Raw genomic sequence first — 121,896 nt, 5'->3', positions numbered from 1 at the left:
GGCCCACATCAACCAATCAGATCCTTGCTCTAATTTTTCAGAGGCCTCTTTTGAAAATGAATAAAGTGACCTGATTGATTGCCATCTCCCTTTTCCTTTGCACCTTTTTTTATAAATCTCCTCCTGGTTCTTTTTATAGGAGACTTGCATGGGAATAAAGAACAGAGTTCTTACAAAATATTTATCTCCTTTGGACGGTCGATTAACACCCTTTAAATTTCGCATTGTAAAATGAATCAGTGTCGATGGTGAAGTGTCTCACCTGACTACCTGTAGAAACTCGCCTGTCCTTAAAGTGTTAAATGTGGGCTGAATTAGTGTGCGACCTGCCCGACGAGCCTAGCAACTTCTAGTCAGGGTGACACAAAAGAAAAAAACACTGACAGAAGCATTGCTGAGACTCGCAGGGACAGGGGGCACACCATAACTGATACCACAACCAGTGTCATATACATAGCGGACACATAAACACACAATGACACACAATCACACTATGGTAAATGGAATTACTCTGTCCTACTGAATCGTCCTGGACACAGAGGAGACGCTTCTTACTCTGTATCACCACATATAGGTGTCTGTGCCCCAAACATAGTGAGTAGTCACTCAGACTTCACAAAGTTATGGATATTAGCCTTCACCCTGCAGACTGAAAAAGACCGGAAAGTATCAGGTAAGATGGAGGAACTGAATGCTGGAGCTGTGTGTATATATTACTGTACGTGTCCTACTGCTGGATCAGCTGGAATCCATCAGGAGATTCAGTATTCTGGGGAGGTTGTTAGTCTGTATTATGGGAGATGTGTAATAAGCATTCGTACAGCGGTCTATATTATGGGAGATGTGTAATAAGCATACGTACAGCAGTCTGTATTATGGGAGATGTGTAATAAGCATACGTACATCGGTCTATAATATGGGACATGTGTATAAACATATGTACAGCAGTCTATATTATGGGAGATGTGTAATAAGCATATGTACAGCAGTCTATATTATGGGAGATGTGTAATAAGCATACGTACAGCAGTCTGTATTATAGGAGATGTGTAATAAGCATACGTACAGCAGTCTATATTATGGGAGATGTGTAATAAGCATATGTACAGCAGTCTATATTATGGGAGATGTGTAATAAGCATACGTACAGCAGTCTATATTATGGGAGATGTGTAATAAGCATACGTACAGCAGTCTATATTATGGAAGATGTGTATAAGCATATGTACAGCAGTCTATATTATGGGAGATGTGTAATAAGCATACGTACAGCAGTCTATATTATAGGACATGTGTATAAACATACGTACAGCAGTCTGTATTATAGAAGATGTGTATAAGCATATGTACAGCAGTCTATATTATGGAAGATGTGTATAAGCATACGTACAGCAGTCTATATTATGGGAGATTTGTATAAGCATACGTACAGCAGTCTATATTATGGGAGATGTGTAATAAGCATACGTACATCGGTCTATAATATGGGACATGTGTATAAACATACGTACAGCAGTCTATATTATGGGAGATTTGTATAAGCATACGTACAGCAGTCTGTATTATGGAAGATGTGTATAAGCATACGTACAACAGTCTATATTATGGGAGATTTGTATAAGCATACGTACAGCAGTCTATATTATGGGAGATGTGTAATAAGCATACGTACATCGGTCTATATTATGGGACATGTGTATAAACATACGTACAGCAGTCTGTATTATGGAAGATGTGTATAAGCATATGTACAGCAGTCTGTATTATGCGAGATTTGTATAAACATACGTACAGTAGTCTGTATTATGGAAGATGTGTATAAGCATATGTACAACAGTCTATATTATGGGAGATGTGTATAAACATATGTACAGCAGTCTATATTATGGGAGATTTGTATAAGCATACGTACAGCACTCTATATTATGGGAGATTTGTATAAGCATACGTACAGCAGTCTATATTATGGGAGATTTGTATAAGCATACGTATAGCAGTCTATATTATAAGATGTGTATAAACATATGTACAGTAGTCTGTATTATGGAAGATGTGTATAAGCATATGTACAGCAGTCTATATTATGGGAGATTTGTATAAGCATACGTACAGCAGTCTATATTCTGGGAGATTTGTATAAGCATACGTATAGCAGTCTATATTATAAGATGTGTATAAACATATGTACAGCAGTCTGTATTATGGAAGATGTGTATAAGCATATGTACAGCAGTCTATATTATGGGAGATTTTTATAAACATACGTACAGCAGTCTATATTATGGGAGATTTGTATAAGCATGCGTACAGCAGTCAATATTATAAGATGTGTATAAACATATGTACAGCAGTCTGTATTATGGAAGATGTGTATAAGCATACATACAGCAGTCTATATTATGGGAGATTTGTATAACCGTAGGTACAGCAGTCTGTATTATAAGATGTGTATAAACATATGTTCAGCAGTCTGTATTATGAGAGATAGTATAAATTTACAGATTTGCATGTTTCTAGGAAATGGTCCCATCGCTAGAAGAAAGTGAAAAGCACTTTGTCACCTTGTCTCCGGTCGGCTATTTCACTTTTACTTTAATGGGATTTGTCTAGTCTGGAAAACCTCTCTTAAAGGGGTCGTCCCTCAAAAAATATTCTACAGTTTTCAAACCAGCACCTGGATCTGAATACTTTTGTGATTGCATGTAATTAATAATTTTGCATAGCCACTGAGTTATTCAATAAAATGTATCTGTATAGCGCCACCTGCTGTTTGTTTATTTCTTATTTCTTTGTCCTGCTCACTGAGATGGCCGCACATGCTCAGTTTCATCCTCCAACTGCCTCCTGAGCTGTGATAGTGAGAGAATGGACACTTACCCTAGCTGCAGCAGAAAAGACACTCCCCTTGAGCTATGTATGGTAAGGTCAGGCAGCACTGCGCGTTAGTCGGCGGGTGCTCGGTCTTGCGGATGTAATCCCGAAGTCTGCACAACGAAGAAAAACCGGCACTCCAATTTTCTTTGCTCAAAAGGATTTATTGGTCACTCATGTGACGCGCGTTTCGACACTCACAGGTGTCTTTTTCAAACAGAAAGTGAGCAGCTGCTCACTTTCTGTTTGAAAAAGACACCTGTGAGTGTCGAAACGCGCATCACATGAGTGACCAATAAATCCTTTTGAGCAAAGAAAATTGGAGTGCCGGTTTTTCTTCGTTGTACTCCCCTTGAGCTGTCAGCTTGATAGAAATCTAGCAGAGCAATGAATGGGGAGATCTCTGGACCCATGTGAGGTACAGGGCTGGTTCTAGTTTTGTTAAAAAGAGATTGTCATGTCCTATATGATGTCTGATTTTCATTTTCTACATTGGTCATAGGATAACTCCTTTAAAAAATTCTGGGCTCCTCCATTTAGGGGTTTTCCTCCTCAAGATTTGTCATCAATATCAGAATGAGCACCACGGCCCCTTCCAATGGCTGATAGTCATCATAGCCCCTTGTTTTTAGTGGTACTATGTAACGCTTTATTTACCGCTGTGATGGCGCTGCCAGTTCGTCCCACAGATCACAAATGATCAGAGGATCTCCAAGCAGTTGGACACCCTGTGATCAGCTGGTCGTTGTTGGACCCTTCTATTCAAAAGGGGTGCCCAAAGCAAACAACCCCTTTAAAATATGTTCACACTCAAAAACTAGTTCCTGGTAGAATTTTTTTTTTAAGGACCTCATAAAGTGACCCACAAGTCGTTTAAGTTCAGTCATTGGTGGTGCATGTGGTCTGTGGAATTGCAGTTATTTGCTAGGGTCAAAGGTGAGGGAAGGGAATTATGTTTGAGTTGAAAAGGATACAATTGACCAGTTTGTGCAAAAATGTATGACCTAAAAATAGCATTCTACGTGTCTTGGGTATCTACTAAGGTCCGCAGTAGTAACGGATTGTTTCTTAGTTTGGTATGTGGATTCGGCACATTGGGCTGGAGATAGTTTTTGTAATATTTTATCTTATGTTTTTTTTTTCCTACACTTGAATTCATTTAATTTTTACTGTTTCATGTATAATTTTGCTTGGCGTTGTTACATAGGATTCGCTTCTTCATGGTATCTTTGCTATTTTCGGAACTCTTATAGCAGTGAATGGGGAGCATGCCGCGCATTGCGTCGTGTGCTCTCCTTTACTTAAGGGCCCTGTTCTGGAGATAGGTGCGGGTCCCAGAAGTGGGACCTGCACCAATTTTACAGTGATGGCATATCGTAGCGATATGCCATCAAAGTCTGAGATGAGACTACCCTTTTAAGTCCAAATGGATGTCATGTGGACCATACCCAAAGCAGGAGTGCTATCCTGGAATCAGAACTACTTTACTGTTTAGCACATCAGCAATGTTTCAGCACGCATGGCTTTCACACAGCTTGAGAAAGTCCAATTTCTATATATTCCACAGAAAAGCTCTGATCAAACCTACTGGTGGTGCCTTGGACTCTTTTACACTTCATACTCTTTAAGGGCTCATGCGGGGCCGCCATTTGTGGACGTTGGCCAGTGGCTGCCATTTGTGGACGCGGGCCAGTGGCGTAACTAAAAATGACCGGGCCCCACAGCAAATTTTTGAACGGGCCCCCCTGCCCCAGCAACATTTTTGCAACTCCTGACTCCTGTGCAACTCCCAATCCGGAGGCTAGTCAAGATCGCTCTCTCAGACGAGGCCCGGCAGCCGCTCAGTCCGTTTCCTACAGTGTCTATGTATATAATGTCATTGTATAATACTATTTAAGGGAGCCCTTGAAATAAAATCTTTTACCCCTTCTCCTAAGTGGGCATTTTCTGAGTTCGGGCCCCAAAGCATCTGCTTCACCTATAGCTAGGCCCCTACGCTGTTTGCAGGCCACAATATGGGCATGGGCCACACACGTTTGTGTATATAAGCCCTAATTCTAAGCACTCTGTGTGGATGTATCTGGGTTTTGATTTGGACAGATTTGAGAGATTCCATCTCTTTTTGTTATGATATATAAAGTTGGCTGTCAGCATTAAGGCTTGTTGGGCTGACAGCCATTCCTCCCAACTATCTCCCCCGCAACCCCATACATAAGCACGCACATCCTAACATTACTGTGTTCTCAATGGGTAAAGAAGAATAGGCCACTACCAGAAAGCTCTGGTGGTGGCTTTTTCCCCTAAGAAAAAAGGGATAAGACATGTTGAAATCCAACTGTCTGATACTTTTCTCCCCCTAACATCCTTCTGTACCTTGATATCTGCTGTCAGGGGAAAGTTGGGAGGCCACCATACACATAAGTCAGCTGGTCCTACAAGCTTTTATCTTTGAATGAATGTTATCAGTACTAAACTTGCTCAAGGTCAATACCGCTAAGGAATTCTGCGTCCATGCGTCTTATCTTCATGTGTAATAATAACCTTATCTATAAAAATATTTTGCAAACATCTGTTAGTCACTGGCTCGTGTTGGTTAACCTATTGTTGTTCCTTGAGTTATAACTTAGGTTGGCCATACACTTCATGCAGATGGTCCGGCCACCCTCCCATGATTGCTCTGCTCGTTCATGCATTTTCAGTGGTGGGAGGAGATTAAGCCATTGTCAGGCTCCTCAGGGGAGGGCTTATCTTCCCTGTGAACAAAGCATAGGACATGTTAAAATCGAACGAATACCCTTTAGATGGTCAGTGGATTTGGCCGACAATGTGTATGACCAACCTTTAGTGTGAAATCCCACATCTATAAACCATCGGTGAAGAAATGGCTTGCTATTTCAGTGGCAAAGCAGAAATGTTTGTGGCTGGGTATACACCTCCTGATTTTGGCATAACTCAACCACATGTGGAGAATTTACGGAGGAACGCTGGGGGTGTTATTCGAGATTTTCGAATATCTCAATGTGAAAAATCTTGGTGATGCATAGGCAGCCCTGACAGGCTTGGGCCCTGCTGTAATAATACAGAAAGGCTACTGCAATGTGCAGAGCCACTTACTCCAACTTACATCCAGCTGTTTAGCCATCAAAGAAGGTGCATTAGGCCGCTTCACTGCAGTCGCTGACAGGACTTTGTCTGCAAACATGTTGCGCTCTGTATCTGGTACTACAGCTAAAGTTCAGCTGTGTCCCCAGACATAGCACCATGGACCCAAGTGAAACACACATTGATGCTCTGATGGATAGGCCATTAATATTGTATCATGAAAAATTATTTTAAAAGCACCTGTCAACAAGATCAACCCTATAAAAGCAGACACAAAGCCTTCTTAGGTCTAGTTCAGATGAATGTAATTTCACTTCTGTTGCTTCATTCTTCTGAAGAAGTGCTTTTAATGTATAAGGAAATGAACAGTGCACCGAGTCGGGCCGGAGCAACTCTACGTACGTTGCTCCTCCTGATTTTCCCTGCCAGACCCTATCTATCCTGGATTGACAAGACCAGGTGAGATGACTGTGCAGGAACCGACCCCGGAAATCAAGAAGAGAGCAAGGGGCTGACAGGAGTATGCAGGAGGACCAGGCTCACAGGAGTATGCAGGAGGGCCATCCTGACAGTATGCAAGAGGGCCATCCTGACAGGAGTATGCAGGAGGACCATCCTGACAGGAGTATGCAGGAGGAACAGGCTAACAGAAGTATGCAGGAGGAACAGGCTGACAGGAGTATGCAGGAGGATCATCCTCACAGGAGTATGCAGGAAGGCCATCCTGACAGGAGTATGCAGGAGGACCATCCTGACAGGAGTATGCAGGAGGACCAGGCTAACAGGAGTATGCAGGAGGACCAGGCTAACAGGAGTATGTAGGAGGGTCAGGCTGACAGGAGTATGCACGAGGACCAGGCTGACAGGAGTATGCAGGAGGCCCAGGCTGACAGGAGTATGCAGGAGGCCCAGGCTGACAGGACTATGCAGGAGGGCCATCCTGACAGGAGTATGCAAGAAGACCATCCTGACAGGAGTATGCAGGAGGGCCATCCTGACAGGAGTATGCAGGAGGACCATCCTGACAGGAGTATGCAGGAGGACTATCCTGACAGGACTATGCAGGAGGACCAGGCTGACAGAAGTATGCAGGAGGACCATCCTGACAGGAGTATGCAGGAGGGCCATCCTGACAGGAGTATGCAGGAGGACCATCCTGACAGGAGTATGCAGGAGGACCATCCTGACAGGAGTATGCAGGAGGACTATCCTGACAGGACTATGCAGGAGGACCAGGCTGACAGAAGTATGCAGGAGGACCATCCTGACAGGAGTATGCAGGAGGGCCATCCTGACAGGAGTATGCAGGAGGACCATCCTGACAGGAGTATGCAGGAGGAACATCCTGACAGGAGTATGCAGGAGGAACATCCTGACAGGAGTATGCAGGAGGGCCATCCTGACAGGAGTATGCAGGAGGACCATCCTGACAGGAGTATGCAGGAGGACCATCCTGACAGGAGTATGCAGGAGGGCCATCCTGACAGGAGTATGCAGGAGGGCCATCCTGACAGGAGTATGCAGGAGGGCCATCCTGACAGGAGTATGCAGGAGGGCCATCCTGACAGGAATATACAGGAGGGCTATCCTGACAGGAGTATGCAGGAGGAACATCCTGAAAGGAGTATGCAGGAGGACTATCCTGACAGGAGTATGCAAGAGGACCAGGCTGGCAGAAGTATGCCGGAGGACCATCCTGACAGGAGTATGCAGGAGGGCCCTCCTGACAGGAATATGCAGGAGGACCATCCTGACAGGAGTATGCAGGAGGGCCATCCTGACAGGAGTATGCAGGAGAGCCATCCTGACAGGAGTATGCAGGAGGACCATCCTGAAAGTATGCAAGAGGGCCATCCTGACAGGAGTATGCAGGAGGACCATCCTGACAGGAGTATGCAGGAGGACCAGGCTAACAGAAGTATGCAGGAGGAACAGGCTGACAGGAGTATGCAGGAGGACCATCCTCACAGGAGTATGCAGGAAGGCCATCCTGACAGGAGTATGCAGGAGGACCATCCTGACAGGAGTATGCAGGATGACCAGGCTAACAGGGGTATGCAGGAGGACCAGGCTAACAGGAGTATGTAGGAGGGTCAGGCTGACAGGAGTATGCAGGAGGACCAGGCTGACAGAAGTATGCAGGAGGACCATCCTGACAGGAGTATGCAGGAGGGCCATCCTGACAGGAGTATGCAAGAGGACCATCCTGACAGGAGTATGCAGGAGGAACATCCTGACAGGAGTATGCAGGAGGAACATCCTGACAGGAGTATGCAGGAGGGCCATCCTGACAGGAGTATGCAGGAGGACCATCCTGACAGGAGTATGCAGGAGGACCATCCTGACAGGAGTATGCAGGAGGGCCATCCTGACAGGAGTATGCAGGAGGGCCATCCTGACAGGAGTATGCAGGAGGGCCATCCTGACAGGAGTATGCAGGAGGGCCATCCTGACAGGAATATACAGGAGGGCTATCCTGACAGGAGTATGCAGGAGAGCCATCCTGACAGGAGTATGCAGGAGGACCATCCTGAAAGTATGCAAGAGGGCCATCCTGACAGGAGTATGCAGGAGGACCATCCTGACAGGAGTATGCAGGAGGACCAGGCTAACAGAAGTATGCAGGAGGAACAGGCTGACAGGAGTATGCAGGAGGACCATCCTCACAGGAGTATGCAGGAAGGCCATCCTGACAGGAGTATGCAGGAGGACCATCCTGACAGGAGTATGCAGGATGACCAGGCTAACAGGAGTATGCAGGAGGACCAGGCTAACAGGAGTATGTAGGAGGGTCAGGCTGACAGGAGTATGCACGAGGACCAGGCTGACAGGAGTATGCAGGAGGCCCAGGCTGACAGGAGTATGCAGGAGGCCCAGGCTGACAGGAGTATGCAGGAGGCCCAGGCTGACAGGACTATGCAGGAGGGCCATCCTGACAGGAGTATGCAAGAAGACCATCCTGACAGGAGTATGCAGGAGGGCCATCCTGACAGGAGTATGTAGGAGGGCCATCCTGACAGGAGTATGCAGGAGGACCATCCTGACAGGAGTATGCAGGAGGGCCATCCTGACAGGAGTATGCAGGAGGACCATCCTGACAGGAGTATGCAGGAGGACTATCCTGACAGGACTATGCAGGAGGACCAGGCTGACAGAAGTATGCAGGAGGACCATCCTGACAGGAGTATGCAGGAGGGCCATCCTGACAGGAGTATGCAGGAGGACCATCCTGACAGGAGTATGCAGGAGGAACATCCTGACAGGAGTATGCAGGAGGAACATCCTGACAGGAGTATGCAGGAGGGCCATCCTGACAGGAGTATGCAGGAGGGCCATCCTGACAGGAGTATGCAGGAGGGCCATCTTGACAGGAGTATGCAGGAGGGCCATCCTGACAGGAGTATGCAGGAGGGCCATCCTGACAGGAGTATGCAGGAGGGCCATCTTGACAGGAGTATGCAGGAGGGCCATCCTGACAGGAGTATGCAGGAGGGCCATCCTGACAGGAATATACAGGAGGGCTATCCTGACAGGAGTATGTAGGAGGAACATCCTGAAAGGAGTATGCAGGAGGACTATCCTGACAGGAGTATGCAAGAGGACCAGGCTGGCAGAAGTATGCAGGAGGACCATCCTGACAGGAATATGCAGGAGGACCATCCTGACAGGAGTATGCAGGAGGACCATCCTGACAGGAGTATGCAGGAGGGCCATCCTGACAGGAGTATGCAGGAGAGCCATCCTGACAGGAGTATGCAGGAGGACCAGGCTAACAGGAGTATGCAGGAGGACCATCCTGACAGGAGTATGCAGGAGGGCCATCCTGACAGGAGTATGCAGGAGAGCCATCCTGACAGGAGTATGCAGGAGGACCATCCTGAAAGGAGTATGCAGGAGGACCATCCTGACAGGAGTATGCAGGAGGACCAGGCTGACAGAAGTATGCATGAGGACCAGCCTAACAGGAGTATGCAGGAGGACCAGGCTGACAGGAGTATGCAGGAGGGCCATCCTGACATGAGTATGCAGGAGGGCCATCCTGACAGGAGTATGCAGGAGGGCCATCCTGACAGGAGTATGCAGGAGGGCCATCCTGACAGGAGTATGCAGGAGGGCCATCCTGATAGGAGTATGCAGGAGGACCATCCTGACAGGAGTATTCAGGAGGAGCATCCTGACAGGAGTATGCAGGAGGAGCATCCTGACAGGAGTATGCAGGAGGTCCATCCTGACAGGAGTATGCAGGAGGACCATCCTGACAGGAGTATGCAGGAGGACCATCCTGACAGGAGTATGCAGGAGGACCATCCTGACAGGAGTATGCAGGATGACCAGGCTAACAGGAGTATGCAGGAGGACCAGGCTAACAGGAGTATGTAGGAGGGTCAGGCTGACAGGAGTATGCACGAGGACCAGGCTGACAGGAGTATGCACGAGGACCAGGCTGACAGGAGTATGCAGGAGGCCCAGGCTGACAGGAGTATGCAGGAGGCCCAGGCTGACAGGACTATGCAGGAGGCCCAGGCTGACAGGACTATGCAGGAGGGCCATCCTGACAGGAGTATGCAAGAAGACCATCCTGACAGGAGTATGCAGGAGGGCCATCCTGACAGGAGTATGTAGGAGGGCCATCCTGACAGGAGTATGCAGGAGGGCCATCCTGACAGGAGTATGCAGGAGGACCATCCTGACAGGAGTATGCAGGAGGACTATCCTGACAGGACTATGCAGGAGGACCATCCTGACAGGAGTATGCAGGAGGACTATCCTGACAGGACTATGCAGGAGGACCAGGCTGACAGAAGTATGCAGGAGGACCATCCTGACAGGAGTATGCAGGAGGAACATCCTGACAGGAGTATACAGGAGGAACATCCTGACAGGAGTATGCAGGAGGGCCATCCTGACAGGAGTATGCAGGAGGACCATCCTGACAGGAGTATGCAGGAGGACCATCCTGACAGGAGTATGCAGGAGGGCCATCCTGACAGGAGTATGCAGGAGGGCCATCCTGACAGGAGTATGCAGGAGGGCCATCCTGACAGGAGTATGCAGGAGGGCCATCCTGACAGGAATATACAGGAGGGCTATCCTGACAGGAGTATGCAGGAGGAACATCCTGAAAGGAGTATGCAGGAGGACTATCCTGACAGGAGTATGCAAGAGGACCAGGCTGGCAGAAGTATGCAGGAGGACCATCCTGACAGGAATATGCAGGAGGACCATCCTGACAGGAGTATGCAGGAGGACCATCCTGACAGGAGTATGCAGGAGAGCCATCCTGACAGGAGTATGCAGGAGGACCATCCTGAAAGGAGTATGCAGGAGGACCATCCTGACAGGAGTATGCAGGAGGGCCATCCTGACAGGAGTATGCAGGAGAGCCATCCTGACAGGAGTATGCAGGAGGACCATCCTGAAAGGAGTATGCAGGAGGACCATCCTGACAGGAGTATGCAGGAGGACCAGGCTGACAGAAGTATGCATGAGGACCAGCCTAACAGGAGTATGCAGGAGGACCAGGCTGACAGGAGTATGCAGGAGGGCCATCCTGACATGAGTATGCAGGAGGGCCATCCTGACAGGAGTATGCAGGAGGGCCATCCTGACAGGAGTATGCAGGAGGGCCATCCTGACAGGAGTATGCAGGAGGGCCATCCTAACAGGAGTATGCAGGAGGACCATCCTGACAGGAGTATTCAGGAGGAGCATCCTGACAGGAGTATGCAGGAGGACCATCCTGACAGGAGTATGCAGGAGGACCATCCTGACAGGAGTATGCAGGAGGACCATCCTGACAGGAGTATGCAGAAGAATCAAGGGAGCACAGATTGGCTTGGGGCCACCCTTAGGGCACTTAACTGCTGGTTTGTTCAGTTCCTGGATAATTAACCCTATATGTACATCTAAAATGTGAGAGAATGATCACCTCCTCATCAGCGTGCAAATGCTAGAAAGGGAGCATGGCTGATAATGTAGGATACACTGTCATCTCCGTCTATTACTGTTTCACATACACGTACACGGTACTTTATCTTACCCTTTTTATGACTCATAAGTAAAGTAATATAAAATATGTGATCTATATTACATTATACTTGGACTGTGTGGTCACTGTTTACACATAGTGCAGCATCGTCGGGCTCACTACTTGGGGTTTCTTAAAGTACATATTTGTCGTGACGCCAGTTGCAGTAAAGCAACAAGGGCACAGGGCCCCTTTTAGTGATATGGTAGTTGATGGTACCCAGGTCTAGGAATGCCATAGTGGTGTAGGGTAGCTTATAATGTCCCTTTAAGTGTTGTGCACGTGTCACAGTGCTCCTACCTGGATACGCTGGAACCCCAGGCGTGGCCTTCCGAAATGCAGAAAAAGGGGGTAGTAGTAGTAGGAGATGAAGAATAAATTGAATCCAGACCTTGTGATGAAGTTGATAACAGCTTTACTGGAATAAACTTTTCCAGCAGGCTTTGGCATTAACTGTGGCAGTTTCTCTCTGACTCTGCTGTACTGACAGGCTGGCTATAGAACTCAGCTCCTTCTTTAGGCTGTACTTCACTTTCTGTGGTCTGGTCTGTCTCTAGCTTTATCCAGGGAACACTTTACTCCTGGTTTCGGAGGCTCTTTGCTTTGGCCTCCAGATACAGCTGAGCTGAAGGAGCTCAAGCTGGTCCAGACAGGGCTCGTCCAGCAGAGACGGGCTCCTGCTTCCTTCCCCTAGCAGGGGGTAAGCTCTACTCCCTTCTAACTAGATCTCTACCCTCCATGCAGCAAGTGGGACACAGAAGTGGGTGTCAGAATAGAATAGAAAGCTCCATTCACTGTACCCGTTGCTCTGCCATGTTTGCTGCCACCTGCTGGTGAACCAGGCATATGACACTTGAACAGTTACAAAATAGGAAATATGAATACACATTTTGCAGGACCTGGAAATTATAACATAGGATGACACGTGGCTAACCATAGGAGACAGTAGCAAGGTGCAAAGGTGGTAATGCTCCTCTGGGGCGTTACAATAGTGTCACATAACTACTGCATCTGGGAAAAAGACGTCACTTTCTTTTATGCTGTTTGAAGAATCAATCAAATATGATTCATATTCTGTTGTTAGGCTACTTTCACACTAGCATTTTGGCTTTCCGTTTGTAAGATCCGTTCAGGGCTCTCACAAGCGATCCAAAACGGATCAGTTTTGCCCTAATGCATTTCTGAATGGAAAAGGATCCGCTCAGAATGCATCAGTTTGCCTCCGATCAGTCTCCATTCCGCTCTGGAGGCGGACACCAAAACGCTGCCTGCAGAGTTTTGCTGTCCACTTGACGAAACTGAGCCACAATGTAAGTCAATGGAGACGGATCCGTTTTCTCTGACACAATCTAGCACAATAGAAAACGGATCCGTCCCCCATTGACTTTCAATGGAGTTCATGACGGATCCGTCTTGGATATGTTACAGATAATACAAACGGATCCATTTATTACAGATGCATGCGGTTGTATTATTGTAATGGATCAGTTTTTGCAGATCCATGACGGATCCTCCCAAAACGCGAGTGTGAATGGTAGCCTACGTCATTTATGTGCTGGCTTAGAAAGCATTAGAAGATATTAAAGAGGTTGTCTGCTCAATACCATAAAAAAGGCTTAAAACAATGTAAAATAATAAAATAAGTCATACTCTCCGCTGCCGCTCCCATTCTGAAGCAGGTCATTTCTCTGGTGACTAACGACTGGCTTGCTGATCATTTCCTAAATGTCAAGAGGGACACAAGGTAGGGACCAGTGGAGGAACTGGGAAGCGTAGGAACAAGAACAGCAGTGGATCTGTAAGATGTGTATGACTTGTTTCATTTTTTTTAAAACTGTTCTGTAGCCACCAGGTTCATACAGTTGCTCCCGTCCGACTCGGTGCAGACACCCAGAGGCAGAGTCCATGATTGGCAATAACGCCAATCACTGACTTTTAACCCCACAAAAATAAACTCTCTTAAGGCTATAAGAACAGAAAATTAAAAAGGTAATGGCTATTGGAACTTGGGGAGGAAAAAACGAAAATGCAAAACCGAAAATGGGCCCGATACTTAATTAGCAGGATCAAGTCTACAAGGTGGTTTGACTGGTTTAACCACTTCATGACCGCCCATTGACTATAAACGTCCTTGGGCTGGTCATTTATCTCTGAATGGACGTTCTGGAATGTCCATTTAGAGATCGCAGCTGCAGGCTAATCGTGCAGTTGCAGAGCAGGGGGCCCGCTGTCAGTGACAGCAGGGCAACCCAGAGAGAAGGCAGGGACTGTTCCTGTATGTCCCTGCCTTCTAGATCGCTGTATACAAAGCGCTCAACAAGCGCTGTGTATAGAGATCAGGAAGCGCTATGCCGCTTCCTGTCCCAGCCTGGTGGTCATGTAAACGCCGGGGCCGGGTGAGTGCAGGAGCTGTTGGGTCCCCCATAAGTCTTGTATGACCTTATGGGGGACACAAAGTTTAAAAAAAAAATGTAGAAAAATAAAAAAATTAAGTGTTTTTAAAAATAAAATAAAAAAGGTTTCACATAAAAAAATTAAATTCCACCCAAATCCGTTATTTGAAAAATGTTAAAAAAATAAAATAAAATAGACATATTTGGTATCACCGTGTCTTCAACGACCGGCTCTATAATAATATCACATGATCTATCCCATCAGGTAAACACTGTAAAAAATATAAATAAATAGACATTGCGCCAAAACCGTTTTTTTTTGGGAGCTCACTTCGCAAAAAACATAATGTTAATCCCCAAAATGGTAGCAATAAAAATGTCACCTCATCCCGCCAAAAATTAGCCCCCACACAAGATCATAGCCAGAAAAAAAAATAATAATGGCTCTATGAAATTTGCAACACAAAAACCAGATTTTTTTTTTCAAAAAATGCTCTTAGGGCACTTTCACACTTGCGGCAGGACGGATCCGACAGGCTGTTAACCATGTCGGATCCGTCCTTCCGCTATTTCGCCGTGCCGCCGGACCGCCGCTCCGTCCCCATTGACTATAATAGGGACGGGGGCGGAGCTCCGGCGCAGCATGGCGGTCCTGCATGTCCGACTTTTTAGTCCGGCGGCTTTCGCCGTGCACCGCCGTGCTGCGCCGGAGCTCCGCCCCCGTCCCCATTATAGTCAATGGGGATGGAGCAGCGGTCCGGCGGCATGGCGAAATAGCGGAAGGACGGATCCGACATGGTGAACAGCCTGTCAGATCCGTCCTGCCGCAAGTGTGACAGTAGCCTTATTGTGTCAAATATAAAAATAAAATAAAAAATAGACATATTTGGCATCACCGCAACCATAACAATTTTTTTGTCCCCTCACCTTGCAAAAACATAATATCAATCAATCAAAAAGTCGCATGTACCCGAAAATAGTAGCAATAAAAACGTCACCTTGTCCCGCAAAAAACAAGCCCTCACACAAGACTATCGCCAGAAAAATGAAAAAAATATGGCTCTAAGAAAATAGCAACACAAAAACATGATTTTATTTTTCTAAAAATGTTTTTTATTATGTAAAACATAAAAAAAAATAAAAAAAGACATATTTAGTATCGTTGCGTCAGTAATGACCGGATCTATCAAGGTATCACATAAGCTACCCCATCAAGTGAACGGTGTAAAGAAAAATAGGAAAATGACACCAAACAGCTTTTTTTGTGATTTCACCTCCCAAAAATGAGATAAAAAGCAACCAGAAAGCCAAATGTACCCCAAAATGGTGCCAATAAAAACTACAGCTTGTCTCACACAAAATAAGCCCTCACGCAGCTCATTCAACAAAAAATAAAAATAAGTTATTGCTCTTAAAAACCATGACAGAAAATTCAATGTTAGAAAATCCAAATGCCGCTCCTTCCCCTCTGAGCCCTGGCGTATTCCCAAATAACAGTTTTCGACCACAATTGGAGTGTTACTGTATTCAGGAGAAAGTGGGTAGAAAATTGGGGGGGATATTCTCCGGTTATCTTTTGTGAAAAAGAAAGTTTGGGCCTAAAACACAATTTTCTTGTTTATAAAAAATTACATTTTTCATTTTCACTCCTAAGTATTAAAAATTCTATGAAACAGCTGTTGAATGAAGTGCTCGCTACCCCCTTAAAAATTCCTTGGATTGTGTAGTTTACAAAATGCGGTCACTTTTTGGGGATTTTCACTGTGGGGTTACCTCAGGGCCTCTTTAAATGCAACATGGTGCCCAAAGACGATTCCAGCAAAATCTGCCCTCCAAAAACCATATGGCGCTCCTTGCCTTCTGTGCCCTGCCATGTGCCCAAACAGCGGTATACGACCGGTGTTTCTGAAAACTGCAGAATCAAGGTAATAAATATTGAGGTTTGTTTTGTTGTTAACCCCTGATGTGTTCCAGGAAAAAATTGAATAGAATGGAAAATCTGAAAAAAAAAGTGACATTTTGAAATTTCTCCTCTATTTTGCTTTAATTCCAGTGGAATACCTAATGGGTTAACAACATTTCTAAAACCAGTTTTGAATAGGTTGAAGGGTGTCATTTCTAAAATGCGGTCATTTATGGGTTGGTTCTATTATGTATAGGCCCCACAAAGTGACTTCAGGACTGAACTGGTCCTTAAAAAAATTCTAAAATTGCTTCTAAAATTCTAAACCTTCTAGCGTCCTAAAAACATAAAATTACATTACTAAAATGATGCCAATATTAAGTAGATATATGCGGAATGTTGATTAATAAATTTTTAATGAGGCATCACTATCTGTCTTAAAAGCAGAGAGATTCGAATTTAGAAAACAGTGAATTATTTCACATTTTCGTTAAATGTTGGATTTTTTTATAAATAAAGGTCAAACATATTAACGATTAACATGAAGTACAATGTGTCACGAGAAAACAATCTCTGAATGGCTTAGATAAGTAAAAGCGTTCCAAAGTTATTAACACATTAGGTGACACATTTTCAAAATTAAGCCTGGTCAGGAAGGGGGTAAATGGCCCGGTCTGGAAGTAGTTAATAGAGTTAATCCTCCTAACAGGAGCTCTTTAAGGTGACTTTTCCACTTGAGTGTTCTGTAAATTAAGGTCTACAGTACAAGACGACAAAAGTATTGCCTCAGATGGATGTTTACTGACAACAAACCAGAACAAAGTAGCACTGGGTCACGTTGTCAGGAGCAGGCCATAAGAAAATACTACAAAGCAGAAGCTATGAACATGGGCGAGTGCATACTCATGAGCCCGAGGCAAAAACTGAAATGGCGCCCCAACCCCCCATTGCCAATTTCTTAACCTAACCCCTTCCCTCCAGCCTTACTTGGAAAACATTACATACAGAGCTATAAAACATGCATGGTAATGGTCCCAATACTATACTGCAGAATCAGATAATCCCCCTTCCGCTGCCCCCGTCTTGTCCCTACCTGGTTCTGCCTGAGGCAATCGCCTCAACTTGCCTCATTGGTGGTGCACCCCTGCTCATGAGGGAGTCAATACTATAGTGTCCACAATGACTTCTCAACATGCTTTATAAGATGAAGATCAGCATTCTACAAAGATATCACATGGCATTCACGTAGGTCATCCGCCTCTTCTTATCCTCACCAGCTCCTATCTGTCAGACCAGGAGTCTAGGACCTTAAACTAGTTCACACGTGGTTGGTGTGCTAGGAGACTCCAGTCACAATGTAGGATAACAGTGTCATTGGAGAAGAACAGTTGATCATCAGTTTTAGAAGGATTCACAGAGTTTTGCCCAAACTATTGTGCAATTTCTGCAACTCAGAGGGGAGGCAAGGATGGCAGGAATGGTAGTGACTATCATAGTGGTAGTAGTACTAACAGGTCATGGTGGCAGTCCACACCCTGGCCTTCTATGGGCTGTGCAGTGAATAGAGGGTGCACCCTTTGGGGCACACCCTGGCAACTGAGTTCCTGTTAGGTGGGGTGCCCTCGATGGTGGATAGTTGGCAGGGTGCAAGGCAGGAGAATAGATGCAGGGGCTGGCGGACTGATGGTGGAGTCAATGACCAGGCCAAATGCAGTGATAACAAAGAACAGTCTTTTTACTGCTGATGATGGGTGACGCAGTACAAGCATAAACCAGGCACAATTCTGAGGAATTCCACAGAGTTTGCTCTTCCTAATGGCTGTGTATACGTACGTAACAGCAATGATGGTAGTAGCTGTCCCTGAGTCTCAGTCTAAACACTCTGTCCACTTTCTCACAGAGGTCTGGCACTTGTTCTCAGGATGTAGGTATGGAGAACCTCTTATAGTAGGCTTCACACTGTACAGGCACATGCAGCTCCTTACCACTCTGCTGCTAAGGCCAGACTCACTGGCTGATGCAATCAGACTACTCCGCCCCTCCCTTAGAGGCCGAAGTTCCAGCCTTCTCTCTGTTGACTAGGACACAATAAATAAGCTGCACCACCTACTGTATATACAATTCATGGGATCCCACTGACAGCCTGGAAAGTACATTAACCCTTAATGGTAGATATTACCCTTTTTAGCAGTGAACAAACTCTTTGCAGTGATCTACTGGGTCACTGGCCACTGGGGGTAGTTTTTATGGGATTCATAGGGTATGAAGGCTGTGATCCTACACTGTGCCTTGGTGTTTGTCGTATACTCCTCTGATCCCCACTCTACACTAGACCTCAATTTTTTATTGCGAGTGTCTAATTGGTATCCATTATAGCACTCGTTATTTCCTCCTTATAGTCAAAAGTTTTTATAATTACATGGTAGAAGAAGCCATATCACTGATGCTGGTCATATCCCACCTGTAGGCACATGGCAATTATGTAGTAGAGCTTTCGGTTTATAGGTTTACTACATCTTACTTTAAGGGTCCATTCACACGTCCGTAGTATATTGCGGATCCGCAATACACCCGGCCGGCACCCCCCATAGAACTACCTATTCTTGTCCGCAATTGCAGACAAGAATAGGACATGTTCTATTTTTTTGTGGAAGTTCGGGAACGCGCTCTGGAAATGCGGATGCGGAGAGCACATAGTGTACTCTCCGCATCTCTTCCGGCCCCATAGAGAATGAATGGGTCCGCACCCGTTCCCGATATTGCGGAACGAATGCGGACCCATTTGCGGACGTGTGAATGGACTCTAACCGGCATATGTTTCCAACTCACATTACAAGTGGCATCGCGTTCATCGGTCACATGGCCTAGACGCAGCTCAGCCTTATTAAAGTGAATGGGGCTGAGCTACGATACCAGGCACAGCCGCTATACAATATACGACCAGGAAGAAGGCTGCGGCACTACTGCGAGCGCCCGTGCTTTCTCAAACAGCGGATTGGTGGGGTACCGGGTGTCGGACCTTCACCGATCAGTTAAAAAGTGTTGGAAAACCACTTTAATGCATTCTAACGACCCCATCAAGGTTTGTGGGCAAAAAATTTGGTTGGGGCACTACTAATGTCGTACAATGAAAGGGTCTTTTCAAAGTCCCATGTTTTGCTGCTGGAAGGAACTGGATAGAATGGGGTGGTGGGAAAATTCCCCCCCTTGCATTCTCTGTAATCAGCCCTGTGTATTCTAGACATTAGCCTAGAATCTTCATTAGTTTAGGAAAGAAAACACTTTTTCTGTTATTTACAGAATATTTTTTGCTGACGCATCATGGCTTTATTGTTCTTTTAAATTTTAAGTCAACATTTTAATTTTTAAAGAGAATGTATCACCTATAATATTTGTACTAATTAAAACCAAGTGCTGATACATATTCTAATCTGTTTTTCTTCTGACTGTAATTTTTTTTAATTTACTTTAGTGTCAGCTGCTGTTAACAGCATTCTTTGACATGCTTTACAGCAGCCACATGAACAATAGGAACCTGCAGATCATATACAGTTGCAAGAAAAAGTATGTGAACCCTTTAGAATGATATGGATTTCTGCACAAATTGGTCATAAAATGTGATCTGATCTTCATCTAAGTCACAACAATAGACAATCACAGTCTGCTTAAACTAATAACACACAAAGAATTAAATGTTACCATGTTTTTATTGAACACACCATGTAAACGTTCACAGTGCAGGTGGAAAAAGTATGTGAACCCTTGGATTTAAAAAACTGGTTGAACCTCCTTTGGCAGCAATAACTTCAACCAAACGTTTCCTGTAGTTGCAGATCAGACGTGCACAACGGTCAGGAGTAATTCTTGACCATTCCTCTTTACAGAACTGTTTCAGTTCAGCAATATTCTTGGGATGTCTGTTGTGAATCGCTTTCTTGAGGTCATGCCACAGCATCTCAATCGGGTTGAGGTCAGGACTCTGACTGGGCCACTCTAGAAGGCGTATTTTCTTCTGTTTAAGCCATTCTGTTGTTGATTTACTTCTATGCTTTGGGTCGTTGTCCTGTTGCAACACCCATCTTCTGTTGAGCTTCAGCTGGTGGACAGATGACCTTAAGTTCTCCTGCAAAATGTCTTGATAAACTTGGGAATTCATTTTTCCTTCGATGATAGCCATCCGTCCAGGCCCTGACGCAGCAAAGGAGCCCCAAACCATGATGCCCCCACCACCATACTTCACAGTTGGGAGGAGGTTTTGATCTTGGTGTGCTGTGCCTCTTTTTCTCCACACATAGTGTTGTGTGTTTCTTCCAAACAACTCAACTTTGGTTTCATCTGTCCACAGAATATTTTGCCAGTACTGCTATGGAACATCCAGGTGCTCTTTTGCAAACTGTAAACGTGCAGCAATGTTTTTTTTGGACAGCAGTGGCTTCTCTGTGGTATCCTCCCATGAAATCCATTCTTGTTTAGTGTTTTACATATCGTAGATTCGCTAACAGGGATGTTAGCATATGCCAGAGACTTTTGTAAGTCTTTAGCTGACACTCTAGGATTCTTCTTCACCTCATTGAGCAGTCTGCGCTGTGCTCTTGCAGTCATCTATACAGGACGCCCACTCCTAGGGAGAGTAGCAGCAGTGCTAAACTTTCTTTATTTATAGACAATTTGTCTTACCGTGGACTGATGAACAGCAAGGCTTTTGGAGATACTTTTATAACCCTTTCCAGCTTTATGCAAGTCAAAAATTCTTAATCAGCAGTCTTCTGAGAGCTCTTTTGTGCGAGGCATCATTCACATCAGGCAATGCTTCTTGTGAAAAGCAAACCCAGAACTGGTGTGTGTTTTTTATAGGGCAGGGCAGCTGTAACCAACACCTCCAATCTCATCTCATTGATTGGACTCCAGTTGGCTGACACCTCACTCCAATTAGCTCTTGGAGATGTCATTAGTCTAGGGGTTCACATACTTTTTCCACCTGCACTGTGAATGTTTACATGGTGTGTTCAATAAAAACATGGTAACATTTAATTCTTTGTGTGTTATTGTTTTAAGAAGACTGTGATTGTCTATTGTTGTGACTTAGATGAAGATCAGATCACATTTTATGAAAAATTTGTACAGAAATCCATATCATTCCAAAGGGTTCACATACTTTTTATTGCAACTGTATGACTCATTAATGTCTATGGGAGCGTGAGAGAGCATGCTCTATGACCTGTGTAGAGGTAATTGTGCAGGGAGGGGGAGGAGGTGAGCTGTAAAAATTAGCTAATGTGAATGGTGTGATCCTGTAATATCTATATAGTTGTTACTGTCATCGTAATCCTGCCTGTGATGATAATGAAATGACTGCTGAGGAGTGATCTCTAGAGAACAGAAAGTGTCAGTCCATTGACTCAGTGGCTAGAGTGAAAAACTGCATGATTTCAGTATTTTTTTTATATAGATAATGACAGTACAGATAGTCTCAGTGGTCATACCCCACCAATCAAATATTTTCCCCCTATTTTTTAGATAGGGGATACCATCGTATGGTGAGGCCACCTCTTTAACCCCTTCGCACTTTAAAGATGGGGCCAGCTCGCAAGTGCAACAGATGCCGTAGCTTCTTGGTTTCTGCTGTTTCAAACAGCAGAGGCCTGGGGCGAATGTCCGCGATCAGCCATAAGGCTGATCGCAGACATTTAACCCCTCAGATGCCATGGCCAAATGTGACCATGGCATCTAAGTGGCGAAGAGGCCGGAGCAGTGTGTTCTCGTGTTCGTAACAGCGCTCCCCCGCTGAGATTGGGGAATCTGTAATATGCCTGTGGTGGCATACTGGTATATACCAATACAGGCCTGCAGATGTCAGCACTTTATTGGTATACAGTGAATGGTGTTTTCTGTGGTGGATAAATACCCAACTCGCAATCTGATATTAATATCTGATTGCTGGTTATAGTCACCTAGGGTGACTGAAAAAAATGTAAAAAACATTTAAAAAAAGTGATGGTGATACAGTTGAATTCAGGAGGGCTCCTGTGGATGCCAACCATAGGCATAAGTACCTGATTCTCCCAGCATTAATTAATGCTAAGAACATCGGACCATTATGCACCTGGCCGGCGGCCATGAGGATGGCTCGGGCAGCCCCCTGGGCATCGGCCCACTGGGAAATTTCCCTGTAGGGTCTATGGCCAGCCCGCCCATGGTGACAACCTCACTATTGCTGAACAGAGCTCTAGGAATAAAGGAGAATTGTGGTCTGATTATTAACCTGATGATACCAGGAGGTATATGTGGGTTGCACAACAAGGGCTACATGCATTAGATAACACTGTGATAGAAAAAAATAACCTTGCGGGTAGAGATATACTGCCGTATGAGAAATTATATAAGAAAATGGTGCATAAAGATGAAAAAAATCATCTGTCTGTGAGAGTTCAGGCAATCGGAGGGGGTGCATGGTAGAAGTAATTACTCTGGAGGCAGTGGAGGCCGTCAGTCTGCTCAGCATAGTCATTCTCTGTCATGTCCTTCTCTTTTTATTCTATAATAGAGTTTGCTTTAGGAAGCACAAAGCCTGATATCACAGAACCTGTGATTAGTTGTCTCTTTCTCCTGTTGAATACAGGCACTGATTGCTGTCCAAACCCATCTGGTGCTGCACCCAGCAGATGACACCTAGGAGCTGGCGGCTCACGCCCTCTTCACAGATAATAGGTGCTGATTTAGTGCTCCTGGAAGAGACATCATCACCAATCTGTCATTTACTATTTTGCCCTATTTCAATAAATGTAACGAAGGGGAGGTGTAAGAATAAGGACACTACTAACGCCCGCACTTAGGGAAAGTGAATCATCCTATTGTTCCCCACTTAAAGGGAACCTGTCACCGGGATTTTGTGTATAGAGCTGAGGACATGGGTTGCTAGATGGCCGCTAGCACCTCTGCAATACCCAGTCCCCATAGCTCTCTGTGCTTTTATTGTGTATAAAAAATGATTTGATACATATGCAAATTACCCTGAGATGAGTCCTGTCCCTGACTCATCTCACGTACAGGACACATCTCAGGGTAATTTGCATATGTATCAAATCGTTTTTTTTTACACAATAAAAGCACACAGAGCTATGGGGACTGGGTAAAAAATCCCAAATAGGGAGAAATTGGGAAAAAAAATAAAAATAACACAATTCTGCAACAGTTTTATGGGTCTTGTTTCTAAGTCCTGTCTGCAGGACTTTTTTTTTTCAAAATAACAGAAAGCAGATGGAATGATCTTTATTAAGACGGATCTAAACAGAATGCATTTAAAGTGTTCCGTTTGGCTTTCCATTATAGAAATTCAGTTATTTTCCATTTAAGCATATTACAACTGAATGCTACAATGGAAAGCTAGATGTGAGTACGAACTCCCATTTACTTTCATTCTCCAGGTCAGTATGATTACGGCAATACCACATATGTATAGTTTTTCTTGCATTTTTATACAGAAAAAAAAATAAAAACCTTGAAAAAAATATTTTTTGTAGTTAGGTGAATGGTGCTGTGTGAGGACTCAATTTTTGAGGGTTGATCAGTATTTTCATTGATACAATTTTAGGGTGTGTACGACTTTTTGATCACTTTTTAATTTAATTTTTTAATTTATTTTGTGGGCGGGGAAGCGACCAGAAAACGACAAATTGGCCATTTTGACCATTTTTTCCATTTTGCTGTTTTCCTTATAGGAGAAATATTTTTATATTTTAATAGTACAGGCGTATTCGTTTTCACATCGCCCATGATGTGTAGTTTTTAATTTTTTATGGTTTTTTTAAAATTATTTTTCATTTTTGGGAAAGGGGGGCAACTTGAATTATTCTATTTTTTTTTTTTTTTCACAAAACATTTTTGTTTTTATACTTGCTCCCAGAGGCTCATTTGCATATATTAAAACTTCCTTTTTCTCAGCAATGCGGGCACATATGTACATAGGACCAACACAGATGCCTTCAGCTGCCGAGTGCACATGTAACAGGTCAGCCAGGGTCATAGGTACAAATCTGCTGACAGATGCCCTTTAATTTTGAACAAATATCTGGCAGGTGGTAACATCACAAAGAAGAAATGACAAATGTAACAAATGTAATACAATAAAGAGAGAAACAGACATATAAAATAGGCTTAAAGTGGAACTAAATAGTGGGCTGGAATATAAAAGAAAACCTAGGACACTATGACGGGGATATCTGTTGACCCAAAACAGCCCTGCAATTTTTGTATATGAGAAAGGGTGTATAGAGGGTACATGAGAAGGAAAGGGGAGATGGCTTGGGAGTGGCCAAAGGGATAAAGAGGATGTGGGGGGGGGGGGGGGGGGCAGATTGCCAGCTTAGTTGATCAGAAGCAGGTTAGTATATAAGGAACAGAGAAGAAAAATATAAGAAGGGGAAACAAGGTGTTTTATAGAAGACTGGAGTAAAGGCAGCAGCTGATAATGATGATGATGATTGTCAGAAGCAGAAGCTGAAGTGTGGTCAGAGACAAGTCAGAGGTCAGAAGCCGGTATCAGATAGTAGCGTGGTACAGAGGATCAGACAGGCTCAGGGTCAAACAGGTCCAGTAGGCAGCAGGTAAACAGGCTGCGCAAGCACATGAGATCAGAACACCTTTGCTATTACTGATAGTAACTCAATGCTCAGGCAACTTCCTAGGAGAGGAAGCTGCTATTTAAACTTGTAACCCCGCCCGAGGGTTGTTCTGGAAGTCAGGAAGCAAGAGCCCCTGGAAGCATAAGGGACGTCAGCGTTGGATGTGGCACGGAGGCAGGGTGGCCAGCAGGGAGTGTAGCTATAGGAGGTACAGAGGTAGCAGTCACTACCGGGCCCAAAGACCCTTGTGCCGCATATGAAGACACCAGTATTATAGAAAGTGCATGCTGGTCAAGTTACACCTCTGGCTGGAGGGAAGGGTTTAGGTCAAAAATTTGGCATGTGGGAGGGGGTGCCTCAGGCAGCATGAAGGCTATGTGCTCCCCTGCCATTGGCCACAAAGCACTGAGGAAAGGGGGCCCAGGCAGAACCTTTGCACCAGGGCCCATGACCTTTTAGCTACGCCCCTGGAGGCCAGAGGACGGCTCTGGCAGGCACGTGTCTGCCACATCTGGCAGAGACAGCAGCAGGCAGTGAGGCAGGAGATGCTGGGGATATGACAGGTTAGACAGCGAGAGGTTTGGCAGAAGGCCTAGGCCTAACACAAGGGAAGAAGAAAAAAAGGCGAAACAAAGAAGAAAAAAAGGGGGGAAAAAGTATAGGCGGAAGGAAGGGATGGAGGCCAAATGGAGAAGTACAGATCTATATGTACATAGCCACTAACGTTTAACAGGTGAATATAAACAATTTTGTAATATATCTTATCAGAGAAAAATACCTCTTTCTCCACTTATCAGCTCCCTCCTCAAACTAACATTCTATGACTCAAGGCCAATTCTATGATGGAATGCATAACGGAATGCCTTTAGAGGCATTCTGTTATTCATTCCATCATAATAAAAGTCTATGGCCTGCATAACGGCCTCTCCTGCACAACAGAAACCGGACGGATCCATTATGCAGGCCATAGACTTCTATTATGACGGAATGAATAACAGAATGCCTCTAAAGGCATTCCATTATGCATTGCATTATGGTCCGTGGTAACAGAATCCATAGCGCAATTCACATTATACCACAACCCGAACCAAAAACGAATTTCAAAATATGAAATTCGCTCATCCCAAACTGTAATAGATTATTGCACGGGTCACTAGTGAATAGCAGGAGTTACAGACTTGTGGTGAATAATGAATCTCATTGTCTAAATAAATGTAAGAGATTTGCATATCTGTAGTGGGTTATTAACAGATTTTCCCCACAGGGAGATATATGATTTTGTTGCGGTAATTCTCACTGATTAAAACTCTTGGCGATTATTAATATTACAATAATAACATAAATTCATTAATTCTAAGAGGGACTTGTACATTCTGCACGTTTTACATATTAAAAAGAGGGAGATAGGAAGATGACGAGAAAGCTAAAATTAGAAGCCTTTTCAGGTCAGTGAGTTGCACTAAATGATTCATTAACTTTTAAGTTTAGAAAATGTCAGGCTTTTGAAGTATCCCGATTTTTTGATACATTGTAAAACAGTTGGATATTGGGATGATTTACCAGATAAATGTTTTAAAGTAAAATCGGAAACATAAGATTGTCAAAAGGCAAAAGACTTTAAAAGGATCACTTCCATCAATTTTTTTTAAATCACATATTAACAGTCTATATGTGAATAGTATAAAAAAAAACAAGTGACAGGTGAATGGTTTTCTAGATATAATTTTTTGAAGTCACTCTATGTATTCTGCTTCCTGTCTTGACTCTCTAACTTCCTCTTTGTTTAGCACAGCCTTGCTTAAATAAGTTTTCTCGGATATTCATATTGCTTGCCTATCCTCAGGATAGGTGATCAATATATGATCGAGGGGCCCGACCAGCCACCCTCGCCGATTAGCTCTATGAAGAGGCTGATGCAATCTGTGAGCGCTTAGGCCTCCTCCTAGGCAATGTGGCGTCACATTCATCGGTCACATGGCCTAGGCATAACTCAGGCCCCTTCACATGTGATTTTAATACTGAATAGGTCATCAGTATCTGATTGGTGGGAGTCTGACACCCATGACCCCGGACGATAAGCTGTTTTAGAAGGCACCGGTGCTTGCAGTAGCGCCGAGGTCCTTCTTGCACGGTAGCCTAGGCCATGTGATGACACATTCATCGGTCACGTGGCCTAGGGGCTAGCTGCGATGGTAAGCACAACCACTACACGATGTACGGCGCTGTCCTTGGTGAGCTGTGGGAAGGCCGCAGCGCTATTGAGTGCCGGTGCCTTCTCAAACAGCTGATCGTCAGGGATCCCAGGTGTCCGACCCCCCACTGAACAGATACTGATGACCTATCCAGAGGAGTATAAAAGTCTTGGAAAACCCTTTTAAATCTAGAGAAAGTCAATTTACAGTGTGGATTTCCACCACAGATTTCATCCTTTAGCCATCTTCACATGTACTGCTCCAAAATTTGCCCCTGGCTGGCGTAGACTCCAATTTCTGGTGCAAGGAAGACAGAAATGTTCTTAATTTATTATAGTGCAGGGACATCAAGACTGGCATATGGGAACACCAGTCTTGATAAATCTTCGTCATATTGCCATAGATTTGTTGGATTTGTTGCACTGCGGTATGGGTAATAGCTTGTCTTTTAGATGGCACATGTAGGGAGATGAAAGGCAGACTGAAATGCTGGGAGATAAGAGGCAGAGTGAGAAGCAGTGCCTCAGCAGTTACAGTTACTGTACATTAGTGCATAAAATGCACGCAGCATCAAAAACACATTACTTCATGAGAACCTTCCAGGACCCTGTCAGCTGGACTTGACAGCCCACCAGTATTTTAAACGGAATGGGACATCCGAAAATGACCATATTTTTTTTTGAATTTTCATTTATTTTTATTTTTTGTCACTATATTTTTCAAAAAATGTATACAATTCTGCAGTTTTCACACTGGGCCTAAAAAATATTAATACTTCCTGTCTTTTGGGCCATATACACAATGGACAGGAGCTGACACCATTCATATTGCCAAATACTACCGTTCACCACTGGATCCTGTAACCTATAATGGGATCCAGTCGCTTTCCGCATGAGAACTGGGTTTCGACCAGACTGAAAAACATTGCATGCAGAATCAAGCTACCTCACATGTGAACATAGCCTTAGGGCTTGTTCACACGACCGTGTGAAGCCCGTGCCCATGCTGTGGACCTCAAATTGTGGTCCGCTAAGCACGGGCACCTGCCGTGTGGCAGCCGCATAGGGATCGCGGCCCCATTCACTTGAATGGGTCCGCGATTCCTCCGTTCCGCAAAAAGATAGAGCATCCATTCCACATCTCCGGATTTACGGACCCATTGAAATGAATGGGTCCGCATCCGTGATGCGGAATGGCCACGGAAAACCATTCACCGGAATACGGGCATGGGCTTCACACGGTCGTGTGAACGAGCCCTAATAAGTATACCAAATTTGATACCAACGCACCAGATTTAGACCATATTTTTCTATGATGGGTTTTTAGTTCCTTGTATCCTATGTGTGACCTTCCTCTTCGAGAAGACTACCACTCTAGAAAAATAACTTTTAACTGCAATTTTGAGTAGATGTCTCAAAAAGGTTTCACTGTATATTTCAGTTCCTTGATTTACAGTGACCTTATTTTTACCTGTGTTATTTAAGGGTAGAAAAACATCACCTTCTCACACTCACCTTTATTTTTCAGACATCAGAACGTTTCGACAGAAAGCGAACACATACCCAGACTTTTTTTTTTTACGAACTGGTAGACATTCTAGATAAGACCGGAACAACCCATCATGGCTACTTCATCTTTACGTCGTCAAGTAAAGAACATCGTCCACAATTATTCTGATGCTGAAGTTAAGGTTCGAGAGGCTACTTCAAATGACCCCTGGGGACCATCTGCCTCTCTTATGGCTGAAATTGCTCAAATGACTTACACTGCAGAGTACCACGAGGTCATGATAATGGTCTGGAAAAGACTGAATGACAGTGGAAAAAACTGGCGCCATGTTTATAAAGGTCTGACACTTTTGGATTATTTGATCAAAAATGGATCCAACAAAGTTCTGCAAGAATGTAATGAGAATCTTATTGCTGTACAGACTCTCAAAGACTTTCAGTTCTTAGATCGTGATGGAAAAGACCATGGACTTAATGTGCGAGAGAAGGCCAAACAGATAGTATCTCTGCTGAAAGATGAGGAGCGACTCAAGCAAGAGAGGGCACAAGCTCAGACAACCCGAAAAAGGATGTCTCAAGTCACTGCGGCCATAGACAGCAGCCATAGGCTAAGATTTAATGAAGGTAATATTTCTGGTAATGTGTTGGCTCTTATCACATTAGTATCAATGGTTCTGTTGTTCTACTGCATAATAGATCTGCTATTTTCAAATGGATCTGTCAGTTTTACTTTTGGGGTTCTGGTATTTTTGAGGACAGGAGTAGTCCTACAGACTGATATTCTAGCTGCCAAGTATACCATACCTGTACCCCTTGGAGGTGGCATAGATTTCTGGTGCAATTTACACCAGTTTTCCAGCATAAGTAATGTTAAATGTGTTGGGTCTTATAGGCCCGGTCCACTTTTTAGAACAAAAAGTTGCTAATTTTTGCTCAAAATGGTTTAGTAGGGGACCCCCCCTCTACAGCATCTTTCCACCCTAACAGGGCAGATAAGGGATGTTGTGCTAGTCAACTTTAAGGGTGCCTTCACATGCGTCAGATTTTGTGGCAGAAAATTCCACGACTGAAAATCAGTTTCATTCACCTGAATGGGGCTTGCAGAAATCCACGTGCTTGCTGTCCATTCAAAAGAATGGAACTGATTTCAATTGCAGAATTTTCTGCCACAAAATCTGCTTCTTGTGAAGGCACCCTAAGGGTACCTTCACACACAATTTTTGTCCCGGCATTTTTGTAGTCCAAAAGAAAAAGCCTCACAAAATGCCTGACTTCATTACTTGGTCAGTGTTTTTTGCATTTTTGTTTATATTGTGTGGTTTTTTTTTATTCCTAGTGGTTTTTTTTTATGTAAGTATGTACCCCAACACACATTGCATATAGGATTTTTTTGAACCTGAAAAATAAAAAAATGGATAAAAAAAATCTAACAATGGATGTCTGTAGGCAAAAAATGACAGGCAATGAGGTTAAAAGGCCAAAACCAGAGCATGCTGCTATTTGAAAAAACAAAAACAAAAATACTACTGACTTCAAAAGCACACCTCAAGGGTGAAAAAAAAACACCACAATAACTGTTTGTCCTTCTCTTAAATATTTCACATACACAACCTCTGGATGTGTCCTAAAAAACAATGCAAAAAAAAAAAAAAAAAAACGCCAGCCAAAAAAGTGCACTAAAAACCTGCAAAACCTGATGATTAGCTGATTGAAGAGGCCGTGCAGTAACCTCTTTGCAGCTTACTAAGCTTACTCCATCTATTGTTTGTTATCGCGGCTTGAATGGGACTGAGCTGCACCTAGGCCACGTGACAGATGAATCTCAGAAGACTCCTTTAAAGTCTGAGGAAACCTTTTGTTTTTTTTTACGTGTTCATGATTTCCCAAGTGCAAAATTTGGCAACTTTCTACAGGAGGTGTTGAATCTGAGAGCTCTGCTTCTATTTCTGACTGCTCTCTACTCTTCCCCTCCCTGTGGAGAGCGGTAAAATATCCATGGAGAACAGCTCACCCATGCTGTTGATAGGAAGTAAAGCACGCACAAAGCAGTGGCAGGGAGAAGGTAGCAGCATCCTGGACACACAGATCCAGCATGCATTACTTTGATGGTTATGACCACAGGAGAAAAGCCTGAAAGTAAGAGCAGGCTGTAAACTGAATATCAGGGGGTCTGAAAACGAATGAAGACTGCAGACTGAAACAGCATTTTATATTCAAAATAACCACTAACATATGTAAAAATAATTTCATCTCTGCCAAAGGGATAAAGGATCATGCACACAAATGTGTGCCGTCCGTGCTGTGCATTGGGGACCGCCACCTATCCCTTGGTTGAACTTGATGGACATATGTCTTTTTTCAACCGTATTAACTATGTTACTATGTAACTATGTAATGCATGTGCACCGTCCGTGTGGTCAACTTGAATGGGTCAGCGATCTGTCCGCACTGCCAAACTCTGTAGTGCTTTTGGGGCCTTCCGCTCAGTGCCTCCACACTGTATCTTCCAGATTGCGGACCCGTTCAAGCTGTTTGCGGGCCGCAATACAGCACGGCCGGCACGCGTTAAATCTTCAGAACCACTGATGACTGGATTTTTTTTCTTGTGTGTGTGTTTTTTTTTTACAGCTTCCGCTGCAGCCCTTACTCCAGAATTGGAACATGCAAGACCCCAGAGTAGTGGGGAGGAAGAACTTCAGTTGCAGCTTGCTTTAGCTATGAGTAAAGAAGAAGCTGAAAAGGTACAATATTAACTTCTCAATTTTCTTGCTTTTAATTTTGCATTATTATTACACAGTGTTATTATATTGTTATCCAGTAGCCAAAATTGTTCTTCTCGATATCTTCCCTGTCAGAGAGTTCCTGCTTACAGTACTAGAGTGTCATTAGTGTTGTGTGAAGGAATGAGACATGCTGCAGAGATACACAGGGAGGCTACAACATCTGTGCTTACTTTATTGTGTAACACTAGGGCTTGCAAGGTGACCTCCACTGAAGTCTGAGCATTAAGATGGTAGGGTAACAACCCACATCCATTAAAACTGCATAAAGAAATCCTAGGGGGATAATGCTATTGAATTACATCGGTAAAATGGAATATAATGCAGAGAAAACATTTTTATATTATAATAATAATAATAATAATAATAATAATAATGGAATATTTAACTAATAACAAAGGGAAGGGGTTAAAAAGAACCATTCAAGCTCAATCTACAGGCAGCAGGCTCGTTCTAGGCTCAGAAGTCCAGTGGGTGGCTTCTCTGTAGATACAGTTGCAAGAAAAAGTATGTGAACCCTTTGGAATGATATGGATTTCTGCACAAATTGGTCATAAAATGTGATCTGATCTTCATCTAAGTCACAACAATAGACAATCACAGTCTTAAACTAATAACACACAAAGAATTAAATGTTACCATGTTTTTCTTGAACACACCATGTGAATATTCACAGTGCAGGTGGAAAAAGTATGTGAACACTTGGATTTAATAACTGGTTAAACCTCCTTTGGCAGCAATAACTTCAATCAAACATCTCCTGTAGTTGCAGATCAGACGTGCACAATGGTCAGGAGTAATTCTTGACCATTCCTCTTTACAGAACTGTTTCAGTTCAGCAATATTCTTGGGATGTCTGATGTGAATCGCTTTCTTGAGGTCATGCCACAGCATCTCAATCGGGTTGAGGTCAGGACTCTGACTGGGCCACTGTTTAAGCCATTCTGCTGTTGATTTACTGCTATGCTTTGGGTCGTTGTCCTGTTGCAACACCCATCTTCTGTTGAGCTTCAGCTGGTGGACAGATGGCCTTAAGTTCTCTGGAAGCTTGTGGGTTTGACTTTGGGCTATTGTGTTCAATGGCAGTTCATGTTGCCACTACACCGTGTATCCTGGAGTTGGTTGCTTTTGTGAACTGTGCCTATGTGCTTGTACTCCTCAGTTCGGTATTGTGAGGGTTACTCTTTCATTGACTGTGTGTGTGTCCGCGTCTGTTTGACTACATTGGTTTGTTTATTCTTCTATATAGTCCTGAGTTCTGTGTCAGTTTGGGGGGATGTCTCTTGAGTGCTGTGACCTCCCCTGGTTATGCAATTATATCATGTCTTTCTTGTAATACCATGTCTTGCTTTGATCCGTTTGGAGTTTGTCTGTGCCCTGTGTTGTAGTTTACAGTATATCTGAAGTTTGCTTCTGGATCGTCCTAGTTATGTCCATGTCTGAATTCTGACCTAGTGTCCTAAGCCATAGTTTGTGCTCTGCTAAAGTCTGTATGGAGCTTTCGATCTGTCTGTGCATGCTGGCTTTTGTCCGAGTTTCTGTGTCAATGTATCTGAACTGTGTCTTAGAGTTCTTTGCCTGTTCTGTCTTGCTAAGTTTTGTTTAGACTGTGTCTGAACAGTGTCCAAGTTCCTGTAGTAACTATGTGTAGGTTCATGAAGTCCGTCCCTGAAGTCCGTGTGTCCAAATGCATGAAGTTCGTATGCCTGGGTTCCTGAAGTCTGTGTGTCCAAGTGGATGAAGTTCGTATGCCTGGGTTCCTGAAGTCTGTGTGTCCAAGTGGATGAAGTTCATATGCCTGGGTTCCTGAAGTCCGTGTGTCCAAGTGAATGAAGTTTGTACGTCTGGTTTCCTGAAGTCTGTTCGTCTGCCGGTACGCAGTGTTTTGTGCCATGCATGTAATTTGTGTTTGTATTAGATTCACCTGTATCATGCCTTGTTTTGAACTGTGCCATGCCATTTTTCCGGTGTTTTCACCAGTGTCTCTGACCTCAGTAGGTCAGCTGCCAAGTACACCAGGACCATCCCAGGAGGTAGCGGTCTGGACACTAACCCACAGCGAACTCCACATCCCTGTACAGTGGGTAAAGGGTAAATACTGGGGAGGAACCAGAATAAGGATTGGGTTAGATTTGGCCCAACATGAAACTGGTTACTTGCCAAAGTGGTTCCACAACCATTATCCATTATCCATATGCATGTCTGTAACAATTCAATTAAGTTAAGTTACAAGATATAATAAATGAATACTTTCCATATGTCAATCTCATTCACAGAGCCACCACCACTTAAAACGTAATCTTTAATGATATATATCGGAATAAAACACACCCATAACAATAATACTTTCAGAGCCCTAGGGCTAGGTGTATAATGTAAATGGCGATATACTGTCTCTGGACACACACCTTATTCTACAAGACCCTGCCTAAAAATGGAATGGCTGCTCAATAGGGGTGATCCCGTGTCAGGAGCCTCCTAAATGTTCTTGGATGACCCTGACCAGGGACAGAAACCACCACCAAGATGAAATCAGTCATCCGTTAATAGTATGTCACTCGGTGGTAAATGCCATATATCAATCTGCTCAGTTCCCCCTGATCTTCATTGGCTGCAGCGGAACATGTGACCATGTCCATGCAGCCGCTTATGTAAACCCTCTGGAAACCGGAACAAGGACACAGTGGAGGCAGCACAGAGGATTGAAGCGGTGGGGAGCAGGTAAAAATGGATCTTAAATATGGATCTTCTGTTTACCGAGGCAGACTACGGGTACTTGCTAAAAAGTCAGTATTCCCAGATAACCCTTTTAAGGGTGCATTCACATCACCTTTTAGCTTTCTGTTCTTCTGATACGTCAAAAGAAGAGAGAGAGAAAAAAAACCAGGATCCTGTAAAAAAATGGATCCTGTTGCATCGGTTATGCATAGGATTGCATAGGATCCGTTTTTTTAACAGGATCCAGTAAAAAAACGGATCCTGTTGCATCAGTTGTCATCCGTTTGAGCCATTTCCTTCTGAGATCTGTTTTTAAGGGTACTTTCACACTTGCGTTGTTTGATTCTGGCAGGCAGTTCCATTGCCTGAACTGCCTACCTGATCAGGCAAACTGTATTCAGAAAAATGCCTGATCAGTCAGAAAAATGCATTGCAATACCGGATCCATTTTTCTGGTGTCATCCGGCAAAACGGATCCGGTATTTATTTTTTTCACATTTTAAAAGGTCTGCGCATGCGTAGACCGGAATACCGGATCCGTCAATGCGGCAATTTGAATGCATAATACATTCCTATGGGAAAAAATGCCGGATCCGGCATTCAGGCAAGTGTTCCGTTTTTTGGGCGAAGATAAAACCGCAGCATGCTGTGGTATTATCTCCATCCTGAAAAGTAAAAAAGACTGAACTGAAGACGTCCTGATGCATCCTGAACGGATTGCTCTCCATTCAGAATGCATGGGGATAAAACTGATCAATTCTTTTCCAGTATTTAGCCCCTAGGACGGCACTTTATGCCGGAAAAGAAAAACGCTGGTGTGAAAGTAGCCTTAGGTGGAAACAAAAGTACTGCATGCAGGACTTTTTTTCCTGCAAAGAAAAAGGGGTTCAGTCAGCACATCCCAAAGCGCAGGGGCACGTTGCTATGGCAGAGAACAACACTGTAAAACAAAACATGCAATGCAACAGCTCACTGCAAACCAAATAAAGTACAAAATTGCATAATAATTTCAAGTGCTATACTAATAAGTTAGAGATGCTTGGCAAATCATTTTGGACAAAATTATTTGAGCCCGTCTTCTGCACGTCAAGGCGATCTCTGTAAGACGGGTTCCTAACACTAAATTCTACCTGTTATGTGCCATGACGGCTACCATACAATTCAGCGAGTGTAGGACTTTTTTTCCCGTCTTAAAAACAGATCTCAGAAGGAAATGGCATTCACAACAGTGATGAGAATGCACCCTTACTGTAGTATGTTGCAACAATATTTGTGACTTTGATAAATCTGGTGTAAGGCTACTTTCACACTTGCGTTTGGGGTTCCGCTTGTAAGATCCGTTTGAGGGCTCTCACAAGCGGCCGCGAACGGATCCGTTCATCCCCAATGCATTCTGAATGGATAAGGATCCGTTCAGAATGCATCAGTTTAGCTCCGTTCCGCCTCCATTCCGCTCTTGAGGCGGACACCAAAACGCTGCTTGCAGCGTTTTGGTGTCTGCCTGGCTGTGTGGAGCCAAACGGATCCGTCCTGACTTACAATGCAAGTCAATGGGGACGGATCCGTTTGACGTTGACACAATATGGTGCCATTGCAAACGGATCCGTCCCCCATTGACTTTCAATGTAAAGACAGGAGTCCCTATTAATATACCATCAGATCAGAGTTTTCTCCAATCCAATGGTATATTTTAACTTGAAGCGTCCCCATAACCATTGGAATGCCTCTATGTTAGAATATACCATCGGATTTGAGTTAGATCGTGAAAACTCAGATCCGATAGTATATTCTAACAAAGAGGCGTTCCCATAGTGATGGGGACGCTTCAAGTTAGAATATACTAAGAACTGTGTACATAACTGCCCCCTGCTACCTGGCAGCACTCGATCTCTTACAGGGGGCTGTGATCCGCACAATTAACCCCTCAGGTGCCGCACCTGAGGGGTTAATTGTGCAGATCTCAGCCCCCTGATCGGGTGCTGCCAGGCAGCAGGGGCCAGACCCCCCTCCCTCCCTAGTATTGAAAGCATTGGTGGCCAGTGCGGCCCCCCCTCCCTCCCTCCCCAGTATTAAAAGCATTGGTGGCTAGTGCGGCCCCCCCCCTTCCCTCCTTCCCCAGTATTAAAAGCATTGGTGGCCAGTGCGGCCCCCCCTCCCTCCCTCCCTAGTATTAAAAGCATTGGTGGCCAGTGCAGCCCCTCCGTCCCTCCCTCCCCAGTATTAAAAGCATTGGTGGCCAGTGCGGCCCCCCCTCCCTCCTTCCCCAGTATTAAAAGCATTTGTGGCAGTGGCCACAGGCTAACAACCCCCTTCCCATCATTGGTGGCAGCGGTGCGGCATTTCCGATCGGAGTCCCAGTTTAATCGCTGGGGCTCCGATCGGTTACCATGGCAGCCAGGACGCTACTGCAGTCCTGGCTGCCATGGTTACTTAGCTTATACTTACATGTGCTGTCTGTGGCCGGCCGGTGCTCCTCCTACTGGTAAGTGACAGGTCTGTGCGGCGCATCGCATTTATAGGTGAGGATCCGTCTGTGAAGATACCAGACGGATCCGCACCTAACGCAAGTGTGAAAGTAGCCTAAATCATCTTGACAGGCTGAACCATGCCCAGTATACCACCCATTTTTCCAAACTGGATTGAATGGTGGAAAAATGCAAAATGTCGGAAACATTTTTATGCCAATAAACTCAAAAAGTCACAAAACTCTCATTTCTAATTTTTTAAAGCCAGAAAACTGGAGCGCAGGTCCGGAAAAACTCCCACCAATGGCCCTAAAGTTTTAGCTTCAGTCAGATCTTACAGTACGTGCATTTACCCCCCCCTTCTGGAATGACTTTGCGACTTAACAAAAGTCTTAGTGATAAATCTGGCATGAAACTCATTAGCATATCTAACCATGCCACTTTCCAATGACGTTTCAAAAGTGAAGGGAGTGGCGTAAAAGGGCAAAAAGTCACACATTTTGGTGCAAGACCACACTTGTTCCAAAACTTGCCACTTTTTGACACTAGTAAACTGGTGTTGAACTTTGATACATTAACCCCCTATATGTATATCCTTCCCAAATCAGTGCACTGTGGGGGAAGGCTCTGTGCTCTTACTGAAACCCATATTTGTTAGATGTCAATTGTCAACAGAATATATGTACTGATATCCGCACCTATCTGCAATATCTGACTACTATGATATCTGTACCTTTTCAACATAGGAACATCCTTGAAACCTTAAGTGGTAAATATAATGACTGTAATTATACCATTATAAATATAGTTGTGTAGTCACCTAATCATTTGTACGGTGTGTCAGCTAAAGTCCTTCAATTGCTCAATTCAGTCACCGCCTAATGAAGTCATTCCATAGTCACACAAACAAGTAAATCCCAATTTTGGTAAATCTGGATTTTTCTAAATGGTCACTGTGACACGTTTCCCTGGATATTCCTTGCATTGAACATATAATTAGTCATTACATTATTATTATTATTATATTATTATTATATATAGATTATTATCTTTATTTATGAAATAATGCAATCTTTAACGTTATCTGAACGAAAATACATACAATCTCAAATTTACACATAATTTGCAACTGGAAAAAATATATTTTCTTGATCTCAGTTTGGAAGGTATACCCAATCATAATATTGTTTCCAGTACATACAGGAAGCCTACTGCAGGTAATACTATTCTCCATACCCGTACACACCACACTATGTCCACCTTTAAAGCGATCCCAGTAGGGGAGAATATAAGGGCAAAGCACAATTGTAGTAGTCACACACTGTACACCAAAGAGTTAAAACAAATCAATGCTAGACTATCCAGTAGAGGTTATCCACGTTGGATGCTAGAAAGAGCGGCAGGGAAAACAACGCAACTCACTAGGCAAGAATTATTATTGAATATTAAAAAAATATGAGAATTCTTCAAAACTAAAAAAGAAACATAATTCAACCTCACGTTGTAACATAACGTGAATTCAAAAGATTTGAGAATTAATAAGCTGACGCAGGCTGAGTGAATAAATATACGATAACACAAACAAATCACATACTGAATAATAAAAAGTAAATAAACATCACTAGCCTAAATATGGGGTAGGGATCCAGTCAATCATGCTATAACACATGGCTGTCTACCAAGTTATAACACATGACCGCCATGCCAGTGTATACAAGAGATAGGGCAGTTCAATACTTACATCCTACCTAGGATGAAGTACCTGGTTGAATCCCCATTAATTGTTAGTGTAGACTACAGTTATTCTCATCAGCCCCTCCTCCAGTGTGCATCACGCATGTCTCTGAGATGACTCAGGAATGTGGTCTTATCAGCAGAATGGGGGGTGGTTACTATCTCTAACCCACTTCATTACAGGGAAAACTATCACACAGAGTATTAAACAGAATTAAAAGGGGACAGTACCAATCATTACTTAAAAATACCCCTACAATACACACATACTTTGTTGACACCAATATACACTCACCTAAAGAATTATTAGGAACACCTGTTCTATTTCTCATTAATGGAATTATCTAGTCAACCAATCACATGGCAGTTGCTTCAATGCATTTAGGGTTGTGGTCCTGGTCAAGACAATCTCCTGAACTCCAAACTGAATGTCAGAATAGGAAAGAAAGGTGATTTAAGCAATTTTGAGCGTGGCATGGTTGTTGGTGCCAGACGGGCCGGTCTGAGTATTTCACAATCTGCTCAGTTACTGGGATTTTCACGCACAACCATTTCTAGGGTTTACAAAGAATAGTGTGAAAAGGGAAAAACATATAGTATGCAGCAGTCCTGTGGGAAAAAATGCCTTGTGGATGCTAGAGGTCAGAGGAGAATGGGCCGACTGATTCAAGCTGATAGAAGAGCAACGTTGACTGAAACAACCGAGGTATGCAGCAAGGCATTTGTGAAGCCACAACACGCACAACCTTGAGGCGGATGGGCTACAACAGCAGAAGACCCCACCGAGTACCACTCATCTCCACTACAAATAGGAAAAAGAGGCTACAATTTGCACGGGCTCACCAAAATTGGACTGTTGAAGACTGGAAAAATGTTGCCTAGTCTGATGAGTCTCGATTTCTGTTGAGACATTCAAATGGTAGAGTCCGAATTTGGCGTAAACAGAATGAGAACATGTATCCATCCTCTGATGGCTACTTCCAGCAGGATAATGCACCATGTCACAAAGCTCGAATAATTTCAAATTGGTTTCTTGAACATGACAATGAGTTCACTGTACTAAAATGGCCCCCACAGTCACCAGATCTCAACCCAATAGAGCATCTTTGGGATGTGGTGGAACGGGAGCTTCGTGCCCTGGATGTGCATCCCTCAAATCTCCATCAACTTGAAGATGCTATCCTATCAATATGGGCCAACATTTCTAAAGAATGCTATCAGCACCTTGTTGAATCAATGCCACGTAGAATTAAGGCAGTTCTGAAGGCAAAAGGGGGTCCAACACCGTATTAGTATGGTGTTCCTAATAATTCTTTAGGTGAGTGTATATGTTAATAATATAGTACATTGTATCATAAGATCAAAGCTCTAATATGTAAATATCTCCCAATTTTATTTGAGGACAAAATACATTGTTACATGGATATACAATTGTGTACAAGAAAGCACCTAGCATTCCTAGGGAATTAATTAAAAATAAAAATAAAACTTGGTTACATTGTAGAGACTTCTACAGATGTGGCTGTGCACCCTGCAAAACATTTGCTAATCATGACCATGCTATTAGTTTTAATATCAAGGATTAAATTCATTGTAATTCAGACTATGTTATTTATGTTGTGCATTGCACATTATGTGATAAATTTTAGGTTGGTAGCACGATTAGGAAACTCAGTGCGCATACTTGAACACATCAATGATATTTCTAAAATAACCAGTCAATCAGGTGTATCCAAACATTTCAGTGACTGTCACGGAGGAAAAATAGCCTCCCTAGGTATATTTGGCATTGAAAGAGTCAAATCGAAAGAGAAGCGTATTGGATATTTACGCTTATCTCCTACTTCCCTACAGAACTAAATTTCCATAAAAATATATTAACCTTTTACTAACTTATACATATTTTTACTAATATATATTATTTTCTTTTTTCTTTATTTGTATTATGATCAGATACTCTTTTATACGCCTCATAAATTGACTTTTCTTATATTATGAACTAATTTAGGATGTTATTAGTGATGTCATTGTGCTGCACACGTGCTTTGTAATTACTGCAAGCAATTAAGCTACAAAGACTACAGCTGATACATTGCATATATATTCCATGCTTGTATTTTAGTAATCTATGTATATGAGTAAGACCGTTGTTACGGTCGAAACCAGTCAGACACAGCGCATGTTTTAGCGCATGAACATGTTTCAATAAAGATTATGTTATTTTAGTCGCTGGATCCACTTCCTTCCTTGCCACTTTTGGGGCCCACTATGGTATCATAGTCTGTGCCCAACGAGGATCCTCTGGAGCTCTGGTAGGCCAGCGTGACCCTTCACCAATTTGGACAAGATCTGATATTTCTGTATGTATGGGGGCCACTCTTCCCTGATGTTCTTTGTTGTGGAAAACAAGGATCAAATATGTTGCATGACCTCCAGAGGTCACTACAGCCATAGGTGTCTGGGTCCTTCTATGGCAATAGACCTGAGTTACTGGATTTTTTTTCTAGTAATCAAATAAGAGAAAAGAGTTCCGATTTCTATGTCTTGCTGCTGAGAGTGCCTAAATACAGCTTGAGGGAACTAGAAAAACGGGTCCCCTTACATAGTGGTGGCCCTGAGCAGTTGCCCCTCTTTACCCTTCCAATAATCTGGCCTGACGTCACCTGCTTGTGATGGTCAAGTTGCAGTTAAAGGGTTGTCTGGGATTACAAAACCATCGCCACACCTGTACACAGAGTTTATGTGGAATTGCAACTCAGCCTCTTTCACGTCATTGGAGTCTAATTGCAATACTGGACCCAACGCATGGACAGGTGCACTGTTTTGGAAGGAAAGCAGCTATGTTTTTTCTAATCCTGGACAACCCCTTTAACTGTAAATTGACCAGGTCAGTACATGCAGCAGTAGTACACGTGCCATTTGTGAATAATCCTATAGCGACAGCTGCCGCCCTCCTGCACATGAAATAAACATATACCTGTAGTCAAAAATTCTGTGACAATCCAAACTTAAAGTTTTTTTTCCCCGTAAGCAACACTTATCACCCATCCATAAGATAGGTAATAAATGTATGATTGATGGGGTCTGACCACTGGGTCATGGGCAAGAACCTGCTCCTTTTCTGCATAGGCCAAACCCCTCCTTGACATCATATCCCCCTCAGAGCATGTGTACATGCTGGGGCTGTAGCATCTCGCTACCACATACAATTAGATCTCATGGAGGGCTTCTTTCTGGGAGAAAGAAGCCTTCCATGCACTGTGCAGAAGATTTGCCAGCTCTTTCAAGAGTCTGGGAGGTCTCCCCTTTTTCCTGAAGACTCCCAAACGTTCCAGGAGAGTTGATGGAACGTTGGTCACCAATGATCCAATCACACAATGGATTCGTGGACCCTGCTCTCATGATCAGTGGGAGGCCTAGAGGCTGAATATTGTCTGAAAAATTTAAACATTTTGTGTTATCTCAGAACTTTTGGTCTTGTACTGTCTTTTTTGAAAGTTTAAGAGGTTTGTGTGATGTTTTTCTTTTATAGAAAGTCCCTTCAGCCCCGAATGAAGAAGAAGAACTACAACTGCAAGCAGCACTGAATCGGAGTAAAGAGGAATATGAAAAGGTATGTAATATATACACTATGTAAGTGGACTCCAGTCATAACATTCATTTAGGCTAAAGTCAGACAAGAACATTGAAGGGGTTGTCTCATCATTTGGATATGCCACCAGTGTCAGATAGGTGCGGGTCCCACCTCTGGAATACCTACTAATCCCCAGAACAGAACCCCCGAAGTGAGTGGAGAGCAGTTACTCAGTTCTTGTAGATGTGTTAAAAGGAACAGTCAGTTCTTGTAGATGTTTTAAAAGGAACAGTTTGTTCTTGTAGATGTGTTAGAAGCAGGAAGAATGGGCAAATGTAAGGATCTGAGTGACTTTGACAAGGAACATATTATGATGGCTAGACAACTGGTTCAGAGCATCTTCAGGGTCAGGGTTCAAGGTGATGACTTTGGCCTCCAAATTCCCCAGATTTCAATCGAATCGATCTGTGAATTGTACTGTAAAAAAGTCTGATCAACAAAGGCCGCACCTCGCAATTTAAAGAAATAATCTGCTCCTAACGTCTTGGCGACAGATCCTACAAGATACCTTCAGAGTTTTTATGGAATCCATGCCTCGAATGGTCATAGGACAATATTAGGCAGGTGGTGTGTGGTCTGCGTATGTCTTGCTACATAAATAAAGTCATGTCTTGGTTGTGATACAGTCTGGTCTTAATTTAGGAGCAGCAGGTGAAACAGGGTGAAATATCGCTGATCGAGAGGGCTTTAATAGAGACACAACTTACAGGGGACAATGATCAGAAGGAAACTGTAAAGAAAAATGAGGTAAGAATACATCTGTCTATGTATCTGTCTAACCAATCAGAGCCATGGCTATTGTTTCCAGTAAAGTACTAGTAACTAGTACATGGTGGAGGTTGTAGTGTCTCCTCAGCATGGGTGCACCACAATAAAGCCAGGTGAGGCGATCGCCTCAGGCAGCACCAGGTAGGGGCAAGAGGGGGGCAGCCGAAGGGCCATGGGCTGAAGGGAAGGGCTTAGGTTAAGAAATTAGCATTGGGAAGGGGAAGGGGAGGGGGGCGCCATTTCAGTTTTTGCCTCAGGCAGCAGAAAGGCTAGGTGCACCCCTGCTCCTCAGCTGGATAGCCTACTGGTTTGGAGATTGAGACTTTTTATATAATTGTGGTATATCAGGCAGTATACGGTTAAATACTGAACTAGTGAAACTTTCCTGCTGCTCGCGCTCTCCTGATATACAGGCACTTGCATCTGACTAGTCCGATTTGTTTTAAATACAGTCATGACCATGATATATCTGACTAATGGGAAGATTTACAGGATATACATGCTTATGCTGTGCCTAGTGAGATATCTAATCCCTGCCATGTACTGACGTGACCATATTAAACGGAAAGAGCAGCAAGTGAGCCTGACTCTAAAATATCTCAGCAGGATAACAACGTAGTTTATGACTATTTAAAGGGAATGTTAAAAGCATTGAGAGGTATCCTTTACCAGTGGCGTGCCTAGGGTGTTTGGCACCCAGGGCGGGTTCTTTCTATGGCACCCCCCACCAATACATCTTTTTTTTTTTACCCCCTTACAGTAGTATTGCCCTCATTGTACAACCTTCACAGTAGTTTTGTCCAGATATGTGCCCTCTCATGGTAGTTATGCCCATATTGTGCCCCTTCAAGGTAGTTATGCCTTCACTGTACAACTTTCACAGTAGTTATGCCCACATTGTGCCCCTTTAAAGTACTTATCCCTTAATTGTGCCACCTTCACAGTAGTTATGCCCTCATTATGCCCACCTCACAGTAGTAATGCCTTCTCTGTGCCCCCTTCACAGTTGTAATGCCCTCTCTGTGCCCCTTCAGAGTATTTATGCCCTCACTGTGCCCTCATAACAGTAATAATGCCCTCTGTGACCCTTCATAGTATTAATGCCCACTCAGTGCCCCATAACAGTTAAGCCCACCCACTTTACAAGATTAATGCTCTCTGTGCCCCTTCATAGTAGTAATGCCATCTGTGCCCCCTTCATAGCAGTAATGCCCATTGTGCACCTTTATAGTAGTAATGCCCATTGTGCCGCATTAATAGTAGTAATGCCCATTGTGCCCCCTTCATAGTAGTAATGCCCATTTTGCCTCCTCCACAGAAGTAATGCCCATTGTGCCTCCTCCACAATAGTAATGCCCATTGTATCCATCCCATTTATAGTAGTAATGCCCATTGTGCCCCTTCCATAGTAGTAATGCCCATTGTGCCCCTTCCATAGTAGTAATGCCCATTGTGCCCACCTAATACTAGTAATGCCTTTTGTAGTAGTATTGCCCTCTGTGCCCCCTTTGTAGTAGTATTGCCCTATGTGCCCCCTTTGTAGTAGTAATGCCCTCTGTACCCTTTTTGTAGTAATAATGCCCTCTGTGCCCCCTTAGTCGTAGTAATAATGCCCTCTGTGCCCCCTTTGTAGTAGTAATGCCCTCTGTACCCCCTCCATGGTAGAAATGCCCTCTGTGCCCCATCTGTTAAATAAAATAAAAAAACACAATAGCTACTCACCTTGTCCCGTTCCTGAAGCTCACAGTCCTCTCTTCCCTGCAGGCATAGAACGCTCTGCAGCACTGTGTGGGCGGAGCTTTTGCAGATTTCTGTGCTGCAGGCTCCACCCACACAGGCCAACAGTGCGATCTGTGCTTTAAGGCTGAATAGTGGAGCTGGGAGAAGTCTTCCTGCTTCACCATTCAGTGCGGGAGAGACGGAGCGCAGTGAGCTGAGTGACAGGACCGCCAATGAGTAACATTATATCCCTTTTAAAAAATATAACTTTATTTAAATATTCTTAAAATACATTAAATACATACAGTAGGGAGTCAATAATAAGGTGCCATCTAATTTGCACACGTGTACAAAGACTGACAGTTGGTTCAATACATTCTGATCCTGCTATATCTATATTCTAGACCAGACAATGACCTCTATTACATGTCCGAAGGCACGAGTGAACCTAAAGTAACTAACAGGGTGCTAAATGTGTCCCCCTATTTAGAAATAAACCCAAGGCCTGAACAAGCAAGGCTGTACTATGGTCTATAATGTGAATGACATACTAACGGAGGATCATACATACAAAATAATAAGGGCCTGAACTAATGTTACCTCAGAATAATGGAAGAGGAACAGGTGGCTCCTTCCCCTCTACGTGCATTTCGTGTATCTGCTTCGTCAGGAGGAGCGGCTAATCTGGACAAAGTGGGGAGTGTTTAAAGAGAAGCCTGGCCAATCTGGATGCGATTCTATATTCACGTGACCTACTTAACATGAGCCGCACCTTAGCTATTTCCTCAACTAGTAGATCATCTAATTCTTTGACTTGGCTAGGTGGTCTATATATCACACCTACACGAGTTACCTTATGTATATCAAGCTGCAAGGTAACCCAAATTGACTCTAAATTGGTCTTGCTTCCTTGTATTAAATTAGATGTTATGCTATCTTTCACATATAGAGCCACCCCTCCCCCTTTCTTGCCTTCTCTGTCTTTCCTATAAAGAGAGAACCCTGTTATTGTTATATCCCAGTCATTACTCACATTGAACCATGTCTCAGTAACAGCCACTAAATCTATATTCTCAGATGCCATTATAGACTTAAGTTCATTGATCTTATTCCCTAAACTGCGAGCATTTGTAGACAAGACTCTGAGCTTGTCATTTCTTAACCTATGTGCTGCTGGCATCTTCTGGCATTGTTCCGGGGGGCAGTCGGACTGCTGGATTATCACTCTTTTGCCCCCCTTTCCTAGTTAAATGCTCCTTAGCAAATACTTTCTCTGGTCTAGAATATACAGGGTGGGCCATTTATATGGATACACCTTAATAAAATGGGAATGGTTGGTGATATTAACTTCCTGTTTGTGGCACATTAGTATATGTGAGGGGGGAAACTTTTCAAGATGTGTGGTGACCATGGCGGCCATTTTGAAGTCGGCCATTTTGAATCCAACTTTTGTTTTTTCAATAGGAAGAGGGTCATTTGACACATCAAACTTATTGGGAATTTCACAAGAAAAACAATGGTGTGCTTGGTTTTAACGTAACTTTATTCTTTCATGAGTTATTTACAAGTTTCTGACCACTTACAAAATGTGTTCAATGTGCTGCCCATTGTGTTGGATTGTCAATGCAACCCTTTTCTCCCCCTCTCTTCACACACTGATAGCAACACCCTAGGAGAAATTCTAGCACAGGCTTCCAGTATCCGTAGTTTCAGGTGCTGCACATCTCGTATCATCTGAAGGCAATCGTCTATGCTGTGAAGATACGAGATGTGCAGCACCTGAAACTACGGATACTGGAAGCCTGTGCTAGCATTTCTCCTGCGGTGTTGCTATCAGTGTGTGAAGAGTGGGAGAAGAGGGCTGCATTGACAATTCAACACAATGGGCAGCACATTGAACACATTTTATAAGTGGTCAGAAACTTGTAAATAACTCATGAAAGAATAAAGTTACGTTAAAACCAATAAGTTTGATGTGTCACATGACCCTCTTCCTATTGAAAAAACAAAAGTTGGATTCAAAATGGCCAACTTCAAAATGGCCGCCATGGTCACCACCCACCTTGAAAAGTTTCCCCCCCTCACATATACTAATGTGCCACAAACAGGAAGTTAATATCACCAACCATTCCCATTTTATTAAGGTGTATCCATATAAATGGCCCACCCTGTAGATATGTCTTATTATTGTCAGCATTACAGACAAGGATAGGACTGTTCTATTAGAGGCCGGCTGTTCTGTTCTTCATAATGTGGAATGCACATACCTGGTATCCAGGTTTTGCGGATCCGCAATTTGCGGACTGCAAAACATCTAACGGTCGTGTTCATGAGCCCTTACAGTGATAACAGAAATCTTAAAGATGAAGTATGATGGAAGACATTCACAACAAAATGCACAAACTTACATGTGACAGAATTTACACATATGTGGATATCCTGCACTTAAGGCCTAATGCACACGACAGTTGTTTTTCTCGGCCTCCGTTCCGTTTTTTTGCGGATAGGATGGGTCAGCAAAAAAATGCTGATAGTTCATCCGTTTGTTTTCCCCGTCCGTTGTCCGTGTTTCCCTTCAGCAAAAAAAAATAGTGCATGTCCTACTTTTTTCACATTTGCGGACAAGGATAGGCATTTATTACAAGGGATCTGTGGAAAAAAACGGATCCTCCAAAAAAAACGGTTGCTGCATCAGTTTTTTTGGGCGGACGCACAATTTGCGGACGCAAAAAACAACTGTCGTGTGCATGAGGCCTACGTCAGTCAGAAACAAGACACATGCAGCGCACACCAATCACTCATTGGACACATGTGGCACACAAGACACTTATACATGGCTCACATGCCACTGATGCATATGTCACATACTGCACATACACCACTGATACATAGAACATATATAGCACACACCAATCACACATAGGAAACACTCAATGCACACACCAAGACATGTATGCCTAACCCTATTGAGTGTAGCACACTTAAAGGGGTCGTGTCACTTCAGCAATTGGCATTTATCATGTAGAGAAAGTTAATACAAGGCACTTACTAATGTATTGTAATTCTCCATATTGACTCTTTTCCATCACATTATACACAGCACGTATCCGTGGTTACGACCATTGTGTAATCCAGCAGCGGTCGCCGTGCTTGCACACTATAGGTAAAGGTGTTGGCCTACAAGCACTTCCAGCCTTTCCCTATAGTGTGTAAGCACGGCCACCACTGCTGGATTACACGGTGGTAATAACCACGGATACGCGTTGTGTATAATGTGATGGAAAGGAGGCAATATGGACAATCACAATATATTAGTAAGTGCCTTGTATTAACTGCATGATAAATGCCATTTACTGAAGTGAAACAACCCCTTTAACCCCTTTAAGCATAAATGTCTGGCATTAAATTTACCAAATCTTAACCTCCTCATATTGTACATAATCTACATTATAATTAAAAGGGTTGTCCTACCATAATGACCTATCTACAGGATAGGTGATAAATATCAGATTGCTGGGGTCTGACTGCTGGAACACCCACTGATCGTGAAAAAAGGGTCCTGAGACATTCAATTACATTACCGCCAATCTGTGTACACAAGGGTCTTAAGACCACGTTCCCTTGATCATGGGGGTCCCAGCAGTAAGACCCCATCAATCAGACACTTATCACCTGTCGTGTCATAGCTGTTGGACCTTTTCACATTCCCTATCCTTAAAGGTTTTCTTTGGGTGTAAAAAAATAAATAAATAAAAAATCTGGCCCAAAATATGTGTCAAAGTAAAATAGAAATGCTCGCCTGTTAAAGGGCCTGTGTCCACTTTTCTAGTTATCCTTTATCCACAGGATCGGGGATAACTAAGTGATCCGTGGGGGTCTGAACGCTGGAGCCCCCACTGATCCCCCTTCTTGATTGAGTGGCAGGTCGAGCATATGCCCTGCCTCTCCATCCATTCTCTATGGGGTCGCTGGAGATGGCGGAGAACAGCGCTGGCTATTACCAGTGGTCCCAAAGAGAATAAATGGAGCAGCAGGGCGAATGTGTGGCCTGCGACACCATCAAAAAGGGGGAACAGGACCCGTTCCTGTGATCAGTGGGGGTCGCAGAATCGGGCCCCACTATTCATATAGTTATGCTCTATGGTGTGGAGAGGATAACTTAAAAACCTGCACAACCCCTTTAAATCGTCCACCACTCCACCACCAGTATCTCTTTACATGGCAGCAGTGATGCCTGTAAATACAGAATATCATCACTACCGCCATGTAAACCATACGTGTCAGTACTGGAGGATGTGATGCACTGTGCAGAATTATTGAGTCATAAACCCAACCCCCTTTGTAGGTCATAACTTTTAACAAAGCCCAAGCAAAGGTGCTAGAGGAGCAACGTGAGCAAAGGGCACAAACGGAGGGTCATAACTGAAACAGAGGCATTAGGGTCACCTGAAGCGGGGTAATAGTGGGGATCCTGGAGCAGGGGTAACTGGAGAAGAGGCAATATTAGCGGTGCATTTAGAGTGGGGGCATCTGGAGCTGGGGCATTTATGGGGGTGCAGCTAAAGCAGAGGCATTGGGGTGACCTAGGGCAGAGTAATAGTGGTGATGCTGGAGCAGAGGTATTAGGGGGCAACTTGGGAAGAGGCAATATTAGAGGTGCATTTAGAGTGGGGGCATTGGGGGGCATCTGGAGCTGTGGTACTAATGGGGGTGCACCTAAACAGATGCATTGGGGGAACCGAGGGCAGAGTCCCCCCAATGCCACTCTGAACTCTGCAGAGAGCAGCACACATACACAGATCTGTGTCTGCTATAAACAAATCCCCTATTTCCCCCTTACAGTCTCCTACAGCTCACTGCTGTCACACACCTGGGAAATCAGCCCAGCACCGCAGAGGAGTCCACAGTTTTCTGACAGCAGGGAGGGCAGGAGGATGGGCAGACATGTTCAAATTGAGAAGATACTTCTGGGCTTCCTGTACAATTTACACCAGTAGGAGGCTGCATCACTGTGCGATACTGCCACCTAGTGGCTACAATAATTATCTCTCCTGAGAAACGAGAAATAATTACTCCTCCGTCTTATCTCCGGGCGCAGGAGACTGGGGGTCTACCGAGGAATCCCCCTCCTTGCCGGTGGGCCAGTCCGAGCCTGTGACAGCCTAATGAGAGGCATAGAGGCCAGAGTGAAAAACTACAGGATATACTATAGATATAAATTTGAAAAAAAAATCACCAAAAATCCTAAAAAATAATAATAATAATGTTGTTTATTTCCATAATGCCCAACCGACTGAAAAGACAGGGGTTAGATACCATTGGTCTACAATTTTCTAACCTCAGTTATATATATTTCTTTTAAATTTTGCGCAGCATGGAAAACAGCAGGGAAACTATCAGCAAGCAGACTGGCTGCTACCGGCAGATTGTGTTATTGTTGTTAGTCTCTATTTAGTACTTTTCGGTGCTCAGTGGTGCACTGTCCTGAAAGGGCTGTTGATTTGATAGTCTCATTAACACTTTAATACCCACACAGCCCCGCTGATTTACATGTATATAACCCATACCCATCATATTTATAAACATATAACTCTAGATGCAAATATTATGTATATATATGTTAAATCGGATATGTTGAGCTTTACTTGTGCATAAGCCATAATTAGAATAAAAATAAAGTCCTAACAAGATCCTTCAGCGCGCCTATTCATAGCATTCAGGGAGCAGCAGAGTTTTACATACCGTATGATGCACAGAGGAGAAATAAGTAAAACAGCAAAAGCAAAAACAAGTAGAAAGATATACTGAAAAGTCTTTAGGTTTGCAGATGATATAGCACATGGTATTGAAAGTAGAAGTTTATTTTCTTTCCTAGATTCACATTAAAGGGGTTCTCCCATGATTAACCTAAAAAATGAAAATCATACATAATCTAGTACATGACGATCTCTCTCTAACAAAGCTAGAACCAGCCCAGTACCTCACATGGATCCAGAGATCTCCTTATTCATTGCTGAAATTGTTCTGCGAGATTTATATCAAGCTGGCAGCTCAAGGGGAGTGTCCTTTCTGCATCAGCTCTCTCCCTATCACAGCTCAGAGGGCGTGTCCATGCTCTCCCTATCACTGATAAGAGGGCGTGTCTCAGCTCTTCCTATCACAGCTCAGAAGGCAGTTGAAGGATGAAACTGAGCATGTGCGGCCACCTCAGTGAGCAGGACAAAGAAATAAGAAAAAACAAACAGCAGGTGGCGCTATACAGATACATTTTATTAACTAGCACAGCAGCTATGCTAAATTTCTAATTACATGCAATTGCAAAAGTAATCAGATCCAGGTACTGGTTTGAAAACTCTAGAAAATATTTCCTGGGGCAACCCCCTTTAACCACCTCAGCCCCCCTAGCTTAAACACCCTTAATGACCAGGCCACTTTTTACACTTCTGAGCTACAGTACTTTCACCGTTTAATGCTCGGTCATGCAACTTACCACCCAAATGAATTTTACCTCCTTTTCTTCTCACTAATAGAGCTTTCATTTGGTGGTATTTCATTGCTGCTGACATTTTTACTTTTTTTGTTATTAATCGAAATTTAACGATTTTTTTGCAAAAAAATGAAATTTTTCACTTTCAGTTGTAAAATTTTGCAAAAAAACGACATCCATATATAAATTTTTCTCTAAATTTATTGTTCTACATGTCTTTGATAAAAAAAAAATATTTGGGTAAAAAAAAAATGGTTTGGGTAAAAGTTATAGCGTTTACAAACTATGGTACAAAAATGTGAATTTCCGCTTTTTGAAGCAGCTCTGACTTTCTGAGCACCTGTCATGTTTCCTGAGGTTCTACAATGCCCAGACAGTACAAACACCCCACAAATGACTCCATTTCGGAAAGTAGACACCCTAAGGTATTCGCTGATGGGCATAGTGAGTTCATAGAACTTTTTATTTTTTGTCACAAGTCAGCGGAAAATGATGATTTTATTATTTTTATTTTTTTCTTACAAAGTCTCATATTCCACTAACTTGTGACAAAAAATAAAAACTTCTATGAACTCACTATGCCCATCAGCGAATACCTTGGGGTGTCTTCTTTCAAAAATGGGGTCACTTGTGGGGTAGTTATACTGCCCTGGCATTCTAGGGGCCCTAATGTGTGGTAAGTAGTTAAATCAAAATCTGTAAAAAATGGCCGGTGAAATCCGAAAGGTGCTCTTTGGAATGTGGGCCCCTTTGCCCACCTAGGCTGCAAAAAAGTGTCACACATGTGGTATCTCCGTACTCAGGAGAAGTTGGGCAATGTGTTTTGGGGTGTCATTTTACATATACCCATGCTGGGTGAGATAAATATCTTGGTCAAATGCTAACTTTGTATAAAAAAATGGGAAAAGTTGTCTTTTGCCAAGATATTTCTCTCACCCAGCATGGGTATATTTAAAATGACACCCCAAAACACATTGCCCAACTTCTCCTGAGTACGGCGATACCACATGTGTGACACTTTTTTGCAGCCTAGGTGGGCAAAGGGGCCCACATTCCAAAGAGCACCTTTCGGATTTCACCGGCCATTTTTTACAGATTTTGATTTCAAACTACTTACCACACATTAGAGCCCCTAGAATCCCAGGGCAGTATAACTACCCCACAAGTGACCCCATTTTGCAAAGAAGACACCCCAAGGTATTCGCTGATGGGCATAGTGAGTTCATGGAAGTTTTTATTTTTTGTCACAAGTTAGTGGAATATGAGACTTTGTAAAAAAATTTAAAAAAATCATCATTTTCCGCTAACTTGTGACAAAAAATAAAAAATTCTAGGAACTCGCCATGCCCCTCAGGGAATACCTTGGGATGTCTTCTTTCCAAAATGGGGTCACTTGTGGGGTAGTTATACTGCCCTGGCATTCTAGGGGCCCTAATGTGTGGTAAGTAGGTAAATGACCTGTGAAATCCGAAAGGTGCTCTTTGGAATGTGGGCCCCTTTGCCCACCTAGGCTGCAAAAAAGTGTCACACATGTGGTATCGCCGTACTCAGGAGAAGTTGGGCAATGTGTTTTGGGGTGTCTTTTTACATATACTCATGCTGGGTGAGAGAAATATCTCGGCAAAAGACAACTTTTCCCATTTTTTATACAAAGTTGGCATTTGACCAAGATATTTATCTCACCCAGCATGGGTAAAACACATTGCCCAACTTCTCCTGAGTACGGCGATACCAGATGTGTGACACTTTTTTGCAGCCTAGATGCGCAAAGGGGCCCACATTCCTTTTATGAGGGCATTTTTAGACATTTGGATCCCAGACTTCTTCTCACGCTTTAGGGCCCCTAAAAAACCAGGGCAGTATAAATACCCCACATGTGACCCCATTTTGGAACGAAGACACCACAAGGTATTCAATGAGGGGCATGGCGAGTTCATAGAATTTTTTTTTTTTGCCACAAGTCAGCGGAAATTGATTTTTTATATTTTTTTCTCACAAAGTCTCCCTTTCCGCTAACTTGGGACAAAAATTTCAATCTTTCATGGACTCAATATGCCCCTCAGCGAATACCTTGGGGTGTCTTCTTTCCAAAATGGGGTCACATGTGGGGTATTTATACTGCCCTGGCATTCTAGGGGCCCTAAAGCGTGAGAAGAAGTCTGGAATATAAATGTCTAAAAAATTTTACGCATTTGGATTCCGTGAGGGGTATGGGGAGTTCATGTGAGATTTTATTTTTTGACACAAGTTAGTGGAATATGAGACTTTGTAAGAAAAAAAAATATTATTTCCGCTAACTTGGGCCAAAAAAAATGTCTGAATGGAGCCTTACAGGGGGGTGATCAATGACAGGGGGGTGATCAATGACAGGGGGGTGATCAGGGAGTCTATATGGGGTGATCACCCCCCTGTCATTGATCACCCCCCTATAAGGCTCCATTCAGATGTCCGTATGTGTTTTGCGGATCCGATCCATGTATCCGTGGATCCGTAAAAAACATACGGACATCTGAATGCAGCCTTACAGGGGGGTGATCAATGACAGGGGGGTGATCAATGAAAGGGGGGTGATCAGGGAGTCTATATGGGGTGATCACCCCCCTGTCATTGATCACCCCCCTGTAAGGCTCCATTCAGACGTCCGTATGTGTTTTGCGGATCCGATCCATGTATCAGTGGATCCGTAAAAATCATACGGACGTCTGAATGGAGCCTTACAAGGGGGTGATCAATGACAGGGGGGTGATCAATGACAGGGGGGTGATCAGGGAGTCTATATGGGGTGATCACCCCCCTGTCATTGATCACCCCCCTATAAGGCTCCATTCAGATGTCCGTATGTGTTTTGTGGATCCGATCCATGTATCCGTGGATCCGTAAAACACATACGGACATCTGAATGCAGCCTTACAGGGGGGTGATCAATGACAGTGGGGTGATCAATGAAAGGGGGGTGATCAGGGAGTCTATATGGGGTTATCACCCCCCTGTAAGGCTCCATTCAGACGTCTGTATGTGTTTTGCGGATCCGATCCATGTATCCGTGGATCCGTAAAAAAAACATACGGACATCTGAATGCAGCCTTACAGTGGGGTGATCAATGACGGGGGGTGATCAATGACAGGGGGGTGATAAGGGAGTCTATATGGGGTGATCACCCCCCTGTCATTGATCACCCTCCTATAAGGCTCCATTCAGATGTCCGTATGTGTTTTGTGGATCCGATCCATGTATCAGTGGATCCGTAAAAATCATACGGACGTCTGAATGGAGCCTTACAGGGGGGTGATCAATGACAGGGGGGTGATCAGGGAGTCTATATGGGGTGATCAGGGGTGATCAGGGGTTAATAAGGGGTTAATAAGTGACAGGGGGGGTGTAGTGTAGTGTGGTACTTGGTGCTACTTATTACTGAGCTACCTGTGTCCTCTGGTGGTCGATCCAAACAAAAGGGACCACCAGAGGACTAGGTAGCAGGTATATTAGACGCTGTTATTAAAACAGCGTCTAATATACCTGTTAGGGGTTTAAAATATCGCATCTCCAGCCTGCCAGCGAACGATCGCCCGTGGCAGGCTGGAGATCCACTCGCTTACCTTCCGATCCTGTGAACGCGTGCGCCTGTGTGCGCGCGTTCACAGGAAATCTCGCGTCTCTTGACTGTGCGCAGGGCTGCCGCCTCCGGAACGCGATCCTGCGTTAGGCGGTCCGGAGGCGGTTAATCTTGGCAAGCCTTAGAAATCACGTGGCTCTGTGTCACGTGATGTACAAAAATCCTCTAAAGCGTAACACCTTCTTTTGGAAAAATATTCTAGTAGCAAGAATGTCAGGAATCTAGAATAGGTGAATGAAAGATATTTCTAATACTGAGAACTTCAATGTTCTGGAACCTATTTTAAAGTGAACCTGTCATGTGGAACATGGTGTCTGAGCTGCAGGCAGCAGGTTATAGATCAGGAGGAGCTGAGCAGATTGATATATAGTTTTGTGGGAAAAGATTCAGTAAAACTTGTATTTCATTCATTTAAATCCCTGTTGTGTCTATGCTTAGATGTCCAGGGGGCAGTCCTACCCAGTGATGGACAGCCTTCCCTATATACAGATAGCTAGCTAGAAATCACTGATAAGACTGCCCATTGGACTCCTAAGCCCAGAATGAGCAGGGATTTATATGAATGAAATACAAGTTATACTACTCAGCTCCACCTGCTACATAGTACCCACAGACAAGACTGTCTACAATTTGACAAGTTTCCTTTATTGAGTTTAGAACGAAAGTCCATTTTGCTTCGGCAGCCTTGATGGGACACCTCCATTAGGCAATGCTGAATATCAGCTGGTTGACACATACGGTACATGTATATCTATAGCAAACATTGATATTTCCATTATCATCACTCCGCTGTCACCCTCTTCCTACACTGTTTCATTAGTAGGTGCCATTCAGTCAAGTATAGTGACAGACTAGTGAAGAGGCCGGCAGACCCTCAAAGTGCATAGCATATGTTTGCCATGTGTAATATAAAAACTTGGGCAACCCATGTAAATTGCCTAAAATAACAAATGAATGGATAATCACCTGTTTCTTTGTGCACTGTACTCTGCTTCCATATTCTTGGTTGTTGCAGGTGTACACAGGTCACCGCTGCAGCCAATCGCTGGCCTCAGCTGTGCATGGGACGTGTCTGCTGAGGCCATTCATTGGCTGCAGAGGCGACCTGTGTGCTGTGCACAGAACGTTACTGCTGCAGCCAGAAAAATTAAGGACCAGGAAATGGCAGGGGAGAAAATGGGTGAATATATATTAATTTGTTATTTTAGGCAGTTTACAGGGGTTGCGTGAGTTTTTATATAACTCAGACAACACGTGCAATGAAAAATATTTTAAGCTTTTCAAACCAGCACCTGGATCTGAATACTTTTGTAATTGCATGTAATTAAACATTCAGTATAGTCACTGAGCTACTCAATAAAATATATCTGTATAGCGCCACTTACTGCTTGTTCTTTTTTAATTTCTTTGTCCACCTTGCTGAGGTGGTCACACATGTTCAGTTCCATCCTTCAACTGCCACCAGACTTATCTTCTGTTAGACGATGTGGCATTACAGGTAGAGAACTGCAGCAGAAAGTGCACTTGAGAAAGGATATGCCCCCTCAAAAAGGACATATGCAGTACCCCAGTACAGGTGGCATCTGCAAATGTTATGTAGTGTCATGACCATTAATGTAATGTACACCCAGCATGAACTGGTATGTTTGGCAGGGACAGGGTTAATCATCCTGTTCCACCCCTCTCTAGAGAGGCAGGAGTGGACTGGTCCTACTTTCCTGAATAGAGGAAGAATCTAGACTAGTATCTGGAGGAGAGGTTGTAGGGAGAGGGAGCAAAGATTATGTGTTCCTCTGCCCATGCCTTAACCTCAAGCTTCACAGACTCACAAATCTATGCATGCTACTTAGCAAGAAGTAGAAAGACCATGGAGTCAATAAGATAGAGAATCTGCATGTCCAAGCAAGGGGTCAGTCAGCAAAGTAGCCTGCTACTACAGCTATTCAGACTTTGCTGCCATGGAGGAATTACAGTTAAGATGATCTACACACTTGGACATGATTTGGCCAATCGTAGTCATTTGGCCAATCGTAGTCATTTGAACCTGCACCTGTGAATTGCAGGGATAATTGCCAGAGTACAGTCACCAGCTAGAAATTCTAGTGAAAGAGACTTTAGCAAGCTAGCAAATAGAGAGTGCCTTTGCCAGTCTCCATACCTCACTATCTGGGGAAAGAATTTACATTGTGTCCAGATTGTTTTTGGATATACTACAACCCTAATTTTGCGCTCAGTAAAAAGGGATGTTTATTCTTCTATCTCTGGCTTGGTATTCTTACTCCTTCTACACCGTATGCCGCTCATTGCACTTTGCACCCATCCAAACACCTAAAAATCAAGGAAACCCCAGCTACTATCAGACAGGAGCTCCAGAATCAGGGTGTGCCCCAAGGTAAGAACAGGTGTACACTCTATTAGTTGCAGCAATATGAGGGAGATCACCGAGACACATCATATCGTCAGATCCACTACCACTCCTATCCTCCGCTCCAGCTCTTCAAGGGCTCAATGCACATGCCACCTCAGAAAGGACACCCCCTCTATGCTGCCAGCTTGCAAAAAATCTAGCAGATCAATTGCAGCAATAAATAAGGAGATCTCTGTATCCATTTGTGGTTCTAGCTTTCTTAGGAAGAGATAATCATGTACTATATGATGTCTGATTTTTATGTGAATATTGGATAAACCTTTTAATAAACCTTCCTCACGATCTCTCCAAGTATTCTCATTATTTTCTTTCCTGTAAGAAGACCCTCGTGTTATTGCCTACTTGACGAGAAATATCGCCAAACTTGTCAGCTGGAGATATTTCAACTCTGATAGACAATGGGAGTTTCATTTTCTCTACTGTTTCTTCCCCAGACACACATAAATGATCTGATTGATATATTCGGTCCTCCACAACCACCTGCGGCAAATATCTGGGATTCCCAAGTTTCCAGTTCTCATCTATCCACAGACACAAGCTCCTTCTTTCCAGCCTGGGGACCTGCAAGTAAGTGGCAGCATGTGATACAAGATGGGGGGCACTTCTTAAACATTGTCATATGATGACGGCACTGCTCGTAGGTATAATTGCTGCTTGATTCATAATGTCCCTTTGTTATTCAGTCTAGCTGTGAAAAAGGTGAAAATTTTTATTAATATATATCTTTTTCTGGGAAAGCCAGAAAGCACTCCTCATGGCTGCACCTTTGTGAATGGAGCTGTAGGTTGTGCAAGCGCATTGACACTCCATTTAAACTCGGATGGACTTCCAGACATAGCCAAGAGCTGTATTTAGCTGAATGGAGCAGCGGTGCGAATGTTTGACCTACTGCTCAATACATATATGGCCATGGCAGTGATCAGTGGGGGTCCCAGGGGTCAGACCAGTGGACAAAAGCATAACTTACAACGTGAGTTGGATGATGACCAATACCATAAGTATGTGGCCAAGTAACACTGCCATACAGTTGTCATCTCCCCCAGATATAGTAACGATATGCCACACATTGTAAATACCACCATACTGCATTCAAAAAATACTGTGACCAAATAAAAGCTCTATTCCTAAAGTAATCGACTGACAGCACAATAGAACATCTAAATGCAACTGCAGCAAATTCATTGTTAAAGGTTCATAGTGGTCCCATGAATCTGTGGTGCCCCCTTTAGCAGGGGTGGCGGAGATGCCCTCTATGACTGCACAGGTCTCATACCCCATGATAGACAGGACCATCTGATTATTCAGGAATCAATCAAGAAGGATATGGAGGGGCTGATAAAGGAAGCAGGAGGAGCAAAGATGCACAGAGTGGCTTTGGACCACCATTGGAGCACCAGCTGCTCATTTGCATTTAGATTTTTTTCTCCAGAATAATGAAAGATATCGCTACATCCCACTGAGCTAGCCCTACAAGGCATTGTGTCTGGTTTACCAGTGAATTTGCTGGAGAGAGATTCCCCTTAAAGGGGTTGTCTCCTTTTTTTATATTGATGTCAGGAAATGTCATCAATAACAGATCAGATCAGCGGGGGGGCCGACTGCTGGCACCAAAGCTGATCAGCTGTTTGAAGAGAACGCAGCACTTGTATGACCGCTGCCTTCTCGTCTTCGTTTAACTGCTCGTAGTCGATATTGCAGCGGTGAGCACGTGCAATTACACCTAAGCCGTTCCATTAGCTTCAATAGGACGGCTCCTTTCTATTCAAGTAAATAAGATGGAGTGAGGGGTCGGCCCCTCATTGAGCTGATGTTGATGACCTATCTTGAGGATAGGTCATCAATATGAAAAAGCTAACAACCCCTTTAAATACGCAAAACATGCAAAACGTCTGTCCAAATAGTGTAACTTTTTGCCGCCAGTTTCCTCGGGCAAAGGCCATCATGAATCCACCCTTCATGTAGATGGATCACTGCAAAGGGTTAATTTAATGCTGAGGAGTTAAACATTGTGATTTGCTGTTAAAGTGCTCTCCACTCTCTTCTATGCACTATGTATGGCTAATGGTTATGTATGGGCAGTAAAAGGTTAACACTGGCAGTCCTAGTTAGGTTGCCGTCGGAGTGTCTAGTCATCATAGTTTGGAGTGGAGGGAGTGTCTAGTCATCATAGCTAGAGGCAACGCATTCATATGCGAGCTCCTGAGACGTAGGCCTGGAGATAATCCTGGTCCATGGAATCTTCATCCCTGAGACTGAAAGGTGCCAGAGATCAACTTAACTAAGAGACTAGTAGTGTAGGAGAGAAAGAGAACAGACATTCACAGATGGCAGAGAACCACTTCAGAGACTGTGCCTCGAAAGACAGTAAGGTATTCGCTTGTTTATGGCATAAGAGACTTTACTGGTGTGGAAAGGATTATTGCTTTGGTGCCCACCACACTTTGACACGGACTTGCCATCTGATCTAAGGTCTACACCCGCAGCCTGGAAATTGCAGAAAGAGTTAATAGGAATGGAATAGCATGTCTTTGCTCATTTGAAAACATTACTAAGTGTTTCTAGAGAGGGAGACTCGGGGAGGATTACTACCATAATTCTTGCTGCCTATATACAGCAATTGGGAAGATCCTACTCTGTAATATACCTCTGATCTGTGCCTATTGCTGGTATAGGTGCTGCAACTCCCATAGTCTATTCAGCGAGAGACTTATTTATTGTAACCAAATGGACCTGGTCTTTGACTCCACATCCTTCTGCTGGCCCTGCACCTGCCCTCCTGCCTCACGCCCCAACATCACACTTATTTAACATCAAGGGCACCACAGCCAAAATTAAGCAGGAGCCCCAATACCAGAGTGTGCCCCAAGGGTAAGAACGGTTGTGCCTCTCTATTTACTGCATAGCCCCAGGGAGTTTTGGAGTAAGGACGGCCCCCATGAACCACCAGCACTCCTACCAGTGCCACTACTACCATTCCCCCCTTTTCGGCTCTCTCTCTGCAGGTCACTGCATATGCCCACCATGAGAGATTACCAAAAATCTACATTATTGTCAGAATGATCCTACTTCTGTAGAGTTCATGATTGAGGAGGATTTGAATGCTAAAATCTGTGTACAAGGAACTTGTTCTATAGTTTTAGGTAGGCCATACATGCACTTTGGTCAACTTATTTATACCGAATTTTCAAAGTCCCATAGCCAAAGTTCATGCTTTTACTTCTGCATTTTCATTTCAGATCAGAATTCGAGTGTAGTCACCGCTCCCTTACCTTGGGATACTGTTCCTCAGAGTTCTCAATTGAAAGCAGATAACTCAAGTCAAAGTATAATTTTCAGCTCTGAGGAACCAACAGGCTGGCAGGAGCCACAAGTTTTGAAGAGCTCCCCATCTGATCCTTGGCGGGAGAGCAAAAGCAGTGAGTATGCATGGAGAAAACAAGAAAAAAACTTTTTATTTCATCCCATTTGAATTATTAGCAAAACTGCAGCCATTAAAGACTTCAACTACATTCACAGTGTTGGAACATGTCATATCTGAAGACAAACATTCTATAGGTGTGACCTCTGTAGTAATTACTTGCATTCCTTATGAAATAACAATTCTGGAGCATCTTTTACAACTCTACTTCATGCCGTTCCTCTGTTATTTCTCCTAGAAATCTATGAACAAATGGACAACTGGGTGCTGCTACCTGATAGGGTTGTCTACCTACAACTGTTCAATTACATTCACATAATAGATTTTGACCATGACAAAATCTATTGCTTTTTCCTGATGTGGTTTTTCAGTTTCAGGCTGCAGACCTGCTCATTGAATGGAGCTGAACAGACTCTCGCCGAGATTTCCTGTGGTTTCTATGCAGAAACCATGCCAAGAATGGACATGTCCATTCTTGATGTGGTTAGGAAAAATAAATAGTTTGCAGTCACATGAACAGTGGTGCAGACGCCGATTGAAATTTGTGGCAAAAATCTGCCATGTGAACATAGTCTTAGACAAGGTTTCCATGTTCAGGTTTTTTGACAGTTTTTGAAGCCAAAGCCAGGAGTGGATTCAGAAAGAGGAGAAGACAGTTTTTTAAAATTCTCTATTCATACCCTCCATTTATGATCCAACCCAGTCTTGAATGTGGCTTAGACAGGGTGCTGGATCTCCTTAGGGTCCATTCACACATCCGCAATTCCGTTCCGCAAAACACACATGGACGTGTGAATGGACCCTTAAAGAGACCAGTCCTGTGTTAAGACTTAGTGGAAGAATTCCATTGTATGGAGAAAGATTGGGAAAGGAATATGCAAAGAGGTATGTCTCCAGCCAGAATCCTACTCCATAATGATGATGGGCAAGCACCCTGAAACAACTGTCTATAGATGGATATCTGCCTTGGTATTTCCTGTGTCATATTCCAAAGCTTGTTAAAAAGTTGGATTTTGACTCACAGGGAGCCACTTCCACAAGGTGGCAGTAGTGAGATGGCTCTTTTCCTTGGGAGATAGCTCTTTGCATATTCCTTTGCCGTGGAGCATTGCCAATACACACCCTGGATTACTTTCAATAAGTCTCCATACAGGACTGGTCTCTTTAAAGGGGTTGTGCAAGAATGGAGGGTTTTTTGGCAAACCCCCCATTCTACGGAACCTGCAAAGGGAAAACTACTTTCACATCTGCGCTTTTGTGGTCCAGTTTTAAGATCCAGCATGGGATTTCAAAACCACAGCAAAACGCTTCTATTATTATACTACAACCAGCTGCACCAGTTCAGAACAGATCCCATTGTATTATATCAAAAATGAACATGCCGGATCCAGCACTAAAACCATTGTAAGTCAATGGGTGCCGGATCCAGTTTTTTTGTGTCCGAAAAAAGACGGATCTGGCACCATTGACTTACATGACTGGTTCGGTTTTCCATGCCGCACACACAAACGCTGCTTTCAGTGGTTTTGTGTCCGGCATGGGGGCGCAACATACCAGAACGGAATGCATTCTGGTGCACTCCTTTCCGGTTTGTTCAGTTTTGTCCCCACTGACAATGTATGGAGACAAAACTGGAGCGTTGTGCTTCAGTTTTGAGACCCTGTGCTGGATCTCAAAACTGGACAGCACAACACAGATGTAAAAGTAGCCTTAACTGGTTCCTGGTGCCGGCTCCCCGCTCCTTCTTCTCCCAGCGTGCGAAGCTCCTCTGGGCCCCAGGGATGTCACGATCTGGTTTGACATCTCAGCGGCCAATCACAGGCCACGTCAGTGTCTGACCCCCTCCTGTCCTGACAAATGGTCACACGTTCGCAAGGAGAGCTGGACACTGCAGAGGCCTGTGATTGGCTGCCAACGATGTCCAGCCATGTCAACATCCGGTTTGACATTGCTGTAACCCAGAGGAGCATTGCAGGCCGAGAGAGGAAGGAATGGGGAACCAGCACAGGAAAGCAGGTAAGTACGCTTCCCTTTGCAGGTCCTGCAGAATGGGCTGTTTGCCAAAACCCCCCCATTCTTCCACCACCCTGCCTAAGCCGGCCCATTTGGCCTTCGTCTGGCCAGTATATATCAGTAAATGGATTAGTGCAATACACTAATTAATAAAACAGTATTTAGTAAAAGTAAATGAAGACCATAAACCTAGTAAGAACAGAGCTGTCCAATGTTTGCTGACAGTGCCAAGCAGTCTACAGAGACGACCCCTTTGACAGGAGGAATAGTAGCAAGCGTCATCTATACAGCCAGCTCTGGCGGCATACAGCGCATGTGCAGATGTAACCGAGACCAACACACCTCTCTTCACTGTGCATGCGCCAAATACCTCCAGTGCTGGCTTGTGATAATGTATCCAGGCCTGTGCAATGTCAATCAACTCAGAAAGCCAGCGTGACCCTACAGAGGAGTGGCACAACCCCCATGACTCTGTATACGTCATTTGAATATAGTGCTTGCTGAGTTCTACATTATGCCGTATCAGCCAGAATAACCAATGCCATCAATATCAACCTATTGCCGTCCTGGGTAACAGGCTAGGGGCGCTTAGAGTTTCACTTTCAATATATCAAAACACAAAAAACATATCTGCTGTAAATTAATTTCAGTTATTTTGGCATATTCATTACCTTAGGTCCAGATGATATATTTTCAGCCCTTCATTCAACTGCAGGTGAAGATGTCAAACTACCATCTATTGGAAAGGACGACAACTCTTTGGGTAAGATGTCCTGTTCAGGCTGCACTCCGTACATAATATATGACGGGCGTGAGCTGCTATATTTACTATAGTCTAGAAATGACTATATTTTACCATTACAGAAATGGACCTCTTTGGAGATCTTGTACCTACGTCAAAGCTATCTGCAGACAGGACTAACCTAGAGTCTGAAGACCTTGTCCCAGATGCCAGTGTCAAATCTCGCAGTAATACTCCAGAGTTATTTTTGGAACCTGCTGCCCGGTCATTAGTAAACCTGGATAGGCTGGTGTCTTATGGAGACAGTGCCAAAGCCAAAAATCCCTTCTTTTCTGGTAAGTAGGCACCACACTCAGGCAGAAGAAAACAAGACACTCTTCATCTTGGTGTAGTGGGGGCCATGTAGTAACGTTCCCTGCCAGTTTTCTGTACTAGAAAAGCCGCATATTTTGTCACAAGTGCCGCTATACAACAAAATGTAAAACTTTTTAGTTTTTTCCAACACCCTCAACACTTTTCCAAAAAGTGGGCAGGAGAAGGTGGGCTGTAGGAGGGGACTCCACACATGAGTCATTTAACAACATGTGCGCCATCTACCATAGCTCCTGGTCGGAGTAGATTTCAGTTTGGGCACACGGACACCAGAAGAGATGTTTGCAAGCAGTGTGCTCAGTAATTTCCTTCATGTTTCTGTACTGTTTTAGTGGTTAGGGCCATTAGATCTGTAGGCTGACTGTACAGGGCTATTTAGTAAATTCCCTGACCCCCGCCTTCCGATACGCATGCCCACTCAGCTTGGTCGAACATGCACACTTTCTCAAATAGGATTGGGCATGTTGAATTTAAACAGTCTGATGCTTCCATCCCCCCAACTTCTGCTATTGGGGAGAGTCAAGAACTGGGCCATGACAAGGTGTTTTGGTGCCCTAGGCAGATGTGGCAAATGACGTCCTCTCACCCAACAAAAAGGACCCATCTAGTTCACCCAAATAATACACACCTCAACTGCTGTAGTACATCAAAATACACACCAAAGCTGCTTCAGAATCTCATAATACACATCTCAGCTGCTGCAGAACCTCATGATACACACTTGAACTGCTGCAAAACCTCATAATACACACCTCCACTGCTGCAGAACTTCATAATACACACCTCCACTGCTGCAGAACTTCATAATACACACCTCCACTGCTGCAGAACTTCATAATACACACCTCAGCTGCGGCAGAACCTCATACTACACACCTCAACTGCTGCAGAACCTCATAATACACACCTCCACTGCTGCAGAACCTCATAATACACATCTCAACTGCTGCAGAACCTCATACTACACACTTCCACTGCTGCAGAACCTCATAATACACAAGTAAGCTACTGCAGAAACTCACAGAACACACCTCATCCTCTATACACTATGCAGGCAGAGAAGTGAGCTGTGCACTTGTGCAGAATTTCAACTACTGGCTTGATGACATCAGGACCAGAGGGAGGAACAGTGGTCAATTTAGTCCTGAGAGGAGGAGCATGGCACCATTCGGTGCTGAGAGAAAACGTGCAAGATCAGGGGCGTAGCTATGGGGATCAGGGGCGTAGCTATAGGGATCAGGGGCGTAGCTATAGGGATCAGGGGCGTAGCTATAGGGATCAGGGGCGTAGCTATAGGGGGTGCAGAGGTAGCAGTCACTACCGGGCCCAGGAGCCTGAGGGGCCCAAAGACCCTTGTGCCATATAAGAAGACACTGGTATTATAGAAAGTGTATGCAGGTTACACCTCTGGCTGGACAGAAGGGGTTAGGTTAAGAATTTGGAATGGAGGAGGGGGTGCAGTTTCAATTTTTGCCTCATGCAGCACGAAGTCTGAACTCTTGCACCAGGGCCCATGAGCCTTTAGCTACGCCCCTGGATGGGATCTTACCTTGGGCTCTTTTCAAGTAATTTGGGTATGAATTAGAAGACGTCTTACAGAAGCTCAGAATGTCAAAAAACAGATTATAATGGTATATATACAGTCGTGGCCCAAAGTTTTGAGAATTACATAAATATTAGAAATTGGAAAAGTTGCTGCTTAAGTTTTTATAATAGCAATTTGCATATACTCCAGAATGTTATGAAGAGTGATCAGATGAATTACATAGTCCTTCTTTGCCATGAAAATTTACTTAATCCCAAAAAAACCTTTCCACTGCATTTCATTGCTGTCATTAAAGGACCTGCTGAGATCATTTCAGTAATAGTCTTGTTAACTCAGGTGAGAATGTTGACGAGCACAAGGCTGGAGATCATTATGTCAGGCTGATTGGGTTAAAATGGCAGACTTGACATGTTAAAAGGAGGGTGATGCTTGAAATCATTGTTCTTCCATTGTTAACCATGGTGACCTGCAAAGAAACGCGTGCAGCCATCATTGCGTTGCATAAAAATGGCTTCACAGGCAAGGATATTGTGGCTACTAAGATTGCACCTCAATCAACAATTTATAGGATCATCAAGAACGTCAAGGAAAGAGGTTCAATTCTTGTTAAGAAGGCTTCAGGGCGACCAAGAAAGTCCAGCAAGCGCCAGGATTGTCTCCTAAAGAGGATTCAGCTGCGGGATCGGAGTGCCACCAGTGCAGAGCTTGCTCAGGAATGGCAGCAGGCAGGTGTGAGCGCATCTGCACGCACAGTGAGGCGAAGACTTTTGGAAGATGGCCTGGTGTCAAGAAGGGCAGCAAAGAAGCCACTTCTCTCCAAAAAAAACATCAGGGACAGATTGATCTTCTGCAGAAAGTATGGTGAATGGACTGCTGAGGACTGGGGCAAAGTCATATTCTCCGATGAAGCCTCTTTCCGATTGTTTGGAGCATCTGGAAAAAGGCTTGTCTGGAGAAGAAAAGGTGAGCGCTACCATCAGTCCTGTGTCATGCCAACAGTAAAGCATCCTGAGACCATTAATGTGTGGGGTTGCTTCTCATCCAAGGGAGTGGGCTCACTCACAATTTTGCCCAAAAACAAGAGCCAGGAATAAAGAATGGTACCAAAACAACCTCCAACAGCAACTTCTTCCAACAATCCAACAACAGTTTGGTGAAGAACAATGCATATTCCAGCACGATGGAGCACCGTGCCATAAGGCAAAAGTGATAATTAAGTGGCTCGGGGACCAAAACGTTGACATTTTGGGTCCATGACCTAGAAACTCCCCAGATCTTAATCCCATTGAGAACTTGTGGTCAATCCTCAAGAGGCAGGTGGACAAACAAAAACCCACTAATTCTGACAAACTCCAAGAAGTGATTATGAAAGAATGGGTTGCTATCAGTCAGGAATTGGCCCAGAAGTTGATTGAGAGCATGTCCAGTCGAATTGCAGAGGTCCTGAAAAAGAAGGGCCAACACTGCAAATACTGACTCTTTGCATAAATGTCATGTAATTGTCGATAAAAGCCTTTGAAACGTATGAAGTGCGTGTAATTATATTTCACTACATCACAGAAACAACTGAAACAAAGATCTAAAAGCAGTTTAGCAGTAAACTTTGGGAAAACTAATATTTGTGTCATTCTCAAAACTTTTGGCCACGACTGTACATGTCAACTGCAGGGAACCAGGAACAATTTAATGTGTGAATTTGCGGTGACAGACTCCCTTTAAAGTGGATCTCTGGGAATGATGCCTTTTGACATAATGCTTGCAATCTTCCTCCGTAAATAGAAGACTCATACTTACCTGCTTCCCGCCTCTCCGATCCTCTGCGCTGTCTTCTGCATGTTCCGGTCCCTGGACTTTTTACATCCGGCGGTGCTTTGGTCTATTCACATGCTCTACTACAGCCAATACCTGGCTTCAGTTGTGACGTAGTCACAAGCGGCACATCACCTCTGAAGCCAGTTATTGGCTGCAGTGGAGCATGTTACCATGCCCATGCACCGCCGGATGTAAACAGTCGGAGGACCAGTATATGGACATGTGGGAGCTAGCAAGGAGGTCCAGAGCGGTCGGTGGCAGGTACGTATGAATCTTCCGTTTACGGCAGCAGGCTGAAGGCATTATGTAAAAAAAAGGCATTATTCCCAGAGAACCCCTTTAAAGAGGACTTGTCGTCTTCAAGAGCACAGACCAAAACTTTAGCCAGAAGATGTGGTTGTGTGGGGTAAGTTTAATTTCCATCTTGAAAAAGATTACATAGACGTACTCTATTTTCTTGCTGTCTGCCATATTAAAATAATTTATATTAACACATTTTGGGCTAAAATATTTATTTTGCACTTTTCCTGTAGGTCTCAGAGAACCGTCACCCACCAACCCATTTCAGTACGGAGACCAGAAGCCCTCTCTCAACCAGATTCGAGCTTCCTCTCCTATGCCGAGTACAGGAGCGCAAATGCCGATCCAGAATGTCAGTCTGTTGCCAATTAACTCAATGGATAGCGGAATGAATAACTTAAGGACCATTTCTCCAGTTCCGGGAATCACGGCGCCATATACCATGCCGCTTCCAATGCAAAGCTTCCCCCCTGCCGTCAGCCTTTATCCCTCACTGAATTTTCCATACACTCCGGTGGTACCATTAAACCAACTCCCTGCTGCTTTGCCTCAACAGATACTGCCCAACGCACAAGCTTCCAATAATCCCTTCCTCTGACCGGGTGGGGATCATTCTGTTATTTGTAGCTCCATTTTTTTTTTCGTGCACTCATTCTACGAGTTCTTGTTGTGGGGATAATGTAATCATTCTGGATTATTACAGCTTACAAATCATAAAACAAGATATTTTCAATAGAAACAAATGATAGTTGGTGTTGTGAGTTTAATTATTTCTAAAATTATGAAGTCGTTATGTGGTATATAGGATTTTAATGAGTCATAATTATGAATCTGGGTCACTGCTAAGTGGAAGGGAAATCGTTTAGGACGATGAGATTTAGGGCAACAATACTTGCCTGTCAAATTGCTATTATTACCGAGTTAATTAACATGATAGCTGAATCACAGCAAACAATCATTCTGCAGTAGGGACAAAAGTTCCCTGCTAGATGGTAATTTTCAAAAACTTCTTCCATCATCTTGTCTTAGAATTTTTGTACTCATAAAAGCTATGTCTCGTCCAGGCAACCACTTTTTAGACTACTTCTTGGGGCATCTGGATGTGAAAGAAGGGAATTCTTTGTTTGGGACCTGTTCGGTTAGCTGGAGGTCTTTTCTGGAGGAAATATAAGAACTGGATGTGTGGCTATTGAATCTGGACCCATAGGGAAGCTTCACTCTCAAAAGGGGTGTGAAATCCCATTTCCTTTTCCCTATGAATGTATGTAAATTATCTCTCCTCCTAAAAGAATAAATTTACCTTATACTAGCCAAACCGGTAGACATCTGTTTTGGGGTTTTTAAACCTCATCAGTATGGAGCAGGGTACTGGTTGGCTGGGTGAGATGTCTATGACACAGCTCTGGAGGATGATGGTTCTCAATGAAGAGGTCCAATGGTGTAGGAAGACTTACATCAGGTAACACCTCATGGGAAAAAAGTCTGTAAATTATCTCTTCTCCAAAAGAAAGAAAATTATCTCACAGCAGCCAAAGCAGAGACATTTCAAAAAGGAAGAGACACCCATCTATAGCATCTGTTTTGGGGTTCTTGCTGCTTGGCAGTACAGAGCAGGCTAATGGCTGGATGAGATGCTTCTGATGCAGCTCTTGGAGGTGCTGGTTCTCTTTGAAGAGATTAAGAAGTTCTATGGATCTCTTGAAGGAGAACCGGTACTCCCTATAACTGCATCAAAGGCATCTCATTCAGCAAAATAGTACCATGCGCTTTACTGATGAGAGGCAAGAACACAAAACAACTGTCTCTCTGGGTGTCTCTTCTTTTTGAAGAAGTCTCTGGTTTGGCTTGTTGGACGACGTAGAAGGAGAAGAGATCATTTACATACTTTTTTTCCATGAGCCTTGCCTAAAGTAAAGGACTTTTAACATGGACCAATTATTGGATGAAAGGAATACTGGTTGCCGATCATTGACTCATGTAAAAAGCCTCCAGATCGGCCAATAAATGAGCTAACTGTTGTTTGTCCGCTGATAGGATCCTTTATGCTGGCATAAAATTTTGTCTGCAGCTTATTGCATGTGCTGGGCATGAGCAGGGCATGAGCAGGGCATGCTGCAGACAATAATGTATTGTATCTGGTGGTTCATGTGGCTGTTCATTTGGGAAATTATCTGCTGTGTCCTTAAACGAGCACTGTTCGACATGCTGTATCGCCGATCAGTGCTCATTACCAAGCAGAAATCTGCTTATGGAGGACACTTAGTTTTTATACACTGAATCGGCCAATGGTAACATAGTCAAGATAGCAATAGCAACCTGATAGGTTGTGTAAATCAGTTTTCCATCTATCATGTTTTCACAAGCAATGAGTATTTTGGCACCACCAGAGGCGTTGCTAGGGTCTGAAGACATCCGGGGCACGAGCCCAAGTGAAGCCACGCCCCATCCCATGAAGCCACGCCCTCATCACCACTGGGGGGGGGGGGGGGCCTTCACAGTAGTTATTAACCCCTTTCAGCAATCCCCCCTTCAGTGAATGGGGGACTGCTGAATGGGGTTAATAACTACAGTGAAGGGCCTAGCTGTCTGGGCAACCCCACAGATCATCCATAACAGTGCCATCCACAGATCCCCCTCCCCATAACAGTGCCATCCACAGATCCCCCTCCCATAACAGTGCTATCCACAGATCCCCCCCCATAACAGTGCCATCCACAGATCCCCCTCCCATAACTGTGCCATCCACAGATCCCCCTCCCCATAACTGTGCCATCCACAGATCCCCCTCCCCATAACAGTGCCATCCAAAGATCCCCCTCCCCATAACAGTGCCATCCACAGATCCCACTCGCCATAATTGTGCCATCCACAGATCCCCCTCCCCATAACTGTGCCATCCACAGATCCCCCTCCCCATAACAGTGCCATCCACAGATCCCCCTCCCATAACAGTGCTATCCACAGATCCCCTCCTCATAACAGTGCCATCCACAGATCCCCCTCCCCATAACAGTGCCATCCACAGATCCCCCTCCCATAACTGTGCCATCCACAGATCCCCCTCCCCATAACAGTGCCATCCACAGATCCCCCTCCCATAACAGTGCTATCCACAGATCCCCCTCCCCATAACAGTGCCATCCAAAGATCCCCCTCCCCATAACAGTGCCATCCACAGATCCCACTCGCAATAACTGTGCCATCCACAGATCCCCCTCCCCATAACTGTGCCATCCACAGATCCCCCTCCCCATAACAGTGCCATCCACAGATCCCCCTCCCATAACAGTGCCATCCACAGATCCCCCTCCCCATAACAGTGCCATCCACAGATCCCCCTCCCCATAACTGTGCCATCCACAGATCCCCCCCTCCGCTCACAGGAGTGTACAACTGTACATTATTAACATTTTAAACTGTAATCCTAATTATCCGTATCCTGCAAGTGCAAATTAAACTTTTGCTCATTCTAGTCTTACTCACAGGCTCTCTCTCAGCTAGTCAGCTCCAGGCAGTGCGGGCGGCGCTCACTCACTGACGTCACGCCTGCGCCGCCTAGTGGGAGGAGCAGGCGCCTGACGTCAGTGAGTGAGCACCGCCCGCACTGCCTGCTGTTATCGGAGCTGTAAGAATCTAGTGAGATGAGCGGCTGCAGATGATTTTTCAAGTTAAAAATTAAGTCTGCAGGCAGGGCACAGTTTTTTAGATTTAAATATATGGAGTGAGCAGCGGGGCCGGTGTAGCGCAGGAGAGTCAGAGCGCCGGCCGGCCCTGCCAGTGACAGCAATACATTCGGGGCACTTGTCAAAACATCCGGGGCTCAAGCCCCGAATGTTTTGACCTAACGACGCCCCTGGGCACCACTATGAATTTAACACAAATGATTTCTCCATGTATTTCCTTTTTCACAAAATAGGTTTATAGGGAATCTGTCAGCAGTTTTACGGTTCTCTCCACCTCCCCCCCCCAAATTCCCACTACTGATTGGTATAGGAAAAAACATGTCAATCGGCTGTTTCCATAAGCTCCATGCCAGTCAATAGAGAAAGCCATGTGTGGATACACCCCTCCATTCATTTTCTTTTCTCCATATAGGTGTGGTCCTAGAGGTGGGAAGTGCATGTATCAGACATTTACGTCATATCCTGTGGATATGCCATAAATGTCTGTGCTCATTCACTTCCTCCTTGCCAGAGAAGGGCATAACACAGGACAATGAAGCAGGCAAATGTATACTGTGGATGGCACACATGTGGCGGTTCTGTGGCTGCCAATATTAGGCTACTGTCACAGTTCCACCTTTTTCTGAAACTAATTTAATCTTTCTGTTAACAAGTTGACTTCCGTTTAACACTTATATTTTAGTCTAGCAACCCAAGACCTCAATAATACCAAAGGAAATAAAATAACAACACGTTATAAGTACAGATCCTTAGAAAAAATTATCTAAAGAAAAGTTGTGAGCAGTTTTAAAAGCATGATGACTTATTATCTAGAAGTATACAGTTGCAAGAAAAAGTAAGCAAACCCTTTGGAATGACCTTGATTTCTGCATTGATGTGTCCTGATTGTTATACAGGGTGGGCCATTTATATGGATACACCTTAATAAAATGGGAATGGTTGGTGATATTAACTTTCTGTTTGTGGCACATTAGTATATGTGAGGGGGGAAACTTTTCAAGATGGATGGTGACCGTGGCGGCCATTTTGAAGTCGGCCATTTTGAATCCAACTTTTGTTTTTTCAATAGGAAGAGGGTCATGTGACATCAAACTTATTGGGAATTTCACAAGAAAAACAATGGTGTGCTTGGTTTTAACGTAACTTTATTCTTTCATGAGTTATTTACAAGTTTCTGACCACTTATAACATGTGTTCAATGTGCTGCCCATTGTGTTGGATTGTCAATGCAACCCTCTTCTCCCACTCTTCACACACTGATAGCAACACCGCAGGAGAAATGCTAGCACAGGCTTCCAGTATCCGTAGTTTCAGGTGACCGCCATGGTCACCACCCATCTTGAAAAGTTTCCCCCCTCACATATACTAATGTGCCACAAACAGGAAGTTAATATCACCAACCATTCCCATTTAATTAAGGTGTATCCATATAAATGGCCCACCCTGTACATGTTCATGCCTGCCACCGTCCCACTCCTCCGGACAGGCACGGGCACTACTCTAAATACCTTGCTGTTGCTGCTGTGCTCTGGCAGTCCGGACCTGCTGCCGCAACTCTGCTCTCTAGCAGTGGGCCCAGCTTCTAGAGTTCTGGGCCCCATCTTCTGCTGCAGGCTGCAGCCTGAACTTGTCTGTTAAGTTACTAATGCTGGCCACCAATGCGTGTGGACTTCCCGAATCTTAAAGGGCCAGTGCTCGTTCCCTAATCTTCTCCAGCCAATCATTAGCAACACTGAGGTACTTAAGAGACCTTCCCCTGGGGAGGGTGCCTGAACAATAGGTGTATCCAGCTTGCTAGATCATGCAACCGTGTGCTATCCTGATTGTCTGCCCTTGTACTGACCTCTGCCTGATTTATGACTCTGATTCCCTGCTCTGATCTTCATACTGTTTTACGGAATTGCACATATTTTGCCCACCCTGACCATGGCATGTTACTATGAGTTTTGTCTGATCCCTCAGAACTCCGCACTGCTATCTTTGGCCCCCGTGGGTTAGATGTCAATCACACAAACAGTTCTCCAAGAGGTAGCAGCCTGGAGGCTCCCCTGCAGTCCAGACCCCTGTATAGGAGTTAAAGGTTGAATAACAGGGGACTGCCACAATATTGCCTTAGGTGTAGCCCAAAGTCAAACCTGTTGGTTGACGAAGTGGTTGCACACCCACTGTCCGTGATCATGTCACAATTATAGAAAAACACAATCTAACTAAACTGATAACACAGTCTTCAGCACAGTGAGTAAACATCCACAAACAAGGAGAAGTAAGTGAACATCTGTGTTAATGACTTCTCTAAGAGCTAATTGGATTTTTTTTTCAATTAAGGATATTGGAAATATGGGTTTTTACATGTGCTTGGTTACTGACTAAACTGTTCTTAAGAAAAGTGTAAACCATGACTCAATGAGAACAACTTTCAGAAAACCTCAGAACACATGTCATAGAGATGTATAAACAAGACCTGAGCATTTTGTGGACATGACTAGGGTAAAGGGGAAGGTTGATGATATTGTGCTCAACACACTGCTGCTATCTCTCTCTCTCTTATAGCTTTGACTCTGAAGGCTCCCAGTAAAATGGTTGCCATAAAATAGTTTAAGACATGCTATGAATACAATATAACCAGTGCTCCACCCCAGTACAGGCCATGCTAACAGTTTTAGCTGGCGGTTAATAGGATTTTAAAGTATCTGGGACACAAAATTAAGAAATTCAGTTACAGTAAGTAAGGGGCAGAGGAGTAGCCAATGTCCTGTTTTTTTAATCTAATTTTGCTAAAAACACAACAGTTTTTTGTTGTGCTTTTTGCACCGGTGTATTGGCATTGTTTTTCTTTATTTTCTTTGCTGTAAAACAGCAGCTCCAGGTGTTAGCTGAAGATGTATGGGAAATATGAAATAGTAAACACAAGTTTTTTATTTTGCTCCTGGCGGTTTTTGACTTTTGGCTTATTTTCAAAAATGCAGCATGCTGGAGCTTTGGAGTTTTTGCAGACATTTTGGCATCACCTTCTATGTCGGGTAAAAATGCCTTGTAGAAAAGGCTAGTGGTACTGTGTGCAAAAACGCCAGAAAAAAATAAAATAAAAACAAAAATAGCAACAAAAACTGCAAGTGACAAGGTGTGGTTTTTCTGCCATTTTTTTTTTGCAGATAAAAAGAGGCCAGAATCAAATTTGTGTGTGATAGCTCCCTTAAAGGAGTATTTTCATCTCAATATTTATGGCAAAACAAGAACCATATAAGCATGCTTGCCTTTTTTTTTTAACTGCATAGAAGTGAATAGAGAGAACTTTGCATAGGCAACCACCTTTCCATTCGTAGTGGTTATGAGATGGGGCCTTATTCTTCCACCTCTGGGACTTGCGGAATTCCAGAAATCATAATGGAAACCCAATGGACCCCACTGACTATAATGGGGTCCATCGGGTTTTGTTATGGTTTCAAGAATTCTGAAAGACAAAATGCTGTTGCATGCACCGGTACTTTGTCCCTTTATTTTTGTTGGGATCTGTGACTGAAGCTCCTGATAGAACCTATTCAGTGCCCAAGTGCATCAGTGCTATGAGCTAAAAGAGTTAATGCTTTGTTTTATGCCTTGTATATGATCCCAAGAGCTGTATAAGTAGCACAGCTTAGTTATTGTGCCCTACTCAGTAGGAAGGAAGCTGAACCTCTTCCCCTCTGGTCTGGATTGCATCATCCAGTAAGTCTAGCCTGAGCAGCCGAGTGGAGAGAAGTTGCCTCTTGCCACCTTTTAAAACGAGTTTTGATAACCTAACTGTCTGCAACATTTTCAAACATGGTTCAGTAAGAATTCTGTAAAATACTGAGGAATCAACAGAACATTAATGAACAGGAGACAAGGGGCACAAACCCAGAACCTCTAATGGCCACCAATATGATCAGGAATAAATATGAACCTCTAATGGCTTAGGATATGAACAGGAATAAATATGTTAACCCTGTTTTTTACCTTTATCTGTGTGGTCCCTGGATGTATTTATGTACCTGTAGATTAGCTTTGTATGAGCATTTGGGGATGCTAGCAGAAGACCAAAAACAAATAAAAGCTGTAGTATGTTTTGCCTCAGGTGTCAGTATCCTGGATATGACAGATGCACATTCTGCACATATATTACTCCTATACATGAACAAACAACTGGAATTTGTAAAGTACCATGTTTTTATTATCACTTTTATTATTACTATTATATTTAATGCACATCGCTTTACAATAGGGAAGAGCACCACCTACTGGTGATACTATACATTACTCCACCACCTAATTTTCCTTACTACAAGTTTGTACTATTATCAAGAACTGATTTCTTCCCAATCAGGTAGAAATTTTATACATTTTTTTTTTTTTTTTTTAGGAGTAAAGCTATTTTCTTCATTTTGAAGGATCGCCAGGATCCTTTCACCATTATATAGTATATAGTCCAGAAGAGGGCTATCATGTAAAAGGGTAATAAATCCTATCTTTTACATTACAATGGTTACCTCAGACCTGTGGCTTATGATGCTCCAAGAAAATGTAATGCCACCATTGCAGTTGAAGCATGAAATGAAGAATGAGAGAGACCCTCCTCAATATGCTTTAGTGGTGCGTAATTTTCTTAATGAAAAATTACCCAATACTTTACCCTTATGAACTTCTTCTTTTGGGAATGTAGAAATTCAAATATATTCAATAGCAGCTGATTTCAAGTGCAATTTCAAGGCACCAGTAAGGATTATGGAGGAAGGTTGGATGGTTGTAGTTTCACACTAGTATCATACTGGCTTAGTAGTATTCTGGGTGATGGGTGTCTTAGCCATAGTCCCTCACCTCACAGCAGTGTCTTTAGTGTTAGTCTCTGCTGGTCTCTCTGCTGTTTGATTCCTCTCAAGTACCTGCTTGAGGACAGGTTTTAAGCTGTTGTTCTCTCTGGAGAATCCTTGATGGGAGCTCAGCTGTATGCTTCGTCTCCTTCCTCTGGTTACACAGGGACTCCCCCTACTGTCAGGAAGCAGGAACAACTCACTCCTACCAAGAGGGGAGGAGCAGAGTGGTTAACCCTGTTCCCGGGCCAACCTTTGACAACCATTCTCTACTGGTACTGTAGATATGGCCAAATAACATGCAATATACATAACAATATAAAACATAACTATTTTATTTACAATTGTAGCACCTCCATGTCTGCGGTAATGTCCTTCCTTGTATAATCATAACTGTGAAGGAACAGTTACGTTTGGGCTTTCCTAATGTTTTTTCCCCCAGCCATTTTATTCCTTGTTTCAGCTGCACAACTAGATGCATTTCATTCAGAAGCAGGAGGTGTCTCTCTTCTGCCAGCACTGTACTGCTATGACATCCTTTCCCTTATTACCTACCATGTTTATTTTCAGCTGTGGAGCTCACAGAACAGTAAAGGAGGGATAACTCACACCTACAGAATGGTAGGATGCTCCTGTGATGTTCAGAAGCAATTCTTTTTATAAGGCTCAGGATCTCAGCTAGCTCTGACACGCCCAGGGAAGGATCTTGCCTGATAGCAGTCGGTGCACTGTAAATTAGGCGAAAATGAGACCCTTAGTGGCCATGACTTTGCAGCTTTTTTCAGGTGGATGCAGGTAGATTTTTTAAATGAAGTGATTTTGAAATTTCCATCATTCTCTAGTAAATTAAATTCAGTAAAAGTGTCTCAGTGACTCTTTCAGTCTCCATGTCTAAATGCCCTCCTATTATCACACCTAATTCACAGGTTGCTTTTGGTTAGATGATACATACAGTGCCTTGCAAAAGTATTCACCCCCTCAACTTTTTTTGTATTTTGGTACATTACAGCCTTAAGTTCAATGTTTTGTTAATCAGAATTTTATGTGATGATCAGAACACAATAGTCTAAGTTGAAGAAGTGAAATGAGAAAAATATATAAATAAAACTATTGTTTATAAATAAAAAACAGAAAATTGGCATGTGCGTATGTATTCACCCCCTTTGTTAGGAAGCCCATAAAAAGCTCTCACATAATTAGTGAATGATGTCCGCCTGTGTGCAATCTAAGTGTCACATGATCTGTCATTACATATAGACACCTTTTTTGAAAGGCCCCAGAGGCTGCAACACCTAAGCAAGAGGCATCACTAACCAAACACTGCCATGAAGACCAAGGAACTCTCCAAACAAGTAACGGACAATGTTGTTGAGAAGTACAAGTCAAGGGTTAAGTTATAAAAAAAATATCCAAATCTTTGATGATCCCCAGGAGCACCATCAAATCTGTCATAACCAAATGGAAAGAACATGGCACAACAGCAAACCTGCCAAGAGACGGTCGCCCACCAAAACTCACGGAGCGGGCAAGGAGGGGATTAATCAAAGAGGTAGCACAGAGACCTAAGGTAACCCTGGAGGAGCTGCAGAGTTCCACAGCAGAGACGGTAGTATCTGTACATAGGACGACAATAAGCCGTACGATCCATAGAGTTGGGCTTTATGGCAGAGTGGCCAGAAGAAAGCCATTACTTTCAGCTAAAAACAAAAAGGCACGTTGTGAGTTTGCGAAAAGGCATGTGGGAGACTCCCAAAATGTATGAAGGAAGGTGCTCTGGTCTGATGAGACTAAAATTTAACTTGTCCGCCATCAAAGAAAACGCTGTGTGGCGCAAACCCATCACATCACATCACACAAAGAACACCATCCCTACAGTAAAACATGGTGGTGGCAGCATCATGCTGTGGGGATGTTTTTCATAGAAACATAGAATGTGTCGGCAGATAAGAACCATTTGGCCCATCTAGTCTGCCCAATATACTGAATACTATGGGTAGCCCCCGGCCCTATCTTATATGAAGGATGGCCTTATGCCTATCCCATGCATGCTTAAACCCCTTCACTGTATTTGCAGCTACCACTTCTGCAGGAAGGCTATTCCATGCATCCACTACTCTCTCAGTAAAGTAATACTTCCTTATATTACTTTTAAACCTTTGCCCCTCTAATTTAAAACTGTGTCCTCTTGTGGTAGTTTTTCTTCTTTTAAATATGCTCTCTTCCTTTACCGAGTTGATTCCCTTTATGTATTTAAAAGTTTCTATCATATCCCCTCTGTCTCTTCTTTCTTCCAAGCTATACATATTAAGGTCCTTTAACCTTTCCTGGTAAGTTTTATCCTGCAATCCATGTACTAGTTTAGTAGCTCTTCTCTGAACTCTCTCTAGAGTATCTATATCCTTCTGGAGATATGGCCTCCAGTACTGCGCACAATACTCCAAGTGAGGTCTCACCAGTGTTCTGTACAGCGGCATAAGCACTTCACTCTTTCTACTGCTTATACCTCTCCCTATACATCCAAGCATTCTGCTGGCATTTCGTGCTGCTCTATTACATTGTCTTCCCACCTTTAAGTCTTCTGAAATAATTACTCCTAAATCCCTTTCCTCAGATACTGAGGTCAGGACTGTGTTAAATATTCTATATTCTGCCCTTGGGTTTTTCAACAGCCGGGACTGGGAAACTGGTCAGAATTGAGGAAAAGAAGGATGGTGCTAAATACAAGGATATTTTTGAGCAAAACCTGTTCCACTCTGTGCGTGATTTGAGGCTAGGACGGAGGTTCACCTTCCAGCAGGACAATGACCCCAAACACACTGCTAAAGCAACACTTGGGTGGTTTAAGGGGAAACATGTAAATGTGTTGGAATGGCCTAGTTAAAGCCCAGATCTCAATCCAATAGAAAATCTGTGGTCAGACTTAAAGAGGACCTTTCATCTGGCAAAAAATTGTGAACTAAGTGTCATGATCTGTACAGCGGCGCCCAGGGATCTCACTGCACTTACTATTATCCCTGGGCGCCGCTCTGTTCTCCTGCTATGCCCTCCGGTATGTTTGGTCACTTGGTTATAGTAGGCGGAGACTTAGGGGACTTGGTTATAGTAGGAGGAGACTGCCCTTGTTCTCCTGGGCGTCTCCTTCTCCCAGGCTGTGAGCTCTGTGCTGCGATTGGCCAGCGCTATAGCCTGGGAGAAGGAGACGCCCAGGAGAACAAGGGCAGTCTCCTCCTACTATAACCAAGTGACCGAACATACCAGAGGAGAACAGAGCGGCGCCCAGTTGATAATAGTAAGTGCAGTGAGATCCCTGGGCGCCGCTGTATATATCATGATACTTAGTTCACAATTTGTTGCCAGATGAAAGGTCCTCTTTAAAGATCGCTGTTCACAAGCGCAAACCATCCAACTTGAAGGAGCTGGAGCAGTTTTGCAAGGAGAAATGGGCAAAAATCCCAGTGGTAAGATGTGGCAAGCTCATAGAGAAAGCGACTTGGAGCTGTGATTTCCGCAAAAGGTGGCTCTAGAAAGTATTGACTTTTTACGGGGGTGAATAGTTATGCACATGGACTTTTTCTGTTATTTAGTTCTATTTGTTGTTTGCTTCACAATAAATAAAAAAAAAACATCTTCAAAGTTGTGGGGATGTTCTGTAAATGAAATGATGCAAATCCTCAAACAATCCATGTTAATTCCAGGTTGTGAGGCGCCAAAATACGAAAAAAGTCAAGGGGGTGAATACTTTTGCAAGGCACTTCCTCTCATTGGTTGCTTGAATGCACACAGAGATAACAAGTAGCAGCCCATTATACGTGCCAATTCCGCCGTAAATGCCCAATGGCATTAGATAGGTATTAAATAGAGTAGGTTCCTACCTAGACGGAGGTCACCTTGCCAGGGTAGGTGAGTTCAGACGTGTTTTGATCAAAATATATTTGCTAAGAACCTCAGAGTTATTTATAATATCAAAATAAGGTATTAGTCTACATATGACCTTTGTATTTAGTGCTATATGAGTGCTATTACATTCTGTTTTTTCTTTCAAGGGATGGTCTCACTTCAGCAAGTGGCATTTATTATGTAGAGAAAGTTAATACAAGGCACTTACTAATGTATTATTATTACCAATATTGCTTCCTTTCCTTGTTTGATTCATTTTTCCATCACATTATACACTGCTTGTTTCCATGGTTACGACCACCCTGCAATCCATCAGTGGTGGTCGTGCTTGCACATTATAGAAAAAAAAGGCTGGCCTCACTGGTGGCCGAAACCATGGGACTGCACACAGGCTAGTGCTTTTTCCTACTGTGTGCAAACACAACTACCGCTGCTGGATTGCAGGGTGGTTGTAACCATGGAAAAGCATAGTGTATAATGCGATAGAAAAATGAATCCACCCAGCAAAGGAGGCAATATGGACAATCACAATACATTAGTAAGTTTCTGGTATTAACGTCCTCTACATAATAAGTGATATTTGAAGTGAGACAACACCTTTAAATGTAGACATGCACATACTGTATGTATAATAAAACACATTATATATAAATATATTTATCATATCATGCAGGATGTTTTTATCTTTTTCTTTCTGTGATATTTTTCTATTGAACATGGCTTAAGCCCTTAATAATCTTTGCACAAGTATCCATCTTCGCACTTATTGAAGGAGGTTTACCGGGATAATACATTTTTTAAAGGGAATCTATAATTTTAATAAAATTTTGGACGTATCAATTGGACGTATCAATCAATTTTTGACATTGATATGTCAAAAGTTTTGATCAGCGTGAATGCTGAAACCACCACTGATTGCTGAAACGAAGGGGTAGAAGTGCACTGCTGAGCGCTGAGCTCTTCTGGTTATGATTGGTTCTCTTCTCCTTATTCATTATTAAATTACCTGCATTCAAAATGTAAAAGGAGGGTTAAGTCAAAGAAAATGATCCCATAAAATCTATTTAAGGTATTCTAAAAGGTCTGTCATGTGATATGGGAAAATATGGTTGCATACATTTAAATATGCATCTATAAAACCTTAAAGGGGTTATCTCATGAAAATAATGAAAACCAGACAATATATAGTGCATGACAACCTCTTTCTAACAAAGCTAGAACCAGCCCTGTACCTCACATGGATCCAGAGATCTCCACATTCATTGCTCTGCTAGATTTACATCAAGCTAACAGCTCAAGGGGAGTGTCTTTTCTGCTGCAGCTAATGGGGCGTGTCCATGCTCTCCCTATCACAGTTCAGGGGGCGTGTTCATGCTCTCCCTATCACAGCTCAGTTGAAGGATAAAGCTGAGCATGTGTGGCCATCTCAGTGAGCAGGTCAAAATAATAAGAAAAATCAAACACTAGGTGGCGCTATACAGCTACATTTTTAATTATATGCAATTACAAAAGTATTCAGATCCCGGTGCTGGTTTGAAAACTGTAGAATATTTTTCGTGGGACAACCCCTTGAATACATGCAAACATGCATACAAACATACATACATACATACATTTACATAAGAATATACTGTGGGGATTCGCTCTGATAGACAGGGTGTGCGGACGCAGTACAGAGGCAAATTACCAGTTCTTAAATCAAACTTTCATGTTTATTCACACATAAAGCAAAAACAAAATGTCACTTTGCAGTCTTGGTGTTAGTTCACACACAATGAAAAGTAAACATAGCAAAAATCACCTTGTTGGCAGTTCTGCCTCCAGCAATCCATAACAGGCTTTTAGGGAGCCTGTTTCCCCTACACACTGGTCTCAGCCCTCCAGCGCGGCACAAGCCTCAGATCCCAGCACACACACACAGCTCCAGTGTCAGAGAGGAGTAATTTACCCACCTGACACTGCTGGCTGTTTTTTATAGACCTGTCAAAACCCGGTCTGGACCGTGGGGAGTAGTCACCCACCCAGCACTTTGACTACTCCCAGTAAGAGCCATCCCGGATCAGCTATTTACAGCCATACTATATAGCAAGGTGTCAAACAGCAACTGCTGCTGACACAGAAAACTGGCTCTTACTCCACTGAGGCCAGGAACCTCGGTGACACATACCTATTCCTTGTACCTTCTTACAATACATACGGTTGAAACCAGAAGTTTACATACACTTTTCTCAATATCTGACATAAAATCAGAATAAACCGTTCCTGTTTTTGGTCAATTAGGATTACCATAATTATTATTATTTGACAAATGCCAGAATAATGAGAGAGAGAGAATGTTTAAGGCTACTTTCACACTCGCGTTTTGGGCAGATCCATCATGGATCTGCAAAAATGGCTCAGTTACAATAATACAACAGCATGCATCCATCATGAACGGATCCGTTTGAATTATCTGTAACATTGCCAAGACGGATCCGTCATGAACTCTATTGAAAGTCAATGGGAGACGGATCAGTTTTCTATTGTGCCAGATTGTGTCAGAGAAAACAGGTCTGTCCTCATTGACTTATTTTGTGTGCTAGGACGTATCCGTTTGGCTCAGTATCATCAAGCGGACAGCAAAACGCTGCAGGCAGCGTTTTGATGTCTATACTCCAGAGCGGAATGGAGACTGATCAGAGGCAAACTGATGCATTCTGAGCGGATCCTTTTCTATTCAGAATGCATTAGGACAAAACTGACCAGCTTTGGACCGCTTCTGAGAGCCCTGAACGTATCTCACAAACGGTAAGCCAAAATGCCAGTGTGAAAGTAGCCTAAGGCATTTTTATTACTTTTCTGCAAAGTCAAAAGTTTACATACATTTCATTATTATTTGGTACCATTGCCCTTAAACTGTTTGACTTGGGTCAAACATTTTGGATATCTTTCCACAAGCTTCTCACAATAGTTGGTCGGAATTTGGGCCCATTCCTCCTGACAAAACTGGTGTAACTGAGCCATGTTTGTTGGTCGCCTTGCTCACACCTGCTTTTTCATAAATTTTCAATAGGATTGAGATCAGGGTTTTGTGATGGCCACTCCAAAACATTGACTTTGTTATCCTTAAAGGGGTTGTCCGGGTTCAGAGCTGAACCCGGACATACCCATAATTTCACCCAGGCAGCCCCCCTGACATGGGCATCGGAGCAGTTCATGCTCTGATGCTCTCCCTTGCCCTGCGCAGTAATTCTCACTATTCTGGCAATTGGCAAATAATAATAATTATGGTAATCCTAATTGACCAAAAACAGGAAAGGTTTATTCTGATTTCATGTCAGATATTGAGGAAAAACATGCATATGTGTGTCTTTTTATATAGTGTATGTAAACTTCTGGTTTCAACTGTATATACATATATACATACATAGAAATGTGTATATATGCATTGTGAGGCAGTGATTCTTCTCATATGTGTACTAGGCCTTATTCCTCTCATATGTGTGCCAGGAAGTATGTGGGTCAATTATTAAGGCCACCAGCTCCCTTGTTGGTGTAGATTTACATTTTCTATGCCTAAAACAGGCATAGAAAATGATAAATGACACCAGCCTGCCAGCCCGCACCCTTCCCTGCCCATGCCACGCCCCTGTTTTTAGACCTGGTTTTTAAGACCAGATTGCCGCTTAAATAACCTTTGCACCACAATCTGAGACAGATATACGCCAGAAAATTGGCATATATCTGATAGTAAATTAACCCCTATATATCTCATCCCGAGAAAGTTGGATTAGATATAAGTAAGAGAGGAAAGTTGAGTATCCCTAGCAAAGACTTGTTAGATAAGGCTACTTTTACATCTGCGTTGTTGCCTGATCCAGCTGCATCCATTATGAACGGATCCAAAATGGATCCGGCACTAAAACCATTGTAAGTCAATGGGTGCTGGAACTGTTTTTTTTTAAGTCCAAGAAATTGGATCTGGCACCATTGACTTACATTGTGTTTCATGCTGGATCCATCTTGCTCCACATCCCATGCTGGACAGAAAAACGCTGCTTGCAGCAGATGGGAATATAATACACCAATCAGAAAAAGGGCCAAATATACAGTAAACCCTAAAGTAACTACAGGTGCTAAAAAAGCTCAAACCTCCTCTATTGAATAACCTGAAGCACACTGCAAACATAGATATTCTAAGTATTCCGGATTATATCTTTATTAGAATCTTAAAAAAAAAAAATTGTAATAGACATATAAAAAGGCACTGACAGAGACCACAAAAAGGTGCCTGAATAGGGCCAGCTATAAATATACATAAAGCTAATGAGGCAAGGAGATATATGCATAACAGTAATCATCCTACCATGTGGCTCACCCCCCAAAATTTTTTAAATGTATTAAACAGAGCATGTACAATACAGATTCGGATGGAGTGCACCTCCAAAACACCCCGACACGTGTTTCGTGTCAACTTCCTCAGGGGAGGCTCATGGGAACGCAACCAAACGGAACAAAATGCAAACTGGTGCACTCTGCTCAGTTCAGTTTTGTCCCCATTGACAAAACGGAAGTGTTTTCCTCCGGTATTGAGATACTATGACGAAGCTCAATACCGGAAAGCAAAACCCCAGATGTGAAAGTAGCCTAAGGGCTTTGGTAAGTCCTGTTTTTCGGCTAGGATTTTTATGGAATAATGGGCAAGTGGGTAGAGGGGCCTATCATTCCCTTCCTGGCCAGTAAGCTTTTCTAGTGTAGTGTCCTGGAGCAGGGGTACTTTGACGTTTGGACATTTGTGGACATTTGTATGTTTCCCCCATGCAAAGTTATAAACTTCTTACTTTATTTCACTTAAAAATGTTAACGCATACTATTAAATACTGTGTAACTGCATTTTATATGTTGTGATATATATCCTGGTCATTATCACTGTATTTGCAAGGCTTTGTGGAAAGGATTAATGAATACTGAAAGGCTGTTAGGACTTTGAATAAGAAGCTGATAATTTTCCACAGCTGCCATAGAATTTGAAGAAGACCATGTTTTGGAGAGAAAAAAACAGACGTTGTTTACCACCAAACCCAGACAGCCTGACCTTGTAACTATCTGGTTTAGCTCTGTTGTTATGTCTGGAAACTTGTTTTTGTCTGAAAAAACTGCTGTGTCATTGCCATTGAGTATCATTGAAGCTCTAATGTAAGTCTATGACAGACAGATGAGTTGAAACAATGTACCTGTTTGTGCTGAGCTTCTCCACTCCACCTTTCCCAATAGAAGATTCTAATCTAGCTAAATCAGTATATAAGGAGAGCAGTCAGAGCTGCTAGTGTTCTGAAGTTTGTGACCAGTGCTTGGAGGGGAAGACTCAAGCCAGCCTGTATGAGTGACCAGAAGAAGACGCTGAGATGGGGACGCTGAGCCACAGACCATGGGTCACTAGACCTGTGACCAAGGAGCCACCCGGACTACTGAGCTACAGACCCCTGGGGCCTTGACCAGGATGCCAGTCTTCTGTAGAGAGAGAGGAACAGCTAGCTCAGGCCTTTTCTCAGCATCAAACCCTTCTTATGCCAGCGAGGAGACGGGAGAAGACAGCCCAATGCCTCGCCTGTATTGTTTTGTACCTGAACTCCTCCAGTAAAGAAGCACCTTGGTTTACTGCAGACCCAGACTCTCTAGACTTATTTCCCATTGGGGTGCACCACGCCTTACCATCCCTTCCAGAGAGCAGCAACAAGTGGGGACACCTAGACGGTGTCCGGGGGACCCAGCGTAGCGTTGGGGCTTCCCCAAATCCGGCCACTGCACTAGTGCAAGGTGTGCTCTAGAGAAAGAGAGCCATCTGAGGGGACAGAACCTGTTTGAAGAGACTGTTACTGAGGTTGCTATACTGAAAGTGTGCAATTGCTCTTGAGGTAACATATGTTAATGTACTTTTGTTCAAGTGGTGAGTAGTAAGCCACTTGTATAGTCAGGGAGACTTGTATGTTTAGTTCTCAGACGTGTAGTGGTTAATTTGTGTTTTTGGGGCTGAATGTAAAGGCTATGGGTTTATTTTGTGCTACAACATAAAGAACAAGCAAAGCCCTGTTTGAAATGGACTTCTTTGTCACTGGCGGAGATTTATCAAAACTGGTGTAAACTAAGTTATTTGCCCCTAGCAACAAATCAAGTTGATCCTTTCATTTTCAAGAGGACCTCTAAAAAATGAAAGGTGGAATCTGATTGGTTGCAATTGGTGACTAAGCCAATTCTCCTTTGCACTAGTTTTGATAAATTTCCCCCACACTTTCTGTAACTGCATTTGATCCCATTTTGCCTGTCGCCACAGAGCTAATTCCCACATACATACATAGAAACATACATAAACACATACATATAAACATACCTATATGCTTCATATATACAGGTGAAAAATTAGAATATCGTGCAAAGTTCATTTATTTCAGTAACTTAAAAGGTGAAACTAACATATGAGATAGACTTATTACATGCAAAGCGAGATATTTCAAGCCTTTACTTTACTTTAGTATAATTTAGATGATTATGGGTTACATCTTATGAAAACCCCAAAGTCACAATCTCAGGTCCCCTTTGTTCAGGGGGTATGGATTAATTAGCTGACTAGAGGGTGACACTTTGAGCCTAAAATATTGAACCTTTTCACAATATTCTAATTTTAAGCTGCATTAATGCAATTCCTTTTAATTTGCATTACTGAAATAAATAGACTTTTGCACGATATTCTAATTTTTCGAGTTTTACCTGTACATACATACATACATGCACACATACATAGAAACATATATACAGTACAAGAAAATAATAAGCTGTATACATATAGATGAATGTAAGCAGACTATTCCGAGAGCTGCCTACATGGCTGCATTTATGTTCTCAAAGAACCACATCCACATCCCATGGCTCGTAAAGGTGCTTTCCCTCTCTCTATTTTACTTTAAAAATGGCCCTTGACCACAGAGATGCTCCATGAAATTGAAAATAGAAATGAGTAAGAGTTATTTCAGGTCATCCCTTAATGAAATCAGTAATGAGGTATGTCCTGCTTTCCATATAGATTGGTCTTGACCTCCAATTTACATTTAGGGTGGGTGGTTAGCACAGTAGGTGCATCCTACATCTGCAATGCAGATGCAATAATTTCCATCTCTCAGCTCAAATTTCCTCGCTTCCTTATAATATTCTGACTACATCCACTACTAGGGGGAGCGTCATGCTCTCGTACAGCTCTCCACAATAAATTCATACGAACTGAGCTCCACCCTAGCGGTGACTGCAGACAGAATTGACCTCTACTCAAAGGGGTTGTGACACTTCAGCAAATAGCATGTATCATGTAGAGAAGGTTAATACAAGGCACTTACTTGTATTAGGGAAGGAGTCTTACTGGCCTTCCGTTGCCCCTGAATGCTGTGCTTTCCTCTGGCCCGTCTTCACCTCAAGTTCCTGGGTGAGTGACAGCCAGGATATGAAGGGGAGCTCAGGGGCCAACCTGGACATTAAAAATGACTATAGCCCCATAATCCATAGGAATGCACCCATGTACTGCAGCACATGGATGTATTCTTAATCTTAAGGATAAGGGGAGTTATAGTCATATTTAATGACTATATGAGGGTCATATAGCTGAAAATAGGGACAGTCTCCTTGTGTAAGCCAGTGCATTTTTTTTAAAAGGCCATGCAGGGAGCATGTGTTATTTCACCAAGGTTCTGGGCGGCCAGAATGTTATGACCATTGTTGCTGACCACCTTGCCCAGTTGGAGTCGGCGAGGTGACTTCCAGCTGGATGTTTACTGCTTGATGTACATGAGCAACTGCTCACCGGCTGGTGTGACTACTCTGTACCAGGCTAATCAGCTCCAACACGTCGTGGCAACGCATGACTTGACACATGTGATAGGAAGGAGGGGTAGTGTGAGCGACTCTGTATCTTGCTGCTGTTTGGGTCGGGACCGTGTCCATGAAGGAGGAGGCAGATAAGTGCCTGCTGTGGGAGCCAGGAAATAATTTGACCCAGTAGGCCATGAAAGACATGTACTGTCCCTGCCTATAACAGCTGCTCCGTGTGTCCACCGTGGAGTGCAGTTTGATGCACAGCGAGAATCGCAAGGAGTGCCCGACATTCTCTGCCATGTGAGAGTACAATGTTCTACTACAATGTTACTACGGGGACTGCACCGCTACCAATATGGCCAGATGGGGGTTCAGCCTGTAGACAAGCTAATTGCTGGTTGAGAAAAGTTTTTTCATTGCCAAACATTCCGTTATAGATGTTTCACGATGGAGCCAAGGACAAGGAGGAGTTTTATCAGTAGAAGAATGTGAGGGTTAAGACTCCATGTTGTGCCTTGTACAGCCATTTTATATTATAAGCCTTAAAAACCGTGACTTCAAGGTCACTCCTAGCTAGTAGCCCCTCCAGTTTTGTACCTTAAAGGAATTTGTACAGTTATTAAAAGGACAAGTCCGTGACGAACACCCACATTTAAGATTAAGGGGACGCTTCAGGCGTATAGCCAAGAAATGCTTATTTCAGATTGTGAGTAATGATGTAAATGCTTAATTATGTCTCCCATAATGATCCAGAAATTTGCCTTATAATCTATGCTTTCTGTCATGGCATTGCGCGTGTGTATTAGTTATTCTCTTTGAGTACTCATATAATTAACTAATTAGGAGTCCACCGCTCATCCGGCATTGGGGTTTTTGCCCCAACAAAGAAGAAGGTGATGACAAAGATACCGTACTGCTTGGGGATGCAGGTTGGCTGCCACAAAGAGGACCAGGAGAAGAAGTACAGATTCGTTCTGATTGGGAATGCTGACCAGTTGCATTTTCCCAAAGGATCCAGTGATGCCGCCTCATGTGCTGCAAGAGACCTCTGGTACATTTAATTGTGTTTAAAGGGTCACGGCTTATTTTAATCCTGCAGATCTTGCACACCGCTGTGGATTTGTGTGCCCGCCTTGTGGAGAAAAAGCGCCATATGGGAGTTGCTCACCAAGAGCTACAGGCAGCCAAGGCAGCACATTTTGGGCCTAACCCACCCACAGCATCAGCGGCATCACCAGATCCTGAAGCAACCGTGGCCCTGACTGTTCTTTGGGAGGTATGTGGCCTCTGCTTTTTATCGCTGCCGCTTTTAACAGACTGCGAGCTATCATGGTGGGCTCCTTGGCCCCCCTCCCCTGCTCTGCATTTTTCCCGACTGCCACTGTCGCTGTCCCCACTGCCAATGCCATGGCTACTGGTGCTACTGTTACAACCACCATCAACACAGGTATGCATGGGGTCACCAGCCTCCTCCCCAAACTCCTCCTCAGGGCAGCCCAAACGGTTAGGGCTCTCACACAAGACTCTTGACTATCTGCCGTAGTGCATGGTGGGGTTTTCTTGCCACCTATTAGGAAAAAGGAAGGTGCCCTGCTAGGTAGGGACAGTGAAGACTTTGGGGCTGCAAGGAGGAGGAGCAGGAGGAACACTGTGATCTCTGGCTCCATGGTACGGTATCGGACTCTAAAGTCAACTCCACGTCATCCTGCTGCAACTCAGAGGAGGAGTGAGCCATCTAATCCACAATTTCATCCTCTTTCTCCTCAACTATAATTTCAAAAGCCAGCAGGGACAACTACGGCCTACTGCTACTACTTCTGGCCCGATAGTTAGTGCTGCTACTACCCACATCCCGGCTCTGGGTCTCTCCTTTACAACCCTTCCATAGCCCAGACATTTTTGGGCCTCAGATAATGTGCACTACCCTGTATATTGGTGTAGTAAACATGTATATATGCTGCTAGTTTGAATATAATCAACAACCCCGCCCCCAAGAAAAATTATTAAAAAGTGTGAATATAGGGAAACAGATTTTGGCCTCAATTCGTTATCACTCCCAGATACTTTTGTTTGCTACCATGTCAATTGGTATAGTAATCACGTATATATGCTGATAGTTTGAATATAATAAGTCCCCAATAAAAAAGAAAATTGACTGGAAACGTATTTGTGAACACAGAAATTGAGGCGATTGAGACCTGACGCTCAATTTTACTTTATCACTCACAGGTAGATTGCTGGCCTACCCTGTGTCTTGTAGTAATCACACATATATGATGGTTTAATTAAATTTAACAATCACCCTACCTGTTATGCCTACGCTGCAACTCAAGTGTGGTGGACTGTTAGAGACTTGCTAGAAATTAAGGGATGTACCAAATATATCCCTCTGTGGCACAACTCACAACTGAGGGAGATATCTATGCTGGAGGGCTCTGAGGACTGGGCGAGGAAAGGAATTAAGTATGTTTCTCAGATATTTGATGAAGGGGTCCTCAAATCCTTCCAGCAACTTCAGCAGGAATTTGCCCTGCACAGGCCTATGTTCTATGCGTTCTTACAGTTGAGGCACGCGGCACAATGCCAAGAGAAGTTATTTCCCATGACTATTGCCAAAACAGCTTTATTTGACCATGTGGTGCGGGCCTCGGCGTCTTATAAGCTCATTTCTTTTGCATACAGCTTTCTCAAGGGAAAATGCCTGGGAGACCCGATAAACGGTCTTAAAGAAAAATGGGAAAAAGACATAGGAGTTCTCAATGATGCCAAGTGGGAACACACCAAAACTGTCCATCAGCGAGGCTCAGCGACGCCCGCAGCTTTTCTTATTGCACAGGGTGTATAGAACACCTTCAGTGTTATGTAACATGGGGGTTCGTCCTGACGCGAAATGCCCTAGATGCATAGAGGAGGACGCAGATCTTATTCACATGATGTGGCTCTGTAGGGAGCTAAGTGTATTTTGGAGCTAGGAATAAATGAGGGGTGCAAGCTAGCAATTGCTAAGACACTTTATTGTGCAAGACGTTTGATTGCAAAACATTGGATCCAGCCCATCGGCCCAATAAACAAAAATGGGTGGGGTCCGTTAACGCTTTGGTTGGGTTGGAAAGAGGTATATACAAAAAGAGAGGGGCTATCAAGAAATTTAGGAAACATTGGGAGTGCTGGGTTACACAATCTGGTCTGGCTTCACAAGATTTAATGAGGCTCTGGGTGCGAGCTAGTATGCTAATGTTGGGCCTTATTTAGGGTTATGTAGGTAGGTTGATGTCAACTATAGTTATATTGACCAACAGGGAGGACACTGCACAGAGGGAGGGGTAGTTGTCTGTTTGCTCCTTGTGCCAAGTTGGTGCGCATGCGCAGCAGGTTTAATTTTTAATTAAAATTGATTAAAGCAAGAAATAAGAGCATAAGCTTACAGCCACACTTTCTTTGACAAGCAGGTGGATTTCACTATCTACTATGTATAATGAAACTAATGTTTTATTGCAAGTTGTAGTACTTATACTTTATTGTACCTCGATGTATGTATTTTTGCTGTATGCTTACAGTTGCTCAGTCAATAAAAATTATCTGATATAAAAATTTCACATTATCACTCACAGGTAGATTGCTGGCCTACGCTGTGTCTTGGAGTAATCACATATATATGCTGGTTTCATTAAATTTAACAATCCCCCCAAAAATTTAAATTCCCCTGTGTGGAAATGGAATTCATGGGAACCAACGATTAATGCTCAATTTCACCTTAATACACACAGGTAGATTGCTGACACACCTTGAGTATTGCTGCAGTAATCATGTATATATGCGGCTTTATTAAATTGAAACCCCCCAAAAAATGTAAATTGCAACTGTGTGGAAACTGAAAATACGTAAACGGATGATTGAGGCTGACTTGCAAGCTCCTACGACTGAGACTGCAGAATCCCACAAAATTATGTGTTTCAGCTGGGGGTCTGTTCTAGGTCTGTATTCAGAGGGTTGAACTGGGGGCTGTAATAGTTAGGGAGTATGTTCTGGGGTCTGTATAGTAAGGGGGTTGACCTTGGGACTATAGTAGTTAGGGTGTCTTTGTCTAGGGCAGTGATGGCGAACCTTTTAGAGACCGAGTGCCCAAACTGCAACCCAAAACCCACTTATTTATCGTAAAGTGCCAACACAGCAATTTAACCTGAATACTACAGTCCAGTATAGTATATCTTCCATGTACTTCATCATTTAGTCTAATAGCCTGCCTACATTCAATGCACTGCCTGTGCCATTCATAGTGCGCCCTGCGCTGATGAATATCAGAGAATGTCTAAGGCATATTGGCACGCTATAGCCTTTTTTCCGGGGAGCGGGTGCCAACAGAGAGGGCTCTGAGTGCCACCTCTAGCACCCGTGCAATAGGTTCGTCACCACTGGTCTAGGGGATTTGGGGTCTGTATTTAATTACGAGGTATGTTCTGGGGCCTGTGTTTATTTAGGGCGGTCTGAGTACTATAATGTTTAGGAGGTCTGGGGTCTATATTTATTTAGGGGGTATATTCTGTGGCCTGTATTTATTTAAGGGGGTCTGGGTACTAAAAAAGATTTGGGGTTCTGATCTGGGGGCCTGTATTTATTTAAGAGAGTCTGGGTACTATAAAAATTTGGAGGTTTGGTCTGGGGTCTGTATTTATTAAAGGGTATGTTCTGAGGCCTGTATTTAATCAGGGGGTATGTAATAGGGCCTGTATTTATCTAGGTGGATCTGGGTACTATAAAAGCTTAGGAGGTCTAGCGTTGAGGCCGGATTGCCCTGTAGCCCGAGCCATAATGCAGTTATATCCAATACTCTTCCGTCAACTTTCCTATACATGGTCATGAAGATTAATTTATATTCTATATTTATTTCTTCACATTGAGATTGTAAATATTGTATGGAAATATTCAAGGTATTATTGCGAAGCGAATTACAGATAGGGTTAAGTACGCTGGTATGAGTTCAGTATCATTTATTCTAAGAAGCCCCTATATAACAATACTGGAATTCATTAAATTATTTACCATCGGTTCTAGCGCCCATCCTGCGACCGCTGCTGTGTCCCAGATACGGTATATTCAATATAGACAGACAGTTGAGGACCATACGGGGGGTGATCCTGCCAAGCTCAGCACTGCAGATATTTTGTCTAAACCTGAAAATTTCCCGCTATCAGCTCTTTAGGTTGTGCAGACAAAGCATTCTGCCATATCATGTGGAGTCAGGATGAGATGCAATGACAGGGTTTTGCTGAATGAAAGGTTGAGGGCTTGGGGCAAGAAAAGCTCCTGAGAGGAGGGGAGTTCCTCTGTATACTAATCCATTCTCACATGTGACATTGGCTTCCATGCTCTGACGTCTGCTGGGACAAATAAAGCCAAGCACACTCCCGGGGCTGTGTTTCTATAGAGACAGCGATCACATCTTGCTGTTTGCTTTTCATTCCCATCTGCTTTGAGGAGACAATGCATAGATCTTGTGCAGGAGACGCACGCAGAGAGAATGAGTCGGGGAGGGAAAAGTGAGAGAGGATATCATGAAAAAGGCAAATACAATTAGAGAGCCGAAGAGTCTTTCCCGCTTCCTTCACATGACCCAGATTACGCTTTAGTCCTTCACATTAACTTTTTACGAAAAATTCTACCCGGAGGTGCATACATTTCACAGGGCTGTCTGCTGTAATAAGGTGTTTTCGAAAGCGACTTGATTTCTTCCAATTGAATTTTGCAAATGAGCGTCTAAATGGCTAAAATAACCAGAGATCAGGCAATAATGTAAGTATACAGAATGAGGACTTGTGAGATCGGGGAAGCGGGGCCAAGAGCAAAGAGGAGAAGTGCCAACAAGGGCATGGAGTAGTTAATGTCGGGCGGGAGAAAGTGAGTTTTCATTGGATCCGTCAACAGGACGGATTTTTGCATAACATTTCCTCATTCAGTGCCCTCATATTACCAGGCTAAGGCTAGCAGGTACAGCTACAAATGACATAATTTTTTATGGCTACTGCATGCTACATGGTGAAAATGATGTTCCTCTGCCTCAGTGGTGCCTTTTGGAAAATGACTAAGCAAATCAATAGGGAAACATAACAATGGAATTCATACATGGAGTCTTAGGTAGCATAAAAGTGCCAACAGGTCAGGCCACTTGATCCCTAGTAAGAGGTACTTAGATACTTATGGCCTATCCCCAGGATAGGTCATCAATATCAGATTGGTGGGGGATGACACCTGTCACCCTCACCTATCAACTGTCTCAGGTAGGCCCTGGACACTCTAAAGTGGATGGAGCTGGAAGCACTGTGTAGTGGCCATGCAGTGGTAATGAAGCGCAGCTCCCATTCAAGGTGCCAGTAACTATGGAGTAGACATGGCCCTCCGTCCAATGTATAGCTTCTGATGCTGGCAGTTGTCCAAACGGTGGGCTTGCCAGTTGTTGGACCCCCACTGATCTGATATTGATGAACTATCCTTAGGATAGGCCATCAATATCTAAGTACTGGAAATCCCCTTTAACATCTATTATGTCCCAAGAGGGGTCACTAAGGGAAAGCCTCGTTACTATATGGGACTTTTGCACTTTAAAATCACCACTTCAGTAGATTACTTGATGGGCAAGTATCCTGAGGATGGGTCATCAGTATTGTATCCCAGAAAACCCCTTTAAGACTTCTATAAAATGATGTAACAACACCAACCTAGTGGCCAAATTAATGTTGGTACATCATTTTATAGAAGTTTTAAAGTATTTTTCTGGGAGTACAATATTGATTACCCATCCTCAGGATAGATAATTAATATTAGATTGGTGGGGGTCTGAGTCCTGGCATCCCACTGATCAGCTGTTTGAAGAGACTGTGGTGCCCCAGTGAGCACTGAGGTCTCTTCCTAGGCCAATGATGTCATGTTTATTTGTCACATGACCTATGTGCAGCTCAGTGTTATTCAAGTGAATGGGCTTGGGCTGCAACACCAAGCACAACCACTATACAATCTACGGCATTGTGCTTGGTGAGCTGTGACTAGGCTGCTGCGTCCCTAAAAACATCCTGTAAGTTGGACCTCCACCAATCTGACATTGGTGAACTATCCTGAGGAAAGATTATTTGTATTGTATTCCTGCAATACCCCTTTAGTTTAAAAAAAAAAAAAAAAAGCATGGAGGTATTAAGGCTGACTATAAGAAACGCTGGAGCAAGATGCAACAAATGTCATTGGCCTGGTCACTAGTGATCGGCTGAGAGGGCCATTCCATGTATTCCTGGCATTTTTGGTGAGATCAACTGGGATCAGAAGTACATTGCTGCGGGAACTGGATCAGTGCCGGAACAGCAGAGGCGGGAAATTGGTGCAGGTGAGTGATTCTTCCTTTGTATTTTTAAGATTTTCTGTCTTTTTTTTTTTTATCTCCCCAGAAAACTCCTTTAATTGCATCTGAATTGACATTGACTTCTTCCAGACTTTCACAGTGGAGAATATCGAAACATGCTGTGGTATGCACTGGTCCATATTGGATGATGTATGTATGGTCTTCTTTAGTACATGAAGGTTTGAGAGCTATTTTTCTATTGTTTCATGATACAATGAGCTTTATTTTTAATATAATTTTATATTAGTATTTTTTATTGATATCAAGAGAATTTTATAACTTTTTTTAAGGGGGGGGGGGCATTATAACCTTTCATTTTTTTATTTTATTTTTGAAGATTTCCCCTGTAACTAGGACTGGCATATTATTAGCCTCAGTTAAAAGGGAAATACAGCTTCCTGACTGCATTGCAGAGCTAATCTGGGTCTGCTAAGTCCCAGAAGCTCCTGCAGCCAACCAGCTCCTGCCAATCGCATGATCTCCAGAATTGCAGCAGTAAGCGGCACCTGCATTTTTGTATACACGGTGCTCTTTGATCATGATGTACAGTATACAGTGATTGGGAAGGCAGGGATGGTAATAAACCATCTCTGCCTTCTCTATGGGGAGCGCGTCTTTCTCTGACAACTTGCTACCCTCTCCTGCACAATCTCTGCACAATTCACTGCAGAGTAATATGCGTAGAGACGAACAAACGATTCTAAACAAATCTAATTTGTCTCAAATTTTCCAAAAACTCTGATTTCTGCCACAAGTTTGGTAGGGCAATCTAAGGACTTTCGATTCTGTTCGAAGTTATTTGTACCTGAACCAAACCTGACGACCAAACAGACTCCAAACGAATTTCAAGGAATTCCCTCATCTCTAATGTGGACCAGCCAGGCGGTTGTGTTAGGTGGTCCACAAGTGGTTCACCTTGGGTCAAGCAATATGATTGTGCATGCTCAGTCATATCCCACCTAGGTTACTGGAGGTGAGTTATAGACTGGACTTCGGTGAGGTGTTGGATGTTATATATCTGGATTTTTGTGCCATGTAAAATGAGAATGCTGAGACTGGAGGAAATATGTAAGTGGGTTAATAACTGGCTCAGTGATAGAAAGCACATGGTGGTTATTAATGGGATATACTCACACTGCCCCTTCCCCATTTTAAATATATTTAGTAATGACCTTGTAGAAGGCTTGCACAGTAAAATATCAATTTTTGCAGATCAATAAACTGTGTAAAGTAATTAACACAAGAGAGGACTATATTATGTCAAAGTTGGAGGCTTGGGCACAGAAGGGGCAAACGAGGTTTAACATCAATAATTGCAACCAGTACATACTAAATGGGAATTCCTGATTAAAACTGACATGGAAAAGGACAGGCATATCAGTAGACAGTAAACCTAACCGTGGCAGCCAGGGTCAGGTAGCTGCTGCCGAGGCAAATAATATCATGGGATGCATTTAAAGAGGCAAAGATGTACATGACAAAAGCATAATTACAGCTCACTGGTACACAAAAAAGATGTAGTAGAGTTTAACCCCTTAAGGACCGGGCCATTTTTCACCTTATGGACCAGACTGATTTTACAAATCTGACATGTGTCACTTTATGTGGTGATAACTTTAAAACGCTTTTACTTATCCAAGCCATTCTGAGATTGTTTTCTCGTCACATATTGTACTTCATGTAAATTTAAGTCAAAATATTTCATTTTTAATTATAAAAAAATACCAAATTTACCAAAACTTTGGAAAAATTCACAATTTTAAAATTTTTTATTTCTCTGCTTTTAAAACAGATAGTGATACCTCCTAAAATAGTTATTACTTTATATTTCCCATATTTCTACTTCTCGTTTGGATAATTTTGTGAATGCCATTTTAATTTTTGGGGACGTTAGCAGACTTAGAAGTTTAGAAGCAAAACCCACTTTTTAAGGACCAGTTCAGGTCTGAAGTCACTTTGTGAGGCTCACATAATAGAAACCACCCAAAAATGACCCCATTTTAGAAACTACACCCCTCAAGGTATTGAAAACTGATTTTATAAACATTGTTAACCCTTTAGGTGTTCCACAAGAATTTATTTAAAATGAAGATGAAATTTCAGAATTTCACTTTTTTGTCAGATTCTCCATTTTAATAATTTTTTTTACGCTTACAAAGCAAAGGTTAACAGCCAAATAAAACTCTATATTTATTGCCCTGATTCTGTAGTTTACAGAAACACACCATATGTGGTCGTAAAATGCTGTATGGCCACACGTCAAGGCGCAGAAAGAAAGGAATGCCATATGGTTTTTGGAAGGCAGATTTTGCTGGACTGTTTTTTTGACACCATTTCCCATTTGAAGCCCCCCTGATGCACCCCTAGAGTAGAAACTCCAAAAAAGTGACCCCATTTTAGAAACTACACCCCTCAAAGTATTCAAAACTGATTTTACAAACGTTGTTAACCCTTTAGGTGTTCCACAAGAATTAATGGAAATTAGATATGAAATTATTTAATTTTTTTTTACATTTAACACAATAAAAGCATTTTTGAAACAAACAAAATCATGTTTTAGTGTCTCCATAGTCTGAGAGCCATAGTTTTTTTTTTTTTTTTTGGGCGATTGCCCTATGTAGGGGCTCATTTTTTGTGGGATGAGGTGACGGTTAGATTGGTACTATTTTTGGGGGCATACGCCTTTTTGATCGCTTGGTGTTTCACTTTTAGTGATGTAAGGTGACAAAAATGGCTTTTTTTGACACTTTTTTTTATGGTGTCTATCAAATGGGGTAGATCATGTGATATATTTATAGAGCCAGTCGTTACGGACGCGGTGATACATAATATGTGTGTTTTTTCCTTTCTTTCCCTATTTTTTATTATAAAATCAGGGGAAAGGGGCGTTTTTTTCTGTCCCACTTTGGGACTTCAACTTTTGGGGGTCTGATCCCCTCTGCAATGCATTACAATACATCTGTATTGTAATGCATTGCCTGTTAGTGTATTACACAGAGTAATACACTAACAGGTTGCCTAGGAGACTCAGCCTGAGGCTGGGCATCCGAAGAAGGCAGGTCCCGATGCCACGCAAGGCATTGGGCAGCCTCTGCACGGCATCTGGCTGCCTTGTCACACATCGTGTCCTACGCCACAGCAGCGCGGGGACCTGATGCGCTCCTTCACCCGCTGCAAACCCCTTCTATGTCGTGGTCATAGAAGGGGTTAATCCGCCGGCATCGCTTTAAACAGCGTTGTCGACGGATATAGCAGGGGCCCAGCTATCAGGGACTGCCGGACCCCTGCAGTAATCGGGCGGGCGCAGCTCCTGCACCCGCCCGATCAGCCCGCCATGCATGTACGGTGGAATGCATTCTGGCACAGCTTCCCCCGCCGTACATGCACGGCATTTTGCGTTCAAAGGTTAAAGCCTATGTATACCTTCGGGGGCAATTTTTTTGTATGATTGCATTTTACTCATTTTGTGCTAAAAATAATTTCTTCACAAAGGGTCATACAAATTCTGGATATCCTCCTGTGGTCACTGTTCCAACCAGGGGCGTAGCTCAAGGCTCATGGTCCTTTGTGCAAGAGTTCAGCTTGCCCCCCACTTCCCTCAGTGCTTTGTGGCCAGGGGCAGGGAAGCACATAGCCTTTCTACTGTCTGAGGCAAAAATTGAAACGGCAACAACCCCCCCCACCCGCCATATTCTTGGCCCTAACCCCTTCCCTCCAGCCAGAGTATAACTTGACCAGCATGCACTTTCTATAATACCGGTGTCTTCTTATGTGGCACAAGGGTCTTTGGGCCCCCTCAAGCTCCTGGGCCCGGTAGTGACTGCTACCTCTGCACACCCTATAGCTCCGCCCCTGGTTCCAACAAGGTAATGCCTGCCCACAGACTACTCGCGCTACACAACATGGTCTTCAGGAATCAAGATATCCAGCAGATCCCATGGCCAACTCAATCGCCAGATCTCTACTCCATTGAGAACGTCTCGGACTGGATGGGATGATAGAGCTTGGAATAATCACAGGAGAATATCCAGCATCTGTATGATTATCTCCGCTTGTCAGCTTGTATCACAGCAAAGGGAGATTCCATCTAGTATTGTGACCCTGCTGCAGAATCCAAAATAAAGGGGGCACCACCTTGGTTGTGCGACACTAGCAGTTTATACTGTGTCAGTTTCAGCTCAATTGCATTAAGATTCCCATATTTCATGGCCTTGTGACCTTTTGAAGCAATGTCATATCCTGACCATGCCCTGTTTTGAGGCAATATCAAGAAACAGGAATGAGTGATCAGGTTCATGTGAAAAATGACAGCTAACCTCATTACTTGGGACTTTACTAGGCTTTACTAGGATTTTTCATTATTAACCAATTACAGAGTAAATTAACTTTTTTTCGAAGTTCATGATGATTACTGGGGCACCAACAAATGGAGACAACTTAAAGGCTGGTTTCTTACATAGCTTCCTTGTGGTATTCTTTGTGTTTGTGCAGCATTTTTACTGCCATTTTTATTCAGTGAAAAACTAAATGTAGACACCAGATGATAACTGTATGTCTATGAGAATTCTAAAACACAATACAAATATACATTTTACTGTAGAAGCATTTTTGGCTTATTTCTTAGCATTTTTAATCCATTGGTTTCTTGCCCTAGCTTTTATTTCTTTTTGTACAGAAATCTACAAAGGAAGTGACATCAGAGGAGGGTGCATACTTTCCTATTTAAAAAAAAGGATAGCTTGTAAAAAAAAAAAATGCATGCACTAAAACACACCAGGGGTTATTTTTCTGGCTTACAAAAGTTGAAAATTGTGTTACAAGTTTCGGCTTGTGAGAAAATTAGCAACTTTTTTGCTTTTTATGACAACCCTGCCACTTTTCCAAAAAGCAGATGGGAGGTGGCAGGCCACGGACGGGACCTCCACGGCTTGACTCGTTTAACATGTGCGCCATAAAACTAGAGCATATTCCTGGCTGGAGTAGATTTCAGTGCTGGTACACGGACATCAGAAGATGCGCCAAAGTTAGAAAAGGCGTCCACCTCTTAAATTGGTTGGCTCTGCCTCTAGCTGGATTTTTACTAATACTGATGTGTGAAACGTCGGTCTTAAGTAAATGATCCTCACTATTTGCAAAAAACACTAACGAGATGTCACAAAAATGGCTCAAAAAAGGCCATAAAATGCATTTATTGTTTTTTGGACTCCATGCCAAACCAAGAGATTTGCTGCCCGGGTTTTCCCCCAGCAAGACATCAACTCAAGAGTGGGGTGGGGCACTGCGAGCACATGAAGTGCCTACACTTCATATTATATATACATACATGCTGTGGGTAGGAATCTGCAGATTTGTCTGTGTCTACAAGGATGTGCACCAACTTTACTTATCTCATATTTGCCAACATTTGGAAGTCATGGTCATGTTTTTTCAGGTGTGGACATGACCTTTTATTGAGATGCTGTCCCTTCCGCAAGAGGTCCCACACTTTTGTGATGTGCCACCTACTTTTTCATGTTCATCACATCCTTCCAGAGCAAGTATAGGTGCAAGGGCTGCGCCTAATGATGGCGTCACGTACAGTTAGTGGTCATGGAAGGCTGCTTTCTGGTAGTCGGGGAGGTTTCTACTTTTTAATGGGAGCCTCCTGGATGTTCAAGGAAAGAGTTGGCAGTATGACTTATCCACATGATAAGAAGCGTCTGCTCATTGGGGGTTTAAATGCTATGATCCCCCAGAGGTAAAAAAAAGGTAAAAAAAACAAGTCTCTGAGTCCCTTATGAACATGGAGGGAGGTGGCCGCTGCTCCAGCCATTTCTATATGACTGACGGAGAAAGCGCTGTACTCAGCACCATATACCAGTCCAGGAACAAATTTGCATATGACAGGGCACAAGAGTGGGTACTTTAACCCAGAATTTAGGCATTTATATAGATAAAATATTGTCCCCCTTCGTGACGGCCCTCCCTTCATATGTGCGAGTTACAGGTGACCTCCTTAAGCAATTAGAGGGCATCCACCTGGAGGAGGGCTCCATTTTGGGCAGTATAGATGTGGGAGCATTGTATTCGTCTATTCCCCATGAATTCGGTTTATGTGGTGTTGCATACTTCCTATCTACACGTGGCTGCCAATACACTTTGCACAACCAGTTTGTTATCCAACTCTTGGAATTCTCTCTTACCAAGAATTTCTTTCTTTTCAACGGCAGGTGCTACCACCAGCTCAGGGGCACCACGATGAGGAGCTCTTGTTCCCCGCCGTATGCAAATTTGTTCCTGGGCTGGTGGGAGGGCACCTGCGTGTTTGGTGATGAGGCACTGGTGGGAGGTGAGGACATCCAAATGTGGGCGAGATTTATCTCATTTGTTAACCTGATGTACCTTGATATTTGCAGCATGGTGCTGGTGAGCGACTGGAGGACTGACCCCTTCCCGGTGCTCTCTGAGGTCAGACAAGGCTGCCCCCTTTCACCTCTCCCTTTTGTTTGTGTTATAGAGTTCTTTGTGGAGTATATCCGGCAGAATGGAGAGATCAGAGGGATCACCGCACCAGGACCAGGACACTACGAGGTCAAGTGCTCGCTGCACTTGTACGACGTGACCGTCTTCTGCGCTGATCAGCATTCGGTGACTGCACTCGTCCAGATCTGCGAGGAATTCGGACGAGCTTCAGGGGCCAAAGTCAACTGCCGGAACCCATGCTCTTTGGAGACTGGCAACTGGCTTCTTCTGCCCCCTTCCCATTTACCATCAAATCAGACTTCATCAAGATTCTGGGAGTCTGGTTCGGGAAGGAAGGCGCAGCCCTCAAGTCTTGGGAAAAACGCTTGGCCAAATTCAACCAGAGAATCGGACTGTGGAGCCTTAGACAACTCACTATTGAGGGCAAAGCACTTGTCCTGCATAACAAAATTCTGCCTGTGCTACAGTACACCGCACAGGCATGGCCCCCTCTCGCCACCGTTTCCAGGGCCATCACCAGGACAGTGTTTTGCTTCATTTGGGGATCCAAGATGGACAGAGTGAAGCGAGCCATCATGTACAAAGAGCCCCACAAGGGCATAAAGGGGATTCTGGACCTGCCCACTTTACTGCGGATCGCCTTTGTTTGTGTAAGCGTTCGTCGGACTATGAGAACAGCCAATGGCTCTGCGGGCAAGGCTATGTCTCGGTTCTTCCTCCTGCCCCTCTGGAGGGATAGCTCCATCCCTTACAACTGGCATGCTCCCTGGTATTACGGAGATGTCGTCAAGTTTGTGAGGGAACACCAACTGGAGGGCCTCAAGCCCGACTTGTGGAAACCAAAGACTATCCACAAGCTCATCAGAGCAAAGGATGCGGTGGAGTAAATTCCAGGGATCCATGACGACATCATAGAGACAGTTTAGACTAATGTGTCGTCAGACAGGTTAACCAACGGGCACAAGGACTTGTCATGGATGGGCATAAAGGGGAGACTGCCAATTCGGTCATTCATGCACGCCCGCAACCTGTGCAAAACCTGGTACTGCCCCAGGTGCCCTTTCAAGGAGGAAACATAGTACCACCTGTTTTGGGAGTGCCCCTTTGCGCAGTGCCTGTTGGATGCCCTGGAACATGAACTCAAAAATTCTGTGCCCAGGAACAGCCTGCAATACACTTCGGTGTTGAGCGGACTATTCCCTGGGATTCATACTGTTGAGGCCATCCAGGAGGCCTGGCGCCTCATGAACTGTTTTAACTTCTATATGGCTAGCCAGGAACCGGCTTACGCTCAGGAGGGAGAACATGTCCGTCCTGGACTGCCACAGGCTTATCCACAGTCTGCTGCGGGACTACAACATCTTAAAACCCCTCTCCTTCCCCCTCTCCCCAGTTTGTTTTTGTCTTCTCAATAAAACTTCAGGCATGTGATTTCCCCTCCCTACCCCCCCCCCCCCTTTTCATCCCCCCTTCCCATCCCCCCTTCCCATCCCCCTTTCCCATCCCCCTCCCATCCCCCTCCCATCCCCCTCCCATCCACCTCCCATCCACCTCCCATCCACCTCCCCTTCCCATCCCCCTCCCCTTATCACTGTCTAAATGCTTTGTTGGAAGGTTTTGTGATTGAATAGGTATGCTAGTGTAGCATGCATTGTAATGTATAGTGTAAGTTAGCCTGTGCTTTACATAACAATGCCATGCTCGCAAAGAACACTGTAAGTAATTTATTAAGTGCTGCCTCGTGGCCTGCGCTGCATCGCAGTACTAAAGTATGTATGTATGTATGTATGTATGTATGTATGGCGATTGATTGTAATAAAGGTGTTTTCAATCAAAAATAGGAGGGGCATGAGCATTCGTGACATGGTGGTAAAAAGCCACTATGTAGCACCCTCAGCACCGAGAACATGGTTGAATAAACCGGTTGATGGTTGCTATAGATGTGGCGGCTGTGTCTCCTGTAAATTTGTACGCTGCGGTAAAACTTTTGTAAGCAATGTCACGGTCAAGGTCTATAAGATCAAAGACATGATTAATTGCAAGTCTAAAGGTGTCATTTATAAAATAATGTGCAAGTGTGGCAAAGAGTATATTGGTAAGACGACACAAGAATTAAGACGCAGAGTTGGAGAGCATATTGGGGACATAACAATCCAGAGAGAGACATCGGTTTCCCTCCATGTTAGAAATGAACATGATGGCAGACTTTACCTTGATTTCATGGATATCGATTTGGTCAAACAAACAGGTAGAAGAGGAGACTGGGATAAAATGGTTCTGCAACGTGAGGCTAAATGGATTTTTTACTTGAAAACTGTGTATCCAACCGGACTCAATGAACAACTTAATTTTAGTTATTTTATTTGATTTCCATATTTACCATATGCCCATTATGTGAAGTTGATAATTACAATTACCCCTTTTACTGGGCTTCGGACATCTCATCAGTGATACAATATCGATCTACCATGAGGTTTCATTGTTCATCTGTGTTGGGGAAGAAGATGGCTAGAAGGTTGGAGGAGTGTTTAAACTAGGGACTGGGGGGAGGGTAATTACGTTACAGGATGGGAAGATAGTGCAGATAGAGACCAGGGGCAAGGTAGTGGGACTGGGGGAGGAATGGAAGGAGGGACTAGAACAGTTCAGAAGGAAAGGTGTAGGGTAAAAAATATACATAAACCTCTCAAATGTATGTATACTAATGCCAGAAGCCTGACTAATAAAACTGGGGAGATGGAATTAGTGATGTTTGAGGAGGACTATGACATAGTGCGAATAACTGAGACATGGCTGGATGATAACTATGACAGGGCAGTTAATGTACAAGGTTACAGTCTGTTTAGAAAGGATCGTCAAAACCGGAGAGGGGGAGGGGTTTGCCTTTATGTAAAGTCCTGTCTAAAGCCCACAGTCCGAGAAGATATAAGTGAGGGACATGAACATGTGGAGTCACTGTGGGTAGAGATACATGGAGCTAAAAACAACAATAAATTTCTAATAGGAGTTTACTATAAACCACCTAATATACCAGAGTCCACAGAAAATCTACTACTAAATGAGATAGACGAGACGGCAAATCATAATGAGGTGGTTATTATGGGTGACTTCAACTACCCAGATATAGACTGGGAAACTGAAACTTGTATATCTCATAAAGGAAACAGGTTCTTGGCAATAACCAAAGACAATTACCTCTCCCAACTGGTTCAGGACCCGACTAGAGGGACGGCCATACTGGACTTAATATTAACCAATAGACCTGACAGAACAACAGACGTGCAGGTTGGGGGCCATAGGCCTAACTAAATGGAATAACGTCCTCACAAATAAAAATACAGCCACAAAATGGGATATCTTTAAAAGCATCCTAAAAGCTCATTGTGAGAGGTACATACCGTATGGTAATAAAAGGTTAAGGAACAAAAAGAAACCAATGTGGATAAACAGAACTGTAAAGAAAGCAATAAATGACAAAAAGAAAGCATATAAAACACTAAAACAGGAGGGTAGCACGGAAGCACTGAAAAACTATAAGGAAAAAAATAGAACATGTAAAAAACAAATAAAAGCGGCCAAACTAGAGACCGAGAGATTAATTGCCAAAGAGAGTAAAACTAACCCTAAAATGTTCTTCAATTATATAAATGTTAAAAAGTATAAATCTGAAGGTGTCGGCCCTTTAAAGAGTAATGAGGGGGGAGTCGCAGAGAGCGACGAGGAGAAAGCAAAGCTGTTAAATATTTTTTTCTCCAATGTATTCACTGAGAAAAATAAACTGTCAGATGAAATGCTGAATGTTGAAATAAATTCCCCATTAAAAGTGTCCTGTCTGACCCAGGAAGAAGTACAACAGCGACTTAAAAATATTAAAATAGACAAATCGCCAGGACAGGATGGCATACACCCCCGTATCCTAAGGGAATTAAGTAATGTCATAGCCAGACCCTTATTTCTGATATTTGCGGACTCTATACTGACAGGGAATGTCCCACAGGATTGGCGCATGGCAAATGTGGGGCCAATATTCAAAAAGGGTCCAAAAACAGAGCCTGGAAACTATAGGCCGGTATGTTTAACATCTGTTGTGGGTAAACTGTTTGAAGGTTTTCTGAGAGATGCTATGTTAGAGCATCTTAACGGAAATAAGCAAATAACGCCATATCAGCATGGCTTCGTGAGGGATCGGTCATGTCAAACTAATTTAATCAGTTTCTATGAGGAGGTAAGTTCTAGACTTGACAGCGGCGAATCAATGGATGTCGTGTATCTGGACTTCTCCAAAGCATTTGACACTGTACCACATAAAAGTTTAGTATATAAAATGAGAATGCTCGGACTGGGAGAAAATGTCTGTAAGTGGGTAAGTAACTGGCTCACTGATAGAAAACAGAGGGTGGTTATTAACGGTACATACTCAGATTGGGTCACTGTCACTAGTGGAGTACCTCAGGGGTCAGTATTGGGCCCTATTCTCTTCAATATATTTATTAATGATCTTGTAGAAGGCTTGCATAGTAAAATATCAATTTTCGCAGATGACACTAAACTGTGTAAAGTAATTAACACTGAAGAGGACAGTATACTACTACAGAGGGATCTGGATAGATTGGAGGCTTGGGCAGATAAGTGGCAGATGAGGTTTAACACTGACAAATGTAAAGTTATGCACATGGGAAGGAATAATGCAAGTCACCCGTACATACTAAATGGTAAAACACTCGGTAACACTGACATGGAAATGGATCTAGGAATTTTAATAAACAGCAAACTAAGCTGCAAAAACCAGTGTCAGGCAGCGGCTGCCAAGGCCAACAAGATAATGGGTTGCATCAGAAGGGGCATAGATGCCCGTGATGAGAACATATTCCTACTACTTTACAAATCATTAGTCAGACCACACATGGAGTACTGTGTACAGTTCTGGGCTCCTGTGAACAAAGCAGACATAGCAGAGCTGGAGAGGGTCCAGAGGAGGGCAACTAAAGTAATAACTGGAATGGGGCAACTACAGTACCCTGAAAGATTATCAAAATTAGGGTTATTCACTTTAGAAAAAAGACGACTGAGGGGAGATCTAATTACTATGTATAAATATATCAGGGGTCAGTACAGAGATCTATCCCATCATCTGTTTATCCCCAGGACTGTGACTGTGACAAGGGGACATCCTCTGCGTCTGGAGGAAAGAAGGTTTGTACACAAACATAGAAGAGGATTCTTTACGGTAAGAGCAGTGAGACTATGGAACTCTCTGCCTGAGGAGGTGGTGACGGTGAGTACAATAAAGGAATTCAAGAGGGGCCTGGATGTATTTCTAGAGTGTAATAATATTACAGGATATAGCTACTAGAGAGGGGCCTGGATGTACACTGCTCAAAAAAATAAAGGGAACACAAAAATAACACATCCTAGATCTGAATTAATTAAATATTCTTCTGAAATACTTTGTTCTTTACATAGTTGAATGTGCTGACAACAAAATCACACAAAAATAAAAAAATGGAAATCAAATTTTTTAACCCATGGAGGTCTGGATTTGGAGTCACACATAAAATTAAAGTGGAAAAACACACTACAGGCTGATCCAACTTTGATGTAATGTCCTTAAAACAAGTCAAAATGAGGCTCAGTAGTGTGTGTGGCCTCCACGTGCCTGTATGACCTCCCTACAACGCCTGTGCATACTCCTGATGAGGTGGTGGACGGTCTCCTGAGGGATCTCCTCCCAGACCTGGACTAAAGCATCTGCCAACTCCTGGACAGTCTGTGGTGCAACATGACGTTGGTGGATAGAGCGAGACATGATGTCCCAGAAGTGCTCAATTGGATTCAGGTTTGGGGAACGGGAGGGCCAGTCCATAGCATCAATGCCTTCGTCTTGCAGGAACTGCTGACACACTCCAGCCACATGAGGTCTAGCATTGTCTTGCATTAGGAGGAACCCAGGGCCAACCGCACCAGCATATGGTCTCACAAGGGGTCTGAGGATCTCATCTCAGTACCTAATGGCAGTCAGGCTACCTCTGGCGAGCACATGGAGGGCTGTGCGGCCCTCCAAAGATATGCCACCCCACACCATTACTGACCCAATGCCAAACCGGTCATGCTGGAGGATGTTGCAGGCAGCAGAGCGTTCTCCACGGCGTCTCCAGACTCTGTCACGTCTGTCACATGTGCTCAGTGTGAACCTGCTTTCATCTGTGAAGAGCACAGGGCGCCAGTGGCGAATTTGCCAATCTTGGTGTTCTCTGGCAAATGCTAAACGTCCTGCACGGTGTTGGGCTGTAAGCACAACCCCCACCTGTGGACGTCGGGCCCTCATATCACCCTGATGGAGTCTGTTTCTGACCGTTTGAGCAGACACATGCACATTTGTGGCCTGCTGGAGGTCATTTTGCAGGGCTCTGGCAGTGCTCCTCCTGTTCCTCCTTACACAAAGGCGGAGGTAGCGGTCCTGCTGCTGGGTTGTTGCCCTCCTACGGCCTCCTCCACGTCTCCTGATGTACTGGCCTGTCTCCTGGTAGCGCCTCCATGCTCTGAACACTACGCTGACAGACACAGCAAACCTTCTTGCCACAGCTCGCATTGATGTGCCATCCTGGATAAGCTGCACTACCTGAGCCACTTGTGTGGGTTGTAGACTCCGTCTCATGCTACCACTAGAGTGAAAGCACCGCCAGCATTCAAAAGTGACCAAAACATCAGAAAGGAAGCATAGGAACTGAGAACTGGTCTGTGGTTACCACCTGCAGAACCACTCCTTTACTGGGGGTGTCTTGCTAATTGCCTATAATTTCCACCTGTTGTCTATCCCATTTGCACAACAGCATGTGAAATTGATTGTCACTCAGTGTTGCTTCCTAAGTGGACAGTTTGATTTCACAGAAGTGTGATTGACTTGGAGTTACATTGTGATGTTTAAGTGTTCCCTTTATTTTTTTGAGCAGTGTATTTCTGGAGTGTAATAATATTACAGGCTATAGCTACTAGAAAGGGGTCGTTGATCCAGGGAGATATTCTGATTGCCTGATTGTAGTCGGGAAGGAATTTTTTATTCCCCTAAAGTGAGGAAAATTGGCTTCTACCTCACAGGTTTTTTTTGCCTTCCTCTGGATCAACTTGCAGGATGACAGGCCGAACTGGATGGACAAATGTCTTTTTTCGGCCTTATGTACTATGTTACTATCTCTATTTCATGTTTTATTAAGTTTCTGACTGAATCCTCCTAAGTTACCTACCTATAAATCCAGTTAGAGCAACATTGCTCATAATGTAGATCAGCCATGCTACACTGTTATGCTTTGTCCGGTTGCTATGCAACGAAAATGCCGCTCCCTCACGTGACGATACTTCCAGCTGCCCCATTGTCACATGACAACTCCTTCCGGTCCTCCTCAATGCGCGCGTTTAGCGTGCGCTCCACTAGCGTTCCAGTGCGCTAAGGAGAGGAGGAGCTATGTCTGGGCTTCAGTGACTAGGAGAGTTCAAAAGGGAGGTAGCGCAGTACATCGCGCTTCCTCCGTGTGACTTCACAGGCGGTGAGACGAGGGTTTCTGTGGGGACACTTCCCCAACCCGCCCAGATATCGACCACTGTTGTTCTCTTGAGACTATCATAGGAGTTGCCTATCCATCTGACATCTCCATTATACTTCTGAATGGTTAGTGGATCCCTATTTAAACATCAAATGGACACAATTGGTATCTTACCATACACTGGTATTTATTTACTATTCTTTGTTTCTTTCTCTATTTTCGTTTTAGTTGACTCTCTACATATATCTTCTGATGAGTCCCCAAATGGGATGAAACATGTCATGTCGGGACATGAGAGAGGGACAGAGAATAGGCCCCTTAAAGGGACAGGTTTCTGTCGGGGTCGCCCCCATCGGGGCGGATGCTCTGTATTACTGCTAGGCAGGGACTGATAGCCCTCATCCCAACCAATGTTAGGGTTACGTGGTAGGGCTATTTAGGATTTTGTCCCCAGAAGATATACCTCAGTGATACGGACCCTGCTGTTTTCTATGTGTTTCGTCTTGACAATAAAGGACGAACACTAGGTAGACAAAAATTGACATATGTACTTCAGGATCTGGTAAGACCATTCCATTATATACCAGTAAATGTCTTGACCATATATGTAAAAGAATGTTTTTGTTATTTTATCGCATTTCACTGCATTATTTGAGCACCATATTTGTTTATTTTAATTTTAAGGTAAAAGTAAAAGTTATGTTTTAGTAATGCCGTGGTCTATCTTGAGGATTTGGATTTTGTAGATTAAGACCCTATATTTATATTCAGGTATTGAGTATAAGAGTAGATTCCAACTATTCCACTTATCATTTTTACCAGTTTTGGAAAATCTTTCCCAATGTGCCCAAAAAAGCTAGTATCCTCAACATCGCAGGGCAATAGTTTACCATGTGGATATAACTCCACATGTCTACTATATCACCTGGTCCATGGAGCAGTGAGGTCCACGTTTCCATATAGGGGTCACCGCCAGTTCTGTGAGAAGGTCTGACAGACGTTCTTCTCTACCTCTTGTATGACGTTCTTTGTTTTGGTTTCACTTTGTCATCTCCTTTCCCTCTGCCAGGTGTCACTTATTTAGACTAATCGTCTTCCTTTATATTCCCTCCCATACTGCCTCACTTTGCGGTTTATACTACTTCCTGGATGAAGTGTTCACTGCTGGAGGCTGCTGCTGCTGTTTGCTCAGATAAGTATTTTCCTTTATTGTGTCTCCTTGCTGGCTTGATTCTAGGTGACCCTGACTCCGTCTGTATTAAGTGCAGGGAGCGGGTGGTCGTGCCCCCTCACTATTATAGGGTTTTCAGGTGTCACACAGTCTTAGGTACGTGGGCATGCAATCGTCTACCATTGAGACCCTTGCATGTGCATAGCAGTCAGGGAGAGCTCTTAGGGTTTTATAGGGCTCACCTATATGCTCCTTAGTTTGGGAATCAAGCCAGTCGGTCGTTTATTTATAAGTTCCAGCAAATTCATCCGTGACATTATAAACCACCAAAACCGTCTTAAGCATGGATCCGGTTTCAGCCTTGATTGAGCGCATGCAAGGTCTTTCGATGGAGGTAGCAGATCTCCGTAAAACTGTGTCTCAGTTTCAGGTGACCGGTTCTGCTGGCGTTCATGTATTTTGTTCCGAGCCTAAGATCTCGCTTCCGGATACGTTCTCCGGGGGTAGTGAGAATTTTGTTCGCTTTAGAGAGGCTTGCAAACTCCATTTTCGCCTACTTCCACATTCCTCTGGTGATGAGGAGCAGAGGATTGGGATCATCATCTCACTGCTCAAGGATAATGCTCAGTCTTGGGCCTTTTCACTGCCGGTGGGGGCACGGCCCCTCCGATCGGTGGATGAATTTTTTGTAGCCCTGGGGCAGATATATGATGACCCGGATCGTATTGCTCTGGCTGAATCTAAACTGCGTCTTTTATGCCAGGGTAAACAGTCCGCAGAGATATATTGTTCTGAATTTCGGAGATGGGCAGCTAATACTGGTTGGAATGATGCTGCACTCCGAAGTCAATTTTGCCATGGTCTTTCGGAAACATTTGCTTTTCATGAGAGACCAGCGTCGTTAGAGTCTGCCATGTCTCTAGCTGTTCGTATTGACAGGCGTCTTAGAGAGAGAGAGAGGAGACTACTCTTTCCTGTCATATTCAGCCCAAGGACAGTGGGGCTGTCTCATTCAGTGTGCAGGGGTCTCAGTCTGTCTCAATCCCCTCTGAGGAGGAGGCCATGCAGCTGGGTTTGCTTGCCTCTGATAGTAGAGGATTCAGCTCTCAAAAGAGGGTTTGTTTCTGTTCTGGGGGTATAAATCATTTGGCTAATGTTTGCCCCTCTAGGAGATTCATGAAGTTTTCTGAGGGTAATAAAAAAAAAAGAAACCTTCTAAAAACTTTCCATTTGCTACTATTGGCAAGGTTGATGCGGAAATTTAAGGTTTGCCGTTTGCTTGTAGTTCCCGTCTTCTCCTACCTGCCAGGGTGGCGCTAGACAGCAAGAACATTGTTTGTGAGATTTTTGTAGCTAGTGGAGCAGCTGTCAATCTCATTGATAATCAATTTGCAACAACGCATGGTTTCCAGGTGTGCACTTTGGAAAAGGATATACCTGTTTTTGGTATCGATTCCACTCTACTTTCTCAAAGATCGTTAAAGGGCATAGTTCACAATATCCGTTTGACTGTGGGTGACGCTCATATTGAGGATATGTCATGTTTTGTCTTAAGCGGATTACCTACTCCTCTAGTGTTGGGGCTACCCTGGCTCACTAAACATAACCCCACCATTGATTGGCAAGCAAGGCAAATAAATGGTTGGAGTGAGTTTTGCAGAGAGAATTGCCTCACGGCATCTCTTTCAGAGGTTTCTACCAAGACTGTGCTATCTTTTCTCTCTGAATTTTCAGATGCGTTTTCCGAGAGTGGTGTCCAGGAGTTGCCCCCTCACCGGGAGTACGACTGCCCTATTAATCTCATCCCAGGCGCCAAGCTGCCAAAATCACGATTATGCAATCTCTCCCAACCTGAAAGAGTCGCTATGCGTACTTATATCTCTGCGAGCCTGAGAAAGGGACACATCCGACCCTCGGAGTCACCTGTTGGCGCTGATTTTTTTATGTTTTTTTTTTAAATATGCTTCTTTAAGACCTTGTCTGGATTTTAGGGAGCTGAACCGTATCAGTTGTATACAGTTGTATACAGTGCCTTGCAAAAGTATTCACCTCCCTTGACTTTTTTCGTATTTTGGTGCCTCACAACCTGGAATTTGCAAATTTACAGAACATGCCCACAGCTTTGAAGATTTTTTATTTTTTTATTGTGAAGTAAACATCAAATAGGACAAAATAACAGAAAAAGTAAATGTGCATAACTATTCACCCCCCTAAAGTAAATACTTTGTAGAGCCACCTTTTGCGGCAATCACAGTTCCAAGTCGCTTTTGATAAGTCTCTATGAGCTTGCCACATCTTACCACTGGGATTTCTTCCCATTCCTCCTTGCAAAACTGCTCCAGCTCCTTCAAGTTGGATGGTTTGCGCTTGTGAACAGCAATCTTTAATTCTGACCACAAATTTTCTATTGGATTGAGATCTGGGCTTTGACTAGGCCATTCCAACACATTTCCATGTTTCCCCTTAAACCACTCAAGTGTTGCTTTAGCCGTGTGTTTGGGGTCATTGTCCTGCTGGAAGGTGAACCTCCGTCCTAGCCTCAAATCACGCACAGAGTGGTGCAGGTTTTGCTCAAGAATATCCCTGTATTTAGCACCATCCATCTTTCCCTCAACTCTGACCAGTTTCCCAGTCCCGGCTGCTGAAAAAAATCCCCACAGCATGATGCTGCCACCACCATGTTTCCCTGTGGGGATGGTGTTCTTTGGGTGATGTGATGTGTTGGGTTTGCACCAGACATAGTGTTTTCTTTGATGGCCGAAAAGTTAAATTTTAGTCTCCTCAGACCAGAGCACCTTCCTCCATACATTTTGGGAGTCTCCCACATGCTTTTTCGCAAACTCACAACGTGCCTTATTGTTTTTTGCTTACAGTAATGGCTTTTTTCTGGCCACTCTGCCATAAAGCCTAACTCTATGGAGCGTACGGCTTATTGTCGTCCTATGTACAGATACTCCCGTCTCTGCTGTGGAACTCTGCAGCTCCTTCAGGGTTACCTTAGGTCTCTGTGCTGCCTCTCTGATTAATCCCCTCCTTGCCCACTCCGTGAGTTTTGATGGGCGGCCGTCTCTTAGCAGGTTTGCTGTTGTGCCATGTTCTTTCCATTTGATTATGATAGATTTGATGGTGCTCCTGAGGATCATCAAAGATTTGAATATTTTTTTTATAACCTAACCCTGACTTCTCAACAACATTGTCCCTTACTTGTTTGGAGAGTTCCTTGGTCTTCATGGCAGTGTTTGGTTAGTGATGCCTCTTGCTTAGGTGTTGCAGCCTTTGGGGCCTTTCAAAAAAGGTGTCTATATGTAATGACAGATCATGTGACACATTTCACTTCACCAATAGTGTTGAGCGCGAATATTCAAATCGCGAATTTTAATCGGGAATATCGCCACTTTGAGAATTTGCAAATATTTTGAATATAGTGCTATATATACATATTCACGAATAGTGTTGAATATTCAAATCGTGAATTGCAGATTTTTTGCAATCAAGTAAATAATGACTGGAGATCACAAATTTGCAAATTTATGGTGATTATTCGACCAAAAATTCGCAAAATAGCGTGAATTTAAATATAGCCTATGCCGCTCATCACTATTCACCAACTTAGACTATTGTGTTCTGATCCATCACATAAAATTCAGATTAACAAAACATTGACTTTAAGGCTGTAATGTAACAAAATACGAAAAAAGTCAAGGGGTGTGAATACTTTTGCAAGGCACTGTATGTGAACAGATCAGATATATATACTTTGGCTTTCCTCTGCCTACTCTACCTTTTTTGACATGCACAGTAGCGCGATGAGAACACCGAAGTTGACGTTGGTACATGCTGACTGTCCCCTGGTGAGCCGTATTTTTGATTTATCATGAATCATGGCACTATATGATTTTTATTTGTATTGTATTATATGTTTGGGCATTACAATCATGTTTATAATTTTGTTAATATATCATGATTATCCCGTGCACTCAGCACTTTTTTATTACACAACTAGCACTTTATTTTTGATTATTTATTCCTAGTTATGTATATTGATTCATGATTCATTGCACATGCACTTTGTATATCTATTATCTATCTATCTCTCTGTATATTATCTATCTATCTATCTATCTATCTATCTATTATCTATCTATCTATCTCTCTGTATATTATCTATATATCTCTCTATCTATCTATCTATCTATCTATCTATCTATCTATCTATCTATTTATCTATCTCTCTATCTATTATCTATCTATCTATCTATCTATCTATCTATCTCATATCTATCTATCTATCTATCTATCTATCTCATATCTATCTATCTATCTATCTATCTATCTATCTATCTATCTGTATATTATCTATCTATCTATCTATCTATTATCTATCTATCTGTATATTATCTATATATCTCTCTATCTATCTATCTATCTATCTATCTATCTATCTATCTATCTATCTATCTATTTATCTATCTCTCTATCTATTATCTATCTATCTATCTATCTATCTATCTCATATCTATCTATCTATCTATCTATCTATCTATCTATCTATCTATCTATCTATCTATCTATCTGTATATTATCTATCTATCTATCTATCTATCTATTATCTATCTATCTCTCTGTATGTTATCTATCTCTCTATCTATCTATCTCTCTGTATGTTATCTATCTATCTATCTATCTATCTATCTCATATCTATCTATCTATCTGTATATTATCTATCTATCTATCTATCTATCTATCTATCTATATATCTATCTATCTATCTATTATCTATCTATCTCTCTGTATGTTATCTATCTATCTATCTCTCTGTATGTTATCTATCTCTCTCTCTATCTGTCTCTCTGTATGTTATCTATCTCTCTATCTATCTATCTCTCTGTATGTTATCTATCTATCTATCTATCTATCTATCTATCTATCTATCTATCTATCTATCTATCTACTCTATAATCTATGTTTACCATTTTTAGGCACCTTCGTCTATTGTGTTTTCTTCTTTATTTTTCCTGTGATCCATTTTAGATTTTTCTCATCATTTCTGCGGCGGTTGTTTGGCCGTGGTTAGAACCTCTTCCTGTCTTATTGGTGTCTCTGGTAGGAAGAAATGCTGTAATAGAAGATGAGAGCTGAAGGAAAGCTAACAATATTTCATTCAGGTAGGACGCTGTCCCCTGCCAGCTTCTGCTGCCTGCGCTGATACACAGAGCAATTAGATACCTGTAAATCTAATGAGATCCCAGAGGGGGAGCTAGAGGCCTGCATGAGATCCTAGTGCTTCACACAGCTGAGGCACCACTGGGATTGTGAGGTCGGGTCCTACAAACACCCTATAAATAAATGGCGGTGTCAGGACAAACACAAAAATCCCTCATCTCCTGCCTTGTCTTAACATCTTACTATAGTCATAACTAAAAAGATACGACGAGCGTTCTTTAGATACTGCCATTAGGGATGAGCGAATCTACTTTGGATGAGCGCTCCGTACGGTATTAGAATGTATTGGCTCCGATGAGGCATCACTTTGAACCGAACCTGTGTTCGGGAAATGTTTTTTTTACAGTAGAAATCATTTGATGAAGTTATTACCCGAAGTCCTGTGAGTCTTCGTGGAGTAATAACTTTGGCTCATCTGAGCCAATACATTCTAATACTGTACAGAGCGCTCACTCCGTACAGTATTGAAACAAAGCTTTATGCTAATCGAATTGCTCACCCCTAACTGCCATTTAGAATATAGGGCGTATAGTTGAGTACTCTCAAGCACTGATATCTTGAAAACTGATAATTATCATTTAAATTTCAGGTGAACATCCTACAGAAGATGGCAGATCACCATTACCACATTTTATGTATGAGGTCTGTTCACGTAGTACAGTTTGTGATGCATTTTTTTGGAGGAGTGAAATGAATCTTTACTCTAAGCTTTCCGCACACACAATATTTTGTTTGTATTTTAATTCCATAGTAAAAAAAAAATCCACGCAAGTTTAACAGTTTTTGCATTTTTTGCACCTTTTGTGTGTTATATACAGGCATTTTTAAAGGGGTATTCCGGTTGTTACAAGTTATCCACTATTCACAGGATAGGGGATAACTATTAGATTGGTGGAGGTCCTACCACTGGGACCCCCAGTGTTCATGAAAACAGGGGCCCGTACCCCTGCAGCCCCCTGAAAAGAACGGAGCGGCCGGTCTCACATGCGTGTGGCAGTTCCATTCATTTCTATGGGAGTTCTGGAGATGGCCAAGTACAGCGCTCACCTATCTTAGGAATTCCCATAGAAATGAATGGAGCGGCCACACACATGTGCGACCAACCACTCCGTTCTTTTCAAGAGGGTATGGGGCCCCCGTTCTCGTAATCGGTGGGGGTCCCAGCGGCAGGACCCCTACCGATCTAATAGTTGTCCCCTATTCTGTGGATAGGGGATAACTTGTAACAATCAGAATACCCCTTTTAAGGCATTTTACAACTCCCATATGGACACCTATGTGAAAAATCCCAGGAAAAACAGCAAGGTGTGAAGAGTTTTGGTAAAAAATGCAATAAAAACACTTTGTGGCTCACTTAGGAACTGATATACGCCACTTTTGTGGAGTATATTAATTGCAGGTTTTGTTGCATGCCATTTTGCAGCAAAATCTGCAACTTTTGCCCGCCCACACTATGCCCCCTTTTCTCGATCTTTCAGAAAAGTGGTGTGAGCAGGCCCATCTAATTCATCATTTTCTACACCAGTTTTGGTGTAGAAAATGACTTAAATCTACGCCAGCCGGGTCTGACACACAACCTACTGGAGGAAACGCCAAAGATATGTAGAGGCCTGCGTCTTCACATAACTTTGCCTCTTCCTCCAGCAGTACAGACAGACATAAGACTGGCATGGATGACTGCTAGCTGTAGGATTCATAGAGATCACAGAACTATAGCTTGTGCAGAAAGCTGCAATATGTACGGCATTTAAATAAACTCTGGGAAAATGTTCTTAGTGGTATTGCTATCAGGATGAGAAGCTTCCAAAGCAGCGGGATTCCTCAGTGACAAATTCATGTCTGTGCTTGTAGCTCTTCTTATATCACAGCATAGTATTAAGTGAATCGGTATAAACTGAGGTATGTACTGTAAAGGCTCATTTAGATGGGTAGATAATCATTCAGGTGCTTGACGTTATGCGTGACCTACCGACACAACGCCGATGATAGAGACGAACATTTCTATGCAGGGAGTATCATGTCCAAATGAATTCATATTGCCAGGGAAAGTTAGTACCCCCAAATCCTTACCTAGGCCTCTAACCCAGTTAAGCCAGTACTCACTGCTCTGCACTGCATGAGGGGCAGTCACCCCAAAACAGCTCTCTGCAGATGAGATGCTGGCTTAGTTAATTTTGAGTTAATTTCTAAAGGGTTGGACAACCTTTTTAAAGCCCTCAATACATGGCTTCATGGAGCAGACGATTGTCAGAATGGAAGCGTACCTTGCCGACAATCGCCTGCTCGTTAACGGAGGAGAAAACTGCATTTACATGCTGCTATATCCTTGACAGTATGGGGGGAGCCATCACTAATGCCATTCCTTGTCTCCATATGGAATCATGGCTTGCCGGCAGCAGAGTGATGTTTAGAGGCATGATCTGCTTCCCACCTATGATAATTTAGGTGACTGCACCAACAATATGTTACCTTACAAAAAAAGGTTTCACTCATTTATTAGTTAACTTTTACACAATCAGACTAACACATGCTCGTTAGCGATAATCTGCCCAAATCAGGCAGTGTAAATGGCCTTAACCACTTCACATCCAGGCCATTTATCCCCTTTCCTGACCAGGCCTAATTTTGCAAATCTGACATGTGTCACTTTATGTGGTAATAACTTTGGAATGCTTTTACTTATCCAAGCCATTCAGAGATTATTTTCTCGAGACACATTGTACTTCATGACAGTAGTAAATTTGAGTCTATATATTTCACCTTTATTTATAAAAAAAATCCAAAAGTTAATGAAAATTAGAAAAAATTCACTGTTTTCCTTTTTTTAAATCTCTCCACTTTTAAGACAGATAGTGATGCCTCATAAAATATTCAGTAATTAACATTCCCCATGTGTCTACTTTATGTGGGAATCATTTTAGTAATGTAATTTTATTTGAGGCAATTTTTGAAATTTGTAAGAAAATTTCCAAAGCCAACTTTTTTAAGGACCAGTTCAGTTCTGAAGTCACTTTGTGGGGCTTACATAGTGGAAACCCTCAATAAATGACCCCATTGTAGAAACTACACCCCTCAAGTTACTCAAAACTGATTTTACAAACTGTGTTAACCCTTTAGGTGTTCCACAAGAATTAAAGAAAAATTGAGATGACATTTCTAAATTTCACTTTTTTGACAGATTTTCCATTTTAATAAAAAATTTTCTTTAACACATCGAGGGTTAACATCCAAACAATATAATAATAATAATATTTATTACCCTGGTTCTTTGGTTTACAGAAACACCCCACATGTGGTCGTAAACTGATGTAAGGGTACACGGCAGGGCGCAGAAGAAAAGGAGCGCCATATGGTTTTTGGAAGGCAGATTTTGCTGGACTGGTTTTTAGATGCCTTGATGCACCCTTACAGTAGAAACTCCCAAAAAGTTAGCCCTTTTTGGAAACTAGGGGATAAGGTGCCAGTTTTATTGGTACTATTTGGGGGTACAAAGAAACGTAAGGCAGCTTTCACCTTCCCCTACACTAGCTGAGCTCGGATGACGCACCTGGATGTGGTAATATGTATAGCAGGAAAAGTGGAAATATTCAGCTCCAGGATAGTGGAAAATCTTAGCTTTATTTGCGGTATTAAAATCTTCAACATACAGGACAAGTTCAGTTACGCGTTTCAGACCACAAACAATTTGCGGTCTTTCCTCATAACACATTGAACTTCTAAAAGCTTGCACCATATATGCCGTTCATGCACCTGGCTATGCAATCAATGAGGAAGGACCGCAAATTGTTCATGGTCTGAAACGCTGAACTTGTCCTGTATGTAGAAGATTTTAATACCGCAAATAAAGCTACGATTTTCCACTATCCTGGAGCTGGATATTTCCACTTTTGCTATTTTGGGGTACATATGATTTTTTATTGCTCTATATTATGTTTTTTGTGAGGCAAGGTAACCAAAAAATGGCTGTTATGGCACTGTTTTTATTTTTTACAACATCCATCTGACAGGGTAGATCATGTGCTATTTTTATAGAGCAGGTTGTTACGGACGCAATGATATCAAATAGGTCTACTTTGTTTGTTTATTTCAGTTTTACATAATAAATCATTTTTGTGTCTCCATTTTTCTGATGCCATATTTTTTTGTTTTTTTGCCAATTTTCTTGTGCAGGGGCTCATTATTTGCAGGAAGAGTTGATGTTTTTATTGGTACAATTTTTGGGTACATATGATGTTTTGATCATTCATTATTAGAGTGAGATTTAGTAGTTGTATCTGCACTGTCACAGTATGTCCTTTCTCTGTGAACGGCTGTACACAGAGCCGCTGCTGAATGCCTGAAAGATAACGGTTGCCGCGATCCACAAAATAAATATATTTTAAATATAAAGGTGAGGTATCAGCGCTGGAAAAAAAGACATGGGGCACAAATGAGAAATGAATACCTGTACTGCTAGATGTAGGTCCGGGAATGCTCCTAGTCCAGATTAAATTTTCGTAGGCACTAATCAGTGCGGGGAGGGTAGCAGTTCTTCTTGCTCAAACTTCAAAAAAGGCGCTTGGTGTTGCACTTTATGTGATTTTAGGTGACAAGAAATTGCATTTTTTAAGGTATTCACCTGAGGGGTTAGGTCATGTGATATATTTATAGAGCAGGTTGTTACGGATGCGGAGATACCTAATATGTATACTTTTTTATGTATTTCACTTTAACACAATAATAGCATATTTTTTTTTTAAATGATGTTTTAATGTCTCCATGTTCTGAGAGTTAAATTTTTTTTATTTTTTGAGTGATTTTTTTATGTAGGGGCTCTTTTTTTGCGGGATGAGGTGACGGTTTTATTGGTACCATTTTGTGGGACATACACCTTTTTGATCACTTGGTGTTGCACTTTTTGTGATGTAAGGTGACAAAAATGTTTTTCTTTACACTGTTTTTTTTTTTTTTTTTTATGGTGTTTATTGGAGTGGGTGGATCATGTGATATATTTCTAGAGCCGACCATCACGGATGTGGCAATACCAAATATGTCTATTTTATTTTATTTTTTCTATTTTGATTTTTTTTTTTTTTTAATTACTTACTTGGGGAATTTTGTTTTACATGTGAAACCTTTTTTTTTTTCTTTTTATAAAACACTTTATTTTTTATTTTACACTTTGCGTCCCCCATAAGGTCATACAAGACCTCTGGGGGACATTTAACTTCACTTTTTTTTTTCCACTATTGATTTCACCTGTAACTGGGGCTGACATAGTAGCCCCAGTTACAGGGGAAATACACCCCCCAGAGAGGCTGTACAGCATAATACAGTGCTGTACAGCCTCAGTGCAGGGCTGATCGAGTTCTATGGAAGACCCGACAGCTCCTGCACTATCCCGGCCTCGGTGGTCACATGACCACCGGGCTGGGACAGGAAGCGCATAGCACTTCCTGATCTGTATACACAGCGCTCGTTGAGCGATGTGTATACAGCGATCTAGAAGGCAGGGACACCTGGGAACTGCCCCTGCCTTGTCTCTGGGGTGCCCTGCTGTCACTGACAGCGGGCCCCACTCTCGGCTGCTGCACGATTAGCGTGCAGCTGCCATCTCTGAATTGACATTCAGAAACGTCCATTCAGAGATAGAAATCCAACTCCCGGACGTTTATAGTCAACGGGCAGACGGGAGGTAGTTAACCTGTTCCGGACATAGGGCGTACCGGTACGCCCTGATGTCCCGGTACTTAAGGACACAGGGCGTACCGGTACCTCCTATGTATTTCCGATCACCGCCGCTCGGCGGGCGGTGATTGGAACCCGGTGCCTGCTCAAATCATTAAGCAGGCATCTGGGGACAATGCGCTGGGGGGTCCTGTGACCCCCCTGTGTAGGCGATCGCAGCAAACCGCAGGTCAATTCAGACCTGCAGTTTGCTGTGTTTCCGGGTTTTTCGGGTCTCCGGGGACCCAATATCGGGCGAGTTTCGTGTGTACGAGGGGCGAGATTCCCGTATTCAACCCCCAGAATGTCCCCCCACTCTGGGTGTTAGCGGGAAACTTGTGTGGGACCTTATGCACCCATTGCTAGATAAGGGTTACCACCTGTACGTGGATAACTTTTATACTAGTATCCCCTTGTTCCAGTCCCTCGCCGCCAGATCCACGTCCGCTTGTGGGACCGTGCGGAAAAATCGACGCGTCCTCCCTACCTACCCCCTCCAGGTACCTATCCCCAGGGGTGCGACCCGTGCCCTTACCAGTGGAAACCTGTTGCTGGTCAGATATAAGGACAAGAGGGATGTCTTTGTACTGTCCACAATTCATGGTAACGGCATCACCAATGTCCCTGTGCGAGGTACTGCGGCAACGGTCCTCAAGCCCGATTGTATCGTCGAGTACAATCGGTATATGGGAGGAGTTGATCTCTCTGATCAAGTCCTCAAGCCATATAACGCCATGCGCAAAACCCGGGCATGGTACAAAAAAGTTGCGGTCTACTTGGTACAGGTTGCCTTGTACAACTCTTTTGTGCTGTCCCGGACCGCTGGCAACACAGGGACATTTATTCAGTTCTATAAGGCAGTCCTCAAGGCCATGATCTTTTCTGACCGGGAAAGAGCAGGCCGGAGTACCTCGGGAACTGGAGGCGCCCGGATCGTCCCTGGCCAACACTTTCCAAGTGTGGTCCCCCATACTGGAAAGAAGGGACAGACCCCAAAAAAG

The 121,896-nt window shown here is 43.3% G+C and overlaps 2 protein-coding genes across 2 annotated transcripts; both read left to right on the top strand.

The window, feature by feature from the left end:
• The first annotated feature begins 377 nt into the window (after positions 1-377).
• EPN3 (epsin 3) lies at positions 378-68,152 on the top strand. The gene is made up of 10 exons (XM_040435737.1): positions 378-673; positions 28,638-29,242; positions 31,247-31,359; positions 41,848-41,928; positions 42,592-42,696; positions 57,400-57,532; positions 60,202-60,381; positions 63,073-63,159; positions 63,261-63,473; positions 67,402-68,152. Exons 2-10 carry the CDS (start codon positions 28,732-28,734, stop codon positions 67,764-67,766), a joined length of 1,788 nt encoding a protein of 595 aa, XP_040291671.1. The 5' UTR covers positions 378-673; positions 28,638-28,731; the 3' UTR covers positions 67,767-68,152.
• LOC121005734 (involucrin-like) lies at positions 9,538-10,353 on the top strand. The gene has a single exon (XM_040438503.1). It carries the CDS (start codon positions 9,538-9,540, stop codon positions 10,351-10,353), a length of 816 nt encoding a protein of 271 aa, XP_040294437.1.
• Positions 68,153-121,896: the final 53,744 nt, after the last annotated feature.

Source organism: Bufo bufo, chromosome 6 (genome assembly GCF_905171765.1).
Source record: "Bufo bufo chromosome 6, aBufBuf1.1, whole genome shotgun sequence".
Lineage (NCBI taxonomy): Eukaryota > Metazoa > Chordata > Amphibia > Anura > Bufonidae > Bufo > Bufo bufo.
The sequence above is the reverse complement of the archived record's forward strand: the minus strand, read 5'-3'. Positions and strand labels throughout refer to the sequence as shown.

What these genes read in the sequence shown, in the direction of transcription:
- LOC121005734 (XM_040438503.1), top strand. Translation starts at nt 9,538, where the DNA reads ATGCAGGAGGACTATCCTGACAGGAGTATGCAAGAGGACCAGGCTGGC.
- EPN3 (XM_040435737.1), top strand. Translation starts at nt 28,732, where the DNA reads ATGGCTACTTCATCTTTACGTCGTCAAGTAAAGAACATCGTCCACAAT. An exon ending in GTAAAGAGGAATATGAAAAG is followed by an intron (nt 41,929 to 42,591) that starts GTATGTAATATA and finishes GTCTTAATTTAG; the next exon opens with GAGCAGCAGGTGAAACAGGG. An exon ending in TCCAGCCTGGGGACCTGCAA is followed by an intron (nt 57,533 to 60,201) that starts GTAAGTGGCAGC and finishes TTTTCATTTCAG; the next exon opens with ATCAGAATTCGAGTGTAGTC.